The sequence below is a fragment of the Phacochoerus africanus genome, chromosome 1 (genome assembly GCF_016906955.1).
Source record: "Phacochoerus africanus isolate WHEZ1 chromosome 1, ROS_Pafr_v1, whole genome shotgun sequence".
In the NCBI taxonomy this organism is placed as follows: Eukaryota; Metazoa; Chordata; class Mammalia; order Artiodactyla; family Suidae; genus Phacochoerus; species Phacochoerus africanus.
The window spans coordinates 214,485,052-214,610,437 of NC_062544.1; the positions used below are offsets into that span (position 1 = coordinate 214,485,052).

At 47.6% G+C, this 125,386-nt stretch overlaps 3 protein-coding genes and 1 pseudogene across 7 annotated transcripts; 2 read left to right on the forward strand and 2 right to left on the reverse strand.

The window, feature by feature from the left end:
* Nucleotides 1-21,027: 21,027 nt before the first annotated feature.
* Nucleotides 21,028-21,760, reverse strand: LOC125113079 (14-3-3 protein gamma-like; annotated as a pseudogene).
* Nucleotides 21,761-37,786: 16,026 nt separating this feature from the next.
* On the forward strand, nucleotides 37,787-95,407 carry MUC4 (mucin 4, cell surface associated). 4 transcript variants are annotated; one of them, XM_047790091.1, is made up of 25 exons: nucleotides 64,968-68,146; nucleotides 68,285-68,368; nucleotides 68,704-68,856; nucleotides 70,209-70,342; nucleotides 71,230-71,391; nucleotides 72,136-72,291; nucleotides 73,456-73,586; nucleotides 75,139-75,227; nucleotides 76,650-76,829; nucleotides 77,012-77,137; nucleotides 78,185-78,304; nucleotides 78,686-78,894; nucleotides 79,327-79,417; nucleotides 79,850-80,017; nucleotides 81,073-81,174; nucleotides 81,555-81,788; nucleotides 83,096-83,233; nucleotides 84,848-85,029; nucleotides 87,058-87,217; nucleotides 88,140-88,322; nucleotides 88,732-88,805; nucleotides 90,508-90,572; nucleotides 90,657-90,895; nucleotides 93,599-93,761; nucleotides 94,798-95,407. In XM_047790091.1, exons 1-25 carry the CDS (start codon nucleotides 65,074-65,076, stop codon nucleotides 94,997-94,999), a joined length of 6,618 nt encoding a protein of 2,205 aa, XP_047646047.1. In that variant the 5' UTR covers nucleotides 64,968-65,073; the 3' UTR covers nucleotides 95,000-95,407. The 4 variants fall into 4 exon arrangements, with proteins under 4 accessions (XP_047646075.1, XP_047646047.1, XP_047646066.1 ...); XM_047790110.1 differs by having other exon boundaries at nucleotides 64,968-67,687; XM_047790119.1 differs by lacking the exons at nucleotides 64,968-68,146; nucleotides 68,285-68,368 and adding an exon at nucleotides 37,787-37,909.
* On the forward strand, nucleotides 58,846-63,669 carry LOC125137861 (mucin-19-like). Its single transcript, XM_047798971.1, has 2 exons — nucleotides 58,846-59,053; nucleotides 59,267-63,669. Exons 1-2 carry the CDS (start codon nucleotides 58,846-58,848, stop codon nucleotides 63,667-63,669), a joined length of 4,611 nt encoding a protein of 1,536 aa, XP_047654927.1.
* A 6,275-nt stretch (nucleotides 95,408-101,682) lies between the features above and the next one.
* Nucleotides 101,683-112,331, reverse strand: MUC20 (mucin 20, cell surface associated). 2 transcript variants are annotated; one of them, XM_047790133.1, is made up of 4 exons: nucleotides 112,069-112,331; nucleotides 106,869-108,170; nucleotides 104,133-104,224; nucleotides 101,683-102,039 (listed from the first exon to the last, which is right to left on the reverse strand). In XM_047790133.1, the coding sequence occupies exons 1-4, from the start codon at nucleotides 112,166-112,168 to the stop codon at nucleotides 101,971-101,973; spliced, it is 1,563 nt and encodes a 520-aa protein (XP_047646089.1). In that variant the 5' UTR covers nucleotides 112,169-112,331; the 3' UTR covers nucleotides 101,683-101,970. The 2 variants fall into 2 exon arrangements, with proteins under 2 accessions (XP_047646089.1, XP_047646096.1); XM_047790140.1 differs by having other exon boundaries at nucleotides 101,683-102,021; nucleotides 112,069-112,330.
* Between the last annotated feature and the right edge of the window lie 13,055 nt (nucleotides 112,332-125,386).

Consider the following 125,386-nt stretch of genomic DNA (forward strand, 5'->3'; position numbering starts at 1 on the left):
CAAGGGTTATAAATGACTGACAACCCAGCTGCTGCCCCTCTGCATCTACCATCACCTTTGCCTAGAGATCATTCCTCCCCTCCCCCCAGCCTGGGCTACTCCCAACCAATGCATGATCACAGTGAGGGTATAATGCAGGCACATCCCCCAAACCATGGGACTTCTCCAATGGGTTACTGGCTGGAAGACACCCTGTTGGCCTGACGGGAACCTTCTTAGAACTGGGCTGAAACCTAAGACTCTTCTTACCAAGTCCTCCTTCCTTCTTTCCCTGCCCTGTGTGGTATGAAGGCTGCTCTCACCCTCTCTGGTTCCCTCCCTGTGGTAGCCAGTCTCCAAGGAGGCGCCCAGCGATCTCTCCCACCTTCCCATGCAGCCCTTTCCCGCATTGTACCAGGGTCGGTCTGTGTGACCAGTAGACTATGGCACAAGTGATAGAATGTCACTTCTGAGATAAAATAAGAAAAGGCAGTGCAGCTTCTGTCTTGGTAGATCTCTCCCCCCTCTCAGGTCACTCACTACGCAGGAGGCCAGCTGCCGTGTTGTTGAGACGCTCCAGCCTGTGAAGCAAGGAGCTCAAGCCCCCAGCCAACAGCCACCTGAGTGAGCTTGGAAGCCTTTAGCTGACCGCTGCCTGGCTGACAGCTCACCTGCAACCTACCAGGAGGCCCTGAGCCAGAATCACCTAGCTAAGTCTCTCCAGATTCTCAACCCTTAGAAACTGCTTGAAATAACAGGTTTGTTGTTTTAAGCCACTAGGTTTTGGAGTAATCTGTTCTGAAGTAATAGATAACTAATATACTCCCTTTCTTTCAGAGGTGTTTCCTCCTGTTCATCCTTTGTATGTCTAATCCTGTCATAGCATCAGCTTTTCAGAGGACTGAAACAACACAGGTGTCGACAGATGACAAGCAACAATGGAAGACACTTCTAATCACATATCATTTTAGTTAGTCCTCACAATAACCCTATGAGATACTATTTTTTGTCCCCATTTTATAGATGAGGAAACCAAGGCACAGAAATGTTAACTCCTTTGAATGTGGAGAGAGAATCTAGAAAAGTAGAAAGAGCTGCGGTTACCACAGGAGGTTCTAGTTCCAACTCAGCTGTATAACTCTGGACAAGCCGTTTCACTCCTCTGGCCTCAGTTTCCTCATGTCTACCATGAGGGTACTGAAATAACCAGTATTTGAGGTCCCTTCTAAGGATAACAATAAAGTATCTCTAGGATTCTGAGAATTAGACTAACAAAACTAACATGTACTAAAAAAGGAAAAAAATCTAACATGTAATAGGCAAGATCATATACTCAGACACATCCACATGTGTACATGTTCAAATACATGTGGTCCAAATGTCAACTGGGACCATCCTTTCCTTGGAGTCTAGAGATGAGGTTGGATCAAATCCCGTCCCACCTCCCTCCAGTTCAGTGCTCTTCCCAGACAATGAGAACCCTCCGGCGGTGAGGGGTTGGCAGAGACGCTCTTGTGCCAGCTTCCCCTCCTCTGACCCCCTGCTCCAATTTCCTGCCTGGTGGCTTCTTGGGCTCTACCCTGCACAAAGCAGTTCTGCTTTTCTCTCTGTGCCAACCCGAATGTGAGACAAAGCCTTCCTTTCCTTGATCCTGGCCCCATGCCCCACTGCCATGAGGTGCCCCCTTGAGGCAGAACACTGACTGTGGTCTCGAGGTCACTGGCCACTCTACTCAGCAAACAGTTGGGCTGTCACAGAGGGGCAGGCAGTCTTCCTGTCACCTGCCCCAGGCCTGCTCCCAGCTCCTCACCCCCAGCTACCCAGGCTTCCCCTTCCTGCTGTACAGAGTTGCCAGATAAAATACAGATGTTTGGTTAAGTTTGAATTTCACATGAACAACAAATAATCTTTAGTATAAGTATGTCCCAAATACTGCATGAGATATATTTTTTAAATTAGCTGTTGTTCACGCAAAATTCAAATTTTACTAGACATTCCATAATTTTAGTTGTGAAATCTGGCTTCCTCTCCTTTTCTAAGGCTTTTCCTCACAGCTCCCTCTAAGACCACCCCTGACACTCCAGATTCTCTTCACTGTATAAATCAGAGCAATTCTGGTCTCCCCAGACCTCATCCCCAAACTCACCCCAGGTGCATGCCTATGTTTCTGAATCCCTCAAGGATAGCTGCTCCTTTAATAGCTCAGTGCACCTGCAGTTTTTTTTTTTTTTCTTGAATTCCTTCAACTTGTTCTTTTTTTTTTTTTTTTTGCTATTTCTTGGGCCGTTCCTGCGGCATATGGAGGTTCCCAGGCTAGGGGTCGAATCGGAGCTGTAGCCACTGGCCTATGCCAGAGCCACAGCAATGCGGGATCCGAGCCGCGTCTGCAACCTACACCACAGCTCACGGCCATGCCAGATCGTTAACCCACTGAGCAAGGGCAGGGACCAAACCCGCAACCTCATGGTTCCTAGTCGGATTCGTTAACCACTGCGCCACGACAGTAACTCCTCAACTTGTTCTTCTAAACAGCACTTTCATCTTCTGTTGCTGGTATAGGAGTCATCTTAAACATAAAAAGGCTTCCCAAGCTATCAGCAAGGCATAGAAGAGCTGTCAGATCCTTGACAAGCCAAACAACATGGATAAAGAATTTGCCAGCAAAAGCTGGTCAACAAGGACAGCAAGAAAGGGGACCCAAGAGCCTGAACTGGGTGGGGCGGCCTGATGGGAGGGAGAGGCTGGGGACAAGAACACAGTTCTCTACTTCCCAGAAACCATCCCCAGCACTAGCCCAGTGTTAGCTATCTGATGGTATTCAGGAGTATGGGAGAAAATAAATTTGGGAAATTTCTTAACATTATTTATTTCACAGCCTTGAATAGGCCAATATACACTGTGATTTCCCCAGAGCAGGGTGAAGTCTGCAGCCAAATACAATTGGCCTTAAGAGTCCCTGTTTTTGGAAAGTTGTTCATGCAAGCGTGTTCCGCTTAACAGCCTAACACTCCTCTCTCCATTAATTCTGATTCTAGGCTCACCAGGCTTCTTAATTTGAGTCTTCAGACACCCAGAAGTTGTGAAGGAAATGCCCTGTCATCAGACACGAGTACTGTAATCCCTGGAAAGGGACGGCCCCCACTGAAGATGAGCAGACTAGAACAGGGGAGAATAAATCAACAGACATCGGCATTCTGCCACTTTGGGAGTTCTATCTTGTATTTTCAGTTAACTAACTGGCATTCCAGTTTAGATATTAGGTGTCCTCCACTGGGTATAGTTAGCAGGACACATTTCCCCACAGGCTGGAGCACTGACAAGACCTTACTCTTAGCTGCTGGGCTGAGCGGATGGGACCAGCAAAAGTGATCAGTAGGTTCCTTGTCACTTCCCATGGAGTACTTTTTTCAACCCTAGAATTACGGGCTTTAGGAAATGTGGGTCTTTTATAAACATTAAATTTGCTGAGGGCCAAAGGGGGTCATCATGAGTTGACCATCTTAGCAATGGCCAAAGGCCAGCTAGTGGCCTGAGGTGTATGAGGAAGGAGAGACATGAGAAAGAGGGGTAGGACGACAAGGAAGAGGAGCAATAAGTCAGGGAGGTTCACAATCAGACACGGACAGGCGATCTAGTAGGCGCCCAACCCTGCAGTGGGAGAGAAGCAGTGTGGAAAGCAGGAGGGCGGAAAAACTAGACTGCTGTGGGCCAACGTTCAGAGCAGTTTCCAGCTGAACCCAGGAGAGTAAGCCAGGAAGAGATGCATCTCATAGCCCGGGAAGGCTAAGAGATGGCTGTGTGTCTGAACAACTGCAGTGAAGTTCTGCACAGGTGAACAGAGCGTGGAGTCCAACCCTGGCGGAGGCATCTCCTCTCTCCTGGGGAGAAAGGGCAGGCAGATGGTGAGGGCCTGACTGGGGTGCTAAGTGACGGCAACAAAACTCAGAACTAGAGTTCCTGTCATGGCTTAGTGGTAATGATCCTGATTAATATCCATGAGGACGTGGGTTCAATCCCTGGCCTCACTCAGTGGGTTAAGGATCCTGTGTTGCTGTGAGCTGTGGTATAGGTCACAGGTGCGGCTTGGATCTGGCATTGCTGTGGCTGTGGTGTAGGCGAGCAGCTAAAGCTCTGATTCAACCCCCTGGCCTGGGAACTTCCATATGCTGCAGATGCAGCTCTTAAAAAACAAACAAACAAATAAACAAAAAAATAGAAAAAAAATAAATGAATAAATGAAAACTCAGAACTGAGAAGCTAAAGCCTCCCATGCCCCATCTTCCCTTTCATTAGCCACTGCTCTGGTCCTACTCCTCTGACTTGGAACTTCTTGTAAGCCTGTGAAGACTAGCAAGACCCCTCTCTAAGGGACCCCCCTGACCTGTTCCCCCACCTCTGTCAGGATACCATATAGCCAATTCCATTTCCTCTGCCTGGCCTTGGAGCCTGAGTGAACAGCCATTCCCTCTCTGCCTGTGACAGCCTCACCCTGCACCCCATTCCCCACCCAGTTCTCATATTAGTTCAGATTGAAACTGAATCTTACACGTTTCCTTACTTCCTTGTTCCTCTTGGCACTGGGGTCACTACTGTCCCAGCCCCAAACATCCATGGGGCCAGCACCCTTCAGAATCAGGGACCCACCCAAGCAGACTCAGAGTCCCACAGTGTCAGAGCTAAAAAGGACCACAGCAACTGACTAGTCCAACCACATTTCATGAACAGGAACCCAAGGTACAAAGTGGGAGCAGCTGCTCAAGGTCACACAGTGGTGAGACTGTCCAGGTTTTGGTATCTCCATGGCCTTCCTGAACCAAAGCAGCACCCACACAGACAGCCCCTGTGATCAAAACCCAGAGCTCATTTCTTTCTGCCTCCTGCCTCCAAGGGGTTGATGACAACAGGAGTGCTGCTATCTTATAGCCTCTGGTACTGCAAGGACAACCCTCACTGCCCACTGACAAATCCAGTCCTGCTCCCTCCCCAGTCCCCTGCATCACATTTTTCTACTCATTGACTTAACATAGGCCATCAAATAAATGTTGTCAATCTAAATAAAAAGGTAAAATGAGATAAGCTCAAAATTGTCAAAAAGATGAGTTTATTCATAAATTGCAGAGGATACACATGTGCAGGAATGTAAAGAGGAAAGAATTCAGTTAGAGTTTATTAAAATAAAAAACAAACAGAGACCAGATTTGAAAATACAAGCCAGTCCAATGATACAAAGCTCAATTCAGCTCATTTTATAAGACCAATCTGACTTGGGTCATTTCTTATTCATTTCTCTGGAAATCATAAGAAAAATATCACAAGAATGAGAAGAAGCAACCCCTGGCCAACTCTGTTAAGAAAATTCCAATATAATCAGTTTTCTGTAAACTAGGCATTTTAAAAAAATCAGTTTATCATAAGTTTTGTTTTCTTGACAGCACATGCATGGTATTTTTTGTTTAATATCCTCCAGTTCCATTTTAGATTGAAGTTCTTTCACATTTCCCCCTTTTGATTAAGACCTTTCAGAGGTGGGATAAAGACTGCAGAGGGGTAAGATGTAGTGCTCACCTACTCCCACAAATGCATTAAAAAAAATCTGTCAAGGAGCTCCTGTTATGGTTCAGTGATAATGAGCCCAACTAGCATCCATGAGGATGCGGGTTTGATCCCTGGCCTCACTCAGTGGATTAAGTATCTGGCAATGCCATCAGCTGTGGTGTAAGTCACAGACACAGTTTGGATCTGGCATTGCTGTGGCTGTGGCATAGGCCACCAACTGCAGCTTCGACTCAACTCCTAGCCCAGGAACTTCCAAACTTCCATATGCCACGAGTGTGGCCCTAAGAAGCAAAAAAAAAACCACTGACATGTAGAAAAATTCGCACAGAACACCTACTAAACACTGGCAGAAGACCTCAGACCTCCAAATGGGGCAAGAAACCCTCCACATTACTGGAAGAATAAAAAGGAAAAAAGAGAGAGAGAAGGGAAAAAAAAAAAAAAAAAGGAATCAAGAAAGGACCAGAGAGGGAGCTGTGAAAGAGGAAAGGACTCCTCACTGGAAGGCCACCTAACTGACAGGGAGATCAGCCAGGAAAGAGGGGAAGCCTCAAACCCTCAGAGAAAAGTACAGCAGCTGGTCAGAGGAGGGCAAAGCAGAGAGAGAGCTGCATAGACCATTGGTTCTACTGCTGAGGCCCACAGCCTAAGACACTCGGGCAGGATGGGTGCTGAGACTCAGGCTACAGAGGTCAATTCTGGGAAGAGGACTAGGGTTGGCTGTGCGGAAACAGCCAGAGGGCACTGGGGAGCAGTGCACCACAGCCAAGGGAGCATGGGAGGAGGCCTGAACCTGCAGGAGAAGAAAGGTGCCCTTGCTGGGAAGGGTGAGAGGAGGAGAAGCAAGACTTCCATAGTAACATCTTTCTCTGCACATGCCTCTTGCTCAGGCTATGGGGGCAGGTACAAACCTTTGCAGCCATCTTGGACTCCTGAAGTGGGCTCAGCTCACCACCACTAAAGGTCCTATGAACAGGCACCACCTGTGGCCCATCACCTTTAGGATGCAAGGAGCCCTACCACCAAGGGCCACCCATTGCCTTCACACCCCTGGGAATGCAAATGCCCCGTCTTACTACTGCCAGAGACTCTGGGTGCTACCCCCACCTCCTTAAGGATAACTTCCACCACCTGGGGCCCTGCAACCAGGAGCAGCCTGTTCCCCCCATCTCCCCACAGGTCCACACCACTGTCAAGGGACCAGCAACCAAGGGCCTATTGGTGTTACCCATTGCCCCCGCCTCCCCGGGGGCATGCACAGGCTGTACACTGGCACATCCCCTATGAAGATGATAACAGCTTACACAGACTAAAGAAAGAGACAGAAAACATCCAAAACAAAAGCACCCCTCATGTCAAAAAAAAAAAAACTAAGCCCTCAAAAGCTACCCATGGATGCTACCACATATAAACAGCCTTCAAAACCAGAGATCATTGTTTTCCTTAAATTCACAGAGTAAGAAAAATATAAGCAAAATGAAGAAGCATAGGAACTACTCTCAGTTAAAAGAACAGGAGAATTCCCCTGAAGGAGAAAATAATGAAACAGACCTCTGTACTCTAACAGAGAGCAAATTAAAAAAAGGAGGTAATGAAAATACTGAAGGAATTAAAAACTGATATTAACAGTAATGCAGATTACTTTAAAAAGGAACTAAAAACTGTTAGGAGGAGCCAAGAGAAGTTAGAAAATTAATCTGCAGAGATGAAAGCTGAGTTAAAGGCACTGAACAGAGGAATGAATAATACAGAGGAACAAATAAATGACTTGGAAGATAGAATAATGGAAATCACCCAATCAGGACAGCAGACAGAAAACCAAATGAAAAAAAAAAAAAGCGAAAGCAATATAGGAGACCTATGGGCTAATATAAAGCATGCCAATCTATGAGTAATAGGGATTCCAGAAGGAGAAGAAAAACAAAAAAGCACTGAAAACACAGTTGAAGAAATTATGGCTGAAAACTTTCCAAATCTAAAGATGAAATGGATATCCAGGTACAGGAATCATAGAGAGCCCCAAACAAGTTGAACCCAAACATACTTACACAAAGACATAATAAAAATGCCAAAAGCTAAAGAAGAAGATTCTAAAGGCAGCAAAATAAAAATAAAGAGTTAACTATAAGGTGACCCCCATAAGGCTATCAGCTGATTTCTCTGCAGAAAAGCTACAGGCCAGAAGAGACTGGCAAGATATATTCAAAGTTTTAAAAGAGAAAAATTTGCAGCCTAGAATACTCTACCCAGCAAGGTTATCATTTAAAATAGGAGAAATAGCAGTTCCCATCATGGCTCAGTGGAAACGAATCTGACTGGCATCCATGAGGACGCAGGTTCGATACCTGGCCTCGCTCAATGGGTTAAAGATCCAGCGTAGCCGTGAGCTGTGGGGTAGGTTGCAGACACGGTTCAGATCCTGTGTTGCTATGGCTATGATATAGTCCCACAGCTACAGCTCAAATTCAACCCATAGCCTGGGAACCTCCATGTGTCATGGGTACAGTCCTAAAAAGACAAAAAAAAAAAAAAAAAAAACTAGGAGAAACAAAGAATTTCTCAAACAAAAACTAAGAGAATACAGAAAAACTAACTCACTCTAAAAGAAATATTGAAAGGTCTACTCTAAATAGGAAAGAAGTAAGATATGGGATGGAGGAAATCACAATTGGAAAGTAATCACTTAAAAAAGCCAGTATACAGATGAAAAAGAAAAAGGAAGCTATTTGTGAAAGTGATGATAAACACAAGGATAAATATGAAGCAAAAGGATAAATATGAAGATGTAAAAAAGGACATCAAAGTCACAAAATGTGAGTAAGGAGAGTATGAAAATCTAGACTTTTTTTTTTTTTTTTTTTACAATGTGTTTGAGCCTATATGACTCTCAGTCTAAAGTAAGCAAATATAGGAAGGGATTAAAATACTTGAAAAACAGCAATCACAAATCAAAACCAAACAATATGAAATTCCTATTGTGGCTCAGTGGGTTAAGTATCTGACAGTGTCTGTGAGGATGCAGGCTCAATCCCTGGCCTGGCAAGTGGGTTAAGGATCTGGCATTGCTGCAAGCTGTGGATAGGTTACAGATGTGGCTCTGATCTGGAGTTCCTGTGGCAGTGTAGGCTAGCAACTGCAGCTCTGATTTGACACTTAGCTCTGGTGGCCTTAAAAAAAAATACATTCACAAAAACTAAAAAGAAGATGACACAAGCAAAAAATAAAAAGAAATCATGCAACCAAAAAAAAAAAGAAAGAAAGAAAGAAAGAGAGAAAAAGGAACAAAGGAGAAACTGGAAAAAAAGTTAAAATGACAATACATATTTATCAATAATTACCTTAAATATCAATGGACTGAATGCTTCAATCAAAAGACATAGAGTGACAGATTGGATTAAAAAAAAAAAAAAAAGATCCTACAATATGCCGTCTATGGGAGACCCATCACTGGGCAAAGGACACATAAACTGAAAGGGAGGGGATGGAAAAATGTATTTCATGCAAATGGGAAATGACAGGAAAGTGAAGTCACAATATTCATATTAGACAAAATATACTTTAAGACAAAAACCATAAAGATAAAGAAGGACACTATTTAATGATAAAAGGATCCAATTCAAGAAGAGGATATTATAATCATCAATATATATGCTCCTTATATAGGCACACCCAAATACATACAATAAATACTAACAGACATAAAAGGAGAAATTGATAGGAATACAATCAATAGTAGGAGACTTTAACACCCAATCACATCAATGGACAGATCCTCTAGATAGAAAATCAACAAGGCTACAGAGATCCTAAATGACACCATAGAACAGTTAAACTTAATTGATATTTTCAGGGCGTTACATCCAAAAATCCAGAATATACATTCTTTTCAAGTGCACATGGAACATTCTCAAGGATTGACCACATACTGGGGCACAAAACTAACCTCAACAAACGTAAGAATATAGAAATCATTTTAAACATCTTCTCTGACCTAATGGCATGAAACTAGAAATCAACCACAGGAAAAGAAATAAGAAAAACTGACTACATTAAGACTAAACAACATGCTACTAAAAAACCAATGGGTCAATGAGGAAATCAAAAGGGAAATTTAAAAATATCTCGAGACAACGAAAATACAACCATTCAAAATCTTTGGGATGCCCCAAAAGCAGTTCTTGGAGGGAAGTTCATAGTGATACAGGCCTTCCTCAAAAAAGGAGAAAAATCTCAAATCAACAATTTAACCTACCACCTAAAAGAATTATAAAAAGAACAAATGTTAAAAGTCAGCAGAAGGAAGGAAATTATAAAGATCAGAGAGGAAATCAATCAAATAGAGATTTGAAAAAACAATAGAGAAAAAAATCAGTAAAACTAAGAGCTAGTTGGAATTCCTGCTGTGGCTCAGTGGTTGAAGAACCCGACTAGCATCCATGACGATGTGGGTTCAATTCCTGGCCTTGCTCAGTGAGTTAAGGATCTGGCATTGCTGTGAGCTATGGTACAGGCCAGTAGCCGTAGCTCTGATTTGACCCCTAGCTTGGGAACTTCCATATGCTGCAGGTGCAGCCTTAGAAAACAAAAAAACAAACAAAACAATAGCTGGTTCTTTGACAAGGTGAACAAAATTAACAAACGTCTGGCCAGACTCACCAAGAAGAGAGAGAGAACCCAAACAAACTAAGAAATAAAAAAGGAAAAATCTCAACTAATATGCAGAAATACAAAAAACATAAGAAAATACTACAAACAATTATATGTCAACAAATTTGACAACCCAGAAGAAATGGACAACTTACTAGAAACATACAGCCCACTAAAACTGAATCAATAAGAAACAGATCATTTGAACAGACCAATATGTAAACAGAAGTCCAGGACCAGATGGCTTCACAGGCGATTCTAGCAAACATACAAAAAAGAATTTATACCCATCCTTCTCAAACTTTCCCAAAAGACTGAAGATGAAGGAACACTCCCAAAGACATTCTATGAAGCCACCATCCCCGTAATAGCAAAACCAGACAAATATATTACCATAAGAGAAAATTATAGGCCAATATCCTTCATGAATATAGATGCAAAAATTCTCAACAAAATTTTATTTATTTATTTAATTTTTCTTTTTACGGCCGCACCTGTGGCGTATGGAAGTTCCCAAGCCAGGGGTTGAATCACAGCTGCAGCTATCAGCCTAGGCCACAGCAATGCCAGATCTGTGCCATATCTGTGACCTACGCCACAGCTTCTGGCATTACTGGATCATTAACCCACTAAGTGAGGCCAGGGATTGAACTTGCATCCTCATGGATACTACTCAGGTTTTTGTTTTTGTTTTTTGTCTTTTTAAGACCGTATTCACGGCATATGGAAGTGCTAGAGGTCAAACTGGAGCTGTAGCCGCCAGCCAATGCCACAATCATAGTAACTCTGGATCCAAGCCACGTCTAAAACCTACACCACAGTTCAGGGCAATCCCTGATCCTTAACCCACTGAGTGAGGTCAGGGACTGAGCCACATCCTCATGGATCCTAGTCGGGTTCATCAGGGCTAAGCCATGATGGGAACTCCCACTAGTCAGGTTCTTAACCCATGAGCCCCAATAGGAACTCCCTCAACTAAATTTTAGCTAACCCAATCCAGCAACACATCAAAAAGATCACACACAACGACAAAGTAGGATTTATATCAAGTTCAGAAGGACGGTTCAACATATGCAAATCAACTGTCTTACACCACATTAACAAAACTCAAAAACAACATGATCCTCTCAATAGATGCATAAAAAGTATTTGACAAAATCCACCATCCATTGATGATAAAAATTCTTACCAAAGTCAGTATAGAGGGAACATATCTTAACATAATAAAAGCCATTTATGACAAACCCACTGCCAATATAATACTCAACAGAAAAAAGCTAAAAGCCTTTCTGCTCAAATTTGCAACAAAACAAGGATGCCCACTCTCACTGCTTTTATTCAAGATAGTATTGGAAGTCCTAGCCATAGCAATCAGACAAACAAAAGAAATAAAAGGTATCCAAATTGGGAGTTCCCATCGTGGCTCAGTGTTTAACAAATCTGACTAGGAACTATGAGGTTGCAGATTCAATCCCTGGCATTTCTCAGTGGGTCAAGGATCCGGAATTGCCGCGAGCTGTGGTGTAGGTCGCAGATGCGGCTCAGATCCCGCGTTGCTGTGGCTCTGGTGTAGGCCGGCGGCTGTAGCTCCGATTAGACCCCTGCCCTGGGAACCTCCATATGCCATGGGAGCAACACTAGAAAAGGCAAAAAGACAAAAAATAAATAAAAATAAAAATAAAAATAAAAGGTATCCAAATTGGAAGAGAACTAGTAAAACCATCACTATATGCAGATAACACAATACTACATATAGAAAAACCCTAAGGACTTCACACAAAAACTACTGGAACTTATCAACAATTTCAGCAAAGTGGTAGGATAAACAAGATTAATATTCAGAAATCAGTTGCACTTCTGGAGTACCTGTCATGGTGCTGCAGAAATGAATTCAACTAGGAACCATGAGGTTGCAGGTTCGATCCCTGGCCTCGCTCAGTGGGTTAAGGAGCTAGTGTTGCCATGAGCTATGGTGCAGACTGCAGTTGAGGCTTGCATCTTGCATTGCTGTGGCTGTGGCATAGGCCAGCAGCTGTAACTCTGATTTGACCTCTAGCCTGGAAATCTCCATATGCTGCAAGTGTGGCCACAAAAAAATAAAAATAAAAAATAAAAGACATTGGTTTCATTTCTGTATACTACCAATGAAATATCAGAAAAAGGAATATAAAAAAATACCTTTTAAAATTGCACGCCAAAAAATTAAATACCCCGGAATAAACCTGACCAAAGAGGTGAAAGACTTATACACTGAGAACTACAAAACATTAATCAAAAAAATTAAAGAGGAGTCAAAGCAATGGAAAGATATTCCATGCTCCTAGATTGGAAGAATTAACATCATTAAAATGGCCATACTACCCAAAGAAATCTAAAGATTTACTGCAATCCCTATCAAGTTACCCATCATATCTTTCACAGAACTAGAACAAAGAAGCCAAAAATGTACATGGAACCATAAAGGACCTCGAATTGCCAAGCAAGCCTAAGGAAAAAAAACAAAGCATAACTTTCCCAGACTTCAGACAATATTACAAAGCTACAGTAATCAAGACAGTGTGGTACTGGTACCAAGACAGAATACAGACCAATGGAACAGAATAGAGAACCCAGAAATAAACCCAGATACCTATGGTCAATTAATCTTCAACAAAGGAGGCAAGGATATAAAATAGGAAAAAGACAGTCTCTTTAGCCAGTGGTGCTGAGAAAACTGGACAGCTGGATGTAAATCAATGAAACTAGACCACAATCTCACACCATCCCCAAGAATAAACTCAAAATGGCTTAAAGACCTAAACATAAGAGATATAAAACTCCTAGAAGAGAACATACGCAACACATTCTCTGACAACAACAGTACAAGCGCTTTTTTTTAGATCAGTCTCCTAAGGCAATAGAAATAAAAACAAAAATAAACCAATGGAACCCAATCAAACTTAAAAGCTTTTGCAGAGCAAAGGAAACCATTAAAAAAAAAAAGACAACCTATAGAATGGGAGAAAATAGTTGTAAACAATGCAACGGACAAGGGCTTAATCTCTAAAATATACAAACAACTCATATTACTCAACAGCAAAAAAGCAAACAACTCAATTGAAAAATGGGCAGAAAACCTGAATATAGACATTTCTCCAAAGAAGACATACTGATGGCCAGTAGGCACATGAAAAAATGCTCAATATCACTAATTATTAGAGAAGTGCAAATCAAAACTACCATGAGGCGCCACCTCACACAGTCAGAATGGCCATCATTAATAAGTCCACGAATAACAAATGCTGGAGAGGGTGTGAAGAAAAGAAAATCCTCTTACGCTGTTGGTGGGAATGAAACTGGTACAATCACTATGGACAACAGTATGGAGGTTTCTCAGAAAACTCAGTATAGAACTATGGTATGATCCAGCAAGTCCACTCCTGGGCATATATGTGGACAAAACCACAATTCTAAAAGATACATGAACCCATATGTTAATAACAAAACTATTCACAATAGCCAAGACATGGAAACAATCTAAATGTCCCTCAAAAGATGAATGGATTAAGAAGGTGTGATACATATACACAATGGAATACTACTCAGCCATAAAAAAAGAACAAAATAATGCCATTTGCAGCAACATGGATGCAACTAGAGATTCTCATACTAAGTAAGTTAGAAAAAGGAAGACAAATGCCATACATAGATATCACTTATACATAGAATCTAAAATGTGGCACAAATGAACCTATCTACAGAACAGAAACAGACTTACAGACATGGAGAGCAGACCTGTGGCTGCCAAGAGGGAGGGGGAGGGAGCGGGATGGACTGGGAATGTGGGGTTAGTAGATGCAAACTATTACATTTAGAATGGATAAGCAATGATGTCTGCTGTATAGCACAGGGAACTATATCCAATCACTTGTGATAGAAGATAATATGAGAAAATGTATATATATATACATAATATATATACATATGACTGGGTCACTTTGCTGTACAGCAGAAATTGTCAGAACATTATAAACTACAATAAAAATTTTACAAAACATTTAAGAACAATAACTTTCAGTATCTGCGATGTTCCCTTTCAATGTTAATGACTTCTATTTGGTGTTTACTTTGTGTTAATCTTCCTTTTTTTTCTTTGTTCTCTAGTTTTATCATTATTTTAATCTTTATAACACATGAACTATAACTCACTTTGAGATTTTCAGTGCATTTCACAGCAAAAATGAACAAGGGAATCATTAAAATGGCTGTACATAAGACAGTTATTTTCTTTTATTTTACAACGGTTTGAAAAAAATTGTTTTCCTGTTTTCATCCTATTAACCCCCTTCTAATTTTCCTTTTAATGTTTTCTTCTATCAAATGTCTATATCGCGTAGAGATCATTTATGCTATTGAAATACATAATCTATAAGTACTATATATTTCCTTATAACAATAAATTATATATTTAGCATCATGTCTTTTTAAAAAAATAAAAAGGAGAGTTTTAACAGGCTCAGTTGGTAAGGGTTCAGCACTAGAAAAGAAGGGGCGTTCAGCTATAGGAAGGATATTAGAAGAGGGTAAAGGTGGATATAGAGGAGGTAGAGCAATGGGATTAGGGGAAACCTTGGCTGGTGCTGCTGAATAAGAAGCCTCAAATGCTTTTTAAAAATCTATGCTAAAGGGAGTTCCTGTAGTGGCGCAGGGGAAACGAATCCAACTAGGAACCATGAGGTTGCAGGTTCAATCCCAGGCCTCACTCAGTGGGTTAAGGATCCAGTGTTGCTGTGAGCTGTGGTGTAGGTCGCAGACGCAGCTCAGATCTGGTGTGGCTATAGGGTAGGCCAGCAACTGTAGCTCCGATCAGACCTCTAGCCTGGGAACCTCCATATGCTGCAGGTGTGGCCCTAAAAATCAAAACAACAACAACAACAAAAAACAAACTATGCTACGGGAAGTAAGTCAGAGAAAGACAAATACTGTATAATATCACTCATATGTGGAATCTGAAAAATAAAACAAACTCCTGAATATAACCAAAAGGAAACAGACTCACAGATATAGAGAAAAAACCAATGGTTACGGGGGTGCGGGGGGTGGGGGGAGATAGGAGTAGGGACAAGTAAGAGTAGTTTGTATAGTAGATACAAACTATTACATATAAAATAAATATGCTACAAAGATATACTGTACAACACAGAGAATATAGTCAATTATCTTACAGTAACTATAAACAGAGTATAACCTTTAAAAATTGTGAATTACTAGAGTTCCCGTCATGGCTCAGTGGTTAACGACTCCGACTAGGAAACATGAGGTTGAAGGTCCGATCCCTGGCTTTGCTCAGTGGGTTAAGGATCCGGCGTTGGCGTGAGCTGTGGTGTGGGTCACAGACACGGCTTGGATCCTGTGTTGCTGTGGCTCTGGCGTAGGCTGGTGGCTACAGCTCTGATTAGACCCTTAGCCTGGGAACCTCCATATGCCGCAGGAGCAGCCCTAGAAAAGACAAAAAAAAAAAAATCGTGAATTACTATGTTATACATCAGTAACTTCTATAATATTGTACGTCAACTATATCTCAATAAAAAAAATTTAAAATAAACCTAGAAAAAAATCTTTCGATTATGTGCTTCTGTTAACTTAGAAATAGTATTTTATAAAGAGGCAATTTTAGAATTCTGAATATTTTAGAAGCCTCCAGTTATCAGTTCATCTGTTTGTTTAGTTCTATTGCCTTGGTCTTCCAATTTGATTTATAGAAAAACAAGTTTGGGGGGGATCTAAGGCTGGCCACTGAAGTTCTAAATTATCTTTAGTAAGGTTGGTCCCTTTAATCGAAAATGCATCTAAACCATAATTTTTGAACATAAATCAAGCCAGAGTTCCTGAAGGAGGGCCACCTTTAGAACATTGAGAAGACTAAAAGCACAGATCTCAGAGGTTTTCTTCAGAGCAAAAGAAAATTCCTAAATAGCCTCAAGAAGGTGGTTTCAGGGTTGGGAGTTGTATTTTGTTTCACATAGTGCCTTTCATAGGATTCTTTCCTTTTTTAAAAATTTTCCCCCCTGGCAGGGCCTTTGTCCTAGTTGTTCAACCCGTGACCAGGTGTCCCTTGTTGCACAGAAACTATATTGCGGTTGGCAGATGACCTAATGTCAACCTGGCTTGTCCATGACCAGTTTATCCTCTCATGGGAATCTTGCTTCAAGACCAAAGTCTCTCATAACAAGGGCGGGGGGGTGTGTGTGTGTGTGCTCTAGGAGTGTTTATTTGCTTGACATGTGCCCACTGATTATTTCATTCATTCATTCATTCATTTTTGCTCTCAAGAATTCCAGAGGAATTATACCAAAGTTCTAGCATAATCCCAATAAGAAAACAAATGAGCACTTGCCAAAAAGGACAGAGCCTTTGAATACATCCCAAATAAAGTCAGAGAGTTTAACCAAGGGGAGAACTCACCAAACTGGAAGCCATCAGTAACTCATGGAAATGATGAGTACAAGGGGTTCAGTTCAAGCACCTGGCTGAATTCCAAGGGTCACAGTCCTTCAGCGGTCATTGCCTTTGGATTCCATCTCTGACCCCAAGGAATATTGACCTAAATGAAAAGGTAAAATGAGACAAGCTCAAATTTTTCAAAAAGATGGGTTTATTCCAGAATTGCAGAAGAAGTGCAATTCAGGATATGCAAACTACAGCAAGCTACTGGCAAGCCGGCTAAGGGTTTGGGGTAGGCTGTATTTATGACCAGGGAATGTACAGAAGGAAGAATTCAGAGTCTGCTAAGGAAAAAAAAAAAAAAAACAGAGACCAGTTCTGAAAATTTCCTGGGTACACATAAAAAAATAGTCATCATACAAAGTTCAATCCAGTTCATTTTGTAAGACCAACCTAACTGGGTCATTTCTTCTTCATGACTCTGGAAACCATAAGCAGAATTGCCCAAGGCTGATATGAAGCAATCCCTGATTAACTCACTGTTATTTAAGAAAATTCCAATATTACTAGTTTTCTGTTAATCAGGCATTTATGAAAAATTAGTCTCTCAGTCCTTAAGTTTTATTTTCCTGAGGGCATACACATGAGATTTTCCACACTATGTCCTCAGGTTCCCTTGTAGATTGAAATTCTTTCACAGTGGCTTTATCTAGGTAAACTTCAGTGTATTCATTGGGAAAGATGGAAAATGGTCCCGGTAAACTCTTCTTCACAGTGGTACAGTATTTGTAAAGCCAAAATGATACTGAGATGAAAAAGCACTTGGGGTGGAAACATGCAAGGCCCCTATGAGATTTTGGGGAAAGGAGACCTGCATCTAGTCTTTGCTCAGGCCAGCAGCTCTGTGGCTGCCTTGCCTCACCCACTTCTGAGCCACAAAGATTCTGGCTGACACCATTCCCTCATCTGGAGGATCCTTCCGCCAGCCCTCAGTGTACCCACCTGATACCACCTTCCCTTTAGGAAGAGACAGTGTCCCCCCGGTTTGGGAATCAGATAAAACTGGGTTCAAATCTGTGCCAGGTAGCCTGCCACATGGTCTTGGTCTCAATAGCTTCGCCTCCTTAGGAAAAGTCCCAGATCCTTCAAATGAGTGATACATGAATGATACATGATAGATGAATGAGTACATCTATACTTCTTGAAGTGTCCTCTTCTGGCCACCTGCCTCAGCATAACTTAGGGAAATAAGTCAAAGTGCAGGTGCTCTGGGTGAGACTTGGTGGAGAGTAGGCTCCAGAGCCAGCCTTGAAATCAGCTCCCCCAGGATATTCTTATGCCAGAAGAGTTTGAAAACCTGAAGGATCTGACTCCTCCCCAGCTTTCTAGCTTCATTACATTCATCTGTCTGGCTTGGCCCCAATCTCTCTGGCCTTCTTTGGCCTTCTTGTAAATCCTTTTTTTACCTCTTTTCTTTTTCAGGTGTACCCATGGTGTATGGAAGTTTCCAGGCTACGGATCAAATCTGAGTCGCAGCTGCAACCTATGCCACACCTGCGGCAATGCCTAATCCTTAACCCACTGCGCCAGGTGTCAAACCCAAGATGCCACAGAGACACCACCAGATCATTAACCCACTGTGCCACAGGGGGAACCCACCTACAGATCCTTGATTAGGCCAGGTTTCTAACCACCTCCAGGCCTTAGCATGTGCCATTGCTCTGCTCACAGCTGTCTTGCCCCACCCCTACCTGGCTAATTCCTGCTCCTCCCTTAGCTCCTGCATGTCCCCTGCCCCACTCAAGTAACTGCTCCTGCTCTAGTCCCTAGAATGCTCTCTACGTTCCTTCATAGCACTTACCACAATTATAATTATTTGCTTGCCTTTTCTGTTTAACATCTGCTTCTTGACCAGACTGAGGAGGACAGAGACTAGCAGTCTCGCTCCCCACTGCCTGTAACTCTGTTTCTAGCCTCATACCTTGCACAGACTGGTGCTCAATAGACAGTATTTGTACAAAAAACTAACATCTGTGTCTAAATTTCTCATCTATAAAACAGGAATAATAACACCTACTTTAGGAAGTTTCAATGATTAGAGAGAATATGTCAAAATGCCAAACACAGTGTATAGTTAGTAAATCATAGCTTTAAAAAAATGACCAAACAGGAGTTCCTGCTGTGCTGCAACAGAAACAAATCCGACTAGTATCCACGAGGATGAGCGTTCGATCCCTGGCCTCACTCAGTGGGTCAGGGATCCAGCATTGCCATAAGCTATGGTGTAGGTCGCAGAGGAGGCTTGGATCCCACACTGCTGTGACTGTGGCATAGGTCAGAAGCTATAGCTCCAATTCAACCTCCAGCTTAGGAACTTCCATAGGCCGAGGGTTCGGCCCCTAAAAAAAAAAACAAAAAACCAGACGAATCAGATAACCAGCACAAAAGAGCTGGCATAGAACTTTACGTTTAGAAGCAAGTAAATTCCAAGTGGATGGTTCTGTTTTATTCTCCCACCTGTGCAGGAGGTGACTGGCACAGGTTATCAGTCCTCAGGAGGCTTTGGAGCCTCTGTGGGAAGGGGGAAAGTGAAGGGCAGAGGTTTGTGTGGCTTTGGGCTACCTGCTGGAGAACGAGCCTCATGTGGGAGCTGGCCAAGGCCCAGAGGAGCTGGAGGGCAGGTAGCAGGCATTGCCAGTATGATACATAGAGGCTGGCATCTCTGTGCTCAGGCAGAGGGAAGACAACAGGCTGAGGTCCCTGGGTGAATGTAAGTCTAGATGGCTGTCAGGGGCAACACAGCTTAGTCAAGACAAAGATGATCTGTGCTGACTCATCTTACTCCACCAGAACAGGAGCTCCCCACGGCAGGTGGCTGGGTCTTTTCGATTTCTTTTTTTGTGTCAAAGAGGAGTTCAGTACTTATTATCTGATGTTATCATCTGATAATGACTTTACGAACAATGATTATCTGGGGAAGGAGTGTTTTCAGGAAGGAAAAACTGATACACTTACAGCTTTCCTGAAGTTGGGCAGAATGTTTATGACTAGAGCTCTTTCTTTAGCATTTTTATTTTTCCATGTTTTGTGGCATACAGAAGTTCCCTGGCTAGGGATCAAATCGGAGCTGCAGCTGAGGCCTATGCCACAGCAATGCAGGATCCAAGCCACGTCTGCGACCCATGCTGCAGCTTGCCCAGGGATCAAAATCCACATCCTCAAGGACACTATGTTCTTAACCTGCTGAGCCACAGTGGGAACTCAGCTTTAGAATTTTTCCACCAGAAAGCTCCTAGCACCTGAATTCTCATACACTGCATCATGTGCTTTCTCAAAACGACCACTAGCTTCTACAACCCAACAGCTTTTCAACCCATCCGAATGAGTGCCGGTGGCAAAATGTAGAGTGGGGACGACTCAAGTGAAGAAGGAAATGGCAGTGTAATCCCCAAAGAAGGAGCTGTGGCAGCTTAAAAATCAGGATTTCTCTGATAATATCAATACAATAGATGACATACAGACTTTTCTCTATTTCTGTGGATTTTAACATTTCTATCAAAGTGATCAATAATTTTTATGGTGGATTTAACTCAAGAAGAAAGGGCAAACACCCAACAGCTAACTGCCAAGCACTTATTAAACAAAACCTAAAGCAGCTTTGCTTCTCTTCAGGCAAGCCCTTTGGCCTAGGAGATAGATAACTGCAAAACCAACCTGGATACAGCCGAATAAGGATGTAAAAGCCAAGATAAAGGAAATACACAATCAATGGTCTGATGTTACATACGGCTGTAATGCGGAAATACTGTAAACTGCAATTTAGTATTAATATTGTCAACTAATCAGAAACTTCTGAAAACTGGCAAGGCCTAAACCATAAGGATAGATACATCATATGTTCTAAGTCTATCAGCTTGGGATTTAAACTGTTTCATGTCTGGTAGAGTACACCCTGGAAAAAAAAATGCACAGCTAAAACAGATGAAATAGGAAGGAAATACCCAAAACTCAAAAAACAAGAACATACGTACATAAAAATCCTTACTAGAACCATAGAACTTACTGAGTGAGGGCCACTCCATTTAAGTTTTCTTCTCATCTTAAAAAACAAAAACAAGTTTTCTTTTCATCTTCAAACCCTATTTTCTAGCAATAAGTTAAAGACAGCTCCATTTGCATTAATCTACATAACAGTCCATGTGCCAGTCTGAGGCTGCTGTTCCAGTATCAGCACAGCTAGCCTTGACTTTCCACTAGTGGTATTTTGATGAAAATGTCAGAGGCGGTCAAAGATAGGTCAGGTCATGCGTTTTTCCGTAGGAAGGTCATCCCTCCCTTTCCCTCTCCCACAGGACCCCCAACTCCTGGAGGAAAAAAAATAAAGCCCGTGGTAGTAGCATCAGCGTGCGCTGCCTGTCTACCTTAATCGTTGCCTTGTCCACCGTCGTCGTCTTACTGATGGCTTGTCCAGAGCATGAAGTTATCAAGGAGGAGCTTCACGACGAGGGTGGAGTCCTGGCAGAGGTCCTTGGTGAGTGTTGAGCTCCAAGATGGCAAAAGCCATCTTGGGCAAGTGGCAGGCTTGCTCCAGGGTGTTCTGGCTCTCACAGTAGAAAACCAAGTAGTCAAGAGCCAGGTCTAACCTAATGGGATGAGTGGGCTGCGTGTGCCCCTTGCTGTTCTCATGGGCTTCGCAACAGGCCTTCTCAGATGACACCACGACACTCGCCCTCTTCTCTCCAGGGGCCACTTCTGCCAGGCAGCCGTAATAGTCCCCTTTCATCTTCAGGTAAGACATGTTGCTCTCATACGAGGTCTCACTGCAGTTCTTGATCAGGTAATTAGCCAGCAGGTTCCGCACATCCTGAACTAACACCTCCAACTCCTTCTCTATTTTTTCCTGGTAAGCACGGACCCTCCCTGTCTTCTCATGACCATCTGCAGATGTCTTCTGCTCAATGCTACTCGTGACCCTTCAGGAAGAATGGCGTGCCCCAACTCCATTCTTGCAGGCCTCAGAGAGACAGTCTCTGTCTTCACCGAACAGCGGCTCATTCAGCTCTGTCATATTCCTCATGGCCGCAGCCCGGTCGTTGTAGCATTCCTCCTGCTCCCCCAGCCGGGCTTCCTGCACCAGGTGCTCGCGGCCCATCATCTCCACAGGCTGAGTCAGGCCGGGCGAGGAGACCCGAGAGGCCGGAAGGGCTCAGAGAGCAGCTGTGGCTACCTGGAGTCCGTGTGCTGGAGGGACTGACCCATGAAGCAAGCGGCTGAGGTGTTGGTGGAGGGGCGGACCGAGCTGTGCCCCCAAGATCTTATTCTGTCAGGTCTTATTCTCTGGGGGCAGGAGGCGAGGGGTGTCTCTCTCCGGCACCCGGCACAGAGCTGGGCACACAGTGGGTGCTCCCTTAAAGATACTGAATGACTCTATGGATTAATTAATGAGCAGAACGGCCTGGCACGAGGGCCTCGGTCCTGGAGGTGGGGTGTGTGCGCAAGTGCGTGCGGCATGCGTGCATGCGTGCGTGCGTGCGGCAGACGGGAGTGCGCATGCGCACGTGCTGTCACGTTATTGGAGGGATTGCTGGGAGAGAATGACATAAGAAGAACCAGGGAAGGCAAGGGCTCTAGATCTTGGGAGTGGGGGCAGGCAGACCCAGGATCAGGTCTGACTTGGTGGCTGCCTTCAGCCTTCTGAAGTGCTGCCCAGGAGGAAGGAGTTGGAAGTGATCAGGCATGATAAGAAGCCAGAGCTCATTAAGTATAAGGAAAGCTGCCTGACAGTACGTACAGTCAAAACAAGCAAAAGGCAGTGAGTTCCCCATCACTAGAAGGGCTCAGCCGGGCTGGGCAGCACTTGGTGGGACAGCTGTAGTGTGTCTCAAACTTTTTATTTCCACACTACCACCCACATAAAAATACAGTTCATGTTATAATTCTGTACATATGCACACAGTTTTTTTAAAGTTCTAGTGCTGACCCACTCCACCGGCGTGAGGCCCAACTGGGCAGTGATCAGCATAAGCCTAGGGAAAGCATTGCACTAGTTGGCCAGAAGGTCTTATCAGGTCTGGGATTCTGTGGCTGTCCTCTCAAGGAATTTAAACTCCTGTTGATAACCACCTGAGAAAAATTCATTTAGGAAGATAAATCTTCATCTTAAAAACTCACAAAACATTTACTCTTTTATTATAAACTAATACTTACCGTTGAATGTATCAACAAGCAAAAAGGGCAAAAGTCACCACCACTCAGAGAATGCCAATAGTAATATTTGGATATATTTAATGCTAGGCTTATTTTTTTTTTCATTGTGTATAGCTCTTTTGAAATTTTTGAGATCACATGATCACATGGCTTAAACCATTTTGTAAACATTTTACTTCACACTGTTTTATGAACTTTTTTTTTGGCCACTCCTGCAGCATGCAGAAGTTCTCAGTCCTGGTATTAGAAGCCCCCACAGCAGTAACCAGAGGCATAGCAGGGACAACGCTGAATCCTTAACCCACTGATCCTTCAGGGAACTCCTCTTTTATGAATTTTTCCCTCACTGCTGTATATTCTTCCACAAAGTTATTTTTAGTGAATGTGTTGTATTCCACTGCACTAATGCATCCATAGGAACTTAACCAAATTCTGGTGATTATCCACTAGGCAGTTTCCAGTTTTTCCTGTGGACATACGTCTTTGATTACTTTTCCTTCCTTTAGATAAATTCTGAGAAGTGGATTTTGAAGAATGGAAGTAAAATATTAAGATTTTCTTTTTTTTTTTTGTCTTTTTGCCTTTTCTAGGGCCGCTCCCACGGCATATGGAGGTTCCCAGGCTAAGGGAACCACAGCAACACCAGATCCGAGCCGCATCTGCAACCTACACCACAGCTCACGGCAACGCTGGATCCTTAACCCACTGAGCAAGGCCAGGGATCGAACCTGCAACCTCATGGTTCCTAGTCAGATTCGTTAACCACTGAGCCGCAATGAGAACTCTCCAAGATTTTCATTTTGTATTCACAAATTCCTTTCCAGAAATATACCAATTTATAATCCCAAGAGCAATTATGAATGTGTGTTTGTGTACTCATCAATCCTGGCTATTGTCATTTATTTTAAATCTTTACAAATGTGATTTTTTTAAAAATGATATCTTGTTTTGATTTTGCATTTCTTTAAATACTATGGGAATTCAAGATGTCTCCAAGGAGAAAAAACTCAAAAGCCTGAAACCAAGATAAGAATTGCCGGACCCTTATCATCCCACCTGGCTCATTGTAATTGTTAAAATGTTCCTCAGGACCTCCCCACCCCAGCAACTTGGCCTATTCCTTCCTGCCCCCTACTAGGAAAGGTATGTGGCCCACTCTTTACCCTGCACCTAGAGGGGCAACATATGCCCCCAACCAAGCAGCAAGTGTAACAGAAGACCCCACCCTTCCCCAGCCAATCAGCAGGTCTACAGGTGTATAGCAAGACCACTCCTCGCACTCCTTTGTCGTTGGGCTGTAAAAACAGACTGGAAAATGCGACCAGAGTGGGCTCTCCTGGATTACCAGGAAGTCAGCCCACTGTGTTGACAGTGTCTCTTGCCTCAATAAACTTGTTTTTTCTACACCTTGCTTTAAATCTGGAACATTCTTTTTCCACCCACGTGCAGAGACCACAACAAATACTTGTGGGATTGAAAATCTCTGTGTATTTCTTTGTTTATTCATGTCCTTTGCCCCCATCTTTATTTTATTTTAAAGTAGTATCGTGGGGCGTTCCTGTCATGGCACAGCGGAAACGAATCCAACTAGGAACCATGAGGTTGCGAGTTCGATCCCTGGCCTCACTCAGCAGGTTAAGGATCCACTGTTGCTGTGAGCTATGGTGTAGTTCGCAGATGCAGCTTGGATCCTGCGTTGCTGTGGCTGTAGTGTAGGCTGGCAGCTGTAGCTCGATTTGACCCCCAGCCTGGGAACCTCCATATGCCACAGGTGCAGCCCTAAAAATCAAAAAAATTTAAAAAGTAAATAAATTTAAAAAAAATAAAGTAGTATTGTGACTTTGTAATAAAAATATATTATATAATATTTAATATGCAAACAGTAAATATATATGTATAAACATATTTAATATATAAACATGTAACATTTTTGTATTAAGGATATCTTTCAACTATGTTGCAAACATTTTTCTTTTGTTATTTAAAGTCGCTTTTCAAGTTGACTTATGCCTTTCATTTTACAGACAGAGTTAACTTTCTTTTAAAATACTGTCAAGGGAGTTCCCGTCGTGGCGCAGTGGTTAACAAACCCGACTAGGAACCATGAGGTTGCGGGTTGGGTCCCTGCCCTTGCTCAGTGAGTTAACGATCCGGCGTTGCCATGAGCTGTGGTGTAGGTCGCAGACGCGGCTCTGATCCCGCGTTGCTGTGGCTCTGGCGTAGGTCAGTGGCTACAGCTCTGATTCGACCCCTAGCCTGGGAACCTCCATATGCCGCAGAAGCGGCCCAAAGAAATAGCAAAAAGACAAATAAATAAATAAATAAAATAAAATAAAAAATAAAATACTGTCAAATGCTTTTGAAAGCCAAAACTGATGATGTTTGGATTTTGCATGTTATTCTTTTCTCCTCACTGCCCTCTTTGCTGCTTTCCTCCCTACCATGCTCCAATCTCTTATTTTCTCTGCTGCTGTCTAGGTCATGGTCAGGTTATGACTATATAATTAAACAGAAGGGTCATAAGAGAAAATCCAACTGTGAATATTCTATGTCCTGGATTACTCATCCCTATAATCCCCAACTGTAAACTGAGGTTTCTAGTCCCACTCTCCTTCTTGGGCACAAAGCCTGGCACCCCATCTCTGCCCCATATGGCCTGCAGTCCTCCTGGGGCCCTCACCCCCACCCCTGACCGGCCTCCACTCAGGGTGGAAAGGCCCTTTGAAGCCGTGCTTCTTGGGTCAGGGACAGCTATTTCTCACCAGGGATGGACCTCTCGCAAACACCCAACCTGCACCTGCCTTTCCAGCCTTGACCTCCCCACCAGCACACTCTCTTCCACTCTGTGAGGAATCTTGTGCTTCACCGTTGGGGGAAGCTGAGTAGCAAGAGTGAAAAAAAAGAGCAAAAAGTGTTGGAGAGAGACAGACTTGGGTTCTAATTCCGGTTCTGGCCCTGGTTAGCTGCAAAATCCTGGAAAAGTTACTTAACCTCTGAGCCACTCAGAGACACTTAGGTAGTTATCTGCATACAAATAATCTATTTACATGTATGAGGCAGAACAACTAATAGGCCGTTGGCAGTGAACAAAAGCAAAACAGAATTTTTAAAAGAGAGGAGAGGAAAACATTCATCTGGGAACTAAGATTTTGATGCTATATTTTCTTTGTCAGTTGAGAAGCAGGTGGCTGGGCCATTGGCCCTGAGCAGGCTGGCTGGGCCTTGGAAAGCAGCAATTTGCATTGTGGATTCTCAGGGAAGCTTGAGAGTTTAGCATGAGGTATATAGGGGGACAGACCCTGTGAGATCTGCCAGGCCCCTCATTTAGAGGTCATCTCTACTGCCTCATGGGAATCTCTCCTAGTAACCACATCCTGGGTTAGAACTGTGAAGGCTATGTGGGTCAATACCCATAAAGGTCGGAACAGTAGAGTCGAGTCTGCTATAATGCTTGTCTCAGAAATGCTAATTTGTTCCAATGCATTTGATAGATGAGGGAACAATTTGAACCTACTGCAAATTTCACATTTGCTGATGAATGATTTCATCTTCAAGAAACACTAGCTGAAAGCAGAAAACTGCACCCAGTCACACCAAGCCACCTAGGAATACAAAAAACAAAACAGAACAAAACAAAAAACGCACACGTAGCCAGGCCACAGACATCAGAGTTATCCTAGCTCATCATATCCTTCCACATCTGGTATCAGATAACTGATACCGTCTACCCTCCACCGTCACACAGCTACCCAGGTCCAGGAGCCAACATCCCTTCCAACACCCACTTCCAGGAGCCAACTTCAGATCTTTCTTGAAGCAAAGTGCCATACTTACTGTTGTACTAATGTATTTCTTAATCATTTGATGTGCAAAACCCTGCTACCATTTTAACTAGGTGAATTTTTGTATGTCATTGACACAGTTTTTGAATGTGGGGCCCCAACCCCATTTTATCCACAAGCCCTGTGATGTTTATTCCAGGATTTTACAGAGCACTGTGAATTTTAGGAATGCCTATGTAGGAGTTCAGCCAGGACTAGCTACATAATTTGTGGGGCCCAAGGCAACATGAAAATGTGGGGCCCCTTGTAAAAAAAATTAAAAAAAATAAAAAGAAGAGGAAGTTCAGAATAATGGCAGCAGAGCATTAAAACAAGCTCAGCGCCCTCCTAAGCCTGAGATCCTGTTTGGCTGCACGGGGACATACCCATGAAGCCAGCTCCAGTTATAGTGGAACTAACTATGCCAGCCTGAGGTAAGCACTTGATAAATGTTAGTTTCATTCCTATTGTGATTTCTTTAATGTTTAAGCTATTTTCACACTGTAAAGCAGAAATTCTATAAAGACCCAGTCATTTATTCATCCATTTGACAAACATTTATTGAGAATCATTAGGGGTCAGACTCTGTGCTGGGCACAGAGACCTGGGGGAAGGGAGTATGTGTGTGACACTTGAATGAGTCACGCCAGTAAAGCCAAGGCAGGGGAAAGAGCCAACAAGCTGGGCCAGATGGACTTGGGTGCCCTCCGCCCACCCCCACCCCACCCCACCTGATCCCCCAGGCTCTGATGTTGGGAGTCGTCTCTCGCATTTCTGCAAGTCTTGGGAGCAGAGGCAACGAGAGCCTTTTGTTGTACATTATTTCTTCAAGGAGATTTATAAAATGTGAACAGCCTGGGAAGACAGAGGTCGTGTCTCTGACAGGAATAGAAGGCTAATTTATTTCCTGTCCAATGTAATAAAGTCTACCTCTGGGGAAAGGTTTGGGCAGGTTTTCTTGCAACCCCTTAAAAGATTGGGGTTTCCTTGGGTCAGGGTTTCTCAGCTATGATGCATATCCATTGTGTCCCAGAATCCACTTGGCCCTGCCTCTGCTTTGCCCTGTGGGACTTTGGGGGCAAGGAAAGCCAATGTGAAAGTGAAGTTTAGGCTCCTCGTGCACCTTGATTAAGAAAGTCCTTTGTCTCTGACCCACTGGTCTCCTTGTCTTCTCTGCCTGAATTCATGAACCTGTAGCAGGCCCTTCACAGCTTTGGACATTAGGAAGGTCTGTCTTTTCAGCTCAGTAAATAGACTGCGAGTGATGATGTGCAGGCCAGTCCAGAAGGGACCAGGGAGAAAGACCAGGCTTTAAACCAACATCCTTGAAGACTTTACTGACTTATGAATAATCAGTGCATAAAATGAGCTTATCTGCTTATGTTCAACACCAGCTCACTTGATCTAGCCCAGCTGACGATCTCAGTAACCTCACAAGCCCTGTGGCTGGGCCTGCCCACCTCCTCCCCCCATCTTCCTTCCAGAACTCTCCACCCAGCAAGAATCATACCCCCTCACTTCCATGAGGTGGCCTCTCTACTCAGGACAACCCCAGATTCTCACTTGAAATAACTTTTTGGCTCTTTTTCTGTCCACTTGCCCTAACTAACCTTTGTTGTTATGGGACCCCAACATTTGCTGAGAACTTTCTATGTGCTAAGCCCATAGGCATTATTATTATTCCCATTGTGCAAATGGGGAGACTGAGGTTCAGCTGGGAAGCAGCTTGCCCTTGGTGACTCCAAAGGCCTTGCTCTTTCCCCCGGAGCATTCACTCTGCCTCCCAGGGCTCAGCATCAGCCCTTCTCACACCCTCATTCCCCAGAGGAAAACAAGCCGGTGGCTCCTCCCTCAGGCTCCTCTCCCAGACCTGGGACCAGGTCCTGGGCAGTTTATTATGGACCTGGTACCTCACAACTAAAGCAATCTCTAGACCACAGAAGCTGGACTTCATCTCAGGGAAAACGCCATCTTGCAGGCCTGCCTTGCAGCCCCGTGGGGAACAGACTGATTAATCATAATCCTCTTGCCTCCCTCTCCCTCTCACGTCCCAGCGCTCCAGGGCTTTTGGGGGGGGGGGGTTGGGGGTGGGAAGGGTAGGACCTGAGGGCTGAGGAGCGAGAACATTCCAGTGCGCCTGAAGACGTAATTTCAAAGGGGCAGGGCAAGGTAAGAAGTCACTTTTTCCCATCAAGGGAGAGTCTGGATGGCGTAGGCGAAAGAGAAAATGTCTGGGTTCAGTCCTTCCCCACCCTTTGGAGAGTGGTGGGAGGGGGGTGGTCACTCTGGGGGGTTGGGGGTTGGCTAACAAGCCCAGATGTGGAATGCCCCAGGATGGGGGGAGGGGAGGTTATTTTTAAATATACTGTCCCGTCCCTCACCTCTTGTTCAGAAGGAAACCAGGAAGTGCGACACCTTCACTCAGCTGTAGCAAGTCCACATCTGAAAGCACAAGGCTGAAATTATGGCTCCAGCTGGGCCCTGCCCTTCTGCTCTCCCCACTTCCCTGGGCAGTGGAGGGTGGTCACAGCATGGCAGGAGGCAACCAGGCTGGGAGCTCCTGGGTCCGCTGCCTGCTCGGCTTCCCCCTCCCTTTGGCAATTTGATCAAGGGATTAGTCCAGCCCATTTCCCTTGGTCACCCAGCTCTGGCTGGTGGCTCAGCGGTGACGAGAGCAGGCATTTGGGGATTTCCCGGGGCAGCCCTGGGTGGGGGGGGGGGGAGAGCGAGCGGAGGGGGGGAGTGGGGGGCGGAGGGGGGGAGTGGGGGACGGCAGGGGCGGGGAGCGGGCTCACCTGCCCCGCTTCCCTGTAGAGACCGTCATCTGTTGTGATGACTCATGCTTACCTTTCTCTAACTTCTTCAAAGAGGTTGTATTGGGGTGGATAAGCGGTCCCCCCAAATTCATGTCACCAAGAACCTCAGCACGTGACCGTATTCGGGAAGAGAGTCCTTGCAGAGGTATTCAGTTAAAGTCATACTGGCTTAGCGTGGGCAATACTCCAATGACTTTTGTCCTTATCCTTATAAGAAGAGAAATCAGGAGTTCCCGTCGTGGCGCAGTGGTTAACGAATCCGACTAGGAACCATGAGGTTGTAGGTTTGGTCCCTGCCCTTGCTCAGTGGGTTAACGATCCGGCGCTGCCGTGAGCTGTGGTGTAGGTTGCAGACGCGGCTCTGATCCCGCGTTGCTGTGGCTCTGGCGTAGGCCGGTGGCTACAGCTCCGATTGGACCCCTAGCCTGGGAACCTCCATATGCCGTGGGAGTGGCCCAAGAAATAGCAAAAAGACAAAAAAAAAAGAAGAAGAAGAAGAGAAATCAGACACAGACCCGCAGGGCGAAGACTGGCGTGTGATGATGGAGGCAGAAACTGGAGTGATGCAGCTGCAAGCCAAGAAAGGCCAAGGATGCCAGCCATCACCAGATGTGAGAGAAGGCAGGGAAGGCGTCTTCCCTAGAGATTTTGGAGGAAGAATGCTCCCATCCACTTCACTTAGGATTTCTGGCCCCCAGAGCCGGGAGAGAATACATTTCTATTTTTTTAAGCCACTAAGTTTGTTGTACTTCATACAAGAGAGATCCTCTTGGATCGTCCTCAGCGCCCTTGCTCCATTGCCCAACATACACCCAAACCTCAGGGCCACAGACCCAGAGGACCTGGCAGTAAATGCCACTCCTGCCGTGTCTAGATCCCTCTGGATTGTGACCCTGTGGGAGCAGGGGCTATATCTTGTTCATCTCAGCATCTCTGGTGTCTGGCTGACCCTGGTTCACAGAACAACAGGGCTGTTGGATTGCCAGGCTGACCCTGAGTTCTGTTGCCTTCACTGTATCCTGGGCAGAGCGCTTGCTGGGGCTCCCTGGCTCTGCTCCCCTTCTCCCCTTAGCCTGGCCCTGTGACTTCAGCTGGTTCCTCTCCCCAAGGAGCCAGGGAGAAGAAGAGGACCTTACTCTCCCCAGCTAGGTTTTGCTCCAGGACTGTTTCCGTTTTCTTCTGCTCTAACCCTCTGGCTGAATTCCCCCACCCTTTTCTCGTTCAAATGCCTTCTGGATTACTTTCTCTAGAATATCGCCTGGACTATGTATCAAGGCTCAGGTTTTAAAATGAGAGGTCTGGCAGCTGGTTATGGATCAGGGCTGGGAACCATCACCCAGAAGGCATCCTTGAGGGACCTCACCTGTTCCCCAATCTACCTGCAGGATCCTTAACCCACCCAGCATTTTTAGCTCACCTGAGTAATGATCTTATTCTGTGGTAGGTTTTACCTCTGCCATTAGACTGTCAGCATTAGAGATTTAATAGACCCTCAGTGTCCAAGAATACGCCCACATCTTAGCTAATTCACATTCATTGACTTCCTGCTGTAAAAGGAAGTTCAGAGCAGCGTAGCAAAACATGCCAGGCCTGATTCAAGCTAAAGGAAATGAACTTGAATACACAGTCTCTGTGGTACTTGTAATAGGAAATAAGCCAAGGGTCCAACGTATTTAAATTATGATGGCAGTCCACTCAATGGAATATTATTCAGACTTTAAAAATATGTGTATGAAGCATTTTGTAATGAAAAGAAATGTTTAGGTTTAGAGCCACCTGATAAAGTAGGAATTCAACTTTATGAGTTATTCCTGGAGAAGTGGCTAGAAATTTATCAATGTATTAAGAGGGGTTTTTTAGGAGTTCCCATTGTGGCTCAGTGGGTTAAGAACTGGACACAGTGTCTGTGAGGATGTGGGTTCAATCCCTGGCCTCGCTCAGTGGGTTAAGGATCTGGCATTGCCACAAGCTTCTGTGTCACAGATGTGGCTTGAATCCTGTGTTGCTGTGGCTGTGGCATAGGCCTGCAGCTGCAGCTCCAATTCAACCCCTAGCCTGGGAACATCCATATGCTACAGGTGCAGCCCTAAAAAGAAAAAAATGGGAAAAAAAGAGGGGTTTTTCAAATATATTGATGATGTTTTTCTTCTCTCTGCTTTTAATTATTTTCCATATGATGAACATGTCTTATCTTCATAATGGGAAAAAAAACAGCAATGGAGAACTTTTTTTTTTTTACTTTTTATTATTTTTTAATAGTTATTTCCTCAATACAATTTTTTTCTACTGTACAGCATTGTGACCCAGTTACACATACATGTACACATTCTATTTTCTCACAATATCATGCTCCATCATAAGTGACTAGACAGAGTTCCCAGTGCAACACAGCAGGATCTCATTGCTAATCCATTCCAAAGGCAATAGTTTGTATCTATTAACCCCAAGCTCCCCAACCACCCCACTCCCTCCCCCTCCTCCTTGACAACGACAAGTCTGTTCTCCAAGTTCATGATTTTCTTTTCTGTGGAAAGGTTCGTTTGTGCCGTGTATTAGATTCCAGATATAAGTGATACTAGTGATATCATATAGTATTTGTCTTTTTCTGACTTAACTTCACCCAGTGTGAGAGTCTCTAGTTCTATCCATGTTGCTGCAAATGGCATTATTTTGTTCTTTTTTATGGCTGAGTAGTATTCCATTGTGTATATACACTACATCTTCCTAATCCAATCATCTGTCAATGGACATTTGGGTTGTTTCCATGTCTTGGCTATTGTGAATAGAGCTGCAATGAACATGTGGGTGCTGTGTTTTTTTAAGGAAATTTTTGTCCGCATATATGCCCAAGAGTGGGATTGCTGGGTCATATGGTAGTGAACTTTATTTTAAAAACTCTGTAAGGACTAGGCTGGGCTCTCTGTCAGAACCCTGTGTTAGAGGTCTCTATGGGCCGCCCTGTCTGAGAAAGCAGGCCATCATCGTTCAGGCCTCATCATGAAACACTAACTGAGTGTTGTCTGTGGACAGAAGTCTAGGCTAGAGGCAGCAGTTCTGACAGGGTACTCAGGGTGAGCAAAGACAACCTAATAACCATGGGAGGCACAGCACAGAGCAGAATGAGCACTGGAGCTGTGGGAACAAGGCCTGCATCTGTCACAGACCAACTGCATGACCTGGGAAACTGCCTTCTCTCCAGCCCTGTGCCTTGTCTGTGGTAGAATGAGGAGTGTGGATTGCATGATTGTCAAGGTCTCTTCCAGTTTTAAAATTATGTTGAGATTCTTTTTTGCTTTCCGATTTGCAAAGGGAAGCCTACCCATAGTCACAGCTAGTGAATCTGGGCCCCTGGGTGCTGGATTTTTGACTGAGCACTTTGCTAATTTCCAGGCTGGAGTCTTCTTCAAGTTGAGTGAATGGATACATTTAGATTCCTGGGCCTCATGTCAATCCTGCACCTTCACCTCTGCCTCTCTACCCAGCATGGCCCCTCCTTCTTGGAGACCCCAGGCCTGGAAGATGTTGCTTAGGCAGGCATTAGCCCCCCTCTGCCTCAGAGGGAAAATGAGAAGAGAAATGAACTAATTGGCGTGAAAATGCAGGGCACTTTTAGAGAAAGGGGCTTGAAACTCAATCCTGGGAGAATGACAAGGCCCTTTGTTTGGCCTTTGTGTGGCCCAAACACCAGCGCCCCCTTCACCCCTCAGGAGCAGAGCTTCCCCTTCATCACTTGAGCCCCCTCCTGTGCAGTGGCCTGACACCAGCATGTAGCACACTCCCACTGTGGGTCCAGTCATGGAGGAGTCCCCCCCACCCCACCACTGGCAATCCCATTGCCTGTGTCTTTTGCAGCGTGAGAGTCATGGCAAGCAGATCATGCACTCCTCGTGGCCAGGAACTGTGTGTAGCAGGAGCCTGGCCCACCGAGCCCACACCCCACTTGGTAAACTGTTGAGTGCAGAGCAGTGGACAGAGAACGTGGAGTTGTGCAGATCTGGGTTTGAAACCCAGACCAGACGGTTAGTCTTTATGTCTGTAAAATGGTTCTCTCTCCTAAGTGAGTATCCATGGTCAAATCCTTCTGGAAGTGAATGCTGAGATGGAGTGAAACAGAAAATTTATTGGGGAATAACATCTGTGAAAGGAAAAGGGAGGGCACAGGATTGGAAAAGGGAGCCGACACAGCTGACAAAGCCACAAAGTCCCTACCTCTTCTCTGGGGCGCTCTGGGATGCAGACTGTCTCTTAGAGGAGTCCACTGGGACTAGAACTAGCCAAGTCCTTGCCCCACTGCCTTTTTGGTCATTGGCCTGAGGGTGCTGCGAGAAGAGCATGGTCTTGTCTAATAGCCAGTGGATGCCAACTAATCACTCTCCTTGCAGTTGGACAGCAAGTCCTTTTTTTTTTTTTTTTTGTCTTTTTAGGGCTGCACCTGCAGCATATGGAAGTTCCCAGGCTAGGAGTCGAATTGGAGATGCAGCGGCCAGCCTGTACCACAGCGTCAGCAACGTAGGATCTGAGCCATGTCTGCAGCCTACACCACAGCCCACAGCAATGCTGGGTCCTTAACCCACTGAGCAAGGCCAAGGATCGAACCGCATCCTCATGGATACTTGCTGGGTACATTACCACGGAGCCAGCCATGACAGGAACTCCACAGCAAGTCCATTCTTAAAGGCTTAGCTCTGCATCTGCCTTAGGGAAGTCACCGTTTAGGATATGAGCGCCCACTGGCATAGAATAAGCCCTCAGAGCTTGTTAATTCCTTACTTTGGCTTTGGAGCTAGGCAGACCTAGTCTTGAATTCCAGCTATGTGACTCCCTGTGTCACCAGGGCAAGTGTGATTCAAGGCAGTTATCATTCCCCAAGGGTTGCAGTGATCACCCAACCCTGACCTTCTGTGACTCAGTAATGACGAGAGTGCATGTTCATCTCCGTGAACCTCAGTTTTCTCAGATGTGGGGTGGGGATGGTGATGGGTCCCTTGCTGGGTTATGGGGACATACACAGGGCCTTGCACTTTAGTTACAAGTCTAAATTCAAGGTTTAATACATCAGGCTGAATAAATATCTGACTTCCTGCCCCATCTCAGTCTAGGTATCTTAAGTTTGACCAGGAGCGACTTTATTAGCAGTGTGATAGTCTATCAGGGTAGGAATTATAGGGAAGAAAGCAATTTTATTCCCCTCACCCCCACCAAATGAGAGTCATTTAATTAGCTTTAAAGAGAAACCTCCTTTTCAGATTTGTCTTCTAAGCTACCTAGAACCCAGGCTTAGCCTGTCCAACCGCGTCTGTGTCTTCCTTCCATGTGAAAAGATCATACTCTTATCTTCGCTTCAACATGCTTGTACCTGAAGTCCAGCCTGAGCTCTCTGACCTCCCACAGAATGTTCACTTAAACTTGATTTCAGTTTCCTGCCCCTGGGTAAGCCCAGCAGTCTGCAGGCCTTGGAGGTATCCACCAGACAGGACTCAGGGTATCCACCCATCTGCTCCCCTCTCGCTCACCCTGCACTGGCCCCATCAGATGCCTTGGGAGGGGAGAAGGAAGCACAAACAGATGAAGAGAGGCATCCCAACTTTAGAAAATAGGCAAGCTGAGAAGTAGCTGGGCTCAAGTGGGAAATAAGAAGGGAACTGGAGGAGGGCAAGGAGAAGGTGAATTAGATTTGCTCTTGCCACATCATAAAATCCAAAAGGGATGCAGGAAAGACGTCAGTATGCAGACGGGCCTGGAAATCCTTTTTTAAAATTATTTATTTATTTTCTTTTTAGGCCACACTTGTGGTATACGGAAGTTCCCGGGCCAGGGGTTGAATCAGAGCTGCAGCTGTGACCTATGCCACAGCCACAGCACAGCAATGCCAGACCCGAGCAGCATCTGCAATCTATGCTGTGACAAGACCAGATCCTTAACCCTTTGAGCCAGGCCAAGGATTGAACCCACATCCTCACAGAGACAACATGGGGTCCTTAACCCACTGGGCCACAGTGGGAACTCCTAGAAATTCTTTTCCTTCCCCACCGCCTGCTTCTCTCACTTTCTTCAGGGATGATATCAGGATGAAATAAGGGGCCAAGTGCCCTCTGCAGGTATCTTTATGGTTATAAAGCATTTTTACCTGTTTGAGCTCATTTTACTTTCCCAGCTGTTTGGGTAGGTGTTATCTGACAAAAACTCTGTGTTGACCAAACTTTAGTTGGTCTCTGAACCTTCTCCTAGACTCATCTGTGGCATTCATCATAAAATCCAGTTTCAGCAAGAGCCCTGACAAGCCAGTTTAGCCAGAGTGTCCCATCAATATCTGGTCACCCTCAATGTCTGGTCAGGCTGCGACTTGCCTTGGGTGGCAGAGCTGGGATTCAGGTTCAGGTATCCTAATATCCAGCTGGAGCCTGGGTTACCACAGTGGCCTCTGGAGAATGCTCTGCACCTCTGGCTTTCCTTGCACTGGAAAGTGGGAGGTTAGCTGTGTTAGGTCGACAAGATGTCCAACTCTTACTTTGGTCTAACCTGGAATGCCTTTTTTCTCCTCTACAGGTAGAAAACTGTAGCCTAGAGAATATTACCAAACAAAACACACAGGATGTTAATAGAAAGAACTCATGAGCAAGAAGAGACTCAGAAAAATGATTAAGAAGGCCAAGCGGGAGTTCCTCTTGTGGCGCAGCAGAAACGAATCCCACTAGTATACATGAGAATGTGGGTTCAATCCCTGGACTCGCTCGGTGGGTGGGGATCCAGCATTGCCATGAGCTGTGCTGTAGGTCACAGATGCAGCTCAGATCCTGCGTGGCCGTGGCTATGGCCAGCAGCTGCAGCTCTGGATTACACCCCTAGCCTGGGAACTTCCATATGCTGAGTGTGTCCCTAAAAAGCTGGGGGGAGGGGAAGAAAAGAAGGCCAAGCTGGCCCTGGTGTCTAGGTTAATTCTCTTCAGTAATATCTTCCTTGTATCCTGGCCCACTGCTCTATGCTTAAAATTCCTCTTAACTTTATGATACTCCTGCACCCAGGAAACAATGGGATCAACTTGTCCATTTAGAGATGGGGGGACTGAGCGGGGCGGGGGCGGGGGGGACCACACTACTTCTCTCTGAAGTCCAGGCTTAGGGCTTCAGCCATAATTGGAATTGCAGCTTCAGAAAGCAAGTGGCCAACAGGGTGGTGGTGGAGCCTTCCTTGTCCTCTGAGACAGCACCCCAGTGTCAGCCGTCTACACCTCTTTGGGCAAGGCTGGCTCTGCCTGGGAATGCAGAAATGCTGATTCCTCATCCTGGGCTGTGTGGTGTCTGAGAGACTGAGCATCCTGCTCTGGGAGCAGTCACTCCACAGACCCCACGCTGTGCAAAGCCAGTCCTGAGGAACCAGAAGCAGGAGTTAGAGCTGTGGCAAAGGGCGGGGATGCACCCTGATGTTCTCCTTTGCGAAGCCACACCAGCGAGCTTCCTTCTCTCCCCTTCGAACTCTGCCTGCATGCCCCGCTGGAGGTTCCTCTTCCTTCCTGATTATGCCTGTGATTCCCAAGAGATCAAAATGGGTGACCTGAGCTCCAAAGTCTCCAGATGTAGCCCTTACGTCCTCGTGGGGTCACAATTTCTCCTCCCCAACTTCTGCTCTCAACCCCACTATCCACCTCAGTTCCCTTCAGCAACTTCCCAGGTTGCCTCCGGCTTTCTGGCCCCTGCCCTGTTGCGCCCCCTACTGGAAAGAGGAAATCCACCATTTGGTGACGGTCTAGCCTGTACTCAGCAGAGCCCCACACTCCATCCCGCAGGTTTCATATGGGGGTGGGGGTGTTCTGATTTCCACCCCTCGCCTTACATTGTTCCCCCCACTTCCCATGTCTCTTAGGGTCTCCTCAGATTTCACTCTTTCTCCTCTTCATACAGCCCCCAAATTGCTCCCTCTTGACCCCCTTCTTCCCCATGCTGCCCTGCCCTTTCTTCTGGAATGACCCAGCTATTCCCTCTGTGGCAGTCTGACGGGGCAGCCCAGGATCCCAGGCGTGAGGGAGGCCCCTCATTTCCAGGATGCCCTGGTTTCTATTCCTCTGCATGCCTCTCCCATCCCTCCCCCAACTTGGCACAGGCTGACTAGGAACAGAGCAATGGGTGTATCGGTATTTTTATTATTTTATTTTTTCCTGGTGGGGGAAGGGGGTGGAGATTGAGGAAAGAAAAGACACGTAGGGTGATTGGCACAAGGCCCCGCCTTCTTTTGTCCTCCTTCCCAGGTACTTGGGCCCCTCAGGGAAATACACCTGTTTCAGACCAGCAGCCCGTGGGGACAGGTTCACCTGTGTTCCTCACACCACCACTTCAGTCCTGAGGAGCCTCCCTGGGGGAGCTTGAGGGACTCTTTCTGGAGCCATGAGGGGGGTCCACCGGAGGAGGGTCCCCTGGGTGTTTCTGAGCTGCTTATGTTCCTGCCTCCTTTGGTCAGAGGTCCTGGGTAAGTGATGTACCCGGGGCAGCCTTCTGGGGGTGAGGGTGGCTGACTTCACAGAGTGCCTCCAGGGAGCTGAGGCCTGGCATCAGGAGAAAGGGGGGGGGGTGAATGGACAGAGATGGGACAAGGCGGGGTGTGGGGGACGCTAGAGAAATAGAAGGAGGAGAAGGTAGAGACTGGAGAGAAGCAGGGAGATGCCGGGGTGCAGGAGTGGCCTAGTTTGGGGAAACCCCGTTAGGGCAACCAGGGCTTATTTTGTGGAAAGAGATGGGTAGGCAAAACTAGAAAGAGAGAGCACTGAGGAGAGGGAATGATGCGGAAAAAGAGGAAAGCTGGGGAAGAGAACTGGGAAGAAAAACTTATAGACAGATGTAGAGTCAGAGGTCAAGACAGGTGAGAAACAGATGAACCAAAGCAAAATTGATACAGAGAGAGGAAGAAATCAGAGGAGACAGGCAGAACAGAAAGGAAGGGAGCAGGAGAGGAGAGAATGGCCGGGCTTGGAGAAACAAGGCAGGACCAGAAACTCGGCAGCCCCAGTGTTGGCCTCGGCTTCCTCCACATCCCCTTCCTCCCCGGGTGTGGAGCTGGGAGCAGAGCCAGAAGGAAAACCCCTTTGGAGAAGCCCCCCCTCCCCCCCGAGGTCCTCCAGTTCTCTCCCTGCCACCTTCCAAGCTGCGCCCCTGGGCCCCAGGACCAGGGTTCATTCTATGTTTCTGGATGTCTGAGTCTTCTGAAGTCTCTGGGGGCCCAGGAGAGGGTGAGCAGTCAGGAACCCAAACCAAAGATAAAATCACAGCTCCTCCCGCTCCTCAGCAGGCCTGGCGAATCATTTCCAGGGGAGTGAGTCAGAGAAACTCACTCTCTTACAGATAGTAAGGGGCACAATGTCAGGGACGTGGAGGATTCTGCCTTCCTTGAAATGTTTAATAGCCCAGCCAAGGACAAACAGAACACCCACCGCCTCCACCAGCCTGGAACCCAACCACCCCCTCCTCTCTACTCATTGCACAGTGAGGAAAAGGAAGCCAGAAGGCGCCTTCAGAACTGCAGTAGCCAACCCCTCAGGTCTATTCCTGGGGGTAAAATAGAAGGATGTAGTCTAAAGAGTGTCTGTGGGAGTCATGACGATGGGCAATGGGGAGAAGGTGGCTTGGATTTAGGGACATTGGGCACAGTCTTGGCTTTGCCACTAAGGGATCTTGTCCCATGACCAGGTTCTATGGCACCTCTGTCCAGGCCTCAGTTCCCCTGTGGAAAAAGCAGGGTGGTGGATTGCATGACCTCTAGATTACTAAATTCTTAGGTTTTGATGTTCTGTGATTTAACGTTATCACTAAAATTGTTCAGTACTGGCTCCTCGCTTGGCCCTGCATTAGGGTGGTCAAGCCCAGGAGGAGCCAGGAAGTGTGTGGAGAGGAGCCCAAAGGGGCAAGGACTGGGATGGGAGTGGCCAGGGGAAGGCAGTGGGGAGCGATGGGGTATGAGCAAGAGGAGGACCTTGAAGGTGGAAGGGAGTAACCGTTATGGTCCTGAAGCCCCTCACAGGTGCCCTGGAGCTGAGTCCTGTGCCTTGTGAAAGGGCACAGAGTAGGAGTTCCCGTTGTGGCTTAGTGGTTAACGAATCCGACTAGGAACCATGAGGTTGCAGGTTCCACCCCTGGCCTCGCTCAGTGGGTTAAGGATCTGGCATTGCCGTGAGCTGTGGTGTAGGTTGCAGACACGGCTCAGATCCCACGTTGCTGTGGCTCTGGTGTAGGGCGGTGGCTACAGCTCCGATTAGACCCCTACCCTGGGTACCTCCATATGCCGTGGGAGCGGCCCAAGAAAAGGAAAAATAAATAAATAAATAAATACATAAAAATAATATAATTTTTTTTAAAAAAGGGGGCACAGAGTGGAGCAGGACCAGGAAAGGAGAGGGGAGTGGGATGAGAGGTGGTGCCCCAGGTGCCAAGTATCCTGAGGACCTTGGAGGGAAAAGTCATCCCTATAGAATGGGCAGTGAGCCCCCTACATCTGCTGCGGTGGGTATGGGTTCCGGGAAAGGGGAAGCTAGTCAGTTCCATTCCCATGGATCCCTGACAGGGAGCTTATGGGTGACCTGCCTATGTTCGAACCTAGGGTCTGTTTCCAGACTTGCTGCCAGCATCCTTGCCCAGGCCTGGGTCAGCCCTGGAACAGGTGTCTGAGCCTCTGCTGCAGGTTGGAGGGAAAAACCCCAGGTTTCCACAAAGGTGCTGCCGTGTAAGGGCTTCCCTAGGAAGAAGCCCTGGATCTCGAAGGGGAGAGGGGAAAAGAAGGGTGGACAGAGGTGGGCTGGACAGGGAGCCAGCAAAGACTTGGCACCTCTGGTGACTCCTGGCAGGAATGGCTCAGAAGGAAACCTGGAAACTCTGATTCCACACCCTCCGGCAAGGAGGCCAAATAAATTGAAATAAACCTCCATCTCCAATACTGTCAGCAGCCCAGTAACTGAGGGGCCACCACCCTGTGCAGCTCCTGGGAGGTGATAGGCTGTAGCAAGTGCAGGCAGTGGGGATCCACAGTCACAGAGGGTCCCAGAGTGAGGGCTCTCCTGTTCCCCCCTCTCTCAGAGAACCTCTGACTTGTCTATCAGTCTGGAAGAGGCCTCTTCAACTTGCTACTGAGGGCACCCAGACTCTCCACAGGCCATCTGCACCGCACTGCCCCACCCCAGGAAAACTTCTCTAAGCTTCGAGACACCCAAAAGGAGAAAAACCCTGAATAAAAGGTCCTAACAGGAAAAATCAATCAAATTGAGGCCATGGCTTGGCAAAGAGCAGGAGAGAGGGGAAGGAAGGAAGCAGGAACTTCAAATCAGAAGACTCCGAGTTAAGGTTGCCACTTGCCAGCCCAGGGGACGTGAGAAAAAAACCTTTAGCTCAGTGTCTTCAATGGCAAAATTAGTCAAATGGAAAGGAGCTATTTCATGGGTTGTGGTGACGATAAAACAAAGTAGTATCTGGTATAAAAGTAGAAGAATTATAACATCTTATTTGAGAAAGGGACCACTGTATTTTAGAGCTGGAAGACTGGGGGCAGGAGGGTGATGGAGGCAGAGTGGAAAGGGCACCTCTGTTGGATCAGAGACACTCCCATCATCCTACAATTACCCAGCTCTAAAAAGCCACCCTCAGTCTCCCTGAGGGTTTTGCAAGGGCCAGCTTGGTTTATTCAGAATGTGGCTTCTCGCATGAACCAACACCAAACGCCAGCTCCACCATGGGGCAGGGGCCCTGCTCTCGGGCACTGCAGCTGCATGGCTCCTTGCCCAGCAATCTCCTCCATGCCTTTGGTTTCTGGGCTCAGCTCTGGAGGTAGAGGCTGCCCTGGCAGAGTTTGATTTGCCTGCAATTTATGACTTCATTGCCAGGAGAGGCCAAGAAGCAGCTGGGCTTTTATGTGCTCAATAAATGGGTTCCATGGTGCTGCCAAATGCTTCAAAGAGGCACGCCGTGGAGTGGGCTGAGCCGCTCTCCCAAGGCCAGGCCTGAGGACTTCCCAGGCCATCTCTTCTCCTATTTCCAAGCCTTTGCACCTCTGCCAGGCTGAATTCATGGCAAGCAGACATCTAGTCACTGTTGTGTCCCCTTTCCCAGCCCAGAGCCAAGGAGTTGGGTTGAAATGAGCACAATTTGTTGGCACTTCATAGAGGTTTAAATACTCAACATTTTCCTTGAGACTCCAAAGTGGCTGCAGGAACTGGGCATCTGTATTTGCCCATGAGGCCTCCACGGTCATGGCCACGCTCATATGAGGTGGGGGGGTGGTGTTGCTGGCTTCTGCTCTTTTCCACGAATGCATTTTTAAGATCTGTAGAGATATCTACACTCAATATAGATGCCCTCAACTAAAATGACAGTTTGAGTTTGACACTGGGTTTGGGAAATTAAGAATAGGAAAGACTATGGAGTTATTTGTTCACGTGCTGAATTTCTACTCATGCCAAGCACCCGGGACACTAGAATGATGAAGTCATGATTCCTGCCTCCAAAGCTTGTGTCGGGTCTCCTGGCCCATAAATAGGGCAGTTGGGTCTAGAAGGCAAGTCCCCTGACTCTTCAGTCACTGCATTTGTTTTGCAGCACACATTCATGCATTCATTTATCCATACATTTGTTAGTGAAACAACTCTGTAAGGAGTGTCTCCTATATGCCTGACATTGTTCTAGGGCAGTGCTGTGTGAACACAGTGAAAAATGGAACAGATGGGGCCCAGCTTCCTGGAGCTGAGATCCAACATGCAGGAGACATAAAATAATTACAGAAAAATTCCCAGCCACAAATGTGGTGTTTTGTTGAAGTGTTATAGTGAGAGTAAAACATGGAGACTTCATTTAGATGAGTAAGTCCTCAAAGGCCTCTCTGAGAAAGAGTTGTACCTATGAGCTGAGACTCCAAGACTAAGTAGCAGGTGGGGTGGAAATTAGAGGGGGTGGGGTTATGAGGGAGCCTGGGCCAGGCAGGGGGAGATGTGCAGAGTAAGGAAAGAGCCTGACCTTTTGGAGGACGTGAAAGAGGTGAGCAGGCCTAGCTGATGCAGGGTCTTGTAAGCTGTGGAATGGATTGTGGATTTTAAGGAGCTAAAATGGGCAGAGAGTAAGTGGTTTTAGGTAAAGAAGTGATGTGACCAGGTTTGCACTTTGCTGCTCTGGATACTGTGGAAGGAAATGGATTGGAAGGGGGGCAAGAGCGAAACCAAAACCAGTTAGGAGCTGGCTGGGGACTGTGTCCCAGCGAAAGGTGCTGTGGCTTGGCCTGGTGGGAGCAGTAGAGATCTGGGAGGGGTATATTTAACTGGAAAAACACCAGCCAGGAGAGCTTCTACCTTAATAAGGACACAGTTGGAAGGATGGCTGCCTTTGCCAGGATCTTAGCACTTTGTAGAGACCAAGATAACAGATAGCACAGAGTGCTGTTTACTGAGCTTAGATACTGAGTTAAGTATTTTACATCCACTACCCCATTGGTATGACTATTATCTACCATCATCTCACTTTCATAGATAAAAACCCCAAGCCTCAGAGAGGTCAAGTAACTTGCCCAAGTCACGCAGCAAACATTGCTCAGTTTGACTCTGGAACTCAGAGTCTTTTTTTCTTTTTAATTGAAGTATAGTTGGAGTTCCTGTCGTGGCTCCACGGTTAACGAACCCAAATAGCATCCGTGAGGATGTGGGTTTGATCCCTGGCCTCGCTCAGTGGGTCAGAGATCTGGCATTGCTGTGGCTGTGGCGTAGGCTGGCAGCTGCAGCTCCGATTGTACCCCTAGCCTGGGAACCTCCACATGCTGCACCAGTGCGGCCCTAAAAAGACCAAAAAAAAAAAAAAAGACAAAAAAATTGAAGTATAGTTGATTTACAATGTTGTATTAGTTTCTGGTGTACAGCAGAGTGATTCAGTATATATATATATATATACTTATTCTTTTTCATCTTCTTTTCCATTATGGCTTATTACAGTATACTGAATACAGTTCTCTGTGCTTATCTATTTTGCATACAGTAGTTTGTATCTGCTAAACCCAAACGCCTAATTTTTCCCCCCTTCCCCTTTAGCTACAAAAAGTTTGTTTTCTATATCTGTAAGTTGTGGAACCCACACTCTTAACCACCCTGTGGCCTTGTCTCTGTTGACTTGTCCATGTCGGTCTTAGAAAGGACTTTGTTAGGGGGTATCAAAAGCACTGTGTCTCTCTGGAATCACAGCTAAAACAACCAAACAAACCCAAAATCACAACAGTTACAACCATATCGTTTTCCCATTTCATCCCTTTCTCCCCCAAGTCAAAGCGCAGCTGACCTGTGTTCTGAGGGAACCAGGGTATCAGAAAAGTCACTGACGTCATTACAGGCTTTCTCAGGCCTCCCCTCCTTTTCCTCATCAGTAAATGGTACCACTTCCTTTGAGCTGACCATGAAAAAATGAGGTCAACAACACTGAGGAAAATAATTTAGAATCCACCCTTCACAGTTGGCTCCAAAGCAAGAATCTTCTCTCTCCCTTCCTACTGTACCCACCAAAGTCACACCCCAAGCAGTGCCTCTTGGCCAACCATTTCTTCACCTTGACTATCACCACAGGTCATTTGACCCAATTTCTCCCAGCATCTGGTGTGGCTGCACCAAGGTAACCCTGGTGATAACTCCAGATGCTCTAGAACCAAGTCAAGAAGCATCTCAACTCAGCTTTGACCATCATCTGCTCAGCAGCATAGCTCTAAGTCTCTTTCCCCCAAGCCTTCCTCTCCTCCCATCTCCAGCCTCCACCATCTAAGTTTTGCAGCTTGTCTCTCCTGGCCCCTTTTGAGGCAGGCACACCCTCCTGGCCTCGATGGCCCTCAGGAGTCTGGCTACCTTCTGCCACAGGAGTGTTCACACCTCCCAGGCTGTGGCCATCATGTTGGCCTCCTCCTGGCCCTGGGACCCCCATGATAGTCATAGGAGAAATAGGTGCCATTTCACCTTCTTTCTAACCTCAGCTGAAGGAACCAGGGAGTGGGCACACCTGAGCTCATTCATGCAACAGATGTCCATGCAGTAATTCCTGGATGCTGGCCATCTTTCCAGGTGCTGGAGCTATCATGAGATCAGTTATCCTAAGGGCATTTTGAGTTAGCATCTTTCCTCATCTTCGAGTTCTAGGAACAATGGAGGAAAAACACCCAGCAGATACAACAGTTTCTGTTTCCTCTAAGATAACAGCAGGAATACAAAGCACAGCCACAACCACCCCCCTGCCATTGTCACCCATCACAGTTCCTACAGCTGGTGCTCCACCAGCCATCTCATCCATCATCATCCCCGAGGGGCAGCTTGGAACATCTCCAGCTCCCCAGCCCTGACCACAGAGGGGCAGAAGCCTGAAGCCACTCACAGCCCAGGAACATCTCAGAAATGCCAGGCTTTGGTCACCAAGAATTTCTGAGAAGACAACAGTCTTCATCCTTGATCCTAGGATGTGCAGACCAAGCTGTACGTGAGCAAGAGTTCCTGGAAGTTCCTTCTTCCTTTGTGAGAGGCACCAAGTCTGCATCCCAGTGAGGATAGGGGGATGTGCTGATTCTGAAATAGATACACACAAATGGCCCTGGGTTCCCTACTTAGGGTGGCAAGGCCGGTGGTTCCGCCTCTTCCCTCCAACTTCTTCACATCTTTTGGGACACCTGCCACCCATCTGGGAGTCAATTTTCTCTTCAAGGTGAATTTTTCAGTTGAGTGATTTCCTTGGCTCCACACTGCCCTAGGCAGAGCCTGGCGAAGAGCCTCACAAATCAGGAAATAACAGCAGAAGGTGAAAATTGTGAAGGTAATATGGCTTATGGGTTCCTCATCTCCAGTTCCAGGAATAGCTCGAGACAAACAGACCAGGCACTAAGTGTAAGCTTCTGCTCACAATACACACAAGCAAGACACAGGCTTTGTTTTCAGGGAGTGGCTTCACCGCTCCATGGGTGCGCTATCTCCCTCTATCATCACCCCTTCTGCCACCACTCCTGCACCTGAGTCATCAGTACGCCCATCACCTCCTCATACCTGTGGAGTCACCCAAAGGCCACACAGGAAAAATGATGCCTATCCACACTATCACACTTGCTGTCCCTGGAGCCCTGAAAGAACTAGGACCACTGCTGGCCATCCCCCACCAGACATAGTTCAAGGGGAGAAGAATAACTGCCTTGCTGGGAGCCCTCTGGCCACAGTGGTAGTGAAGAAATCCATGGGGGGTTCCAGGACTCGGAGTGAGCAATGCCCCACCTCAGTGCATGCCCAGGTACTCTCACCGTCCCCAGATTCAGGCTCCTCCTCTGGAAGGACTTCTTTAAAACAATCCTTTTTAGGTGATACCACACACCTGTCACCATTAGGAGTCAACAGCCATCATAATTCACTGATATCATCACAGATAAGGAGAGACCAGGAAAATTGGCAGAAATATCCTGCTGTAACTTGCCTCTCTGAAAATGTGCCAGACTTGTCCCAGGCTCAGATCACTCTGCATGTGGCATGCCAAGAACTCAGAGCAGATCAGTCACCACTCCTTAAATTAGCCCTCCTGAGGTAGGGTTATAAGAGCCTAGACTGTGAATAGACCATACACTCAGTGACAGTGTCACAGCTGAGCAATAGCTCACACCTTCTAAGTCTTGACTCTTACTTTTGAGTTTCAGCCCCATCCCTTAAAAAGTATGCAGTGTTGAGCAAGTCACTCAGCCTCTCCAAATCTCACTTTCCTCATCTGTGAAACAGGGGTGCTGTTAACTGAGAGAAGCTATGACGCACTGTACAAATATGAGGTATCAAACCTTTAGTTATTTATAGCATCAAAATATGCCCGGTGGAAAAAATACACCCGGTGAGAGAAATATGAAAGAAATTCCTATTCCCACCAGTGTGGGTCAGTTAATCACAAGTCAATTGACACTCAAGAACTGGCAATAAAGACAATGTCTCCTGCAGAATCTGCCTATGGGGTAGAAGTGCCTTGGGAACGGGCATTCCTTATTATAGAAACCATTCAGCAGAGCAGACAGACCCACTGACAGAGCTCTCGAACACTCTTCTTAGCCGCAACCAGAGGAAAGTCAGCCAGCACCAAATAGCCTCCCTCTGAGGACACAGGCTTCAGGACCCAAGTTTCTTTATCGGATGTAAGGGGATGACAGGGACAAGTCCGGCCACCAGTATCCATGGCTCTGATAAAACAAGTAGACCCAGGCCCTTAGGATCCAAGCAGCTGCCTTCCAGGACAGGCAATCCAGCCATTTTCTAAAGCTATCTCTGCTGCAGAGGCGATAGGAGAAACTCTCCTTCCTGGTCCCCATAGCAGAAAATCAGCCCATCAGTGGAGTGGTGGAAGCCAAGCATCAGGATGGGAAATGAAGGAATTGAGAAGCGCGGTTAAGAGGCAGCTGCAATAGTTAAGAGTAATGAGGATAACACAGCAAAATGAACAGGTGACCATAGGGGAGAAATAATTGGGAGGAATTATAGTTGATGCCAGACTCTGTTGTTTGCAACAAGGAAGAGGAAGGAATCAAAGATGACTCAGGTGTTTCTGGCCTGAATATCTGGGGAGCTGGGCTTACAATTAACATAGAGCCGGAAGATAGAAGCAGCAATTTGAGAGAAAGTTCACGTTGGACATGTTGCATTGGACGGACCAGCCAGGAAATGGCTGGAAGGGTGAGTCTGGAAAAGGGATGCCATGTCAGGGTAGAAGTATGTATTTGCGGGTTTTTTAAAAATTCTATTGAAGTATAGTTGATTTACAAGTGATAAGTTCTGTTGTACAACAAAGTGATTCAGTTACCCATATACACACATCCATTCTCTTTCAGATTCTTTTTCCACATAGATTATCACAGAATATTGGGTAGAATTCTCTGTGCTACACAACAGGTCTCCATAGGTAGAGTTATGTATTTGTAAAGTGTGAAAGTAGATGCAGTTTAGCCAGAGAGAAAGCGTGAAAGGAGAGAGAAGGAGATGCCCCCAGAAGCCTGACTTCATCTGGGAGCTGAGGAGAGAAGAGGCAAAGGGTACAGAAGGGACAGGGAATGTGTTGGGTGGGGAGGGGGGCGGGGAGAAGCATCCTTCAGCTCCCAGGGGGGCAATCCTGTGCCAGTGTCAAAGGGAAGGTCAAGGAGAGAATACTGAGGTAGATGCTCAATAAATGCTTGTTGAATGGATGGTGCCAAATTTTACAGAAATGAATAGGAACTGAGAAGGAAATTGGTCTTGGTGCTTAGGGAGGAGTTTGGGGGTAACTTTGGGGGAAAGGATTTTTGGTGAGGTGATAGAGGTGGAGGAGATGTAAGGAGTAGATGATAAAAAGGAAGTGGAGAATGTAGACCCCTTTTTCAGGATGCTTTCAGTTAAACAAGATAGAGGATATGGAGGACATGATGTGGATGAAAGACTTTTTCTTTAGATCAGGAAAAACCTAGCCATGATTTGGGGTTCCTGTTGTGGCTCAGTGGGTTACAAACCCAACTAGTATCCGTGAGGATGCAGGTTGGACTCCTGGCCTCACTCAGTGGATTAAGGATCCAGCATTGCCTTGAGCTGTTATGCAGGCTGCAGCTGCAACTCTGGTTCAACTTCTAGCCTGAGAACTTCCATATGCCGTGGGTATGGAAAAAGAAAAAGAAAAACCTTTCTCTAAAAAAAAAAGAAAAAGAAAAACCTTGCCATGATTGTCAGCAGAAGAGAAGGAGCAATGTAGAAAGAGACACTAGGACAGAGAGAAGCAATGGGCAAAGGAGGGAGGGAGGAGGGGACAGACAGGGCACTGTGCAGGCACATTTGTGTACACATACTCAGCCTTTCAGTGAAGGTTTAGCCTCTTTGGGGGCAGGATAATGTGCCTGGAGAAGGCAGAGACATTTCTTGGTGGAGAGGGTCCTAGGACATCAAAGGAGATCAAGTTAGATGGCTTTGGTCTTTTCAATGAAGTGTCATAGAGAAAGGAGAGGACGAGAGAGGAGGGGAAGGGAGAAACCTATTTCTCTCAAATACCAACTCTTCACAGTCAAATCCTTAGCTCTGTGCAAGGTCAGTTCATTCCAACAAAGCTTGAACAGCAAGAATAAGGCTGGGGATATTCTTTAGAACAAGGCTCGATCAAGACCCCAAATATCTGTGCCTTACAACTTCAGTAAGATGGTTTTGGCTTACAAAAATTTTTGAAGAGCAGATGAATCATTTTATATTAAGTCAGGGGTTCTTAAAATGTGGCCCAGAGACCACCTGGATCAGAGTCACCCTGGACACGTGTTGAAATGCAGATTCCTGGATCCCACCCCATATGTGGGAAATGGGAACAGGTGTTGGAACCCAGAATGTATTCTTACCAGCTCCTCCAGGGATTAGGATGCACCCTTTCTTTTGAGAACTATTTTCTTACCCCAAAAGACCTTCTCTATAGCTCTCACCACACCCAACAAACAGGATCTCATGCCTAAGGATAACCTACTCAATTCGGCAGATTGGGTTATCTGCAAACTGTCTTCATATATAGCTGAATAATCTGTTGAAGGAGTGGCTTAAGATTTATTGTTTAGGAGTTCCGTCCTGGCTCAGTGGTTAACGAATCTGACTAGGAACCACGAAGTTGCAGGTTGGATCCCTGGCCTTTCTCAGTGGGTTAAGGATCCGGTGTTGCCGTGAGCTGTGGTGTAGGTCGAAGATGTGGCTTGGATTCCACGTTGCTGTGGCTGTGGTGTAGGCCAGCGGCTACAGCTCTGATGAGACCCCTAGCCTGGGAACCTCCATATGCTGTGGGAGCGGCCCTAGAAAAGGCAAAAAGACAAAAAAAAAAAAGATTTATTGTTTAAATGGTGGTGAAAGACAAATACAGTACTGGGCTTTGATGTAACCAATGCTAATCTCTTCTAACAACAAGTTCAACGGATTGAGAGACTTGTTAAGACTGCACCTACTTCTCCGCACAAACTTGTTCATCAGCGTGAAGGGGCTCCCTTCCTTTTCCACTGGAGCAGGAGACTCTAATCACCTCAGCCCACAGTTAACAAGTTCTTTAAATAAAGATTCAAAGAGACACAGCCCCATTTGACAAGATTGAAAACCGGTACTACCAAGCCAAGGTTTTCTCCAACGGAGAGGGTATTGGGAAGCATGCGCTCTCCCACATGCCGCCAGTGGGCCTGTAAATAGGCACGACTTTTCCACAAAGAAATTTGGCAGGATGTTTTAATGACACGAAGACTATTTTAACAGCGTTAACCAGTAATTCCATGTACAGAAATTTATGTTGAGGAAATGAGCTGAAATAATGAAAATAAAACAAAATATCGTTCAGAAAGATAATCATCAAAGCTTTATTTCTAACAGCAACACACTGGAAACAGCCAAAGTGTCTAACAGTAAGTTAATTATGGGAATGTCATTTCATGTAAAAAGGCGATGTCCAATGTTCCATAAGGAGCACAGACTTCTCTCTCTCTCTCTGTCCCTCCGTCTCTCTCTGTCTCTATCTCTGTCCCTCTCTCTCTCACACACCCCCCCCACACACACCACATACTAGCAGCACATGGAACAAGCATAAATAAGGTTTATTAAGGAAACAGTGAAAGCAAAGAAACAGTAAAGTGTGCATGATCCCTGACTCTCATTATCTCACAGAGAGGTGGTTACAACGGGAGCCAATGAAGGCAGTATTCTAGGAGAGAGACCTGCCCCAGGTGCTGTTTACAGGGAAATGGAAATAGGAACAGTACAAGTTTTCAGGTTGATGGAATGGCCTTGTTAGGAAAGGGGGCCTCCAGAGCTCAGCAAGCAGTGTTTACATACAACACCCAAGATCTTGCTGTTGACCTTAGCTGGCCTAATCCCTCTGAGTCAGCTTTTTCATGCCTGCAAAAGGAGGAGGAGAAAGAACTACCAGCTAAGACAGAAAAGATCTGTTTCTTCAGATTATATGTTCAAAGAGTAAAAGCATGAAGAAATGCTTATGATATCAGGTAAAGTTTTTTAAAAGTACACATGTTATATATGCTAGATGACTCGAACTGTGTATTTTTGTAAGCATAGAAAATAATCCTGGGAGTTTCCGTCGTGGCTCAGTGGTTAATGAATCTGATTAGGAACCATGAGGTTGCGGGTTTGGTCCCTGGCCTCGCTCAGTGGGTTAAGGATCCAGCATTGCCCTGAGCTATCGTGTAGGTTGCAGAAGCGGCTCGGATCCCGCGTTGCTGTGGCTCTGGCGTAGGCTTGGCAGCTACAGCTCCAATTCGACCCCTAGCCTGGGAACCTCCATATGCCTCGGGAGAGCCCTAAAAAAAAGGCAAAAAGACAAAAAAAAAAAAGGAAATAATCCTGGAAGGACACCTGACAATGAGGTCGTCTGGGGGGTGAGATTTTTATGAAGTGAGTACTTCAATGATCTATATTTTGCAATTTTTACATCATGAGTATATCTTCTTTAATCATTTCAATGTTGTATAACTTTGTCCATAATGATTAAGCACAGCTTTTATTAGACTTATTCTTAGGTACTCTATATTCATCACTGTCACAAACAATGTCATTAAATTTTTTTTTTGCTGGAGTTCCTGCTGTTTCATAATGAGATGGATGGCGTCTCTGCAGCGCCAGGACGCAGATTCGATCCCCAGCCCTGGCACAGTGGGTTAAATGATCCAGCATTGCCACAGCTACATTGTGGCTCACAACTGTGGCTTGGATCTGATCCCTGGCCCGAGTACTCCATATACTGCAGGGCAGCCAAAAAAGAAAAAAAAAAAGGTTTTTTGCTGATGTATAGAATGCAGTTATTTAAAATTTTTTGACCATATATGTAAAACTTTGCTAATAATTTATAAATTTAGGGGGCTTTCTATGTAAATGGTAACATAATCTGCAAATAATCACAAGCTTCCATACCGAAAAGAACTTCTCTATGCTGTCATACTTCTGTTTAGTTTTCTTATGTTACTGCACTGACTAGACCTTCAGCCTAATGTCCAGTAGAAGTAGGCATTGCTGGCATCCAGGATTCATTCTGATGTTTAAAGGAAATATCGTCAATGTTTCATCTTTAAGTATGCTGTTTACTATGATGTTTATTGATATTTTTTAACGGTTTAAGGGAGTTAACATCTATTTTTAGTTCTTTCAATTCTTTCAGGTACATACACAAAAGTGGACTTGCTGCATCATACGGTAATTCTATTTTTAATTTTTTTTATGGCATATGGAAGTTCCTGGGCCAGGGATTGAATCCAAGGCACAGCCAAAGACCTATGCTACAGCTGTGGCAATACTAGATCCTTTAACCCACTGCACCAGGGCCAGGAATCCAACCCATGCCTCTGCAATGACCCAAGCCACTGCAGTCAGATTCTTAACCCAATGCACCTCATTGAGAACTCCTATTTTTAGTTATTTTATTTTTTTAATTTTTAACTATTTTAAAAGAACTGCCATACTCTTCCTGCCATACGGACTATACCATTTTACATTCCCACCAAGAATGCACAAGGGTTCCAAACTTTCCACATCCTCACCTGCAAACAGAGAAAATTTACTCCTTCCTTTCCAGTTTGGATGACATTTATTTCTTTTTATAGCATAATTAATTTGGCTAGAACTCCCAGTTCTATGGTGAATAGAAGTGTGAAAGTGGGCATCCTTGCCTCGTTTCTGATCTTAGAGAAAATGTTTGCAGTGTCTCACCATTGAGTGTATTTGCTGTGTGTTGTTCATATATGACTTTCATTATATTGAGGTAGTTCGTTTCCTTCTACTCCTAGTTTGTTGAATATTTTTATCATGAAACAGTATTGAATTTTGTCAAATGCTTTTTCTGCATCAACTGAGATAATCATGTCATTGTTTTCCCCTCGTCATCAGTTAATTGGTGTATTACTTTGATCAGGTTTTGTATGTTGAATCATCATTGCATATCAGGAATGTCTCATTTGGTCATGCTGTATGATCCTTTTAATATGCTGATGAATTTGGCTTCCCACTATTTTGTTGAGGATTTTTTCATCATTGCTCATAAGGAATATTGTCACAAGGGATAAAATTTTTGTTTCTTATAGTGTCTTTTTCTGGGTTGGGTATCAGGATAATGCTGGCCTAAAAGAATGAGTTAGAAAGTGCTTCTTCCTCTTTAATTTACTGGAAAAGTTTGAGAAGGTTTGATGTTAGTTCTTCTTTAAGTGTTCTTTAAGAATTCACCAATGAAGCCATCAGGTCCAGTGGTTTTCTTTACTGGTTCAATCTCCTTACAAGTTTATAGATCTCTAGATTTTCTGCTTCTTCATGATTTAGTCTTGATATTTTGTTTATTCATTTCTAGGAAACATACCTAGATTATTTCATCTAGGTTATCCAATTTGTTGGTATATAACTGCTCATAGTAATCTCATAATCCTTTTAATTTCTGTAGAATCAGTAGTAATATTCCTATTTCCATTTCTGGTTTTAATAACTTGAGTCTTTTTTTCTTAGTCCATCTAGCTAAAAGTTTGTCAATTTTGGATCTTTTCACAGAACCAATTTTTGGTTTGATTGATTCTCTCTATTGTTTTTCTACTCTCTATTTCATTTATCTTTGTTCTAATCTTTATTATTTCCTTTCTTCTGCTAGGAATGTCTAGTTTATCTTCAAAAAACCAAGTTAAGTTATATTCTTAATTTTATCTTTCATTCAGCTTTCCTTTCTTTTTTCTATTTTTTGCTGTTGTTTTGTTTTTTGTTTTTGGCTGCACTCACAGCATGTGGAAGTTTGATCCCGAGCCAGGGATCAAACCTGTGCCACAAAAGAAATAATGGCATTTGCAGCAACATGGATGGGCCTAGAAATATCATGCTAAGTGAAGTTAGACAGTGAGACATCAACATCATATGCTATCACTTACATGTGGAATCTAAAAAGGGACACAATGAACTTCTTTGCAGAACAGACGCTAACTCACAGACTTTGAAAAAGGTATGGTTTCTGGAGTTCCCGTCGTGGCTCAGTGGTTAACGAATCCGACTAGGAACCATGAGGTTGCAGGTTTGATCTCTGGCCTTGCTCAGTGGGTTAGGGATCCAGCGTTGCCGTGAGCTGTGGTGTAGGTCACAGATCCGGCTCAGATCTGGCATTGCTGTAGCTGTAGCATAGGCCAGCGGCTGCAGCTCCAATTGGACCCCTAGCCTGGGAATCTCCATGTGCCGTGGGAGCGGCCCTGGAAAAACGCAAAAGACAAAAAAGAAAGAAAGAAAGGAAAGAAAGAAAAACAAAAACAAGCAAAAAAAACCCTGTGCCTCAGCAGTAACCAGAGCCCCAGCAGTGAAAACGCTGGATCCTTAACCCACTGAGCCACCAGGGAACTCCTCCTTTTTCTTTTTTCTTTTAGATTTTTCTAGACCACCTTTTCACTGAGGTTTCCAGCTTTATGCAGAAAATATTCAGTCTACAGTGTCCTGATCTAAGATTGTTTCCTTTCTCCATGCAGCCATTGAAATGCCAAACTCTAGATCTCAGAAATCTCCAAATTGTATGAGAGCACTTACTTATCATCTTAGTTTTCAACTCCTTCACTCCTGAGCGTCTCCCTTTCTTTCTTCGGATCTCAGCTCAGCATTCAGAAAATATTTATTACACATTATTTGGCATTTGCAGGTTCTCTAGTTAAAGTCTGTCTCTTCTGCCATATTGCTGGGAGTGGAGCTGTACTACTTTTATAAACAAACAAATACAAATCTTTACTTTAAAAAACTTGGACTGTGCAATCATGAAACTTTTGCTGCTAATATTGATTTTAACAGAGGTGATGCAGGCTCCAAAAGTAAATTAATTGCCAAGAATCTATAATAAGTTTATTAGTAAGTTTGGCATGTAACTAGCTTCTATCTGGTGACTCAAAGCCAGAAGACAGAGCGTTGCTTTTATTTATGTTCTTAGGAAGAGGAAATAAGCTTAATAATAATTTCATGGTATATGTCTTCCAATCTAAACCTTAGCTAGAGAAACGAGGTTTATGAACTTTACTGAGGAGGGAGCAGGTATAGGACTTAGAGTCCTAGAAACAAATCTATTCATAATTCTGAATAAAAAAAAAGTCCCCTTTAAAGTTACAGCAGTGTCATTTGGGTTAAAGCCCAAGGACTTTCTAACAGCTCTGCAGATCAATCCATGCATTTGTTCATACCAGCTTGGAAGCGTGTCACCTGTAATTAGTTACTATTAATACATAGTAGGTGAGTCACTTCTTTTTAATAAATTAGAGCTGCAGGTGAGTCACTTTTCTTTTTAACAAATTATAGCTGATTCATAATCACTCTCGCTCACTCGAAAGCTGAAAGTGTTCTCTTAAGAAGAGAAAATGGTGGGATTATAGTCAAGTCCCAGAATTGCACTCAAACTAAATTCTTCTCTGGGAGTTGTCTCTCTGGGAATGACCTCCCTCCAACTAGTTGTGATCATGGAGCTTAAAATTTGTTTAAGAACAGCCAGGGTGGAGTTCCCATCGTGGCGCAGTGGTTAACGAACCCAACTAGGAACCATGAGGTTGCGGGTTGGGTCCCTGCCCTTGCTCAGTGGGTTGACGATCCGGCGTTGCTGTGAGCTGTGGTGTAGGTTGCAGACGCGGCTCGGATCCCGAGTTGCTGTGGCTCTGGTGTAAGCCGGTGGCTACAGCTCCGATTCAACCCCTAGCCTGGGAACCTCCATATGCCGCAGGAGCGGCCCAAGAAATAGCAACAACAACAACAACAACAATAACAACAACAAAAGACAAAAAAAAAAGAAGAAGGAGAAGAACAGCCAGGGAGCTAATAAAAGCCAAAATAAATAAATAAATAAATTCCTAAGGGAAAAAAAAAGACAAGATTTTGTGGTTTCCTCTTTGTTTCAAAGACTCAAGGGTCTTAAAGTTTGGGAGGATGGTATGGTCTCCTGGCTGACTGAGGCTTCATCTGTAGCTAGTGTGAGTGCAGTCAAGCAATTCAAATAGAACAGGTTGGCATTTAAACACTCTGCCTGGCAAGTACATGGGAAAAGAAAGGGTATGATCAATTAAATTAACATCATGTTATGATGTGACCAGGGCTAGAATGTGTGTACTCATTCACTAGATTTCTGCTAGATTGGGACAAATGTTAAAGATAAAAAATTTTAAAGGTAGAAATTTAATTTGCTTTTATTTTTAAAATTGCTATAGGAGTTCACATTGTGGCTCAGTGGGTTAAGAACCCAGCACAGAGTCTGTGAGGATGTGGGCTTGATCCTGGCCTCACTCAGTGGGTTAAGTATCTGGTGTTGCCACAAGCTACAGTGCAATTCGAAGATGCAGATCCGGCGTTGCTGTGGCTGTGGCATAGGCCAGCAGCTGAAGCTCTGATTTGACAACTGGCCTGGGAACTTCCATATGCTGCAGGTGTGGCTGTAAAAAGAAGTATAATTTAATTTAATTTAAATAAAAATGCAATAATTCAGGTTGAAAGAGTTAACACTCTTTCCCACCCCAGACCTTAAACTGGTTTAAAATTAGTCTTTCCACCACTGTGGCCTGGGTTTAATCCATGGTCTGGGACTGAAATTCCATATCAACTTGTTGCACACCATGGCCAGAAAAAAAGGAAAAAAAGGAAGAAAAAAGTCTTGAATAAATTATTAAAGCAGTGCATGCATCTAGTCAGGTCAGGCATTCTATACACAAAGTCACAACATTTCCCTTTTCTTGCTCTTCAAAGAAGGTCCTGATAGGTCAGCAAAAATCTTAGGTATTTGAGATGGGGTACAAGAGAGAAATGAGGGAGGAAAGAAGATCACAAGATTATAACAAGGGGTTAAAACTGAAGGATTTTTAGAGATGGCATTAGGAGAGGAGTTGAGAGGGAAAACTGATTGAGATATGCCTTGGGTTAAGGAAAATTAAAAGGCTGTGAGAAATGTGTTTGAGAAATGTGTGTATAGGATATGCAAAAATCTGAATTTAAAAAAATTTTTTTTATTGTTATTCCCCCAACACACTTTTTTTTTTCCACTGTACAGCATGGGGACCCAGTTACACATACATGTATACATAATTTTTTCTCCCATTGTCATGCTGTGTTTTAAGTATCTAGACATAGTTTTCAGTGCTACACAGCAGGATCTCATTGTAAATCCATTCCATGAGCAATAGTTTGCATCCATGAACCCCAAGCTCCCACTTCCTCCCCCTCTCCCCAGGCAATCACAAGTCTATTCTCCAAGTCTGTGATTTTCTTTTCTGTGGAAAGGTTCATTTGTGCTGTATATTAGATACCAGATATGAGTGATATCATATGGTATTTGTCTTTCTCTTTCTGACTGACTTCACTTAGTATGAGAGTCTCTAGCTCCATCCATGTTTCGGCAAATGGCATTATTTCGTTCTTTTTTATGGCTGAGTAGTATTCTACTGTGTTTATATACATCTTCCTAATCCAATCATCTGTCAATGGACATTTGGGTTGTTTCCAGCTCTTGACCATTGTGAATAGAGCCACAATGAACATGCGGGTGCATGTGTCTTTTTTAAGGAAAGTTTTGTCTGGATGTATGCCCAAGAGTGGGATTGCTGGATCATATGGTAGTTCTATGTATAGATTTCTAAGGTACCTCCATACTGTTCTCCATAGTGGTTGTACCAGCTTACATTCCCACCAACAGTGCAGGAAGGTTCCCTTTTCTCCACAACCACTCCAGTGTTTGTTATTTGTGGACTTACTGATGGCCATTCTTACTGGTGTGAGGTGGTAGCTCATGGTAGTTTTGATTTGCATTTCTCTGATAATCAGGATGTTGAGCATTTTTTCATGAGCTTGTTGGCCATCTGTATCTCTTTCTTGAGGAAATGTCTATTCAGGTCCTTTGCCCATTTTTCACTTGGGTTGTTGGCTTTTTTGCTGTTGAGTTGTAAAAGTTGCTTATATATTCTAGAGATTAAGTCCTTATCAGCTGCATCATTTCAAACTATTTTCTCCCATTCTGTAAGGTGCCTTTTTCTTTTATTTTTGGTTTCCTGTGCTGTGCAAAAGCTTGTCAGTTCAATTAGGTGTCATTGGTTTACTTTTGCTTTTATTTCTGTTGCTTTCGGAGGCTGACCTGAGAAAACATTTGTAAGGTTGATGTCAGAGAATGTTTTGCCTATGTTCTCTTCCAGGAGTTTAATGGTGTCTTGTCTTATACTTAACTCTTTAAGCCATTTTGAGTTTATTTTCATGATTTGCATGCAGCTGTCCACATTTCCCAGCAATTCCTGCTTAATAAAAATTTGTGTATGTTTTGCTTGAAAGGACAGTCTGTGTATTTTAATTACAACACTGTTTTGAGACTGAAGCTCTTGTATCTTGCCTTCCACATACGGTTTATATGGAGAAAGTAGGAGTGTGCTGGGTCATTTTCAATTATACCCACGCAATAAATGACACTTGAAAACATATTAGCACAAAGATATTCACTGCAGTATTATTTCTGATGAGGTTCCACAGTGGCATTAGAAATGTTAGACAGGGGTAATCCCGCAGCCACTTATTCTGACCCACCATGATATACAGTGGTACACGTGGGAAAAAATTCTGTTCTTAATGCTCCAACTTCACAGAAGGAACCTGTCTTGTCAACGAGTCCTTGTATCTTATATTTAACGGCACTATTGAAACATATGCATCATCAATTCTTTAATCCTCTACAGGTGGAAACGCTATGACAACTACTATTACTGAGGAGAAATCCCCATCGAATATCAGCTACATAACTCCCATAACAGTAAACCTGTCAAAAGGAGTAACATCAACAAACAAAACTGAAAGAAAAAAAAGGGAAGCTTCAACTTCTGGTATTTACAAATCAACTATGATGAGTTCATCAGTCTCAAGGACAACTGCACCAGGGCCCCGGTCAACCTCACCCTCTTCCGCCACCTCTGCTGAGGGGACAGCAGCATCTTCTCAGGTCCACCAGACTCAGAGCATGCAGACCACCAGGGAAACCCACAGCAGCGCCACCGCGGCTGTGAGCTCCTCGACACCTTTATCTTCCACAAGTGGACACCCTCTTACAGAAGGCGCTTCCCGGGAGACATCCCCCTCAGGCGAACCAACCTCTTCATCCACGTCCAGACCCACCCCCACCACACCTGCAACAACATCAGCCGTGTCGACAGCACCTGCTTCTGCAGGTGGCACTTCCCCCACTTCCAGCCTAAGCAACACACCTCCAACAACTTCGGGGATGATCACATCCCCAATTGCAACCAACACCACTGTGGGAGGCCCAGGGGACACGTCCCCACCCAGCACAAGAACCATCACTCCAGGCACCTCATCAGTCTCAAGGACAACTGCACCAGGGCCCCGGTCAACCTCACCCTCTTCCGCCACCTCTGCTGAGGGGACAGCAGCATCTTCTCAGGTCCACCAGACTCAGAGCATGCAGACCACCAGGGAAACCCACAGCAGCGCCACCGCGGCTGTGAGCTCCTCGACACCTTTATCTTCCACAAGTGGACACCCTCTTACAGAAGGCGCTTCCCGGGAGACATCCCCCTCAGGCGAACCAACCTCTTCATCCACGTCCAGACCCACCCCCACCACACCTGCAACAACATCAGCCGTGTCGACAGCACCTGCTTCTGCAGGTGGCACTTCCCCCACTTCCAGCCTAAGCAACACACCTCCCACAACTTCAGGGATGATCACATCCCCAATTGCAAACCGACACCACTGTGGGAGGCCCAGGGGACACGTCCCCACCCGGCACAAGAACCATCACTCCAGGCACCTCATCAGTCTCAAGGACAACTGCACCAGGGCCCCGGTCAACCTCACCCTCTTCCGCCACCTCTGCTGAGGGGACAGCAGCATCTTCTCAGGTCCACCAGACTCAGAGCATGCAGACCACCAGGGAAACCCACAGCAGCGCCACCGCGGCTGTGAGCTCCTCGACACCTTTATCTTCCACAAGTGGACACCCTCTTACAGAAGGCGCTTCCCGGGAGACATCCCCCTCAGGGGAACCAACCTCTTCATCCACGTCCAGACCACCCCCACCACACCTGCAACAACATCAGCCGTGTCGACAGCACCTGCTTCTGCAGGTGGCACTTCCCCCACTTCCAGCCTAAGCAACACACCTCCCACAACTTCAGGGATGATCACATCCCCAATTGCAACCGACACCACTGTGGGAGGCCCAGGGGACACGTCCCCACCCGGCACAAGAACCATCACTCCAGGCACCTCATCAGTCTCAAGGACAACTGCACCAGGGCCCCGGTCAACCTCACCCTCTTCCGCCACCTCTGCTGAGGGGACAGCAGCATCTTCTCAGGTCCACCAGACTCAGAGCATGCAGACCACCAGGGAAACCCACAGCAGCGCCACCGCGGCTGTGAGCTCCTCGACACCTTTATCTTCCACAAGTGGACACCCTCTTACAGAAGGCGCTTCCCGGGAGACATCCCCCTCAGGCGAACCAACCTCTTCATCCACGTCCAGACCCACCCCCACCACACCTGCAACAACATCAGCCGTGTCGACAGCACCTGCTTCTGCAGGTGGCACTTCCCCCACTTCCAGCCTAAGCAACACACCTCCCACAACTTCAGGGATGATCACATCCCCAATTGAAACCGACACCACTGTGGGAGGCCCAGGGGACACGTCCCCACCCGGCACAAGAACCATCACTCCAGGCACCTCATCAGTCTCAAGGACAACTGCACCAGGGCCCCGGTCAACCTCACCCTCTTCCGCCACCTCTGCTGAGGGGACAGCAGCATCTTCTCAGGTCCACCAGACTCAGAGCATGCAGACCACCAGGGAAACCCACAGCAGCGCCACCGCGGCTGTGAGCTCCTCGACACCTTTATCTTCCACAAGTGGACACCCTCTTACAGAAGGCGCTTCCCGGGAGACATCCCCCTCAGGCGAACCAACCTCTTCATCCACGTCCAGACCCACCCCCACCACACCTGCAACAACATCAGCCGTGTCGACAGCACCTGCTTCTGCAGGTGGCACTTCCCCCACTTCCAGCCTAAGCAACACACCTCCAACAACTTCAGGGATGATCACATCCCCAATTGCAACCAACACCACTGTGGGAGGCCCAGGGGACACGCCCCCACCCGGCACAAGAACCATCACTCCAGGCACCTCATCAGTCTCAAGGACAACTGCACCAGGGCCCCGGTCAACCTCACCCTCTTCCGCCACCTCTGCTGAGGGGACAGCAGCATCTTCTCAGGTCCACCAGACTCAGAGCATGCAGACCACCAGGGAAACCCACAGCAGCGCCACCGCGGCTGTGAGCTCCTCGACGCCTTTATCTTCCACAAGTGGACACCCTCTTACAGAAGGCGCTTCCCGGGAGACATCCCCCTCAGGCGAACCAACCTCTTCATCCACGTCCAGACCCACCCCCACCACACCTGCAACAACATCAGCCGTGTCGACAGCACCTGCTTCTGCAGGTGGCACTTCCCCCACTTCCAGCCTAAGCAACACACCTCCCACAACTTCAGGGATGATCACATCCCCAATTGCAACCGACACCACTGTGGGAGGCCCAGGGGACACGTCCCCACCCGGCACAAGAACCATCACTCCAGGCACCTCATCAGTCTCAAGGACAACTGCACCAGGGCCCCGGTCAACCTCACCCTCTTCCGCCACCTCTGCTGAGGGGACAGCAGCATCTTCTCAGGTCCACCAGACTCAGAGCATGCAGACCACCAGGGAAACCCACAGCAGTGCCACCGCGGCTGTGAGCTCCTCGACACCTTTATCTTCCACAAGTGGACACCCTCTTACAGAAGGCGCTTCCCGGGAGACATCCCCCTCAGGGGAACCAACCTCTTCATCCACGTCCAGACCCACCCCCACCACACCTGCAACAACATCAGCCGTGTCGACAGCACCTGCTTCTGCAGGTGGCACTTCCCCCACTTCCAGCCTAAGCAACACACCTCCAACAACTTCAGGGATGATCACATCCCCAATTGCAACCGACACCACTGTGGGAGGCCCAGGGGACACGTCCCCACCCGGCACAAGAACCATCACTCCAGGCACCTCATCAGTCTCAAGGACAACTGGACCAGGGCCCCGGTCAACCTCACCCTCTTCCGCCACCTCTGCTGAGGGGACAGCAGCATCTTCTCAGGTCCACCAGACTCAGAGCATGCAGACCACCAGGGAAACCCACAGCAGCGCCACCGCGGCTGTGAGCTCCTCGACACCTTTATCTTCCACAAGTGGACACCCTCTTACAGAAGGCGCTTCCCGGGAGACATCCCCCTCAGGCGAACCAACCTCTTCATCCACGTCCAGACCCACCCCCACCACACCTGCAACAACATCAGCCGTGTCGACAGCACCTGCTTCTGCAGGTGGCACTTCCCCCACTTCCAGCCTAAGCAACACACCTCCCACAACTTCAGGGATGATCACATCCCCAATTGCAACCGACACCACTGTGGGAGGCCCAGGGGACACGTCCCCACCCAGCACAAGAACCATCACTCCAGGCACCTCATCAGTCTCAAGGACAACTGCACCAGGGCCCCGGTCAACCTCACCCTCTTCCGCCACCTCTGCTGAGGGGACAGCAGCATCTTCTCAGGTCCACCAGACTCAGAGCATGCAGACCACCAGGGAAACCCACAGCAGCGCCACCGCGGCTGTGAGCTCCTCGACACCTTTATCTTCCACAAGTGGACACCCTCTTACAGAAGGCGCTTCCCGGGAGACATCCCCCTCAGGCGAACCAACCTCTTCATCCACGTCCAGACCCACCCCCACCACACCTGCAACAACATCAGCCGTGTCGACAGCACCTGCTTCTGCAGGTGGCACTTCCCCCACTTCCAGCCTAAGCAACACACCTCCAACAACTTCAGGGATGATCACATCCCCAATTGCAACCAACACCACTGTGGGAGGCCCAGGGGACACGCCCCCACCCGGCACAAGAACCATCACTCCAGGCACCTCATCAGTCTCAAGGACAACTGCACCAGGGCCCCGGTCAACCTCACCCTCTTCCGCCACCTCTGCTGAGGGGACAGCAGCATCTTCTCAGGTCCACCAGACTCAGAGCATGCAGACCACCAGGGAAACCCACAGCAGCGCCACCGCGGCTGTGAGCTCCTCGACACCTTTATCTTCCACAAGTGGACACCCTCTTACAGAAGGCGCTTCCCGGGAGACATCCCCCTCAGGGGAACCAACCTCTTCATCCACGTCCAGACCCACCCCCACCACACCTGCAACAACATCAGCCGTGTCGACAGCACCTGCTTCTGCAGGTGGCACTTCCCCCACTTCCAGCCTAAGCAACACACCTCCCACAACTTCAGGGATGATCACATCCCCAATTGCAACCGACACCACTGTGGGAGGCCCAGGGGACACGTCCCCACCCGGCACAAGAACCATCACTCCAGGCACCTCATCAGTCTCAAGGACAACTGCACCAGGGCCCCGGTCAACCTCACCCTCTTCCGCCACCTCTGCTGAGGGGACAGCAGCATCTTCTCAGGTCCACCAGACTCAGAGCATGCAGACCACCAGGGAAACCCACAGCAGCGCCACCGCGGCTGTCAGCTCCTCGACACCTTTATCTTCCACAAATGGACACCCTCTTACAGAAGGCGCTTCCCGGGAGACATCCCCCTCAGGCGAACCAACCTCTTCATCCACGTCCAGACCCACCCCCACCACACCTGCAACAACATCAGCCGTGTCGACAGCACCTGCTTCTGCAGGTGGCACTTCCCCCACTTCCAGCCTAAGCAACACACCTCCAACAACTTCAGGGATGATCACATCCCCAATTGCAACCGACACCACTGTGGGAGGCCCAGGGGACACGTCCCCACCCGGCACAAGAACCATCACTCCAGGCACCTCATCAGTCTCAAGGACAACTGCACCAGGGCCCCGGTCAACCTCACCCTCTTCCGCCACCTCTGCTGAGGGGACAGCAGCATCTTCTCAGGTCCACCAGACTCAGAGCATGCAGACCACCAGGGAAACCCACAGCAGCGCCACCGCGGCTGTGAGCTCCTCGACACCTTTATCTTCACAAGTGGACACCCTCTTACAGAAGGCGCTTCCCGGGAGACATCCCCCTCAGGGGAACCAACCTCTTCATCCACGTCCAGACCCACCCCCACCACACCTGCAACAACATCAGCCGTGTCGACAGCACCTGCTTCTGCAGGTGGCACTTCCCCCACTTCCAGCCTAAGCAACACACCTCCCACAACTTCAGGGATGATCACATCCCCAATTGCAACCGACACCACTGTGGGAGGCCCAGGGGACACGCCCCCACCCGGCACAAGAACCATCACTCCAGGCACCTCATCAGTCTCAAGGACAACTGCACCAGGGCCCCGGTCAACCTCACCCTCTTCCGCCACCTCTGCTGAGGGGACAGCAGCATCTTCTCAGGTCCACCAGACTCAGAGCATGCAGACCACCAGGGAAACCCACAGCAGCGCCACCGCGGCTGTGAGCTCCTCGACACCTTTATCTTCCACAAGTGGACACCCTCTTACAGAAGGCGCTTCCCGGGAGACATCCCCCTCAGGGGAACCAACCTCTTCATCCACGTCCAGACCCACCCCCACCACACCTGCAACAACATCAGCCGTGTCGACAGCACCTGCTTCTGCAGGTGGCACTTCCCCCACTTCCAGCCTAAGCAACACACCTCCAACAACTTCAGGGATGATCACATCCCCAATTGCAACCGACACCACTGTGGGAGGCCCAGGGGACACGCCCCCACCCGGCACAAGAACCATCACTCCAGGCACCTCATCAGTCTCAAGGACAACTGGACCAGGGCCCCGGTCAACCTCACCCTCTTCCGCCACCTCTGCTGAGGGGACAGCAGCATCTTCTCAGGTCCACCAGACTCAGAGCATGCAGACCACCAGGGAAACCCACAGCAGCGCCACCGCGGCTGTGAGCTCCTCGACACCTTTATCTTCCACAAGTGGACACCCTCTTACAGAAGGCGCTTCCCGGGAGACATCCCCCTCAGGCGAACCAACCTCTTCATCCACGTCCAGACCCACCCCCACCACACCTGCAACAACATCAGCCGTGTCCACAGCACCTGCTTCTGCAGGTGGCACTTCCCCCACTTCCAGCCTAAGCAACACACCTCCCACAACTTCAGGGATGATCACATCCCCAATTGCAACCGACACCACTGTGGGAGGCCCAGGGGACACGCCCCCACCCGGCACAAGAACCATCACTCCAGGCACCTCATCAGTCTCAAGGACAACTGGACCAGGGCCCCGGTCAACCTCACCCTCTTCCGCCACCTCTGCTGAGGGGACAGCAGCATCTTCTCAGGTCCACCAGACTCAGAGCATGCAGACCACCAGGGAAACCCACAGCAGCGCCACCGCGGCTGTGAGCTCCTCGACACCTTTATCTTCCACAAGTGGACACCCTCTTACAGAAGGCGCTTCCCGGGAGACATCCCCCTCAGGGGAACCAACCTCTTCATCCACGTCCAGACCCACCCCCCACCACACCTGCAACAACATCAGCCGTGTCGACAGCACCTGCTTCTGCAGGTGGCACTTCCCCCACTTCCAGCCTAAGCAACACACCTCCCACAACTTCAGGGATGATCACATCCCCAATTGCAACCGACACCACTGTGGGAGGCCCAGGGGACACGTCCCCACCCGGCACAAGAACCATCACTCCAGGCACCTCATCAGTCTCAAGGACAACTGGACCAGGGCCCCGGTCAACCTCACCCTCTTCCGCCACCTCTGCTGAGGGGACAGCAGCATCTTCTCAGGTCCACCAGACTCAGAGCATGCAGACCACCAGGGGAACCCACAGCAGCGCCACCGCGGCTGTGAGCTCCTCGACACCTTTATCTTCCACAAGTGGACACCCTCTTACAGAAGGCGCTTCCCGGGAGACATCCCCCTCAGGGGAACCAACCTCTTCATCCACGTCCAGACCCACCCCCACCACACCTGCAACAACATCAGCCGTGTCGACAGCACCTGCTTCTGCAGGTGGCACTTCCCCCACTTCCAGCCTAAGCAACACACCTCCCACAACTTCAGGGATGATCACATCCCCAATTGCAACCGACACCACTGTGGGAGGCCCAGGGGACACGCCCCCACCCGGCACAAGAACCATCACTCCAGGCACCTCATCAGTCTCAAGGACAACTGGACCAGGGCCCCGGTCAACCTCACCCTCTTCCGCCACCTCTGCTGAGGGGACAGCAGCATCTTCTCAGGTCCACCAGACTCAGAGCATGCAGACCACCAGGGAAACCCACAGCAGCGCCACCGCGGCTGTGAGCTCCTCGACACCTTTATCTTCCACAAGTGGACACCCTCTTACAGAAGGCGCTTCCCGGGAGACATCCCCCTCAGGGGAACCAACCTCTTCATCCACGTCCAGACCCACCCCCACCACACCGGCAACAACATCAGCCGTGTCCACAGCACCTGCTTCTGCAGGTGGCACTTCCCCCACTTCCAGCCTAAGCAACACACCTCCAACAACTTCAGGGATGATCACATCCCCAATTGCAACCGACACCACTGTGGGAGGCCCAGGGGACACGTCCCCACCCGGCACAAGAACCATCACTCCAGGCACCTCATCAGTCTCAAGGACAACTGCACCAGGGCCCCGGTCAACCTCACCCTCTTCCGCCACCTCTGCTGAGGGGACAGCAGCATCTTCTCAGGTCCACCAGACTCAGAGCATGCAGACCACCAGGGAAACCCACAGCAGCGCCACCGCGGCTGTGAGCTCCTCGACACCTTTATCTTCCACAAGTGGACACCCTCTTACAGAAGGCGCTTCCCGGGAGACATCCCCCTCAGGCGAACCAACCTCTTCATCCACGTCCAGACCCACCCCCACCACACCTGCAACAACATCAGCCGTGTCGACAGCACCTGCTTCTGCAGGTGGCACTTCCCCCACTTCCAGCCTAAGCAACACACCTCCCACAACTTCAGGGATGATCACATCCCCAATTGCAACCGACACCACTGTGGGAGGCCCAGGGGACACGTCCCCACCCGGCACAAGAACCATCACTCCAGGCACCTCATCAGTCTCAAGGACAACTGCACCAGGGCCCCGGTCAACCTCACCCTCTTCCGCCACCTCTGCTGAGGGGACAGCAGCATCTTCTCAGGTCCACCAGACTCAGAGCATGCAGACCACCAGGGAAACCCACAGCAGCGCCACCGCGGCTGTGAGCTCCTCGACACCTTTATCTTCCACAAGTGGACACCCTCTTACAGAAGTCGCTTCCCGGGAGACATCCCCCTCAGGGGAACCAACCTCTTCATCCACGTCCAGACCCACCCCCACCACACCTGCAACAACATCAGCCGTGTCGACAGCACCTGCTTCTGCAGGTGGCACTTCCCCCACTTCCAGCCTAAGCAACACACCTCCCACAACTTCAGGGATGATCACATCCCCAATTGCAACCGACACCACTGTGGGAGGCCCAGGGGACACGTCCCCACCCGGCACAAGAACCATCACTCCAGGCACCTCATCAGTCTCAAGGACAACTGGACCAGGGCCCCGGTCAACCTCACCCTCTTCCGCCACCTCTGCTGAGGGGACAGCAGCATCTTCTCAGGTCCACCAGACTCAGAGCATGCAGACCACCAGGGAAACCCACAGCAGCGCCACCGCGGCTGTGAGCTCCTCGACACCTTTATCTTCCACAAGTGGACACCCTCTTACAGAAGGCGCTTCCCGGGAGACATCCCCCTCAGGCGAACCAACCTCTTCATCCACGTCCAGACCCACCCCCACCACACCTGCAACAACATCAGCCGTGTCGACAGCACCTGCTTCTGCAGGTGGCACTTCCCCCACTTCCAGCCTAAGCAACACACCTCCAACAACTTCAGGGATGATCACATCCCCAATTGCAACCGACACCACTGTGGGAGGCCCAGGGGACACGTCCCCACCCGGCACAAGAACCATCACTCCAGGCACCTCATCAGTCTCAAGGACAACTGCACCAGGGCCCCGGTCAACCTCACCCTCTTCCGCCACCTCTGCTGAGGGGACAGCAGCATCTTCTCAGGTCCACCAGACTCAGAGCATGCAGACCACCAGGGAAACCCACAGCAGCGCCACCGCGGCTGTGAGCTCCTTGACACCTTTATCTTCCACAAGTGGACACCCTCTTACAGAAGGCGCTTCCCGGGAGACATCCCCCTCAGGCGAACCAACCTCTTCATCCACTTCCAGACCCACCCCCACCACACCTGCAACAACATCAGCCGTGTCGACAGCACCTGCTTCTGCAGGTGGCACTTCCCCCACTTCCAGCCTAAGCAACACACCTCCCACAACTTCAGGGATGATCACATCCCCAATTGCAACCGACACCACTGTGGGAGGCCCAGGGGACACGTCCCCACCCGGCACAAGAACCATCACTCCAGGCACCTCATCAGTCTCAAGGACAACTGGACCAGGGCCCCGGTCAACCTCACCCTCTTCCGCCACCTCTGCTGAGGGGACAGCAGCATCTTCTCAGGTCCACCAGACTCAGAGCATGCAGACCACCAGGGAAACCCACAGCAGCGCCACCGCGGCTGTGAGCTCCTCGACACCTTTATCTTCCACAAGTGGACACCCTCTTACAGAAGGCGCTTCCCAGGAGACATCCCCTTCAGGTGAAACAACCACTTCATCCACTTCTAGACCGACCCCCATATCTCTCTCGTGTTTCCATATACAAACCAGTATTTCTTCTTTTTCTGCATCAGCCCATGGCCCCAAAGTCACCTTGAGCTCCTCTGCCCTATTCACAGGTCACCCCACTTCTCTGTCTGTCATGAGTCCTTTTCCCTCATCCACTGTGTCCTCAAGATCCACAGTGAAGGCTGCGACATCAGGTAGGTCGTAATCCTGGGTCTTAGTCTCTTGGACTGGCCCACTTGGCTCAATTCAGGGCAGAAGAGTGCTTGAGAGAGGACATTCAGTTAGCACTGCCAGGCTGGAGGTCAGGTCCAGAAGGTGATGAAATCAGTTGGGGTTTGGTGGGTGATAGGCTCACCATCCTCTTGACCCCAGGAGGCAGCGGCTTTTCTGCAGGCAGTGGTTTGGGTGTGACTAGAAGACAGACAGTTTTCTAGCTGTCTCTTCTAGCTTCTAAAGTCTATGACTCTGTTTAACTCTGCTACCCCCTGACTGTTAGACTCACTCCTGTCTTCTCTCCCTGCCTGCCTAGGAACAATCACCACCTTGCAGAAGACAGACAGCAAGAGAAGCACAGCAGCATCTCTACCCTCAACCACCTCCCAGGCTCTTAGAACTTCTATCTCTCACACTTCCACACGCACTAGCTCAACAGCTGCCCCAGTGCCTCCCAAGCCCAAGAAAGGTGAGTGAATCCACAGAGCTGGGTCCTCTTCACCCTGGGTCAGAGAGGATGGAGCTATATGTGGAGGTTATAGTTGTGGCAGCTGGACTGGATCTACCAATGAGGATCTTTGTGGGGAGGTAGGGGGACCAGTTCTGTGGATCGCTCCACTGCCCTGGGTGTGGCAAGTCCAGCTGCTCTCTGTGTCCTCTTGATAGGGGTGGTGTAACTGAGTGCTTTGTCTCAGCCTGCTTGCTTACAGACTCTCGAGTCAGAAAGGCCTTACAGAGAACAATGTGACAGCGTCAGAGTTGGGTGCTGAGGGCTGGCTTTGCACATGGTGCTAGGCTAAGAGCTGGAGATACGAAAATGATTGAGTCACTGTTTCGTGAGACAGCCTTGCTGCCTCAGTAGGTGCGATTAGAGGCATAAACCCAGGGTATTAGGTGCACACAATGGAAGGCCCCAAGGGAATATTGGGGTGTGGGTTCAAGGTGAAAAGGAGTCTCCCTGGAAAGGGTGAATAGGATCTGCGGGGAGGGGAAGTGCCCCAAGCAGGCAGGAGGGCCTGAATAGCTAGAATAAAGGCTCGGACAGGAAGAGCAGTCCTAGTATTGCATGGGACAGAGATCCCCATAGCATTTGGGGCTGCCAGCAGTAAGGTGAAAGGTGTTGAGAAGCAAGGTTGTTATGTGAAGGAATCTTGTAGATGACAGGAACCAGGGAGAATGTGGCTAGATTTGCATTTAGGAACAGTGTCCTCATGGCTGGGATGGAGGATGAACTTGCAGGAGGCCAGGGCAGCAGGGTAGAGATCACTGAGGTTTTCCAAGCAAGACCAGGTGAAGGCTGCCAGTATGGAAAGGAGGAGGCCCCTTTGAGAAATGTTTGGGACAAAGTTTCTCAAACCAGAGTCCAAGGGCCTCGGTAGGGGATCTTATGACAAATTCTAGCAGGGGGCGGTGTGTGTGTGGGGGGGCGGTCTTCAAGTTTACCTAGAGACATAACATCTTAGGAAACAAGTCTCATTCTGTGAAACGATCTTGCAATTACTTTACTGCATTAGAGGCATTTTGTCTTTTAACATTTCACAGAATTGTGAGTACCGTAATAGGTGCAGAATAATGTGGGGGTGTTCTGATAGCTGTTTTTCTTCTAACTGGGGAAGGCGGAGAGTACCATGAAAGGGGGTGAAAGAGGAGATGGGTTAAATGCAAGTGGAGAGGGGGAGAGAGAAGTCCTTGACGTCTCTTGCTTAAGCGAACAGGGCCAAGGGTGGAGGAGCAGCTTGGGGACACTCTTGCGTGACCGCTGCCAGCCCTAATGACATCAGGGCCCATGAGAACTTCCTGCTTCTCTTTGTACTGGCCCAGGCGTTCCCCTCTTCCCCTACGGGCCGCAGGCTGGAGACTGGCAGTTTGTCAGAAGGATGGTGGACTTCACCTCGCCACTCTTCAAGCCCCAGATTGGCTTCCCCCTCGGTTCCTCTCTCCGGGATTGCCTCTACGTGAGTCCTTGGCTGCAGCCCGAAGGGGCGGGGGCGGGGGGGGGGCGGCCCATGACCTGCATTCCTCAGGCCTTTCTTCTCCCTCCAGGGCTCAGAGATGGCCCTGTGATCATGGCCATAACTGTGACTGTGATTGACAGGGAGAATGGAAGCAACGCTTGTCAGGCACCTGCTGTGCCCCAGTTGCCGCCTCAGTTTGCACCCTCTTTAACGATGGGCACCAGCAGAGGAAGACAGGGAGCTAGGCGAGGCCCCTTACCCACGTGGACAAAAGTGTGGCCACCTCAGTAGAGAGGTCCTGGGGCCCAGTAAGCCCTCCACTGTTTTCATGGGTCCTTTTTTACAAGTAGGAAGCTCTGCTGGGGAAACCTGTATGATGCTGTTCACACAGTCTCTCATTGTTTCCTGGTTCCCTAGTCCAAGTAGCCCATGTCTCTGGGGGGAGAGCAGAACAGCAGTCGTGGCCCTCGAGAGGGCTGGTCAGGACACACTACAAAAGGGTGACTCAGCAATGGGGTCAGGGTATCCTTTAGCCCTAATTGATGTGGCACAAGCTTCAGGGTGGGCTGAGAGGCTTTACTCTGCTCTGGGATGGGCTGGTCTCTAGACGGGTGCCACTGAGACAGGACAAAACTACCACCTTAGGAAAGACTCAGGACATAAAAAAAATGTGCTGAGGGTGAAGAGTATTTGTGCGAGAACTATATACAGAGGCTGTCCCAGCATGCAGGGAGATGGATGAGACCTTCCAGAGGTTGTTGGCATCTCTCTGGTTCTACCCAGCAGGGCCCTTCAGGGTCTTGCATCAGTCCAGGAGCTGGCCCCAAGCCGAGGCTCCTTCCCCACCTCCCGCCCTGAATGCTAACCAGGAGAACCTTTGTGTTCAGTTCACAGATAACGGCCAAATCATTTTCCCAGAGTCAGAGTACCAGATTTTCTCCTACTCCAACCCTCCCCTCAGAGGCTTTACAGGCCAGGACCCTGTGGCCCTGGTGGCTCCATTCTGGGATGATGCTGATTTCTCCAGGCAAGGAACCACGTTTTACCAGGTAGGCCTTTCAAAGCTCAGCATTCAGGATCCTCCAGCAGCCAGCAAGGACAGACAGAGGGCTGTGTGGAGGGCCTTGCAAGTGTTACTGCTGTCAGAGCCTAGGCTCAGTGTGGGCAGGGACTAAAACTTAAATGTGAGGATGAGGAGGAAGCAGATGAGGACAAAATCATGGGAAGACTGAAGGTGCCAGGGATGGGGATTGGGGATCCATCGTTTGATTTTAGGATGAGGTTGTAGCAGGGTCCCTCCTAACAAGGCTGAGTTAAGCAAGGCCCCTGCATTGGGCTGATGATTCCATTCAGTGGGAGCTATTGTGTAATGAAAGCTACCACAGGCAAAGGTACATCGTGCCCCTGCCAAGGACCAGGCACTGTAGAAGGTCCAAAGATGGAGAAACATGTGCCTGTCCTCAAGGAGCCTCCAGTGGGACACAGGGTGGTACAGATGGGCACAGGTGGCTGCACAATCCAAGCCAGTCTGTGCTAAGCGAGGCACAAGTTCAAGTCCAGAAGTTACTGGCCTCGACTCTCCACTCCACATACCCCAGGTTTCCCTGCAGCCCGAACCTGAATTGATCTTAAGGTCAGAGGTGCTAACTGTGAAAATGTGGGCCTGGGATGGGGGAGGATGGAAGATATGGGCAGACTCAAATGAGCAGGATCACCATGCAGAAAGTGGGGGTTCGCCCAGGAGTGTTGAGCTGGGATCCTTGTTTCTTGTCTGAATCTGCCTTCTTTTCTAGGAGTATGAGACGCTCTATGATGAATACAACCAGCTAGTGTGGGAGGTGGAGTATTGGATTAAAATGTTAACAAACACCTGGAACTACAAAGCCAGGTGGACACTAAAGGTCACGTGGGTCCACGCCCCTGCCTATCCTGCCCAGAAGACCCTCAGGGTGAGTGGACCAGTGGGCAGCTCCCTGGGAACCATCTGGAAGTCAGACATCCTAGAATCCTAGGCAGGGGCCACTCTTCTAAAAACCTTTCTGACTCTTACAGAACCTCACACTAGCCCAGAGCACTGGGTATTAGAAGGTTGAAACATAGGACGTGGAATATCCATAAGTCAAAAATGGCTGGCAATTGGCAATTCTATATGGCTCAACCTAATATTTTTATCCACATATTAGAAACGAGGAGTTCCCTGGTGGCTCAGCAGGTTAAGGATCTGGCATTGTCACTGCTGTGGCTCTGGTTGCTGCCGTGGCACAGGTTCGATCCCTGATCTGACAACTTTCTGAATGCCAAGGGTACAACCTAAATAAATAAATAGAAATAGAAAGAAAATAGCCAGAAAATATAACTGTGAATCAGGTAATCAAAATACATATTTTTTTAAAAGAACGAAATGAGGAAGATGATGGTTAGAAAAGTTAAGTGACTTGCTTCAAGGTCACCCAGCTAGCAAATGACAAAGTCAGGCCTGAAACAGAGGTTTTTCTGACTCTGCACTCCAGCTCTTGACCAAAATGCATCCACTGGAAACAGGCACACCACATGTCCCCCCCTATCTGGGGCCTCACCACCCTGATAGTCACAAAGTTCTTCCTTGTGTCTGGTCTAAAGTCACTCATTTCTTCATTGGCTCAACAAGCTCATTGCTTACCTACTTTGCACAAGCACAGTGCTGGCCCCGGCCTTCAGAGAACCTCCACTCTCACCTGTGTGGTCCTCCATGCCATCCAGGTGGAGGGGACATTTGGACAATATCCTTAAATATCCCTGAGGAAGTTCCTTAGGCCTCCCCTAGCTCTCCAACGTCCACTGATCACTCAGGTTGCTGAAGCTTTCTCATACAAACCCTCTTCTCACTGAATTCTGGCCTAGAGTCCTTTGGGGAAGAAGTCCCAAAGAAGGCAAATCCACCATGGCAGGTGCTTGGACAGTCAGAGTGAAATCTCTGCATAATTCCAAATTTGCCCATATTTTAAGCCCACACCTTAGCTCTGGGTAGGCCAGGAAACAGTGATATGGGTGTCGTGCCCAGGCTGTGGGACAGGTAATGGGACATCCCAGATCTCTCACGGGCATCCCTATGCTTGTCTCCAACCAACCCCCAGACCAACACCTACCAGGCCATCCTTTCCACGGATGGGAGCAGGTCCTACGCCTTGTTTCTCTACCAAAGCGGTGGCATGCAGTGGGATGTGACCCAACACCTAGGCAACCCCGTCGTCATGGGCTTCTCCAGGTAGGACAGAGTGGGGCTGTCTGCATCGAGTAGACAGCAGGAGGCGGTGCAAAGCAGGGCTTGCAGCTGCACACGAACTCCATTCCCCAAGGATACGCCAAAATCCTCCCTGCCCATGCTTCTGATTCACGCTGACTCCAGTTCCCACTTCTTGCTGTTTCAAATTAAAAGACCCCTATTCACTCTGCCGTTCTCTTTCCTATCAAGGTCTCCGTGCATGTGATAATAATCCCCAGAGCCTTGACTTCTAGGACTTCCACTGACAGTAGCTGACCTCACTTGACTTTTCAGAGCTTAACAATAACAGCCAACATTTATTATACCAGCACTCAGTATGCATTATTTTGTATATTACAACAACCCCATGAAGGAGATCTATTTTATTACCCATTCTACAGATACAGAAACTGAGGTACAAATAGATAAGTCATTGCCCAAAGTCACAGAGCTGGGATGTGGCAAAGTGGGAAGCTGAACCCAAATATAAGGTTGAAATCTGCCTTCCTGACTTTCGATTGGCTGGAAATTAACCTCTCACCCAAGGCACCAGCAGCGTCTGTCAGTGGCAAAGATGGAGAACAGAGAGATGGATGGGGACGTGGGTTCCCAAGGGAGGAAGTGGCTCAGTCTCTGACACAACAGTTCTCAACCTTGCCATGTGCGCCACTGGCTGTGAAGGTCACATGTAATTTGTTACTGATTACTAATTGCTACAAATGTTTTTCTCTTAGAGTGTATTCAGGATTGTGCCTGTAATTACATTGCTTTCACTTGCTTAGTGATGAGCCCTGAAGGAAAAAGAAGTAGAATTATCCAACCAGCTAGGAATTTCACACCATTCTGAGTGCACCCACGGAAGGTGTCACACCCGAGTGCGTCATCTGTCCTGTGTCAGAGAAGAGAAAAGATCAGGAGTGGCTGCTCTGAGGCGCGCACCCTGAGGCTGTGGGCTCTGCTCCTTCCTTCCAGGGGTAGGGGTAGGGGTGGGGCGCACCCATTGCCTGGTCCTCACTCAGTGCTGAGGGATTTACCAGTGTTACTGCTTGGAATCCTCACAATACTGTCACCCCTTTGACACAGAGGTGAAAACTAAGAATCAAAGAGGTTAAATTAACTTGCCCATGATCACCAAGCTACTAAGTAGTGGAACTGGGGGTTGAATCCATGACCGAGAGACTGGCTTTTAACCCTCACAGCCAGCTGCGCCCTGCAGCACCCCTTCTCCAATCCCTAGTTGAAGGGAAACTAACAGGAAGGGGCCTGACCTGTTGTTCTCACACCCCTGTCTCATGACCCATTTCCTACAGTTCACCATCAGATGTGGAATCAATTAGAGTCTCCTATTCCTGCCCCAAGCCTCCCTTCCCCACTCCTGCTTGGCACTGGGTCTATGATTCTGGCTGGCTGACGAAACGACTGAACAGCTGATAACTAATGACTGGCTGGACTGAGTGGGTGACCAGCTGACTGACCAGCTGTATGAATGAGTAACTTGCTGACTGAGAGGAAAAACTGTGTGACAGTGGCTGAAGATTCTTCCTTTTGCCTACAGTGGAGATGGGTATTTCAAAAATAGCCCACTGACATTGCAGCCAGTTTGGGAGAAGTATCGTCCAGACCAGTTCCTGGATCCCACATCAGGTAAAAGCACCACCCTATCACACTTGAGGAACCCAAGTCCCCTTCTGTCCTCCCCTCCATGTGCCATGACAGTCCCAGAGGGCAGCTCCCTTGCATCTCCACCATCCCAAAGGGTGTTTCCAGCACAACTGACTTCCCATGGTGCAATCCAGATGTGGCACTGCCCAGGGAGTGGTTACCTCCCGTGCCCTCACACAGCACAAAGTCATTTGAGGCTGCTTCTCCTCCCTGGGCTGAGCCAAACCCAGGAGAGCTATGAGTGGGGGCCCTGATCCTGGAAGTGAGGACAGGGGTATGGCAGGAGGTGAGGAATGAATGGGCAGCTAGGACAATTCTCCAAGTGTCCTGTCCCAGAACAGTAATGAGACTTCATTCTTCAATGGAATCTACCAAGAGGAGCTCCAGGGGATCTGACATCTATTCAGTCTTCGTTTATTGAGTACCTGCTGGGTGCGGGACACTGTGCTAAGAGCCAGAAGTATGAGAAATGAAAAAGACTATGTTTGCTGTCAAAGAGCTCCCCCTCTGGTAAGAAGGCCAGTACTCTAGGCCCCACGGGCCTCCTCCATGATTTGATTACTGTCCGGTGACCCCAAAGGAAAGAAATTTCAGTTTCCAAATGTGACAGAACAAAGGATATTCTGGCATTAAATATCTGCCATGTAAAGTATGAAGCATTAATCCAGTTCTGATTGCTCTGTGGCAACAACTTCTGATAAACAGAAGTTAAGTCAAATCATGGGTGCCATCTTGTGGAGAAAGCTGTCCTATTAGATTAGGGCACTTCTATCCAGTTTGTGATGTAGGGGGCGTAATAGGATAGTGTGTTTGTGTGTGTGCGTGTGTGTGCACGAGCACGCATGTAAGGCCCCTCTATCCAGATGCATCTGCTTGTGACGTGGGGATGCAATAGGAGTGTGTGTGTGTGTGTGTGTGTGTGTTGGGGGAGAGTATCTGGTGTGTTTCCCCTGATACCAGGCCACAGTGGAGACAATACACAGATGATCATAAACAATGATTACTCTTTTCCAAACCTTATCAAAACTGTAGTCAGCTTGATACTTTCTCTTACGCGGGGTCAGGGTCAAAATCAAATACATTATATCCTATTGTATTTTACTGGACTCTGGAGCCCACAGTCAGGGTTTGGCTCTGAGTTGGATTACAGGTGAGGCCCTCCTGCCCAGCACTTGTCTCAAGGTTTCGCTGTAAGATCCAAACTCTTGAGGTTTTGGAGGTCACATCAAAGGGCCTTTGGGGAGGCACTACTGCCAGTCTGACTGGGTCCATTCCTGGAAGAGCTGTCCAGGGCAGGGGGAGTGACATACAGAGGGTGCATTTATGAGTTTTGTTTGTTCCCAAAACTAAAGCAGAGCCTGTGGCCCAGGCCCTGAGATCACCCCCTTTTCTTCTGCTCCCCAGGCCTCCGGGGGCTGCAGATCTATAAGCTACACAAGGAAGACAAGCCCAACTATCGTCTCTGGTGCCTGCGGTGGTTGAAGAGACAGTCTCACTGGTCCAGCTGGGGCTGGAACCAGGTCTCCTGCCCCTGCTCCTGGCAGCAGGGACTATGGGACTTAAGATTCCAGCCCATCAACATAGGTGACACCTCCTTCCTGTCTCCTGTGGTGCCCCACTGTCCCTCACAAGCCTGCCCACCCTCCCTTTGGCCTTGCCTGACCCTTCTCTTCCAGGGCACCCTCAGTTCCTCCCCAGAAGCACCCTCTACCGTTGATGCACACACCAAAGGCATCCTGGGCCTGAGTGTGTCTGGCTTGTTGCAGGCTGGTGGGGCATCGTCAGCAGGCAGCTGTGCAGCTTCTCCTCCTGGCGTGGGAGCGTGTGCTGCAGCTACGGGCCCTGGGGAGAGCTTCTCGAAGGCTGGAGAGTGCAGAGTCCTTGGCAGTTTGGTATGTGTGTCCACAGAGAACTTGAGCCCAGCTTTTCTGGAGCTTTCTGTTCTTCCCTGTCAGAGACCAGCATGGGCTCTGTGCCAGCAGTGGGACCCACAAAAGGAAAGCTCTTGTCCCATTTCCTCCTAGCTACCTCCCCCCTCTGGCCTTCAATTTCCTGATCTGGTAACATGAAATTTCCAACATCCCTTCCAGCTGACACCCTATGGATTTATGATGGAGTCCCTCTTGTCCCATCTCCACTTTGCCCAAAGCCCCAGCCCAGAGTCAGGCATCTTCTAGGGAAGGGAGGGGGCCTGGTCTGGCCCTGTCCATCGGGACCCAGATAAGCAGCTGTGCAGGGGAAGACTTGGAGTCACCTCCTGCAGAGACCCTCCAAAGCAGCTAGAGAGGACAGCGTTGGGGGGCCAGGGTCATGCGTGTCCTTCTCACCTCCTCCTTGTAATCACAGCCTCCTTAGTCCCCACACCACCAGCCATGCCCTCCTGCTCCCACAGCACTTTGAGACTCAGCACCCCACCCTTCAAGAAAGGAAGGGCCCTGGGAGTTCCCACTGTGGCTCAGTGGTAATGAACCTGACTAGTATCCATGAGGACACAGGTTCAATCCCTGGCCTCACTCAGTGGGTTAACAATCCGGTGTTGGTGTAAGCTGTGGTGTAGGTCGCAGACACGACCTGGATCTGGTGTTGCTGTCGCTGTGGTGTAGACCTGCAGCTGCAGCTCCGATTTGACCCCCAGCCTGGGAACCTCCATATGCTGCAGGTGCGGCTCTAAAAAGACAACAACAACGACAACAAAGAAAGAAAGAAAGAAAGGGCCCTGTGCCTGGCCCACCAGGGGCTTTGCTACACATGGCTCCAAATACCCACAAGGGAGACAGTCACTAGTCAATGGCTTCAGGTCGTTGAGCAGGGTGGGTTCTGAACTGAGGTGTGCCCGATTCCTAAACCACACCCTTGCCACCATTTCATCCTGCCAGAACTGCCCAGTGCCACTTCCTGCAGGTTCTCCATCTCCCCCAACACGCTGCTCTTCTTCACAGACCAAGAACTGGAGCCCCAGAACTGGTGCTGCCGCTTCAATGACAAGCCCTCCTTCTGCACCCTGTACGAGCTAATGCGGCCCCGAATCGGCTGCAGTGGGTACCAGCCCCCGAGGCCTGGTGAGCTGCTGGAGCCTGGCTCCAGGACAGGGTAGAGACAGAGCATCAGGGGAAGGGTAGCCTCTCAGGACCTGACCAAGGCAGCACAAGCTTCCTGGGGCAGGGCTGTGGCCACACGGGAGGATGGAGATGGGTCCAGTGTGTGGAGATGGCAAACGAGAAATTTTATATGTGGCCTTGGCGGAGGGGAGGTGTTGGGGGTGGGAAAATGAAGACGCGGTGGGGCACCCAAGGGCAGGAGGAATTCCGGGGAGGGGTCTGTGCTCCATGAGCACCTCCCCAGGCTGGAGTCTCCTGAGCAAACATCCTGTCTGGGGCCAGTAAGGAATCCCAGGCCCTTCCCTGGTCCACTCTGCCAATGTGGTACCTCCTCTTTTCCAGCCTGGATGTTTGGGGATCCCCACATCACCACCTTGGATGGTGCCAATTACACCTTCAATGGGCTGGGGGACTTCCTGCTGGTCCGGGCCCAGGACAGAAACTCCTCCTTCCAGCTGCAGGGTCGCACTGCCCAGACCCTCTCAGCCCGGGCCACCAACTTCATTGCCTTTGCTGCAGAATACAGCTCTAGCAGCCTGGACCCCATCACGGTGAGCCTTCAGCTGGCAATTGAGTCCCAGGAGGAGAAAGAGAAGGAAGAAGGGCAGGGGGCAGAGGTGAGGGAGGATGCATCCTGCTGGCACAGCAGTTCCAGTCAACCCTGGAGACATAGGATTAGGGTCTTGGCTCCACCAGCTGTGAGACTGAAGAAACAACCTACTTTTCAGTGCCTCCCAGTTTTTCTTAGAGTAAAATGGGGATGATACTACTACCTACACACGGGGCTGTTGTGAGATCTAAAAGCTAATCTAAGAACCCGTGCCAAGGGCCTCTTACACAGTGGCTAGCATCACCTCAGCGTCACACTCCCAGTCACCTTCGCTTTCATCCAAGCCCCAGGCTCTACGCTCTCGGAAGCCTTCTTCCTTGGCCTCTGGACCCACCTGCAGGTCGGGCTTAGGCCTCCGCCAATTCCCTTCCAGGTTCAATGGCTCCTTGAGCCCAATGACACAATCCAGGTTCTGCTCAATAACCAGACTGTAACATTTGAGACTAACCGTGCAGGTGCCGAAGGTAGGCTGGGGATGGCCATCAGCTGCCCTCTCCTGCTTCCCTGGGTCGGGTCACTGGGGAGCAGGGTGCTGGGGTGGAGAGGCAGCAGCATCGGGAAGAGCAGAGTGGTCGCCACCCCTGCTGTCCTTCCAGCAGCTGTGCCTGAGCAGCTTCTTCACTGGAGCCAAGCATTGAGCTTTTCCTCCGCACTTCTCTCCTTCCTCCAGGGCTGTGACGGCCTCTCTGGGCAGTGCCAGGGAGAACTCGTTGGGGGGGGGGTGCCATGAGGGTGTCCTGTGAGCTTGGTTTGCGGCTACTGGTGTAGGACCTGGCAGGGCATCTCCCAGCTGCTCTCAGCCTCCTCTCCACATCTTGAACCTTCACTACTGCCAAGTCTTGGGCCTCTAGGACTCCAACACTGGCTGCTTCATCATCTGCCTCCCCACCTTCTAGGCCAGGAGATGTTCAACACCTCTGGAGTCATAATGATCCGCAATGGCTCCACGGTGTCAGCCAGCTTTGATGGGGCAGTGACCATCTCAGTGATCGCTCTCGCCCAAATCCTCCATGCCTCCTGCGGCCTCCCAAAGGAGTATCAGAACCACACAGAGGGCCTCATGGGTAAGGAGTGGGCAGGCCCCTGCCTCTGCAGCACCAGCTCAGACCCCCAGCCTACAGGCAGCTCCCCCTCCCCCTCCCGTGGGTCTGCAGATACTCCGGGTGGAGTTTCCTTTTTCGGCCTCCTGGGAGCAGAGCCCTGAGGGTACAGAGCAGCAGAGAGGGAGGGGGGACCCCTTCAGCTACCTTTGAGGCTCACTTCCCATCCTTCTGAAGCTCTGGTTCCAGGGCAGCCAAGAAGGAATCAATAGTGGGCTCTGGGAGTTTCCATTGCGGCTCAGCAGTTTAAGGACCCAGTGTTGTCTCTGTGAGGATGCGGGTTTGAACCCTGGCCTCACTCAGTGAGTTAAGGACTGGCATTGCCACAAGCAGCTGCAGCACCTATTCTATTCAACCCCTAGCCTGGGAACTTCCATATACTGCAGGTGTGGCCATAAAAAGAGAAAAAAAAAAAAAAAAGAATGGGCTCTGATTGCCTTGGGCGGGGGTCGGGGGGGGAGGAAGGGGGACGGATGGAGAGTTTGGGTTGGTAGATGTAAACTATCACATTCAGAATGGATAAGCAGTGAGGTCCTACTGTACAGCACAGGGAACTATATCCAATCTCTTGGGGTAGACCATGATGGAAGATTGTATGAGAAAAGACTGTTTCTATGTATGTGTGACTAGGTCACTTTGCTGAGCAGAAGAAATTGACACAACGCTGTAAATCAACTATATGCTAATTTAAAAAAAAAAAAAAAGAATGGGCTCTGGGAATCGTGGGACCAGCAGCCATCCCACCCCCCACTCTGGCTTTATACCTCCCACCCTCCCTCCATCCTCCGCATTCCCTCCCTTCTTTCTCCTTTCCTCCTTCATTTCCTTCTTCCCTGAAGCGGAGGGGTGGGTTCTGAGGTGACAGCCCGTTCCCCTCCTCCTGGAGGACTGAATGGAGAAGAGATACAATGGACGGAGGCCCCCTACTCCTGCACGCATCTCCATGTGACCAGCCGGATGCTCCCAGGGAAGGGCAAAGCCACAGTCCCAGGATGGCTGACTCCTGCTCTGTCCCTCAGGGTTCTGGAACGGCAACCCAGATGATGACTTCAGGATGCCCAATGGCTCTACTCTTTCCCCACGGAGCTCCGAGGAGACCCTTTTTCAGTATGGAATGACCTGTGAGTCTGGTCCTCAGAGTCCTCGGGTAGATGGGCAGGGCTGCTGCATGGTCTCCCTCAGGCCTGTGGGAACCAGACCTCTGTCCTTTGTGAGAGAGGGGTAGAAAGGAAGAGATCTAAAGATGCTGATGTTACCCCCAGATTTGTCCCCTCTGTCCCCAACCCACCTGTGCCTCTCTACCTGGGAGAGGGGACAAGGGAGGTGGGTGGCCCTCAGTCACTAGAGTGAGGATTTCCAGACTCAGAAGCTGGAAGTCACTCTGTCTCTCCACGTCCCTCTGCCCCAACCCCAAACCATATTAGGGTAAGGGGTGGACACAACAGACATACAGCCAGAGGCCCACCCTGGTATCACCACCATCATGCCTTGTGTGTTTTAGGGGAGATCAACGGAACCAGCCTCCTTGGCAAGAGGAATGACCATGTGTCTTATAACTTCACCCCTGTCTTCCTTTCACAACTTCGGGGAAACAAGTCCTTGAATAAAAGTTTGACTTCCAAGTGTAATGGAGATGAACAATGCATCTATGATGCCCTGGCCACAGAAAATGCAAACCTTGGAGAGCACACTATGCGGCTCTTTCGAAGCTACCAGCAGATGAATGCTACCTTGAGTGAGTGGTGTGAGGCTCGGGGAGGTGTGTGCAGAGTTAGGGGGCAGATGAGGAGCCCCTCTTCCAAGACACCCCTTAAGCTACACATTTTTTCCTAAAGTTATTCAACATTTTAATCCCCTCCTAAACATAACATAAATTTTTGGGGGGCCACACCCATGGCATGTGGAAGTTCCCAAGCGGGGAATCGAACCTGCCCCACAGCAGTGACCCAAGCTGCTGCAGTGACAATGCAGGATCCTTAACCTGTTGCACCACAAAGAGAACTCCTAAGCTACACATTTTTTAATTTAGCCGATTATTTTGCTCATGTTGTCCCTCTGCTCAAATCCTCCCCTGACTCCCCAGCTCACTCTATCCTTATGACAACCTTCAAATCAAAGCCCTGTGCACTCCAGCCCCACTGCCTCTCCACACTCTTCTCCTAGAACTTCTAGAACCTCGCTCCCTCCACTGCATCCCCACTGCTTCTTCATGTTCTTCAAATATGCCAGGCTCGCCCCCGACTCTGAGACTCTGCACATGCTCTGTTCTCTTTGCCTAGAACACCTTCCCCCAGACAGCCACAGGTCGCTCCTCACCTCCTTCAAGTCTCTATTAAATGCCACCCTCTCAGCAGTGCCTTTCTTGGCTAACTTGTCTAAAGCTTCACCTTCACTCACACTTCCTATTTGCCTTCCCTGATTTATTTTTTCTCTTTAGCATCTATAACTATCTAACGTATTTTCTAATTGTAGCAGGTCTTTTTATTATTTGTTCATTGCTATGCCCTTACGACCTAGAATAATGCCAGCCATAGAGTAGGTGCTCAATAAATATTTGCTAAGTGACTGACTGAATGAATGAATGAACAACAGAATGGAAATACCAGGGCTCCAAATCCAGAGACCAGTGGAAAATTTTTACTCTCTCTTTCTACTTCCTGACAATGTAATGTCCACTTAGATATAACCCTCAGTGTTTCCAGCCCTCCTCCAAAGGTAAAATTCCACAATGGCCTGAACAGCTCTGTCCTCTGATCACTTCATACCATGCCCTGCATAACTTTCTCACCAGGAAAGAACCTGAAATGAATCTTGTTTGGGGAGAAAATAAAGAGAGAGTAAAGATTTGGCTGGGTGGGCAATACAACAATGACCTGCTCTGCATAGATGCAAGAGCAGGTGCATAGACTATTTCCTGCTTCTGGAGGTGGGTCCCAGCCCTGGGAAGGCCTCACACAAGCGAGAAGACTAGAGAGAGATAAAGGAGGCCCAGAAGGCAGGAAATATCCTGCCCCAGACCCTGACCCCTTCTTTGTGTCTCAGATCAGTACCCGCCCTCCATCAAGGGTCCTGATGTGGTGAAAACCTATATGGGACAGGCCAGCCTTGTTAATTACACCAGCAGCTCTGAGAACGTCACATTCACTCTCAGACACAACTGCACTGACTTCAATCTCTCTGGTAAGAATGCTCGGCTGGGGCAGTTAGTGGTTGAGGTCTGAGTCAAGCTTTGGGTAATTTTGCGTTATTATACTCTGTGCAACTTCATGTCACCTTTCATTGGAATATCCAGGACCAACATTACCCAGGAATGATCCATATAAATCAAATAGATTCCCCCCAGAGATTAATAGTGATCTGGCCAGCTAGCTCGACTGACTCCAGGCTGATTCAAAGATCATTTCTTCTCATTCTTATAATATTGCAAAATCATCTTTATGAAATCACCAAGTTATTAGAATAAATTTTTCTTTGTCTTTTTGTCTTTTTAGGGCTGCACTGGCAGCATATGGAGGTTTCCAGGCTAGGGGTCAAATCAGAGCTGTAGCTGCCAACATACACCACAGCCACAGCAACATGGGATCCTTAACCCACTGAGCAAGGCCAGGGATCTAACCCACAACCTCATGGTTCCTAGTTGGATTCGTTTCCACTGCGCCACAACGGGAACTCCTAGAATAAATATAGCAATTAAAAAGTACTAATTTAAAACATTTGCACATCTATTAAAAGAAGGATATCATATGGAATAAGATTTAAAGAAATACAAATACCTTCATTTGGTAACTTTCTCACAATTTTGATGTTTGTCAACCATGTTTACCTAACTTTGCCCCTCCTTGCCTGCTTTTCTGTACTGGGCCCAAGCAGTTTCACTTTCCCTCTCAGTGATGGTGTGGAGACCCCATTTCAGAACGGGAACCATGATCTGGGTCAAGAGTCAAAGCCCACAGGTTACAGCTTGCCTTTTAGGGCCAGCCCTAATTAAGCTGGTGACTGCTCTTTGCTAAGCCAGAGCCCTTAGGGACCTTGCTCTGAGCACCTCTCTGCCTCTCTTTCTCTGTGCATAAGAAGAGACTGCATTGTCTGCACCCTGTGCTCCATGTGGCATGCTCCCTAGTGCCTAATCAATGGCATCAGGAGACTCACTCCTCCACTGGGCTCCTATCCTGAAGAGGGAGGTCCTGGAAGTGACTCTCATCTGCTCCCACCCATCAGCTCTTCTCAATCCACTGTTTTAAGGAGATGTCCCTATTTTCTTGAAAAACATAAGACAGGTTGAATCAAAAGAGTCCTTATTGATACACAGCAGTGTTTCCCTGTAGCCTGGGGTCTGGTCAAAGGTCCAGGAAATGAGAGCAAGTGGGTGAGGGATGAGGCTGCTGTGAAGCTGAGGTCAGTCTGGCCTGAAGTGTAGCCTGAGTAAATGTTGGGAAGATCCTGGCCTTCACCCTCCATGGCTCTCCCCCCCACCATATCCCATCCTAGTGCAGGTCCAGGCAGGGTTACCCTTTGGGGGCTTTGGGGAGGTGGGGGGCAACCACCTTCCTCTCATGGAGTTCTACCCTAGAATCACTTAGTTGGGCTGGTGCCACCTCCAGGTTGGAGCGTGATCCAACAGAAACTAGAAACTAGCCTTGCTCAAGGAAATGCCTAGTAAGATTGGAGGGGTGGTCTGACAGGGGTGGGGGACGTCCAGCATCAGCACTTGAGGTATTAGATGCCAGGATGTGTCAGGCAGCAGAGGAGATGAGGCTCCCAGCTCTCAAAATGATCTGTCTTCCCTGGGGGCAGAGAATGGGACGTTGCTATGGACACCACAGTCACTGGAACCATGTCCTCTGGAGATTCTGGCAAGAAGTGCCAAGGATGACTTGTCATCTGTACTCAAGCCAAGAATGGTGGTCTGCACTTGCCAGGCAGAGAGCCAGTGTTTATATAACCAGAACGATCGGGTGGGCAATTCCTCCCTGGAGGTGAGTGTGGGAGAGGGTGGGAGGTCGGTCTCTGTGTTGAGGGGAGGGAAGGGAAGTGGGAATTGAAGGGATGTTGTCATTCAGCCCCTCTGTCCTAATGTGTGTGTTGGGAGGTGGGTGGAGCTGTGGTAGGTGAGTAGGGCAGATACCAATTTTGGGCCACAAACATAAGAAATAGGACTTTCTTTAGTGCTTATAGGTCAACTGAATTTTTACCTCCCAGCTCCCATCCAGCCAGGCTAGCAGGAAACTTCCACCTCAGCCTTTCTTTGAGTTGCTCAGTGGTTTCTAGCTCCACTGTTCTGGAACGAGACAATGAAGTGTGGGGTGGGAGGAGGTCCATGTGGCCCCTGGGGGGCCTGAGTCTCCATGGATCACAGCTTCTTCATCCCATCAGATGTAGGGAGATGCTCTGTGGCTTCTGGGCCTTACTTGGATATAGGAAACCTCCTTTAAAGTGGCTTAGGGTCCCATGTGCCTAGAAGCAGTGCACAGCCATTTCTTTGGGGCCTCATCGTCATCTTGGGAAGAGAGGTACAGGCCCCCTCTGATTTTAACACCTGTAAAATCCTATTTTTCCCTTTTACTCTCTTCCAACTAAAAGAAGCATCTCTTTGGCAGTTTAGAGAAAATCCTTCTCCATTCAAGTTTCTAGCCAAGATACTTGGCCTAAGTCCATGAATCTGGCCCTATCTGCCTTTTTTTTTTTTTAATGGCCACGCCCACAGTGTATGGGTGTGACCATTAAAAAAAAAAAAAAAAAAGAACACTTCTGGGCCAGGGATTGAATCTGAGCCACAGCTCCAGCAATACCAAATCCTTTAACTCACTGTGCCTGTCTGGAGATTGAACCCACACCTCTGCAGTGACCCAAGCTGCTGCAGCCAGATTCTTATCTCACTGCACTATAGCAGGAACTCCCCCTACCTGCTTCTTAAAAAAAAAAAAAAATTCTTGTTGTTGTGAAAGGGGAGCGGGAAAAGACAGGCTTTGACTTGCAATACTGCACCCCATTCTTCAACCCCTTACATACACACACACCCTCCTTATGAAACATGAACACAGAATTCTGACTTGAAAGGGACAGAGGTGGGGGAGTCCAGGAGGCAGAAAAAGAAAAAAAAAAATCAGAGTGGAGAAAGGAGGGATTAAAATCAATATATTATTTTAGATTTCCCAAGATATCCCTTCTTGGCAGTAGGAAGTGTTGAAGGGCTCCATTTCAGGGAGCTTTCCAGGGCCGTCTCAGTAGAGGAGTTAGAGAGACCCGGAGCTTGGTAAAGTTTCCGAAGGGTTTCCCTCCCTGTGCCCTTGCTCTGGTGGCCATGTGCTCTTTCAGAAGGTTCTATCTTGGAGTTCCCATTGTGGCTCAGCAGAAACGAGTCTGACGAGCATTCAAGAGGACACAGCTTCGATCCCTGGCCTTGTTCAATGGGGTTAAAGATCCAGCATTGCCCTGAGCTGTGGTGTAGGTCGCAGCTGTAGCTCTGATTGGATCCCTAGCCTGGGAACCTCCATATGTCACAGATGCAGCCCTAAAAAGACAAAAAAAAAAAAAAAAAAAAAAAAAAAGAAAAGAAAGAAAGAAAGAAACAGAAGAAGAAGGTGGCTCTGTCTTCTTCGAAGTCAGCAAGGGAAGGGAAAGCAGGACACTACAGCTCGTGTGGGATACAGCTCTCCAGAAAGAATAGAATATTTATTTATTTCGCCCCTGCCTTATTCTAGAAAGGAATTCAGTCCAGGAGAGAAGGTGTGAGAGGGAAGAGGCTTGAGGTCCCAGGGCAGGGGCCAGGCAGAGGGCTCTGGGGAAATGATGGCCCAGGGAGGCCACCCAGCCTGGAGGATTGATCAGCCTTTGGGCAGGGACGTGGAGGCCCAGGGTCTGGTCCAAAAGGTGCTCAGTGATACTGACAGAAGACAAGGACCTGAGTCCATGGGTTCTCAGACCAGAGGAGTTGGTACAGCTACACCCAGAAGCCCTTGATGGTTCGGCTTCCTGGCGGCCCAGTGATCAGCAACCCATTCCAGATGGCCGGCTGCAAGTGTGACGGGAACACCTTTGGCCGCTACTGCAACCACTCCAAGGACCCCTGTGATGAGCCGTGCTTCCCGAATGTGAAGTGCATTTCCGGGAAGGGCTGCGAGGCCTGCCCGACAACCCTGACTGGGGATGGACGTCACTGTGCACGTGAGCTGGGGACAGGGCCTTGGCAGGAGGAGGTTCTGGGGACGGGGCCTAAACAGCCAAGGGCAAACCATTTCTCCCCGCTTTCCAGCAAGTCTTTAGAATGTTCAGTAAAGGGGGCTATGGTAAGGAGGTAAAGAGGGGAGGGGAGGGTGTGAGGCCAAAGGAGAAGAGATGGTCCAGGCATGGGGGAGGGGCCAGAGTACAGCAGCCCCAAGGCAATGATGGGGGAAACCAGGGCAAAAGACTGGAGACAGGAGGGGACTTCCAGCAGCACCCAGGGGACCAGAGGTAAGCTGGCTCCTGGGGGTTTCCAGAGATGCAAGGCCCAGGGCCTCTGCATTCTCCAGTCAGGACACTGGCGGCAGGGTGGGGTGGGGGGTCTGCCATGGGCATCTAGCAGCAGGAATGCCTTGTCTTCCCTTTGAGTCCTCCATCCACCATCTGTTCCTTGACCTCTGAGCCACTGGAGTCATGGGTGGCATCATGGTGACATCTTCACTGAGCCCCCTAAAACACTCAAATGAAATCTAGAAACCACTGCATCTTCTGAGCACAGCCCAGATTGGAGAAGCACAGCCTTATAAAGGCCGAAAAGGGGATGGAAGTGAGGAAAGCAGGCTGGTGGGCCTTTCTCCTCCCAGCCTTTTGGGTCCTTTCCTGATGGGGAGGGTCTAACAACACTCCATTACCTCAGCAGAAGTGGGAGAACCCCTACCTGGCAGAGGAAAAAGGGTTGTCTGGCAAAGAAATGTCTGGAAAAGGGAGAAAGATGGTTTGGGGTTCAGAGTGGCCCACCCGCAGAACACAGTTTAAGTGAGCTTTGCAGGGAAAAACCCAACCCTCTCCTGGGAGCAGCTTTCTCTGGCTGGCGGCTGCCCCTGCTGCCCAGTGTGGTGTAGCAGACTGTCTGCTCCCTCTGCAGCTCTCAACAGCTTTTTCAACTGTTGGAACAAGACCTGCCCTGAGAATTACTGCTACAACCAGGGTCGCTGCTACATCTCCCAGTCTCTGACCTGCGAGCCCGCCTGCACCTGCCCCCCAGCCTTCATGGAAGACACCCGCTGCTTCCTGGCTGGAAAAAATTTCACTCCAACCATCCTTCCAGGTACAGCCAGATACCCTGCCATCCCCACTCCACACGTCTCTTAACTTGGGGGAAGATGGGGGACTCTGAGGGCCAGGCTCAGTCCCTCAAACTCACAGGACAGAACTCCAAATCTCTCTCGTGTGCTCGTAAGTTGTAGGCTGTGGGAGTGAGTGGGGGGCAGCTGTCACACCACAAACCACAGGCCTGAGCAGTCTGCTGAGAAAAGACTGAAGGGGACCTCACAGCTCAGCGAGACAAGAGTCAGGCCAGCCTTGATCACAGGGTGAGGTCAGCAGACCTGGCCATTTCTGATTCTTCTGGTGACTTTCTGTGACTGTAGAAGAGGGCAGTCTTCTTGGGCTGTCCTCCTTGGCTAAGTCTGGGTAAACCTGTGAGGTGACTATGAATCTGCTTCTTCCCTCTCCAGAGCTTCCCCCAAGGCTCATCCAGCTCTTGCTCAGTGAAGAAGAAAATGCCTCCCAAGCAGATGTCAATGCCACGGTCAGTGCTGCAGGCTAGCTCTGGGTGGGGAGGCAGTTCTTGGCAGATTCTTATCCATGGCTTGTACGTTCTGCATCTCATCATCCATCTAGACTCAACTGCCAGAGGTGGCTAGAGCCTCCTGCCCCAGGGGGGTGGGGGTGAGGGAGGCAGGGAGGCCCAGGTCAGAGACCTCCAAAGGGCTGTGAATGACCATCTCACAATGAACAGAATCTGGGGGCAGGGAGAGGGGGGCAAGTCAACACAGCCTCACCTCTCCTTCTGAGCATCCCTCGAGACCTGCTCTTGGGCACTATATGGAAGAAACACAAGAGGGCATTTCACCTCCAGGAAGCCTTCCCTGAATTCCCCAAGGGAACTGGGGGCTCCTTCTTCTTGGCTCCCACACCCCTGTTGATTCTGCAGTCACAGGCAAAGTAGCACAATTGTTGAGTTACTGAGGCTCTAGAATCCTACCTGGGTTCACATCCTGGCAGTACCACTCACTAGAGCAGGTATGATAATTAGACAAATTATTTGATCTCCCATCTATGAAAACAAAAGTAATAATAGTACTCATGTCAATGGGTTGTGTCAAAGTTGAAAGGATAATATATGTAAAGCACTTAGCACAGTGCCTGAAACACAATACATTCAAAAATTATCAAAATAACTATTGTTGCTGCTGCTACTGCTACTACTGCTACAGCAGCAGCATTCTGGGATCTCTATGGTAAAGGCTGTTGACATTTATCTACTGCACCAGACTATGGATCTTTGAGTATGGGCTGTTTCTAAGTCACACTGACACACACACCCCCCACCCCAACACACACATCTGACCATCCCCCAGGTCTGGCTAAATATAATTGATGTTCATTCAGATATGGGGAGAGGGTGAGTCAGGGATCAGAGGCAAGGTAGGGGCTGTTCATTTCAGATTCTCGCTTTGTGACTGGAACTGGGGTGAGGTTACGTAAAGTTCTACACTCACCAACAAACTTCCATTAAGTAGGGACCCATGCCAGTCACCAGTAGAGGCTTTCGGAGCGGGGATGCAGAAATAGATAAGAAACATTCTGAGATTTCCCATCATGGCTCAGTGGGTAACAAATCTGACTAGGAACCATGGGGTTGTGGGTTTGATCCCTGGCCTTGCTCAGTGGGTTAAGGATCCGGCATTGCCGTGAGCTGTGGTGCAGGTTGCAGACATGGCTCGGATCCCACGTTGCTGTGGCTCTAGCGTAGGCCAGTGGCTACAGCTCCCATTTGACCCCTAGCCTGGGAACCTCCATATGCTGCGGGAGCAGCCCAAGAAATGGAAAAAATACGAAAAAAAAAAAATTCTGGTGGTCCTGGGGCTCACATTCAAAGAAGGAAACTGGGGTGGAGGGGTGTTCCCATTGTGGCTCAGTGGTAACGAACTCAACTAGTATCCATAAGGATGCAAGTTTGATCCCTGGCTTCACTCAGTGGGTTAAGGATCTGGCGTTGCCATGAGCTGTGGTGTAGACTGACAGCTGCAGCTCCGATTCAACCCCTAGCCTGGGAACTTTCCATATGCCATGGGTGTGGCCCTAAAAAAAAAGACAAAAAAAAAAGAAGAAGAAGAAGGAGGAGGAAACACGGATGAATACATGCACAAAAGTGGGAAAGGTCTCCTCTCTGGACTGGACCTCACCCCCACTTCCACCCCCACCCCAACCCCCACCCTCTGCCCTAGGTGGCTTATAGACTGGGGAACCTGGATGTGCGGGCCTTTCTCCGGAACAGACAAGTGGAACGAGTGTAAGTGGGACTGCCCCCACCTGGGCCCCTGTCCTTCCCTACACCCCTCACCCCTCGGCCCCTCACTGTGCCCCTCTCACACAGTGAACTCCCAGCAATACCGGCGTCAGGAAACTTCCTTCAATACTGGAAAGTCATCTCGGAGTTCCAGTACCGCCCTGGGGGCCCTGTCATTGACTTCCTGAATACCCGGCTGCTGGACGCAGTGGTGGAGGCATTCTTATCCCAGGCCTCACAGAGGAGATGGAAGAGAAGTGAGGAGCCCAGGAACAACGTGGTCTTCCAACCCATCTCCAGGAGAGATGTGCTCAGTGTGATGGCTGGTGAGTCACTATCTCGTGGACAGCAGCAAGGATAGCTGAGGGAGCGGTCAAGCAGAGGGAGCCTGCCACAGATCTCAGGCCCACACAAACCCATGGCTGAAGTGTATTCTACAGCAGGCCACAGATAAGAAGGAAGTAAATTTAGGGGGGTTTTGTTTGTAGTTTTTAAGAGAAATTGGGAACCTTTTACCCACCAGCCTTCTAGATTCAGGAACAGGAGCACAAAGTACTGCTTGATGAATCCCCACGTGTACAGTTTCACAGAGCAACTGCTCCAACTGCTGCTTTCCTGACCATTGCTGCTAATGGTTTTCTTTCTATAAAATTGTTAATGATTTGGTTAACATTTATTTTATAAATATAAACAAGGACATTGTTTTTGCCTTTGCCTTTGCCTCCACCTGGAGATATAAAGTTGAAGGCTGGAGACCTGGCCCAGGGGCAGAACTATCACCTCCTTGAAAGAGCGTGACCCTGTGCAAAAGTCCATCCCCAGTCAAGGCCTCAACACCCTCATCTGGAAAAGGAGGTGGGATGTCTGAGGTCCCTTTCAGCTCTGACAGCCTCTAATTATCCCAGAAGGGGAATGAGGTAGGTTGGCAAACTTGCCAGCGAAGGAAAGGAATAGCCCACCCTGTCTTATGAGTGGGGCAGAGAACAGGACAGTGGCCATGCCAAATGCCACAGAAGGTGCTGTGTTACCTGGGCCTAGGGCCAAGCAAGAGCTTCTTCTAGAATCCAGGCTAAACTCCCTCCCTTCCAGGGGCAACAATGAGAAATCCTCCAAACTACTATGGTATGTGTGGTAGGGAGGCAGTGTTGGGGATAAGGGAATAAATACTCCAGACTTGACTGTGCCTTTTCTTAGAGAAAACAAACCAACAAAACCCCCACAATTTTTATTATGCAAGTACAATATGTTTTGTGTTTAGGACACAGAAGTTAACAGAAAAAAAATCACCTGTATTCTAATCCCCAGAGACAAATCCCCTTTGCACATACTCTGCTAAATTCTCTTTTATGCATAGGACACTTCATATATCAACAAAGGGATCAAATCATACCTAATGTTTGATAACCTCTCCATTACTTTAACTGTGAACATATTACCTTGTACATTGTATTCACATTCTGATTTGATATATTATTTTATGTCTTAAATAGTGTGTTTTAATATATTTTAAATAGAATGTTTTTAAATATTTTTAAATATTTTAAATAGAATAGTGACTGTTACACTGAAGGCTTACTATGTCAGGCACTGTGCTAAATACTGTGCATATATTACCTCATTTAAACTGTACAGTAAGGTAGTTTCCTTTTAAAAATAAGGAAGGAAGTTCCCGTTGTGGCTCAGCAGTAACAAGCCCAGCTAGTATCCATGAGGATGCAGGTTCGATTCCTGGCCTCCATCAGTGGGTTAAGGATCTGGTGTTGCCATGAGCTGTGGTGTAGGTCGCAGATATGTTTGGATCCTGTGTTGCTGTGGCTGTGGCTGTAGCATAGGCTGCCAGCTATAGCTCCTATTCAACCCCTAGCCAGGGAACTTCCATATGCCACAGGTGTGACCCTAAAAAGCAAAATAAATAAATAAAATAAAAGGAAATATAAAATAAAAAATATAAGGAAACTTATAACATAAAATATAAAATAAAGAAATAAAGAAACTGAAGGAATTCTCTTGTGGCACAGCAGGTGAAGGATCCAGTGTAGTCACTGTAGAGGCTTAGGTTGCTGCTGTGGTGCAGGTTCAATCCCTGGCCTAGGAACTTCCACATGCTATAGGCAGACCAAAATTTAAACAAAAAATTTTTTTTTCTTTTTGCCATTTGGGCCGCTCCCTCGGCATATGGAGGTTCCCAGGCTAGGGGTTGAATCAGAGCTGTAACTGCCGGCCTACACCAGAGCCACAGCAATGCAGGATCCGAGCCGTGTCTGCAATCTACACCACAGCTCACAGCAATGCCAAATCCTTAACCCACTGAGCAAGGCCAGAGATCGAACCCGAAACCCCATCGTTCCCAGTTGGATTCGTTAACCACTGAGCCACCACGGGAACTCCAATAAAGATTTTTAATAAAAAAATAAGGAAATTGAGGCTGAAAGAGTTAAGAAACTTCCCCAAAATAACACAACTAGTTAGTAGTAGAGTTTGAATTTCAACTCAGGTCTAGTAGAGTTCAAAGCATATGCTCTTAACCAATGCACTTTTCATACTGTGGTCCTCATCCATTGCACAATATTCTTTATTTAACAAAACCACTTCTGGGAGCTCTCGTTGTGGCTCAGCGTGTTAAGAACCTGACTAGTATCCAAAAGGTTTCGGGGTCTATCCCTGGCCTCGCCCAGTTGGTTGGGGATCCAGTATTGCAGCAAGCTGTGGTATAGGTTGCAGATGCAGCTCAGATCTGGCATTGCTGTGGCTGTGGCTGTGGCTTTGGCTGGCAGCTGCAGCTCCAATTCAACCCCTAGCCTGGGAACTTCCATATGCCGCTAGTGTGGCCCTAAAAAACAAACAAAGCCACTTCTGCTTATTGTTGCTCTTATAAACAATGCTGCTATGGATTTCCATGAATATATGTAGTTTTTGTGTGTTTCCAACTATTTCTCAGGATGAGTGCCTAAAATGGAATTCTTGACAGAAAAGGTATAGATTTGGTGTAAATCCATTGGTTTCCATTTTGCTTGTGTCCTATCTGACAGTGAATGTGAGCACACTGAAAAATTACTTCCAATGTAACGGCTACAAGGACTACAACCTGGTTTTCAGCCCGGAGAGAGGCTTCACCTGTGTGTCCCCGTGCAGTAGGGGCTACTGTGAGAATGGAGGCCGGTGCCAGCACCTACCCGAGGGGCCCCAATGCAGGTGAGCAGGGTGGGGGCAGGAGGTGGAGGGCAGTGCCAGAGAATCCAAGCTGCAAGGAGTCTGGAAATGCCATGGTACCTCACAGCGCCTGAAAATGTAGGGTGGTTCCCTCTGTAATCGAGAGAAAGGGGATCAGAGAAAAAAGGACAGAGGAAAAGAAGATATGAGTGCCTACATTTGTGGAGAATAAAGATGCTGTATAACCTTTGCACCTCAAACCAGCAAATGGATAGCTAGATATGACCATTTTAAAACGCAACTTAGAAATGATAAGGAATCTGACTACGGTACCCAGTAAGTTAAGTTACAGGATAGTGGGTTCCAAAGCCAAACTCTTCCACCTGATTTTGCTTCTTGGGTCATGGACAGCCTACTATCTCCTTGTGGAAAAGGAACCCACTGTCCTGTATCTAGGCCCTGTCCTGGCCCACCTTAAGAGTCCCAGAAAGGGGAGGCCCTCTCAAACTGGTGCCCTCTGTCCCCTTGGTTCATCAACTGGTCTGAGGGGCTCCGGTGAGTGGAGGGCACTAAGTTCTGGGCATGCTAAGGAGAAGGGCAGTGCCTCCTGGCGCTCTTGTCACATCAGTGCCCTCCGTCTGCCTATGGCCCTACTACAGTCGCAGAGGGGCTCAGCCCTCTCACCTCCCAGGTCTAAGAAGGCAGCGGGTGGAGCGCAGCGTTGGGGGCTGGGTGCAGCTTTCTGGGAGCTAGGTTGGGTTTGTGACTTTGTGTGCTCACCTGCGGCCAACTCCGCCTCCACCTCCACCCCCCACCCATGCCCCGCTGTAGGGGTGGAGCTGACCCCAAGTGAATTCACTACCAGCCCACCTAGGTTGCTCAGTGGCCTCGGTTTAGCACCGCTTGCTGCCTGCCTGCCTGCAGGGGGACTGACCTCATCCCTTCCCCAGAGAGGGACCCAGCCTGTTGTAGAAAAATCTCCTCTGGCTGGGCTGAGAGCAGGGGTGGGGAGGCTAAGGGCCAGCCTCCCCATCCCCACACCCCGCTGCTGACCGGTCCTCTCTCTCTCTGTCTCCAGCTGTGTGCCCTTTTCCATCTACATGCCCTGGGGCCAGCGCTGTGAGCACCTGAGCATGAAACTTGGCGCCTTCTTCGGAATCCTCTTTGGAGCTCTGGGCGCCCTCTTGCTGATGGGGGTCGCCTTGTTCGTGTTCCTGCACTTCAGATACTTCTCTGGGACCCATTACTCCCTGGACGGAGACCTGAGGTCTGAAAGCTGAGGCCTTGCCCCACACAGGTGGCTCTGTCCTAGGATACCTCAGGGCCCACCCCAGTCCACCCGCACACACTTTTTCAGGCACCTTGATTTGGTCGAGATTGGAAAGAGAAAAGTGACTGATGGCAGTTCAGGGTTCTTCAAGAAGAATGAAAAACAGGAATAAAAACAGTCATAAAAACAAGACCATACCTTATCAGTATAATAGACACAGGCTGACAGGAAGAGGCCATATAGGCCTGCTACATAAATGGTAGATTCTCACACAGACACACAAAGAAGACACACCTACAGAACACGTATGTACACACACCAGAGTTGAAGGGGTGATGGCTCTAAATTAAAAACCAGAATACATTTACACACAAAACTCTCTGGTTTACTTCTAATTAAAGTCTATTTAACTAAAAATCCCTCTGACTTTTTGTGTCTCCCAAAGCCATGGATTTCATTCATGATTTTCCTCTGGTGGCTGAAGGGCTTGGCACAGTGGGTGGAAGAGCAGAGGTGAGCTGGATTCAGCCCTGCATCAGCTCTCAGTTACTGCATATTGGAAAGCTCGGTTGCTCCAGCCCAGACCTGGATCCTTGCTTCCTCCTCCATCTCACTTTCTTCCACTCCCCCCATCACAAGCCAAGGCCTGGCCCTCTGAGGAGGATGATAAAGACACCCCCATATGGAGTTTTCCCAACCATCTCCCAGTAACCTCTCCTGGCTTGCTGGTCTCTGCCCATCAGTTTCAAGAGGATAAATTTTTTTTTTTTTTTTTTTTTGCTTTTTAGGGCCTCACCTGTGGGATATGGAGGTTCCCAGGCTAGGGGTCAAATCAGAGCTGCAGCTGCTGGCCTACGCCACAGCCAGAGCAATGTAGGGTCTGAGCCAAGTCTGTGACCTACACCACAGCTCATGGCAATGCTGGATCCTTAACCCACTGAGTGAGGGATCAAACCTGCAACCTCATGGATCCTAGTGGGGTTCGGTAGCCACTGAGCCACAAAGGAAACTCCTCAGGAGGATAAACATTCAGTGCTTTTTCTTGTCTAGAGTGTTCCCTGGAGGAGGGATTAAATCATTTCAGCTCCTTTTTCAGGAGCTACCTCACCTTTAGATCCAGGGTACCCGACCTCTGTTACACCTTCTCTGGTCTTTCCTGGTCCCCAGTTGGAGCCTTCTGATTGCGCCTCATAGTCCCTCAGTCCCACTCTGTCTGTTTGTTCCCAGAAACCTGATCAGTTTCCACCTCATCCCTCTCTCTCAGCAGGCAGAATTTTACATACATCTGGTAAAACAACTCCAGCAACAACTGGTCCATATCTCCTATGTCTAGGGAATCTCAATTCCAACTCTATGCAGAAACTGGGTAGTTGCTTCTTGGTCCAAATACCAAATCCATGAAGAGAGAATCTGATTGGTCCAGCCTATGTTAATTGCCCATCCCTGGTCCAATCAAGTGTAGCCATAGTGTAGAAATGGAGATCACATGATACAAACATGGGTGCTCAGGCTCAGTCTTGTAGGTGAGTAAGTGGTGTTGGAGAAAGTTTGCAGAGAAACGTGATTTCTGATCCACATACTCCAAACTGTCTGCTTTATGTAGAAAATGACTTCTACCAGCAGGTGACGCTCCTCCCAACATATACAAAGCTGTGGTTTTATCCTCAAATGCACCAAAGTGTAATCAAGTCTCCATATAAAATACATTCACTTAATCTCAGCATTCATTTACCAAGAATTATCAAGCACATAATCCAAATGGGCTCACTGGTGAATTCTACCAAATATTTCAGGAAGAAATTCTACCAACTCTCTTTCTGAAGACTGAAACATAGGGAAACTTCATCAGTCTGTAAGACCAGCATTTTCCTAGTACTAAAACTAGAAAAAGACATCACAAGAAAGTAAAACTATACACCAATCTCTCATGAACATAGATGCAAAAATCCTCAACAAAATATTAGCAAATCGAATCAAACAATAAATAATACACCATGACCAAGTGGCATTTATCTCAGGTATGCAGGGTTGGTTCAACATTTTAAAATAAACTAATGTAATCTATCACATCCACAGACTAAAGAGGAAATCACATGATCATATCCATAGATGCAGAAAAAGCATTTGACAAAATTAAACACCCCCTTATGATCGAAACTCTCAGCAGATTAGAAATAGAGGGGAAATTTAGCTTGGTAAAACACACACAATCTTCAAAAAATCCTATAGCTAACATCATACTCAATGGTGAGAAACTCAAAGCTTTTCAGCTAAGATCAGGAGTAAGGCAATGATGTCCCCTCTTACCATTGCTTTTCAACATTGTACTGGAAGTGCTAACTAGTTCAATGACAAAAAAATATATTTTTTTAAGTACACAGATTGGAAAGAAAGAAATAAAACCGTCCTTGTTTATAGATGACGTGATTACTTATGTAGAAAATCTGTAAGAATTGATTAAAAAAATACTCTTGGAATCTTTAAGTAACTATAGCAAGTTGTAGGATACAAAGTTAATGTTACAAAAGTAAATTACATTCCTCTATACCAGCAATGAACAAACAGAATTTAAAATTAAAAACATATCACCATTGGAGTTCCCATCGTGGCTCAGCAGTTAACAAAACCCAATTAGCATCCATGAGGATGCAAGTTCTATCCCTGGCCTCGCTCAGTGGGTTAAGGATCCAATGTTGCCACGATCCCTACCTTGGGAACCTCCATATGCCACAGGCGCAGCCCTAAAAAAAGAAAAAAAAAGTATAGTTGTCAGATTTAGCAATAAAAATACAGGAATTCCAGTTAAATTTGAACTTCAGATAAAGCACAAATAATTTTTTAGCATAAGCATGTCCCATTAAATATATGGGACATTGACGTATTTTAAAAAGCATTCATTGTTTATCTATTTGTTCTGATTTAACTGGCTGTCCTGTTTCTTATCTGGCAACCTGGTCAAAATGGCTGAGGTGCTGGGTGTGCAGAGAGAGGGTGTCATGAGGAAGGAAGACGGTGTCTGATGGTGACATCCTCCTCTGGCTGGAAAGGAAAGCCACCTTCTGAATAGTGCAGTTAGATCAAGGATTTTCATCAGCTCCCTCCCTGGCTCTGTATGGTTTGGATTCTTTTACTTATGCCCCTGGAATAAAGAACTGAAGGGCTCCTCTTCGGGGTTCCAGGCATGTGTTTGCTTGGCAGAGACGGGGAGCTGATGAAAATCCTTTATCTAACTGCAAGGTTGGTGGCAAGCAGCTGAGACACTTCAGTGGGCACCGGGGGACAAAAGGAGCTGTCTGGGGAGATGCTTGGCCAGAGACACAGATTCCCCTGCCCAGCATTCCCTGCCCCAAAGGAACCTTCCAAAAACATCCTCTGGGCCTGAGAAAAGAAGCTTTTAGTGACCAGGATGATGCATGATGGATAACTGGATGATGCACCAATGCACTTATTTATTGATACAAAAAAAGTACCCCCTCATTTGAGTGGGGCTAATTACCACTCACCGCTTTCCACTAACTGGTGGCCAGGCTCCCTCCCAAGGAAGAAGGAGGGACGGGCTGTGGCAGAAGCTTCAGGTGAAGTCTTTTGTCAGAAAAATTCCACCTCACATTGTCCTCATCAGGGCCTTGCATTTTTGCCTTTGGAGTCTGTGCTGAGTTACAGGTGACCTTAGACAGGCTCTCTTGTTTAGGTCCACACCCCACTTTGTCTTTATGAAATATGTGGCTTTTTACTTCATATATACACACCTTGGAATCTGAGATAACTAGAGAAATTTTTCCAGGCACTTCTGGCTCTTAACTGCTTTGGTAATATCATTTCCGCTAACTTTGGTCGTCTCCAGTAATTCTCTCTCTCTCACCTTCTCTCTCTCTCTCTCACCTTCTCTCTCTCTCTCTCTCTCACACACACACACACACTCACACACAGAAGCATAATTAAACACTTTCCTTCCTAATGCCATATTTTATAAATTTTTGCTTCCAACAATAATAGTAATCAGCACTTTATGAACACGTGTGTCCTTATATGTATGTAAGGACACTTTATTAGACATCATCTGTTTGAATAGGTGCAAAACGAGAAAAGAAAAACTATTTAAAAATTGGATTTATAAACAGTGGTGTTATAGAAACTGCTGTCTATTTCTACCTAATTATAGTGCAGCTTAATAATAATTATATCATCAAATTTATATTCTGTTACTTCCATACTGAATGTCATTTTCCTACCTTTTAGAGCCCAGCCCCCATATTTCATGGTCATCTGCTCTTGTGGCCCATTATCTAAGTCATTCAGCAAAGATTTGAGCACCCTCTATGTTAGGTTCTGTGGCTATAGAGATGGATAATACATGGTGCTTGTCTTGAAGCACATATGATTTAACAAATGTGTAAATAGGAATTCCCGTCTTGGCACAGCAGAAACAAATATGACTAGGAACCATGAGGTTGCGGGTTCAATCCCTGGCCTTGCTCAGTGGGTTAAGGATCCGGTGTTGCCATGAGCTGTGGTGTAGGTCATAGACGAGGCTTGGGTCTGGCATTTCTGTGGCTCTGGCATAGGCCAGCAGCTATAGCTCCGATTGGACCCCTAGCCTGGGAACCTCCATATGCCATGGGTGTGGCCCTAAAAAGACCCCCCCAAAAATTTAATAAATAAATCACGACATAGTATGTTAAGTATTAAGACAGAAATGTAAAGACATTAGTAAACTAGCACCTCTTTAGGGAATTTGGAGAAAGCCACCATAAGGAGGTACTAGATGAACTGGGCTTCTAAGCACGAGTAGAAGCCTCCCCCTACTAACTTTACTCTATGTGGGAAGAGACATCTTTGGATCCCCCAAGGCACACAAAATATCTTTCTTCCGTTGTAGGTGCTAAGCAAATATGCCGGGATGAATGTTTGATTTATTTTTGTCCAACTTACTTTATAAAACTTATTCTGCCCCACTATGAAAGAGGAAGGGGGTCAATTGAATACATATGGTCCCCTTATTCAGAGAAATATTCAAGTTGTCTTGTTTCTTTTTATTTAACAAGTATTTCCTGAGCACCTTTCATATGCCAAGCACTGTCTTAGACACTAGGGATACTGCACTGTGCAAACTCTTTCATTCTAATTGAGGGAAACATAATATACAAGACAAATAAATAAAATATGTATTATGCTAGGTTGTGATCAGTGTTATGAAGAATATCAAAGCAGAGGAGAGGTGTTGCATAGATCCACTGAAAGCAGTGGAGGAGTTGGCCAAGTGGATATCTGGAGGAGATGCATTCTAAGTAGACTGAGCAATGCATGCAAAGGTCCTAAGGCAGAAGCATGCATTCAAGGCCTGACACATTCAAGGAACAAGAAGCAAGGAAGTCAGTGTGGCTCAGGTGCAGTAAGCAAGTTCAAGAGGCCAGCAGAGGGGCGCAGATCGTGTATGGTTTTACCGGCCATTGTGAGAACATGGCTTTTTTCCAGTATGAAATGGGAGGGTTTGAAGCAAGAGTGGCACAGTCTGCCTTACATTATAAAAAGACAGTTCCGGCTGATGTACTGAGTCTACACCGGGGGTTGAAGGGTGAGGTGGAAACAGAGGCCTGCTGGGAGGATACTAGCCATTCAGGTGAGAGATGATGGCAGCTTGGACTAGGGTGAGAGCCGTGGAGATGGTGAGGAGGGGTCACATGCTGGGCCTACTTTGATGACAGAGCCAACAGAATTTCTTCGTGAATGGGACAAAAATGTGAAAGAAATAGAGAAACAAGAAATAGTTCTGGGCTACTTTGCTGTACAGCAGAAACTGACACAACACTGTAGTTCAACTATGCTTAACTTTAAAAATTTTTTTTGAAAAGGAAAATGAGTTCCCACTGTGGCGCAATGGAATCCAAAGGGTCTCTGCAGTTCCAGAACACAGGTTCCATTCCCGGCCTGGCATGGTGGGTTAAAGGATCCAGCGTTGCCATATCTGTGGCATAGGTCACAACTTTGGCTCAGAGCTGGTCCCTGGCCTGAGAACACCATCTGTCACAGGACAGCCAAAAAAAAGGGGGGGGGGGGGAGAAAAGAAAAGAAAAGAAAGAAAGAAATTGTTCTAAGGATTTGGGCTTAAACAACTCAAGAATGCAACTGACACTAAGTGGGATGAGGAAGGTACAGGCAGAGCAGGTTTAGGAGAAAGGTTAATACTTTTATCTTGGAAATGTTGAATGTAAGGTAACTTTTGGTGGCAATCCACGAAGAATCATCCACATGGAGAGGGTGAACATATATATTAACAGTAGTTGTGTTAGATACAACAATAGAAAAAATAAGCCACATTTAATTTTTTAAAATAACATGACTTTTGAGCTGCAGGGGAGGAATAATTGAGTATTGTTTGTGTCGAGAATTTGAAATTCAAGTCAATTCAGCAGGCACTCTCTGTGATCCTACTACAGGCCAGATGCTCTGAGAGGTTCAGGGGATACCGAGATAAGCATGTGCAATTCCTGCTCTGAAGGAGCTCGTGTTTCAGCAGGCTCCTAGGCCAGCCACACTAAGTGCTATAATCAGGGTCCAAACCAAGAACCAGAGGAGCATAAAGGTGGAAGGCAGCAGTGAGGGTGCACAAAATCCCTCCCTGCGTCATAAGAATGTGTCCCTGGGCAACACTGAGTATGTTAAGGTAGGATGGAAGCACACAGTACGTGAGGATGGGTGATCAGGTCACGATTTACTGAAACACGACACACACGCCAGGGGAAGTCCAAGGACATCCTGGGACAGGGAAGACACCCCCACCCCCTTACACGTACACCCAGGCATATGTGAGCCAGGGTCCCACTGCCATGTCTGGGTAAGGCCTTAGGTCTGCTGATGTACGTGGGAACCTTCCAGGTACATCTCAGCGTAGTATCATGGTTCCAGTCCCGGTGAGGTTCAGGTCACAGGCAGCGCTGCCCCCTTCCACACACGGCTGTGCCTGGTCGCAGCTGATGTTCTTCAGCCCCTCCTGACGCGCAGCAGGGAGACTTGGATGGGAGGCGTAAGCACCTGCAGTTCACGGTGGAACTGGTCGGCAAAAGGAGCAGGTGGCACTTCCAGCCCATGTGGCCCCTGAACTCACCACAGGTCAAGGACCAGAAGTGACAGCAGGGGAGGAGGCCAGCAACACTTCCTGAGCCTCTTCCAGGCTAGCCATGGGCTGAGTCCTTCGTGCCATTTAAGCCCCACAGTAACCTTAGAGCAAGTAGTATCTGCCTTCTTTTACAAGGAAGAAAAGTAACACAGAGTAACTTACCAAAGGTCATGCAGTTAGGGACTGGGATTCACATGCAGATCCACCTGGCTCCAAAGCTTGTTGTTCGTCTGAGCCCTGAGTTCTATGCCAGGGGCCAGCTCCCAACAAGAACTGAGACCAGCACCTGCATGGTCTGGTTCCTGCACCTCTGATCTGCTCTTATCCCCCTGGCTTCTCTCTGACCCCTGAAATAGTTTCCAGTTTGGGGGCTCATATCTGACATGGCCCTGGCTTCCCTCTTCAACCAGGATTCACACTTGCCTCTTGGATTATCACGTGCAGCGGGAATTTGTCTTTATTTAGCTGTCCCACTTCAAAACCCCATGCCATGTTCTGGGAATACCTCATTATGTGAGTCCTGATAGGCTCTCCTTCCACTAAGAGAAATTTTAGGACCCAGGTATTCCTCTTCCCAGCAGCCCCTGGCAGCAAGATCTGGACACAGAGCTAGGCTGAGCTAATTCATTCTAATCTTCCAAGGACTCATACCATTCCCCAAAACCCTCACCCCAGAATTCTGCCACTGGAAACTTTGTCCAGTGATCTGGGGTTTTAGGAGAATTTCCCCAACTTATTTACAAATATAATCTTGTGTGTGTGTGTGTGTGTGTGTGTCTTTTTGCCTCTCCTAGTGCCGCTCCCACTGCATGTGGAGGTTCCCAGGCTAGGGGTCTAATTGGAGCTGTAGTCGCCGGCCTACGCCACCGCCACAGCCACAGCCACATGGGATCCTAGCTGCTTCTGCAACCTATATCACAGCTCAAGGCAACACTGGATCCTTAAACCCACTGAGCAAGGCCAGGGATCGAACCCGCAACTTCATGGTTCCTAGTCGGATTCGTTAACCACTGAGCCATGACAGAAACTCCTACAAATATAATCTTGATTCCCATCTAGCACATACATCAGTGGTTGGGGGAGGGGCGGTTCTGTCTAGTATCCCCATTTCCTTTGGGGTCTCTCCTTCCCAGTCTGTGTGATTCATGTCAGGCTGTCAGTCGAGGTGGCCCTTTCAGGTCAATGAGATCAGTCTTTCCCTAGTACCATATGCAGATCTTGGGAGAAGGAAGTACCTTGTGAATCTAGGGCTGTTTCAGCCACCCTTCCTTACATATGAAGAGACTCTGAGGAATGAAGGGAGCAGAGCTAAGAGGGGGAGAGAGAGAAAATCTTGGTGACCCTGTTTGAGCTTCTGTATCCAGCCATAACTGAAGCTAGAGAGCCACTTCTAGGTTTCTCAGGCAATGTCTTACCTTTTCTGTGTAAGCTACAATGAGTTAGGTTGCTGCCACTTGCAACCAAAAGTCCTGCCTATCTGCCCATTAATATCATTGACCTTCACCCGGGAACCAGAAGGCCTGATCTTCCTAGGGCCTGAGGGAAAAAAGTGAGCAAAGACATTTTTTCTTTTTAGGGCCGAACCTGTGGCACATGGGAGCTCCCAGACTAGGGGTCGAATCAGAGCTGCAGCTAATGGCCTACACCACAGCCACAGCAACACCAGATCCAAGCTGCACCTGTGACCTATGCTGCAGCTCACAGCATCGCCAGAGCCTTAACCTGCTGAGCGAGGCCAGGTCATAAACATGCATTGTCATGGATACTAGTCAGTTTCTTAACCCACCGAGTCACAACAGGAACTCCAGGAAAGAGTTTTTTTATATAGTAGAGAAGGGGAATTCAGAACTCAGGAAAAACAGAAAGAAGTAAAGCCAAACACAGATCCTTAGATTTCACTCCTAATGCTGCGTAAGACCAGACCCTCCCAAGTGTAGCAGATGTTCTATATCCTGCAGATCTTCCCCAGAGTCCCTGAGAACCTCTCCCTCTTCTCTGCTCCCTGGCACAAAAAGAGCCCACTCACCTGCTGCATCAGCCTCTCTGTCACTGTGGGGTCAGTGAGGTCTTCTGGGGAGACCACACTCAGCCTCAGGAGGAGGAAGCCTCCATTCCTGCCTGCAAGATGAGAACAGTAGGGAGATGAAAATATGGGAATCAAGACGCTGCCCAGCCTCTGTCCCCACTCTGCATGTATGTGGCCACGCTCGTGCGTAAATGTGTCTGTGTTCACACAGGATCTTGCATGTACTCAATGCAAAGAGAAAGAGGATCCCTTCTCTCCAATAATTGGGCCCATGGCAGTGTCTTCCCAACAAGAGTGAAGGAAATGATGGCCAAAGGCCCTGTCCACATTTGGAGAAGTCAAAAGAGCAACATGAGGAAGGAGAAATGAAAGTGGATCTAAAATGTGCTCAAGGTCTGGAGGCCCTGGATGGGGCTGTTGGGAAAGGGGCCAGCCCAGGAGAATGTTGCAGAGAGGCTGCCTCTCTGAGGGGATGCGCTCAGCCAGTTCTCCCAGCTCTAAGTTGGTGGAGGTCTTCCAGTCCAGCCTTCCCCACTTAGAAGATTAGTAGGCAACTTCTGTCTTTTCTTGAGCCTTAACCTGCCTGCCTTTACCTGCCACCCCGTAGTTGTTTCTTCCTATCAGAATACCACTAGCACTGATCCAGCAAGTGCACTTCTAGAAGTTTATCCTACAGAAAATAACACAATGTGAAAAGTATACTATTGACTGCAGCACTGTTTGTCATAATAAAATACTGGAAACAACTTAATGTCCATCCATAAAAGACTGGTTTAATTTATTAGGGTAAAACAAAATGGAATCCTGATAAGTTGCTTAAAAAAAAAAAAAAAAAAAAAAAAAAGCCTGTCTCAGAGATCTATGTTTATCACACACTCCCCTTGCATGAAAGATATTATATAGGAGTTCCTATTGTGGCTCCCCAGGTTAAGAATCTGACTGGTATCAATGAGAGTACCGGTTCAATCCCTGGCCTCACTCATTGGGTTAAGGATCCGGCGTTGCCATGAGCTGTGGTGTAGGTCGAAGACATGGCTTGGATCCTGTGTTGCTGTGGCTGTGGCTTAGGCTGACAGCTACAGCTCCGATTAGACTCCTAGCCTGGGAACCTCCATATGCCTCAGGTGCATCCCTAGGAAAAAAATATAGATAGATAGATACATACATAGATAGATACATAGATAGATAGATACTGATATCAATATCATATAGATATAGGTCATATTTTTCATCTTCCTTTTTATGCTTCCAGATCCATATTTCATGTCCAGAAGAGGGTTCACAAGAAAGTGATACCATCAATTATGTGTGTAAGGAAGATATATTAATAAACTGAGATTTTAAAAATAAAATGAAAGCTCAATGGGAGACTGTGAGTTTCAGAATCAGACTTTCATTTGGAATCCACTGCTACTTTTTTTTTTAACCTTCTTTAAATCTGTTTTCTCCCCTGTCAAGTGGGGTAATAACACAACATTTCATAAGGTGGTTTTGAAGGTTTAGTTAGAGGAGATAATGCATGCAAAGCTCATGGTATACTGCCTGGCAGCCGAGAGAATATTCAGCTGGTGCCAGTGCTTTACTGATTGTGAAATATTTTTATATCACCTCTGCCTGTAATACAAAAGATACTCAGTAAGGTGGTTATGATGAATATTTTTATTTCACCTCTGCAGAAAGGCAGGGCAAGTTGAAGAAACTATAGGAATGAGCATGAGGAAAGAGGGATGGCAAGTGGAGGTGGAGGCTACAGCCTGGCCAGGAGCTGGGCTGATCAAGCAGCTTCTGACAAGGGGCTTCTTCCCTGAGAATGTCTATTGTCTCAGAGATACAGCTTTAAACTCCCAAACATTTGCCCGATTTATTCATTTGTTTTAATTCAGCATTTATAGCTCCAATTCCAGAAAGCACACCTAGCAAGCTCTACTTTCATGGGGTCCCAGCTGCTCAGAGGGCAGCAACTTGGGCCAGATGCCAATGGTGTCTTCTATGTGGCTCTGGCTAAATCAGGAGCTTCCAGGTGTTCCCATTGTGGTGCATCAGAAAGGAATCTGACTAGGAACCATGACGTTGTGGGTTCAATCCCTGGCCTTGCTCAGTGAGTTAAGGATCTGGCGTTGCCGTGAGCTGTGGTGGAGGTAGCAGACGCAGCTGTAGATGCAGTTCAGATCTGGCGTGGCTGTGGCTGTGGTGGAGACCATCAGCTACAGCTCTAATTGACCCATAGCCTGGGAACCTCCACATATCACATGTGCAGCCCTAAAAACCAAAACCAAAAACAAACAAACAAAAAAACAGGAGCTTCCAGAGCAGGAGGACTGACTTTTAAATAAAATGTGGGGCCTTGACCGGCACACAGTAGTTACATAACAGTTAACTTCATAGAAGGGTAGAGCTGGAAAGGACTTCATTGCAACTCCCTTCAGCTACTGGTGGAGAAACTGGGTCCAGAGAAGGCAAGGGACCTGTCCCAGGTCGCTCAGGTTGTTAAGGACAGAGACAAGATCTCATACCATTTCTCCATACCCCCAGCACTGAACTTTTTCCATATGCTACCTTAACTTGCTTGTTACTGATTCTGGCAAGAACCGCTAGAAGATCATGGAGAGGTGACCTCAGAGAAGAACTCAGAGTAGGCTCCAGATCCCACTTTTCTCCCTACTCTTAAAACATGCAGACATCCTGTAGACTCCGACCTCCAAATCCCCAAAGATCACACAAGAGGGAGCCACTTACCTGCAGTAACATCTGTCCATCTTGGAACAGTGGTAGGGGTGGCTCTTGAGGGCTTCCCCGCAGCTGTGCTGGCCATCTTAGAGGTCTTTGCTGAGGCTGTGGTCTTGGTTAAAGTGATGTTTATTACTTGACTACTGCTGGCCGTCGTCAGATGGGCAGAAGGAAGCGGGTTCCTGCTAAGGGGAACAGGCCCACTGAATGTGCTGCCTGTGGTAGAAGTCTCTGAGGGGGTGGAGTTCATGATGGTGGCTACTTCAGAGAGGCTGTAGACCATGGCCGAGAACCCAGCAGGGGAGGTTGCTTTGCCTACTGTTGACCCAGCTTCTGTGGATGTTGTAACTGCCTCTGAGACCTTGGTGTGGCTTGTTCCAACAGAGAGGGTTGAGTTTCCTTCCAAGAAGTTAGTGCTGACTGTCATCAACTTTCCACTGGGAGGGGTGGCCTTGGCTGCTGTTGTTTCAGTCTCAGTGGTGCTACTGATGGTGAGTGTGCAATCAGGTGTGGTTGATACTGTGGCACTGGCTATTGACAAGATCTCAGCAGGGGCTGTGGTCCTGGAGAAGTGTGATGTGTCTTCATTGGAGTCAGGCAAAGCTGATGTTTCAGGAGCAGACAGGGCCTTTCCTCCTGTGGGGCTGTGATTTATGTCTGAGGTCCCAGGGATAGTGGCAGTTGCTTCCATTTCTATAAAACTGCAGTTGATCACTTTGAGGATGGTGATGTTGGAGGGAACCAAGGCTTTAGCCAGAGCAGTAATGTTGGGTAACAGGGCTTGTGGGGCAATGGCTGGAACTGAGTTGTCAGAGGAGGTGCTGCTCTCTGAGGACAGGGCCTTAGCTTCTGCAGAGTAAGCCAATGTCAAGTAGTCAACCATGATCGTCTTTGCTTCTTCAGAGCTGTCAAAAGTGCAAAGGGTGTCACAGATGGCTTTCAAGAGATCTTTACCTGTAACAGTCTCAACTGTGGCCATTTCACTTCCCATGGGGCGGCTACGGGTGGCTGATGTCTCCAGAGGCATGGTCACAACCATGGACTTGGAAGGCATTGTTTTCACGAGGGCCCTGGTCTCTGCTGCAGGAAAAATGGCCTTGGTTTCCTGGGTCTCTGCTTCTGAAATGGTGCCACCTGGGATGAAGGCTCTATCAGAGGTCTGGGTGACCAGGGTTTGAGTTTCCAAAGTGATATGGCTTGGCACAGAGATTTCAGTGAGGTCAGTGGTCCAGAAGAGTCCCTCTGAGGTTGTCTCAGCTGCTGGAGTCATAGCAGACATATCTGCGTGGCCTGATCCATTGGTGCTGGGGCCTGTGTTGGGTAAGACCAGCTTCATGAGCTATGAGTTCCAGGGCACTGACTTAACACATGCTCTTGTGTTTATGCCCTGGGCACTCTGGGAGGAAGAATGAGGAGCTTTTACCCTCTTTTTAATCTCTGTGTGCAAGGAAGAAGGAGGTAATGTCGGGAGATCCAGTCCCACATGGCAGCCATGGAACTGGGATCACCCTGACTGATGTCCTCTGACGGCCCACTTGAGGCAAGCAAGCCCCAGAATCTAGCTGATTATTGGTCTGAAACCATCAGAGAGAATGTGTGGGGCCAGGATCCAGGAGGCACAAAGAAGGCAGAAGGAGGAGGAGCAAAGAAAGCAGAAGTCCAAGTGAGCCAAGAACTCTGGAGCAGGTACTATGAGGCTCAGAAGTTTTGGAAAGAACCCTTATCACTTTCCTATCAATTCTTATCTCATCTAGCAAATGTTTCCCCAGGTAAATAGAAATCCTTCAAAGACAAGAAACATCTGTGGTTTTGTGTTTAGAGGTAGCTGGGCAGGGGGGTGGGGGTAGGGAAAGGAACCTCCTAAACAGTGTGGATAGTGGCTGCTGCCAAAGAGAGGGGAGTGGGTAGAGTCCCCAGAGCTCTAGCAAAGGAAAAGCGCAAGCTTCCCTCTCTGCTCAAGCCTCTCCCGAACATGGGCCTGAGATGACAGGGATGGAACCCAAGAACTAGAGAAACCATGTACCAGGCATCTTCTACAGGTTAACAGGGAGCCAGGTGAGGCAAAATTACACATTTTAGAGAGAGATGCTGCTAGCACTTCTCTGCTAGCTTCTGCTCACTTGACTGACTCTCTAGGGTTGTGTGAGTGGCGGGCCAGTGGGTACTTGATGTCCGGGGAGGCTACAGCCCCGGGAATCTTTTATGAACTGACAAGAGTGCCTCTCCTGTCTACCCAGGGGAAGGAGCTCTCTCTGTAAGTGGGCCAAGGTCCCCCCTGGGGAGGGTTGCCAGATTTAGCAAATAAAAATACAAAATGCCCAGTTAATTTTTTTTTTTTTTGGTCTTTTTAGGGCCAAACCCACGGCATGTGGAAGTTCCAGGCTAGGGTTCAAGTCAGAGCTACAGCTGAGAGCCTACACCACAGCCACAGCCACAGCAACGAGGGATCTAAGCCATGTCTGCGGCTTACACCATAGCTCATGGCAATGCTGGATCTTCAACCCACCGAGTGAGGCCAGGGATCTAACCTGCATCCTCATGGATACTAGTTGAATTTGAATTTCAGATAAACAAGGGATGATTGTAATGACAATAATGATAATGATGGCAATAATTGAGTGATTGTTTAAATGATAATTTTTAGTAAGTGTTTTTCTCAAGTAATATTTGAGACGTACTTATATTTTTAAAGCCACATTACCTGAAATTCAAATTTAAATGGATAGCCTGTTTTTTATCTAGTAACCCTACTCTTGGAAGGAAAAGAACAGAATCTAAGCTCCTCTTTTCAGAGTTCTGATGGTTTAAGATGGGCTTTCTTCAGATCTAGGGGCCCCAAAGTACCCTAAAGTACCCAAGGACACATAGGAGGGCCAGGACCATTTGGTCACCTCTACCCAGGGTGTCAAGAAAGGTTCTCAGTTGGTCCTCCTGTGTCTCCCACTGGATGATGAAGAAGCACTGGCCAGGAAGCAGGAGAGTGGCATCCAGCTCCAGGTCTGTTGCCTACCAGCTCTGGAGTTCCATGACTTGCTGGTTCAAATCTTGACTCTGCTTCCTACCAGCAAGGCCAGTCACTGGACCTCCTCAAGGCTCCATTTCCTCCCCAGTGAAAGAGGGTCACAATACTGGCCTTGCCATGGTGGTGAGGACCAGAGTAAAAGGAGGATGGGGAAGCTGTGAAGTTGCAAAGCACGCAGCGGGTTATGAAACACCCCTTGCTGACCATGTCCTGCCTGGGAGTCACTTGAGAGCACACAACCCACACAACCTACTTTAACACTAGGTACCCACAGGCAAATAAGATGAGTCGTGGAATTTGCTCTCATTACCTGTTCAGTGAGGTCCACTTGCCCATGCAAATCACGCTTTTATAGGAATATACTTGCTTTTCCCCACTTCAAAGCCCAAAATATTTCTCTGAGCCTCTCAGTTCCCACAGGAGGAGGCCCACACAGCCTGAAGCCCAAACTGTGGGATCTGACCACTGAGCTCCCCTGACACACTGTCTTCCTTTCTTGGGTGCCCCGTGTTGTCATCTTGCTATGAAACCTCCTCATGCCTCCCAAACCCATAGCCTCTTCATCTCTGGGACTCTCAAAAACCCCCACCTAACACTCTTACCCTCCAGGCATCTTCCCAAACCACAAGCAAAGCCCACCCTGGTCCCTTTCAGCTCTAGAATGTTGCAGCTCTCCTGACCTACTCCTCCAGTCAAACTGGTAGAGAGGAAATCATATGGACTTTGGACCCCAAGTTCAAGTCCCCTCTCTGCTGTTTGCTCTGCTGCTTACCAACCTTGTGACCTAGACAAATCTCCCAGCTCCAAGGCTGCATTTTCTCATCTGTAAAATGGAGCCAGGGATACCTATTTCATAGGGTTGTGAATACTACATTAAATTTAATGTCAAAAGTGCTGGTAGATCATGAGTGCACGCAGGAGGCAGTGTTTTCCAGTAGTTAGTCATGTGTGGAATAAAATCCTGCTCTACAGACGAGTTACTTAATCCCAGTTACAAGCCTCAGTCTCCTGACTTTGAAGGCTGGTGGGGAGGGGTGGGGGGAGGAGAGTAAGAATGAAAACTGAATCTCACAGGATTATTGTGAGGATAAAAATATAGTGATGGGAGCATATGGGAAATCTTTTTACCTTCTTTGCAATTGTACTGTGAAACTAAAATTGCTCTAAAAAAAGAGTCTCTAGAAAAAATGATTAGGAGTTCCCATCGTGGCTCAATGAAAACAAATCTGACTAGCATCCATGAGGACACAGTTTCAATTCCTGGCCTGGTTCAGTGGATTAAGCATCCGGCATTGCCAGGAGCTGTGGTGTAGGTTGCAGATACAGCTCAGATCTGGTGTTGCTGTGGCTGTGGCGTAGGCCAGTGGCTACAGCTCTGATTTGACCCCTAGCCTGGGAACCTCCATATACTGCAGGAGCAGCCCTAAAAAAAAAAAAAAAAAAAGACAAAATAATTAGGCATGATAATGATGTGTTACTGTAGATTCCTCGATTGTAAAACAGTACCTCTCTGGTGAGGGATGTTGATAGTGGAGGAGGCTGTGAGTGGACAGAGGGTAAATAGGAATCTCTGTACTTTCTGCTCAATTTTGCTGTGAACCTAAAACTGCTCTAAAAAAATGAAATCCATTTTTAAAAAAGATAATGCAGGTAACAAGCTTGGCATAGTTCCTGTTACAGATCAATGTTCAGTCTCTTCTTTCATAAAAGCCCCTTCTCTCTCTGAATCTACCCTCTATAAGCAGTTTGTGATGGTCAGACACTTTACACAAAAGTGATTTTTTAGAGGAAACCCATACTAGAAAATAAACTTGGAGGAGGAGAAAGAATCTTGTCAAGCCACATTCTTCGGCTGTGTCAGATTTATGATCAGCCTGCATCTCCCTGGCCCCCCACCCTCTCCACCCCACATACTCACACCCGCACTGGAGAAAGACAAACCCTCAGCAACCTCACAAGGACATTACCTGACGGTACATGGACTTCAGCATCATACACACAGGCTTAAGCTGACCCGTTGCCATTTGTGCAGCCTTTATCAACTATAGTAATACTTCACAGATAGCTTTATGGTTGATTATCATTAACCCAAGAGAGCTCCCTCAGCCACAAAGGGCTGCAGTACAGAAACTCCCACCCAGAACCCTGTCAGGAGAGAAGGCCATTGGCACCCTCCTGCCCTCTTACCTGCAAAGCTCCCAGGGACCCCAGCCTTCCAGCAGAAGAAGAAAAGGGGCAGAGCCAGGCCCCAGAGACAGTCCATCTTATCTGGGGCTCCGGCCACCATTGCCCAGCAGATCTGCCCACTGCCTCTCCCTGCTACCTTTTCCTGCTTCCTCAACCCCGGGGAGGAGGGGCAGGCCTGCCTAGGTGTAACTGGGTAGTTTCCAGGATGCAGCCGGGTGCTCACCGGGCTGAGAGCTGGCAGGTTGTGCGTCAAGGCTTGGTGAGCTCAGCAGTGCCCCCCTTGCCCAACGACCTCTCCTCTCTGCAGTGTGATTTGAAGATAGGGAATCATTTCCATAATAATACCTACTTCCTGGGTCCTACAGTCCAGGAGGTCATGGAAGATGGTTTTTCACACACATTTTCCCCTTCCCGCAACCCTTCCTCCCTATCCTGTCCCCTTGTGCAGGGGTCTTGGGCTTTTAGTTAGAGAGACCTTGGTTTTATTCCTAATCCTAGACTTTTTAGCTCTACAATGTAGGGCAAATTAAAGGATTTTCTGAATTTCAACCTCCTGATCTATAAAATCCGTATCTCACTGGGTTGTTTTGTGAGGATTACATGAGATAATAAGGCTCTAACACAATGCCTGCTACATACTTGGTACTCATTGAAAACATACACTTTTTGTTTGTTTGTTTGTTTTGGTCTTTTTCCAGGGCCACACCCGCGGCATATGGAGGTTCCCAGGCTAGGGGTCCAATCGGAGCTGTAGCCACAGGCCTACGCCAGAGCCACAGCAACGCCAGATCCGAGCCACGTCTGCGACCTACACCACAGCTCGTGGCAACGCCGGATCCTTAACCCACTGAGCAAGGCCAGGGATTGAACCCACAAATTCATGGTTCCTAGTCAGATTCATTAACCACTGAGCCATGACGAGAACTCTGAAAACATAGACATTTTAGGTGCTCAGTAAATGAGAAGTCCTAATATTGACTCTGATCCTAAAGCAATAGAGAGAAGGAACAGCCCCCTGAGGTCTGCAGGAGATAGCTCTCCAGGGCAGGGCAGGACCCTGATCCCTAAAATCCTTCTGTCTGACAGCCTGTGACCCCACATTCCAGTCAGAGCCAGGACCACATCCTGGACCAGACTGGAGGAGCAGGGTAGGGATGGCACTAGCTGGGAGCAGGGAAAGGATAGGGTGCTGGTCTGAGTTCCAGGGCCTGGGAAGAGGGACATTAAGGGTGATGACCTAGGGAAGCTTGGGGATTTGACCACAGGAAGGACAATGAGGCTGGAGAATGTATTTCCAAATGCCCGCGTGAAGAATCTTATCCTCTCAAAGAGCCGAGAACATAGGCTGTTATGGCCACACCCAGTGGCCAGACAAGGTAGCTTGGGGATTTCAGGGCAAGAGTTTTATGATAAAAACAGCTCTAGAGTAGAGGAAAGTTTGCTGGACCAGCATCAAGAAACCACAAAGTCTCACGGCTAGAAGGAATTTTAAACTGGAATCAGAAAATCTAGGTTCTGTTTCCAGCTCCTTCCTTAATGGTGGCCCAGGAGCTGTAATCTTGGACAAGTTATTTGCCTTCCCTGAGCCTCTGTCAATAAGATCTCTGAGGTCTTCTTGGCTATAAAGTCTGAGGTTCTGCATTTGGTGAGAGACACTCTCTTTTAGAACTTCACCCTGTGTTGGGATAAAGGGAGTCATCCCAGGGCATGGGAGTAGTGGAGTGGGAAGACTCTGTGAGAAGAGAGGTCCATCTGGGACACAACCCAGCACTTAAGGTCAGGGATCTGGGGCCCCCGTTCCAACCACTCTTAATCTGTAGAGTACTCCTGCCAGGGTAAGCCTTTCCACCCTCCCATTCAACCTCAGTCCTTCATTTTATAAAATGGGAGAATGGGTTTTCCCTTGGGCAGGGGATAGGTGGGGAGAGGAGGTCTCAGGGCCACAGCTATGACCTCAATTCTGTTGATTTGATCTAATAATGAGTGATTTAGTGTGAGGCTTCGCCCTTGAGAAGACAGAGAAATCTAGCAAGAATGCTGCTCCTTTCTCCTACCTCCCTCCCCTCTTGGCCCACAGGGCTGCCCCACCCCAGCAGGAGAGGGACTTCCTCATTCCAGCAGCCAGTGGCTTTATCTACAGACTAAGGTACTTCAGGTGCCTTTTTCACCCCCACTATGGACTTCCCCTCTCCATTTCCTCTTTCTTTTCATCATCAAAGTGATCAACAATTCAGCTCTAGCCCAGTAGCCTATGATGGAATCTAACCAGGAACCTTGCTAGAAAGGAAGCCCAGGTGAATGCTTTCCTGGGTTTTGCTGAATTTTGTCTGGTCCATTTTCCTCTGTATCTCGGGGGATGTCCAAGCTTGGACACATAACAGCTGGCCCTGGGCTAGAATAGTCTTATCCAGAAAGTTCTGGACATTTTGTTCAGCCAAACTCAGCTCTTACCCTGAATGAACCAGGATGCTAGGTTTATTAAGTTAGCATATACGGAGCACCTACTAAATGCCAGACACTGTGCTAGGCACTTGGGGAACATCACTGATTAAAACAGATCCCTAACTTCCTAGTGAAGAGAGATAGCAAACAATAAACATAATAAATAAGTGAATTACATAGGGATGAATTGTTTGGAAGAAAGCAAAAAAAAAAAAGACAGGTAAGAAAACCTGGTGCCATATAGGGAGGTGAGGGGCAGATTTCAGTATTAAATGGCACCACAGCTTTTAAGCAAAGATCCCAAGTTGGAGAGAAAAGTCAGCCAAGTGGCTACATAGGGAAGAATACTCCAGATAGTGGAATTGCTAGAGAAAGATCCAGAGGCCTCAGGCAGGAGCAAGTTCACGAAGCATCAAGAGCCCATCTGGTGGAGCCATGTGAAAGGGCAGAGTTGGGGAGCAGAGGAACAGGGTGATGCAGGGGTAGATGACAAAGGGCCTGGCTGGTCTTAGGGGCTGGTGCTCTGAGTGAGGTGGGAGCCACCCCGGGGCCATTCTGCGTAGAGGAGTGATGGGATCTCCTTAGCTTTTAGAAGGACCACTCTGGAATGGTCCCGCTGTGTGCAGGAATAGAAACTGGGATAGACACTGGAAGTTAGAAGGCTTTTGCCCTAATCCAGGAAAGAGACGAGGGTGGCTCTGACCACAGTGGTCCAGAGTAGGTAGTGGGAGTTGGTCACATTCTGGAGATAGATATATATATACATACACACACACAGGGCCTTGCCACGTGCTGTCAGGCAGTTTTTTCTTTTCTTTCTTTTTATCTTTTTTTAGGGCCGCACCTATGGCATATAGAGGTTCCCAGGCTAGGGGTCCAATCGGAGCTACAGCTGCTGGCCTACACCACAGACACAGCAATGCCAGATCTGAGCGGCATCTGCAGTCTACACCACAGCTCATGGCAATGCCAGATCCTTAACCCACTGAGTGAGGCCAGGGATTAAACCTGTGTCCTCATGGATACTAGCTGGGTTTGTTACCACTAAGCCACAATGGGAACTCCCTCTGGATATATTTTGAAAGTAGAGTCAACATGATTTCCTGTCAGATTGATGTGCACTGTCCAAAGAAGAGAGAAGTCAAGAAAATTATAGACTTTTCAACCTGAACAGAGGAAGGATGGAACTATCATCGGTGTCATTTTGGTCTCTGGTCAAGGGTACTTAGAATCCCCTCCCCCACAATAAACCAGTGCATATTGTGGGGGTAAATCTGACTCAAGACAAAGATGTCCAGTAAAGCCTAAGCACTGGCCTACTAAGGGTCTGATAAAAGAGTTAACTTAGTAAAAATGTCCCTGCAATATAAGGTTACAGATCTGCTAGGCCACTGAGCTATGGCTTAGGTCCACAGGCTGCAGCAAAGTGGTTCTGTGTAAGTTGGGAGGAAAAAAATTTTTGTGTACCATTTCAAGTCCTCTTGGCCCTGCTTCCTATTTCAGCCACTGCTGCAGTGACTATTTTCCAAGGAGCAACCAGGCAGGGCCTTGCCATGTGCTATCAGGCCTCTGTCCCAGCATTTCCTTGATGCCAAGGCTTGGGATGCTTCTGGGAGCTGCTCAGCCCTTACATAGGGCAACAAAGAACTAGGAGAATTAGCCCATATAGAGCAACTCTTAAGCCATGGGGAACGAGAGCCCATGGACATAGATTCATCCCTGGGATAGAAGGGTCTCAGAGAAACAAGGCTGCTTGGAAGGTCCCAAGGAGCGATCAACCATTTGGCCATAGCAGGAGCCAACTGGATAACACCTCTTTGTACCGGCTCTCCCTTCTCCCCTGCACCACTTCCCCTTTCCCTTGGGATTATGTTTCGAAATAAATTTTTCGGGCTCTTCTTTCAGAGAAACTAAGGTAAAACAATCCATAGCCAATGATTGGACTCTGTGCTGACCAGGGCATCCAATGCTATTATCTTTTACTAGAAACCAGTGGTCAGATTAAAGGCCTAGAGCAAGGCTTGTCCACTCAGTTGGACACATAGGATTAGGGAAGCAGATAAGGCCAGAAATGTGCCTGGGGCTGTGTGGTGGAGGACTTTGCATGCCATCCATGGGAGGTTAGCCTTATTCTGGAGACAACAGGAAGCCAGCGGTAGTTTCTGTAAGGGGAACTGGCAACACCAGAGCTCTGCTTTGGGCAGTGCAATGCAGTACAATGTGGGCTGAGACCAGTTAGGGCAAGAGGACCAGTGAGAGACTATGACCTAGGATTTGGGCAGTGGGATGTAAAGGGGGCAGACACAAACTGTGTTGTAAAGTAGCATTAGAAAGGCTTGGCACCTTGCAGAAGAAGACCAGAAGCAGAGAGAAGTAAAAGATGACATTGAGGTCTGGAGCCCAGGAGGCTGAAGGACACAGAGCCGTGCACAGAACAGGAGGAAGAGCAGGTTTGGGAGGGAAGGTTGGGCTCAGCAGACCCCAGAGCCCCTAGCATCACTTTTCTAGTGTTTTGCAATCCTGCACATGAGACTCCAGGAAGGCCACGCCCAGCCCACCAGAGGACGGTCACCGTGGGAAGAGAAGGGGGCAGACAAGAGACAGAGGGCTCAGGCCAGGCTATTTTGGGACTTACAGGCAGTACTACGGAGCCCAGGAAGGAATACTGAGGAGAAAAGCAAAGGATTACTGAGGCGCAGGGGCACTAGGTTCTTACTTTCTAATTTCAAGAAATGTTTGCTATACTGGCTGTAATCATCACAAAACAATAAATACCATGAGCCAAAGTTTTGTTTTATAATTTGTATGGCATGATTCTATATGCATGTCTTAAACATGTCTTAAACATGTTTAAGACAACTGTAGCTTCCTGTTTTCCTCTGGTTGAGCCAATGGGGAAGCACACAGGGTGGCAGCTGAGGGACAAGCACCACTGAGCGCAGTGATCACAGCCCCAGGAGGCCCAGGAGGGAAGGCTGAGCTCTGCTCCAGCGGCCCTGCTGGCACCAGGTAGGAAGGAGCTCCAGGGAGGTGTCAGGCTCTCTTCGGGAGTCCCTTCACTGAAATGGAGAGGGGCATTGCCAGGAGGCTGGCTTGGAAAAGCTGCTGGACCTAGGTGAGCAGTAAGCGAAGGCCAGTTCCCTCTCTAGCTTATTTACTTTTCCCCAAATATCAGCTCTCTCTCACTGTACATCTACCAAGAACCCTAGGCGCAGGGGCACTAGGTTCTTACTTTCTAATTTCAAGAAATGTTTGCTATACTGGCTGTAATCATCACAAAACAATAAATACCATGAGCCAAAGTTTTGTTTTATAATTTGTATGGCTGATTCTATATGCACTTAAACATGTTTAAGACAACTGTAGCTTCCTGTTTTCCTCTGGCTTCCACAACAGCCCTACAAGGCAAGCTCTAGGGCACAGATGAGGAAGCTGAGGCTTAGAAAGCCTCAGAAGGCTGAGGCTGTGATTTCACAGATCACAAATTAAGAATGCTTTTTATGGAGTTCCTGTTGTGGCTCAGTGGTTAACGAACCCAACTAGTATCCATGAGGATGTGGGTTCAATCCCTGGCCTTGCTCAGTGGGTTAAGGATCCGGCGTTGCTATGATCTGTGGTATAGGTCACAGACACGGCTCGGATCCCGCATTGCTGTGGCTGTGGTGTAGGCCAGCAGCTGTAGCTCCAATTCCACCCCTAGTCTGGGAACCTCCGTATGCTGTAGGTATGGCCCAAAAAAAAGACAAAAGACAAAAAAAAAGAATTGTTTACATGTTTATGAGTTCCCTTGTGGCTCAGTGGGTTAAGGATCTGGCATTGTCACTGCTGTGCACAGGTTTTATCCCTAGCCCAGGAACTTCCACATGCCATGGGTACAGCCAAAAAAAAAAAAAAAAGAATGCTTTTTACATGTTTAAATGGTTGAAAAAGGCCAAAAGACGAACAATATTTCATGACACATGAGAAGTACATGAACTCAGTGCAGGTGACCATGGGCAGGAACCCTGGCTTCTACCCTAAAATTATGGCTAAATTGGTGCTCCTCCCAGCTCAGGCTCTTTGCCACCTTTGGTAACTGCTCCTGGAGTTTGGAGCCTGGAGGCCAGGGAGGCAGGAACAGGTTGCCAGTCACCCCTTCTAGGAGCATCTCCAGGGTACTCACCATGCTCTGCATCCATCCTAGATTGTTTCTGGCAGGGCTTGGTGGGTTCTCCATCCTCAGCACCACCTGCAGCATCAGGCTGGTGGCCCGAGGAGCTGAGAAACACAGGGTGAAAACTCCTGTCCTTGTCTCTGCCTCCCACCCCCTGCTGCTGCCCCAGCATCTCTGTGCAGACTCCTTTCTGTCCTCAGAAGTCTACATGGGACAGGTCAAGAGGAATTTAAACTGCAAGACAGGCAGGGACAGTTGGGTAGAACCCAGCCACCATATTCCCTACCCAATTCCCCAGCCTCCAATAGCTTAATCTCTCCTTGTGGGACCTGGAAAAGTGGCTCAGAGGGGAGCAGCAGGTGTCGAGGAGCAGTGGGGAAATGGACTGAATGCCAGGATCTCGGGATTGTCAGGGACTTTGGGAGACATCCAGTCCACACCCTGGCTTTGGCCTGAAGTACATGCAAGGGACTTGCCTCTGTCATTCATAGTGTCCAGCTCTGTTGGGGGTAGAAAGGAGCCTGCATGTGAATCCCTAGAGTTGCAGACGTCATGGTGGTCTGGGCAGCAGTCTGGTACCACGTGGCAGAATTCATCACAGTAGCAGCTTCCTCTCTTGCAGTGGTGGTCCATTTCAAGGCAGCAGAGGGGGTGGGGTTGGGAGCAGCTACCTGGAGAAAAAGGGACATTAAAAATAGAGAGAGGGAGTTCCCGTCGTGGTGCAGTGGTTAACGAATCCGACTAGGAACCATGAGGTTGCGGGTTCGGTCCCTGCCCTTGCTCAGTGGGTTAACGATCCGGCGTTGCCGTGAGCTGTGGTGTAGGTTGCAGACGCGGCTTGGATCCTGCGTTGCTGTGGCTCTGGTGTAGGCCAGTGGCTACAGCTCCGATTAGACCCCTGGCCTGGGAACCTCCATATGCCGCGGGAGCGGCCCAAGAAATAGCAAAAAGCCAAAAAAAAAAAAAAAAAGAGAGAGAGATTTAGGAGTTCCCATCATGGCTCAGTGGAAACGAATCTGACAATCTGACAAGTATCCATGAGGATGCAGTCTCAATCCCTAGCCTCGCTCAGTGGGTTAAAGATCCCTAAAAAGACAAAAACGAGAGAGAGAGAGAGAGAGAGAGAGAGAGAGAGAGAGAGAGACATTTAGCAAATGGTGCCAGGACAACTAGGTATCCATAGGCAAAAGAATGAATTTGGACCTCTATCTCATACCCTATACTAAAATTAACTCAAAATGGATCACAGATCTAAATGTAAGCGTTAAAACTATAAAGCTCTGCAAATTACCATGACCTTGGATTAAACAGAAGTTTCTTAGATATGACATCAAGTGAGGAGTTCCTGTCATGGCGCAATGGAAAAGAATCCGACTAGGAACCATGAGGTCGAGGGTTCGATACCTGGCCTTGTTCAGTGGGTTAATTATCCGGTGTTGCCATGAACTATGGGGTGTAGGTTGAAGACGTAGCTTGGATCTGGCGTTGCTGTGGCTCTGGTGTAGGCTGGCAGCAGTAGCTTTGATTAGACCCCTAGCCTGGGAAATTCCATATGCCATGGGCACAGCCCTAAAAAGACAAAAGACAAAAAAAAAAGCACAAGTGACAAAAGAAAGATTAGATGAAGTACACTTGCTGATAATTTAGAAGTTTTGTGCTTTTAGGGATACTATCAAGAAAAGGAAAATACAACCAATAGGATGGGAAAACATCTCCAAGTCACATATATGATAAGATAATTTTATTCGGAATATGCAAAGAACTCTCACAAACTCAACAACAACAACAAAAGACAAATAACCTAATTTTAAAAAGAGCCCAGGATATATCTGAGGATACACAAATGGGCAATGAGCACATGAAAGGCTTTCAACATCACAAATCATCAGGAAAATGCAAATCAAAACCACAAAGAGTTACCACTTCCCACCTACTAGGATGACTAAAATGAAAAAGGCAGAGAACAACAAGTGTTGGTAAGGATGTGCAGAAATTGGAACCCCATACATTACTAGTGGAATTGTAAAATGGTGCAGCCACTTTGAAAAACAGATTGGCAGTTCCTCAGGATGTTAAATGTAGTTACCATATGACCCAGCAAATCCACTTCTGGGTATATACTTATAAGAACTGAAAATATAAGTTCACATAAAAACCTGTACATATGGAGTTCCCGTCGTGGCTCAGTGGAAACGAATCTGACTAGCATTCATGAAGACCAGGTTTGATCCCTGGCCTGGCTCAGTGGGTTAAGGATCTGGCACTGCCGTAGCTGTGGTGTAGGCTGGTGGCTATAGCTCCAATTTGACCCCTAGCCTGGGAACCTCCATATGCCTCGGGTGTGGCCCTAAAAAAGACAAAAACAAAACAAAACCAAAACAAAACAAACCACTACACATAGGAGTTGCCATTGTGGTGCAGTGGAAACAAATTCTACTAGTATCCATGAATTCTACTAGTATCCCTGGCCTCACTTAGTGCATTAAGGATCCGGCATTGCTGTGAGCTGTGGTGTAGGTTGCAGACTCGGCTCGGATACCGTGTTGCTGTGGCTGTGGCCAGCAGCTGCAGCTCCAATTTGACCCCTAGCCTAGGAACTTCCATACGACATGGGTGTAGCCCTAAACAAACAAACAAAAAACCCGTACACAAATGTTCATAGCAGCATAGCCAAAAAGTGGAAATAATTCAAATGTCTATGAGTATATAAAACAAAATGTGGTATTTCTACATAATGGAATATTATTCAGCCATAAAAATGAAGTACTGATGCATGCTACAACATGGACAAACCTTGAAAATATGCTAAATGAAAGAAGTCAACCATAAAAGGCCACATACTGTATGATGATATTTATGTGGGATGTCTAGAATAGTTAAACTCTTAGAGACAGAAAGTAGAGTAATGGTTGCCAGGGTGGGAGGTGTGGGGAATGAGAAGATGACCGTTAATGGGTACATGTTTCTTTTGGAGGTAACGAAACACCCTAAACTTGGGTAATAGTGTTGGTTGCACAACTCAATGGATACACTAAAAACCATTGGATTATGTATTTTAAAAGAATGACTTTTACGTTATGTGAATTGTATCTCATAAAGTCATTATTAAAGAGAAACAGAGAGAAGAGTGAGCAAGAAGAGAGAAAAAAGAGGGTGACAGTGGAGTGATAGCAAGGAAGACAGAGAGGCAATAGAGAAAGCAACAGAAGAGGTGTGATTAGCGACAGAGGAAAATCCCACAGAGTAGGAGGAAGGTCTCCCAGATTCCTATTCCCAAAACTGTTTCCCCAACCCCAATCCCTACCATTTCCCCAAGAGCTCAACTCAATTATTATCTGATCATTATTATCCACTACAAAATAAGGGAGTTTATCCTCCTTAAGACATTAGGAAAACAAGGCATCGACAGACAGGTGGGGACCGTGGTATAAGTTGCCTGGTGACTCTGTGGCTCAGGTGAGAAGGGGCCCCAGGTGTTCTCAATACTGTTTTCCTTTTACTTTCCTTTGACGTTTGCAAATGTCTCCTATTAGGTTAGCACCTGCCTGGGGCTTTGTTTATTGATGAGCCTGAAAACCTTCCAAAGTTGACAAGATCAACAAGCAGCAGGCCTCTGAGATGTGGGGCCAGGTGTGGCTAACCCAGCCTGTTGTGGAAATAGGAGCCGGCAGGTAGGTGTCTGGTGTCTGGTGAAAGGGGACCTTTCAAGATGAGTTTGGTCTGGCTTCTGCCTCAAGTTCTACTTAGGAGCCTCCTGTAAATGTTCAGTTCCCTTCTTACATCATCCCCCTTCCCAAGTGACTAGTCCAGTGTCAGGTTTTCACTAAGACCAGGAATTGATCAAAAGAATAGAGCTGGAGAAGAGACCCAGGGACTATACAGACGAGGGCTGTAACCCACCTGTGAGTCAGAGATCAAGTCAGCAGTCATGACCAGCATTTATCTTGACAGTTTAGGATGGAATGCAGTGGAATGGAGTGGACTGGACTGGACTAGAATAGAATAGAATAGGATAGAACAGAACAAAATAGAAATATCCATATACATTGTAGATTTAAGTGTAAGTTGCTTGGGGTTTTTTGAAATTCTTCTTTTTATATACATGTATGTAACTACTGGGTCATTTTTCTGTGGTCAGAAGAGTTCCATCTAAAAATGGAAGATTTATGCTCATAGGGTCATCCTTGAGTCGGTGACAGAGCTAGAAGAACCAGTAAGCCTGACTTCTCCTCTGCTTTTCCCACCACATCCAGGCTTGGGGTTTTCCTTCAAACAGCCTCTGGTTGCACTTTCCACCACTCTCTGCCATTCTCTAAGCACCCAGCATACTCCTACTTTTGCGCCTTTGTCAAGCCGTTTCCTCTTTGTCAAGGCCCTTCCCTCCCACAGCCACTAGAAGAAAATATTCTTATTCTTCAAGGTCATGATTAAATTCAACCTTTCCAGGGTTGCTAAGAAACTAGCTCATTATTATGAGAATGATAAATGAAGAACCATTTTTTCAGGCTTCCCATACAAACCAAATAGTTGATGGGGGAAAGGTCTTTATAGAAGGACTCCAGCTAACATATGCAGAAACAATGGCAGAATTAGAAAACCACCATTTGGTAACCGCTAATTAAAAATGTAGGCATTTCTGTGTGGCTCAGCGGGTTAAGAACCTGATGTAGTCCCCATGAGGATGCCGGTTCGATCCCTGGTCTGGCTTAGTGAGTTTCAGGTCTGGTGAGCTCGGATCCGGTGTTGCTGTGGCTGTGGTGTAGGCCTGCAAGCTGCAGCTCCAATTCAACCCTTGGCTGAGGAACTTCCATAAGCTGCAAGTGAGGCTGTCAAAAGAAAACAAATTGGATCTAGGCAACAATCATCAGTGGAAGCCAAAGTCATTAGAGAAATGTCAAAAAGGGACTTTTATAATGGACCTACAAATGGGTGCATCTGGCTGATCAAATGTCAAACCAGTGGAAGTGAGTCAACTGGACATTGTTTCTCTTCTTTATGATACAACAGGAAGTACAGCCTCACTCACAGAATATTCTTACCAAAAGAAAGGAATCTTAACTACTAGATTTCAGGAAATTCAGGGGAAAGAGGGACATCCACAGGTATCCAGCAGACAAATCCAGAATGCAGAACAGTCTATAGGACGAGTGACCTGGTTTCTTCAACAAATAGATGTTATGAAAAGAAGGAAGAGAGACGATACAGATTTAAAGAGATTTAATAATATAACAGTTAAATAATGTGTGGGCCTTACTTGGATCCTGATTGAATAAACCAATTGCAAAAGACCTTTTTGATAGTTGGAGAAATATGCACAGGTATTAAACGGTAGTAATTATTTAATTACTTCAGTTCTTATAAGGTATTGTGGCTATATTTTTTTTAATATGATGGATAAGAATTTGGGCAAAGTGTTGATAATTTTCAAGCTAGGTCCATTGGGTTCGTTATACTATTCCCTCTACTTTCCTGTTTGTTTCAAATTTTACGTAATAAAAATGTTTTAATAGATTTGATCTATTCTGAGAAGACTTCCTACATCCTCCAGCTTGGATGGAGGGATTAACTAATTTACTGGGAATAATTTTTGTCTCTTACTCTTAAAACCTATTGATTTCAACTTCTAACATACCATTAATCTCTATCTCCATTATTGTTGTAGTCCTCTTTCTGGAGGTGTGTATCTGTCTTCCTATCAGCTCATCAAAGGCAGGAAATGCATCTCTGTAGCTCTGGTAGTAAATAATTTATATTTAATTTAATTTAATTTAATTTAAAATATCTGATTTGGGAGTTCCTGCTGTGGTGCAATGAGATCAGTGGCGTCTTTGGAGTGCTGAGACACAGGTTTGATACCTGGCCTGGCATGGTGGGTTAAGGATCCAGCATTGCCACAGCTGCAGTTTAGGTGACAACTGTGGCTCAGATTTGATCCCTGGCCAGAGAACTCCATGTGCTGTGTGGGGCAGCCACAAAAGAAAAAAAAAAATAATAAAATATCTGAATTGGAGTTCTCTTGTGGTGCAGTGGGTTAAGGATCTGGAGTTGCCACTGCTGTGGCTTAGCTTTATGCTGTGGTGTGGATTTTATCCCCCTGGCCCAGAAATTTCCATGTGCCATGGGTGAAGCAAGAAAAAAAAAAGAAGAAGAAGAATTTAAAAGATCTGAACTGAACTTGGGTTCACACTTGAGCTTCCAGGACGTCCATGGCCAGGACAGATTTACAGTTCCCAACAGTCCTGACTGGTCCCATCAGAAAAATGACAGCACAATAAGGGAAAGGAAGTCCATCCCATGGTAACCAAGCACCCATTCACTAACTCACTTCTTCATTTTATTCTACTGAGTGACTCTCTGAGTTGGGTACCAGCGTGGATCATGAACATACATTCTCCTGCCCTGCTCCACCTATCCTCCAAAGAACACCTTCCAGGAGCTTAGTTCAATGAACAGAGCATCATTATCCTACAAGTAACCAGAATGTCACCATACTGCATGGTTAAGTGCTGCACCATGGGTAAGAGGAGAGAGCCATGAGGCTGGCAGAGAGGCAGTGACCATCAAGAAACAGCTTCCTGGGGAGGAGGCCATAGCTCAGGGGCTCCTCTGTGACCATCCTGATGATTTCTGACTAAGAGCCTAGTGGAAGTGGCAAGCTGTGGGGCCAGGAACAGCCCCAAACAGGGCTGGGTGAAGAACCCAATGCTAACGGTTTACACTTTT

Excerpts from the sequence above, each read along its gene's own strand:
- LOC125137861 (XM_047798971.1), top strand. The coding sequence starts at position 58,846 with ATGCAGACCACCAGGGAAACCCACAGCAGCGCCACCGCGGCTGTGAGC. Across the intron at positions 59,054-59,266 it reads GACAGCACCTGCTTCTGCAG|GGGACAGCAGCATCTTCTCA; the intron begins GTGGCACTTCCC and ends ACCTCTGCTGAG.
- MUC4 (XM_047790091.1), top strand. The coding sequence starts at position 65,074 with ATGATCACATCCCCAATTGCAACCGACACCACTGTGGGAGGCCCAGGG. Across the intron at positions 88,323-88,731 it reads CACTCCAACCATCCTTCCAG|AGCTTCCCCCAAGGCTCATC; the intron begins GTACAGCCAGAT and ends TTCCCTCTCCAG. Across the intron at positions 90,573-90,656 it reads AACAGACAAGTGGAACGAGT|TGAACTCCCAGCAATACCGG; the intron begins GTAAGTGGGACT and ends CCTCTCACACAG.
- MUC20 (XM_047790133.1), bottom strand. The coding sequence starts at position 112,168 with ATGGTGGCCGGAGCCCCAGATAAGATGGACTGTCTCTGGGGCCTGGCT. Across the intron at positions 108,171-112,068 it reads GGTCCCTGGGAGCTTTGCAG|GCCCCAGCACCAATGGATCA; the intron begins GTAAGAGGGCAG and ends TACCCAACACAG. Across the intron at positions 102,040-104,132 it reads CAGAGAGGCTGATGCAGCAG|TTCCACCGTGAACTGCAGGT; the intron begins GTGAGTGGGCTC and ends TTTGCCGACCAG.